Consider the following 126,772-nt stretch of genomic DNA (forward strand, 5'->3'; position numbering starts at 1 on the left):
TAAACCCATATTTTACCAAAGCTTGTGCTTAGAGAAGTCAAGCAACTTGCCCACTTGCTGTTAAGTGGAAATCTTAGATATGTATCTGGACAGTTGGGCATTTTCTCAAGTAGAATCACAAATCCCCAGTAGTAGTTACCAAACTTGCCCCCTGGTTCCCCTAATGCCCCAGAGGGTGCTGATGGGGCATCGCACAGTTGGAGGATGATTCAGTCACTCAGTTCATATCTTCTCAGGAAGCTGCTCCTGTTCCTGAAAAAGACTTCCGCATGCAGTGTTGCAATGAAGATAAGTGTAATTCTGCATTCTACTAAAATGAATTAAGGTAACTAATAATAGAAAAGAGCCACCGGGCTGTGGCAGCTTTGAAGTCTACAAACTCCATCTAAGGTGCAGTCCACAGGCTGCATTCTCAAGAATTTGTCCAGGTGGAGGGTCTACTGACTCTATGGCCTAAAAGAGTGGAGCCTGCCTGCGAGAAAGAAGGAATGAGGGGTTGCTGCCACCTCTTCGCTTCACCCCTCTCCCTCCCCCGTCCACAAGCAGTCCCAATCTGATTCTTTCCAAGGAAATCCCTGTTCATGTTATCTTTCTGAGAGTAGGATAGGAAATGAGGTTCAACTTGGGTCAGATGGGGACATGGAGAGGAGGGGTCATGCCTAATACGTGTACTGAAGAAGTACAGATAAATAGGAAGCCAACGAAGAGTCTTTGGAGCTAAAGCCGCCTCTTTCTTTTTCCTTTTCTCCATCATCTGTCTGCCTCTCTCTGGCCTAATCAAAATCTGTCCCAGGAAAGGATCTGAGATCGGCTGCCTCACTGGAAACAAAGTCAAGAAGCACCCCTGTGGGCTGCGTGCCCTTTTAAGGGTAAAATATCAGTGAGCAAGTCATGGAGGTAGGCTTTGTCTTGTTCAGGATTAATTCTCCAGCGCCTAGCTCCTTAAATTTTGTTGAATGAATAAATTTTGGAAGCCAGGGAGTCCTTCTTGGGGCCCTAAAATTGTACACGTCTTGGCCCTAGGCTGTGGACCTGTGTGCCACAGGTGCTGGACAGAGCTTCCAGCCTCGGGCATTCGACTTCCTGGGATGCAGCGCCTCCTAGTGGAAGTCTAAGGCTGCTGCCTCCCCCTTATAAGTCTTCAAACATGGGCCTTTCCGTGACTCCTCCCAGATCTCCATCTTCTCATCTTCAAAACCTCAGTGTCACCCTCATTGATGAGACCCTGCAGACTCAAGCAGGTCCCTTCTAGTAACCCCAGGTACTTACAAAGTGAACAATAAAGGGCTTCATTACAGCCAGGTTGTTGTTACCCTAGATGAGAGCAGCACTTCTCAAACTAAGGTGCGGAGGAATAGTGTGGGGAAGCTTATAAATTGCAGTTTTCATCTTAAATGCTTGCCCCTTGAAGATTTGACTTCCCTTTTCCTAGTGCTGAGACTTAAAGAAGAGCTTAGACTTCACGTTGAAAGGAGTAGGGGAAAGGACCACATTCCCAGTATCAGAAACTACAAAATGTGGGTTTAAAGCAAGAAGTCAAGGGCAGAAGTGTTCTCTGACCACTCAGACAGGGCATCCCAGAGCAGCAGCTGAGGTCATCCAAGGTCAGGGTCTCGAGCTCTCAGCTTTCCCTGCCCACAAACTCCTTTCGTCAGTTCACCCAGAGGTAAGGAGAATCAAGGGAAATAAATCATACCAACCAAATCTTAAGAATCTAAATCAAAAACCAATAATAAGAACTGAGCCTGTTCAGAACAATGCTCTTCCCTGCAGGAACATCTACATGGGTAGTCATATCATAATCAAAAGTCTGGTTTGTAGGCCTGAAATCAGAGCAAGGGAATCAAATGAGTGACTTCAGGAAAGAATATTATGAAATTCTGATAACTGGATGTGCCCCTCACCAAGAAAACTGTATACCTGCCAAGGTCAGCAGTTGGAAATGCAGGAGAGCATGTTCCCCTTCTGTTACTCTTCCAACAGCCAGGAACTTGCTGTTTAGCTTTTTCTTTCTTTTCTTTTTTTTTTTTTTTTAGAGCATTCTTGCCCTTAGAATATACTTCACCAGTTGCTTTGGATAAATGTAAATAGCTAGAATGGGTTACCTTAGTGTATGTTTGTGGTTTCTCTTTTTTTAGTGAGAGTGAGAGAGATGAGAAACATCAATTCTTCCTTGTGGCAACTTAGTTGTTAATTGATTGCTTTCTCATCTGTGACTTGATGTGGGGGGGGGGGGGGGGGGCTCTAGCAAAGCAAGTGACCCCTTGCTTAAGCCAGAGACCTTGGACTCAAGCCAGTGACCTTTGGGCTCAAGCCTACAACCTTGGGGTTTTGAACCGGGGTCCTCAGCATCCCAGGCCAACGCTGGTCGCTGGTCAGGCTGTTTGTGATTTTCTTGGTTGACTGTTTAAACTCATAACACTGTTAGAGACTAACAGATTCTGGGAGCATCTCATTGGCCGATATTGAAGCAGCTGTGGGAAATGAGTGAGAGGATGGTGGCAGGGCCATCAGGGTAAATATCAGAGCTGTTCCTTGCTTCTCACCCTGATACCTTATTCCAGCCTGCGATTTAAAAACCTTCAGTGTAGTTATTTGGTGAGTGGTAAGAGGAATGAAAGCTATTCATATTTCTGTTGGCCAGTTCTGTTTCTGCATGTGATGTTGATTTCATATTCATATATTACCCTTAAGTCTGGTAGTTTCTCAGGCTCACCTTCCCCATTCTGTTTTCTCACGGTCTAAGCTATCCTATTATGTGGCTATAAACTCTCTCTCTCTCTCTCTCTCTCTCTATTTAAAAAACAAACAAACAACATCAACAAAAACACTACCTGACCTGTGGCCCTGCAGTATATGGAGCCTCCACCTGGAATGCTGAGGTTGCCCCTTCAAAACCCAGGCTTGCCTGATCAAGGCACACAGAAGAAGCAACTATCAATACATACCAGTTGATGCTTCACGCTCCACCCTCCAGTCTCTTTCTCTCTCTCCTCTCTAGGAAACAATAAATAAACTCTTAAAACAAACAAACAAACAAAAAAACACTGATGTAGATTAGGAAAAAAAAAAAAAGGAGAAAACGCCCTGTGATCTAGGAGGCTGTGGAGCTGGAGGCCGCAAACTGCTCATTGGTACTACTCATTGCCCCTCCCGTGTTGTCATATTTTCTACTTACCACAGTGTACTGCACTCTTCTAACCCTTAATAAATGTTTGCACATTAGTCCTATAACTACTACACTCCAAAGTATTGAAATTTTAGCCAGCCCGAGGCATTTTAAAGGATGCAATAGATGACAGACCTTTGATAGGGGCCAAAGTGAGGAAAAGGTAATTATATAAAGGGAAATATGAAAGTCTGCTGATGCACTGGCAGATGAACAACTAGACAAAGGAATAAAGACGCAGACTTTATTTTTTACCACTTTATAATTTCAGTTCTGGCCTAAAGTCAAGTAGCAGACGGGAAACAATCACAGAGCTCTCCTAATCCAAAAGGGCGCCCTTGCCGTGCCATTGTTCCCACAATGCCGTGACTCGGATTCGAACCGAGGTTGCTGCGGCCACAACGCAGAGTACTAACCACTATACGATCACGGCGAGCTACCGGAACGCCACGGGAAAGTTGCTGTGGAGTGCTGCCCTCCTGCATAGGGCTGCCGTTCTTGTCTTCCTACGTTGACCATTATCAACCAGGTCCCTCTGGACCCTTGAGCTGACCCTGAAGCCGCCTACCGGCGCGGGGGGGCTCCGGGCATTAGAAAGGACGTGAAAGTGCTTTGCAAAGTAAAGGGCTCCAGTGAGGCCTACGTAGCCTGTATGAATGTGAGGTCCCGGCATCACACCCACCGTGCGCTGGCGCTCCAGCTGCCTGAACTGGTTAGAAATGGGGGTGTCTCAAATTCTACAAGAAGGAAAATCAATACCCCCGTCCCCCAGCCGCACAACTTCCTTTGAGAGCTGGGAAAGCAAGCCGAAGCGCAGCCTCCCTGAAAGTGATGCGGAGGGATTCAGCCCGCTGAAATAGAGAAAGTAAAACTAATGCTCTTGAATATACTCGGGTAACAGCGAGATTAGAGGTGGGCGGCAACAGCAGTGACAAATCAATGACGCGAAAAGGGGCGGGACTTTTAACACAGAAGATCTCAGGAGAGGAGACAGACTTTCAGGTCCTCGGTAGCTCGCCGTGATCGTATAGTGGTTAGTACTCTGCGTTGTGGCCGCAGCAACCTCGGTTCGAATCCGAGTCACGGCATTGCGAGAGCAATAACACGGCAAGGGGTCCTCTCCATTTTCTTACAACTTTTTGTTTTAGTTCGAGCTTTTATGACTTTCTGGAAAATAGATTCCAATCCCCTTGTGCCCCTGGGAAACGACGTCTCCGCCAGCTCTAGCTAAATTGGACTTCCGACAAATACAGGATTCCTGTTACTCCGGGTCTAAAGAGCATTATCGTTCTTGAGAACAAAGCACCACTCACAAGGCTATGTTGTAACGCAGGTACGAATTTTCATGGCAGCACTGGAAATGGATTCCCAATAAAAGCAAGAGAAGGCTTCGCAAAGCAGATACCTTTTAAGCAGCTCTTGAAGGCAGAAAGGAAATTTGTCAACCAGAATAATCTCTTGTGCAAAGGCTGAAAGAACTATCGCAATTCCTTTTGGAAATTTTTCTCTCTACCCCATCCCCACGACGCACAAAGGCCCTGGCCTGACTGGCGCTTCTCAAGGACCTGTTGAGTGAATGAATGTAAGTAATTAGGGAAACGGGAAAGGACACTGAGGAAGGGCCAAGAGAGAAAGTGGAAAAGGTAGACGAATTTGTTGTAGTCCTGGAGGGTGGGAGTGAGAAGTGAAGCGGTCAAATGATTCAATTCATGTTAGTAAGATGATCTTACTAAGATCCCTCTGGAGATTCTGGAGAGGTGATTAGAGCAGATGACACAGAAAAGACGAGTGGTCTCTAAATTCACTTTCTAGAACCATGGCACGTTCTCAGTTTAGCAAAAAGCCACCGCCTACTGTGGGCTCGGCCTGGTTCGAGGCGCCGTGAGGGCGGGGGCACAATTGACAAGAAAACCCCGGCCCAGGCCCTGCTGCTGCCCAGGGCACAACCGAGGTGGCCCCCGGGTCCGACAGGAGTTCTGCGGAGACAGGAATGAGAGCCGTCGGGGAAGTGGGAAGTAGAAGCTGCAAGCAAGTGGGTGTTGCGGGAAGGGGAACGGCAGGTGAGATGCGTTGAGCCCCTTCTGCATGACCAGCCGGGTTGTGGGGAGGACCACATTTTCCGCAGAGGTGGTGTGGGGTCACTCCTGGGGAATCTGCAGGGAAGAGGACCTCTGGGGAGCGCTCCTACAGGCGCTAGAGGGTCTTCCGGGCACAGAAGATGGGCGTCCTCCAAGAAATGGGAGTTACACAGCTTGTAAACACTCTGATTTCCAGCCAGTCCCGTCCCTGGATACCCAAATGGTCCCCTCTAAACTCCCACCTCACTCACACGAAACCCACCCTTCCCACCAAATCTGTATCTCCCGCGTTCAAAGAACCAAAACAAAAGAGAAGCAAAGCAACTGGTGGTAGCGCAATGCGCCTGCGCATTCCCAGACTCGGCCTTACACTGGAACCCCGCCCAATAGGCGGGCGTTTTAGTGACGCGCAGACCGGGAAGGCCTATGACTACTGAAAGGGATAATCAAAAGAGTTTGGCCCTAGGGCTCCGGTAGCTCGCCGTGATCGTATAGTGGTTAGTACTCTGCGTTGTGGCCGCAGCAACCTCGGTTCGAATCCGAGTCACGGCATTGTGGGAACAATGGCACGGCAAGGAGCTAGCACTTTTAGCTTTCCTGTTTATTTTTTTTCTCAGTCGATATTTTGTGTATATCATAAATCACTTTTCTTGAAATAAAGTACTACATCTCTCTCCCTTGGATATTAAGACACCTCTTAGGTCTCCATCTCTAATAATTCTCATTTAACGCTTCGGATTCAGATTAAACAGTTCGAAAATCGGTGTCTGACTCGTTCTCCTACACCAGCAAAACAGCGCTCCCGTGACCTTGAGATTTTTTTTTCCTTTTCATGTATTTTTTAAAAATTGGATTGTTCATAAAATACAGAATGCATGTGCACAAATCCAGTGAAAAGTAGGTCTCCTTCTCAACCTTCACCCCGTTTACCAATTATTGTCAGTTTCCAGTATATCTTTCCATGACAGTCTTTGTATAAACACTTACCGTATTTCCCCATGTATAAGACTCCCATGTATAAGACGCACCTTAATTTGGGGGCCCGAAATTTGGGGAGGGAAAAAAGTATTACATAAAGTTATTGAACTCTTATTCATCATAAAATTCATGCAACTCCCCATCACTGTCAAAACTCCCATCCATTAGCTTATCCTCATCTGTGTCTGATGACGAATCACTGTCTTCATATATAGCCTCATCCTCAGTTCAATCTATGGCATTTGAAATGCCACAACCACTGTATAAGACGCATTCAGTTTTCAGACCCCAAATTTTTCAGAAAAGGGTGTGTCTTATACATGGGAAAATATGGTATATATGTATAAATATATGCAAATATATTTCCCCTTAATCCAAAATACAAATGACCTCTTTCTTTCCTCCCCTCACTCCCAGATGTCAGAACTTGAGGTGATAGATTTTTACTTGTAGGCAATCTCCTTTTACAGGGAAAAACAGTACACATACTAGCAGGGAATCTCCACCCACTCCCATACTGTCCTTTTTCTCCCAGGTCTGGGATCCTGGCTAGGGAGGGTAGGTGACGTTTGGGTTTATAATAGAGGAGAAAGTGATTAATCACTGGGCCCATAAAAACCTTTGGATTGGAGCCTGGGCTCTGTTGGGAGGCAGCCCAGTTTTGATTTCAGGTTGGAAGGGCAGGGAAGCATCCTGAGTTTAGAACTGGGAAGAGGGACTTGACTTGTTTATCCATTTGGAGACCCTCTACTTCCATTTCTTCCCAGTCTTATTGTCAGAATCCAACTTATGTCACGAACTACTGAAGTTAGAAAATTCAAGTTCATTGAAGGCAGAATGGAATCTTACTATGTTTGTGTTCCAAGCAGGCATCTTTTCCATAAAAATTAGAACAGAGGTTTCTTATGAAGTCCATAAATAAGTGAAGTGGCCCAGTTTGCTTTTTGGCTGCATCTTAAGTTGTTTTCTTTCAACACAGAATCATGTTTTCATAGACAAATAGAAAGCATAGCCAAATGAAGCTTCATCTATATCCAGAATCTCAAAGAACAGTGCATATGTAAGTGTACTAGGATATATCAGTCCTGTCAAGGTTGTGTACAGAGATGGGCCCAAGGCAAGGCAAAGACCAGACTTGGAAGAAGGCAAAACCCAGAGGGAATCAGAGTTCAGGACAGGACTGAGCATCCAAAGTCAGGTGCAAACAGCAGTGAGAACACCCCAGTTGGTCAGTATCCCGTAAGAAAAGTGAGGGCTAAAGACTAGGCCTTAGGACACACTCACATTTTGTAAGTTAAAAGAGGATGAGGATGTAGCCTGAGAGAAAGGAGGAGAACCATAACAGTGTCATTTAAAGGAAAGTTTGGGAGAAGATTTCAAGCACAGAGAAAGTCAGCAAACTAGCTGCTGAAAGGATAAAGAAGAATGAGACAAAATCATTGGGTTTGACATTTAGAAGTCATTGTTGACTTCTAAAACCTTCCGTGAGAGCAACTGGACAATGTATACTAAGAGTCAGGAAAAAATGTATACTCTCTGCCCTAATAATTTCACTTTTTGGAATCTTGTTAAAGAAAATAATCCTAAACTTTGAAGAGCGATCTACATTAAAATGTTATAGTTATTTAGATGGGAGGAGCCTAAGTGTTCAACAAACACAATGCTGAACTAAATAAACTAAGTTATGTTCATTTGGTGATATATTAAATGGTCATTTTCAAAGTATAATTATAAAGTCAACTTTTAAATATCATTTCCAACTAAAAAGACTAAGAGTTCCTTAAAGAAATGTCTGAGGCCTGACCTGTGGTGGCGCAGTGGGATAAAGTGTCGACCTGGAACACTGAGGTCGCCCGTTCAAAACCTTGGGCTTGCCTGGTCAAGGCACATATGGAAGTTGATGCTTCCTGCTCCTCCTCTGTCTCTCTCTCTCACTCCTCTCTCTCTAAAAAATCAATAAATAAAATATTTTAAAAAAGAGTCTGATTAAGGTCTTCAGCAAGGGAAGTACAAGTTGAGTCTGGAATATCTTGTGTAAGAAAGCAAGTAAGTGCTTAGAAATTGATGGGACTAAGTCAAAAGGACACAGAAGCCTTTTGCAAGGGCTCCTATTGGACAAATTTGGTGCAATTTGAGCATCAAAGAGAATATTGATAGCAATGGAGTATACCACATTGAATTAAAAAGAGAATTTTTGAGACCACAGGGAGAGAGAGAAGGAAAGGAGGAGGGAGGAAGAGGAGGGAGAGGAACTCTTTACAGAAGAATTCTAGATAATAAATGCAGAAGAAATAACCGAATTACTCACCATTTTGCAATTCCCAGTGTAATAACAAATGCAAGCTTAGGTCATCATGCAAGCTAAAACCACTGGATAAAACATTGTTGGGAGCAAATATATAGTTAAAAGGTCTTAAGAGCCTGACCTGTGGTGGCGCAGTGGATAAAGTGTCAACCTGGAAACACTGAGGTCGCTGGTTCAAAACTCTGGGCTTGCCTGGTCAGGGCACATATGGGAGTTGATGCTTCCTGCTCCTCCTTTCTGTCTGTCTGTCTCTGTCTCTCTTTCTCCTCTCTAAAATGAATAAATAAAAAATATTTTAAAAAAAAGGTCTTAAGAATTCACACCAGAACTTACTTTAAGTTGTAAAGTAGAGAAATCTGATGAACTCCAACTTAAACAAGTGATCAAGCCTAGTATCACCAATAAAGAGACAAATGTGCGCTATGGGCCTCCCAGTGTGACAGAGTAAGAAGTCCACGGACCTAGCCAGTTTGCTCAGTGTTCCAGCTTTGATTCCCAGTCAAGGCACACAGGAAAAGCTATCATCTGCTTCTCTGCCCCTTTCTTTCTCTCTCTCTCTCTCTCTCTCTCTCTCTGTTCCCCTCCAGCAGCCATGGCTCAATTTGTTCAAGCCCGTTGGCCCTGGGCACTGAAGATACTCTGCCTCAGGTGCTAAAAATAGCTCAGTTGCCAGCATGACCCCAGATGGACAAAGCATGGGGCCCAGACAGGGATTGTCAGATGGATCCTGGTCAGGGGGCATGCGGGAGTCTGACTTTCTATCTCCCCTCCTCTTACTTAGGAAAAAAAGAAGTCTACAATATCCCCTATGTAGTGATCTTTTCAAAACTAAAAAGCCTTTTCCAAAATGTTTAAACTGAATCTGATCATGAGGACACTATGGGAAAATCCAGAATGTGGGACATTCTACATAACAACAGCTCTGGGCCTGCATTCCCCTCTCTGTGGTAGGTGGGTTCCATGTTTGGCCAACTTTCCGAACTTCCCTGGGTGGTACCCCTGCGTCATGGTACGACCTGGCCATGGATTTGGGAGAAAGAGGTTGTATTTGAAAGCGACTTACATGGCAGGCATGCCCCTCGGCGGAGCCCCTTGTCTTTTGGGGCGGTCAAGTAGTGCATGCATGACCAGTTCTTCCTGCCTCCCCTGGCAGAGCACCTTCTGCTCGCTCTGGGGTTTTCCGCAGTAGAGCATTAGAAGAATTACCTCAGTTTCTGTCTCTGATGTTTTCCTGTAAAATTTTTCATTGAATATTTTTTGTCAATGTATCATCTTGTAACAACATACTGAAAATATCTGAACAAGAAATATCCTTCATGTTGAATTTTATGGCAAGTGCTGCAGCTAGAGTATCAACATTCAATCTCGATTTCTCACTTATCCAAAAATCATTAGCAATTTAAAAAACTCAACTGCTGCATTAGTTCCAGGGCAGCACAATGTAAACTGAACAAGAATAAGTAAATTTTCATTTGGAATATGTTCATTTTTGAAATGGCTCAATATTTCCACCCATCTTTTATCAATTTTGATGTGTTCATATCCCCATTGTATTAATTTTTCAGAATTTAAATATACGTTTAGTCTTCTAATTTCTTCAGAGACAGTTGTTATCTATTTTGATGTCTGGCATTTCTTTAGATAAAAACTCAAGACAAGATGCAACATACTTGCGATGAAGTAAAAAAACACCGTTTAAAACTGTTATTTGCTGCCTGACCAGGTGGTGGCGCAGTGGATAGAGTATCTGACTGGGATGCGGAGGACCCAGGTTTGAGACCCCGAGGTCGCCAGCTTGAGTGCAGGCTCATCTGGCTTGAGCAAAAGCTCACCAGCTTGGACCCCAAAGTTGCTGGCTCGAGCAAGGGGTCACTTGGTCTGCTGAAGCTTCACGGTCAAGGCACATATGAGAACAATCTATGAACAACTAAGGTGTCGCAACAAAAAACTAATGATTGATGCTTTTCATCGCTCTGTCTGTCTGTCCCTGTCTATCCCTCTCTCTCTCTCTGTCTATGTAAACCCCCCCCCAAAAAAAACACAAAAAACAACAGCTCTGGATGCTTCAAAACAATGTCATAAAAAACAAACAACAATAAAATGAAAAATTATTCAAGCTTAAAAGAGACTAAAGAAACTTAAACAAATGTAATGGGGGAAACTTGCTTAAATCCTGAAGCAGGACAAACTATATATATATAATAGTACGTATATGAAATTTTGGAAGGAAATTAGAAAAAAATCAGTATAGACTATAGTAGACAGTATTATTGTGGTAATGATCTTATGGCCCTATAGAAGATTCCTTGTTCTCAAGAAATAGCTGCTGAAGTATTTAGAACTGAAGTGTCATGATATTTGCAACTTACAATCAAATGTCTAAGAATAAAAAGAGAAAGAAATGGAGCAATTATGCCAAAATGTTAAAAAGTAGTGAATCTAGGTGAAAGGTATATAGATTTCCACTGTACTTTCCTTGAGCTTTTCTGTAGGTTTGAAATTTAAAAAAAAAAGGGGGGGGGGGGAGTTGGAAGAAAATAAAACATAAAAAAAATTGGGAAATGATGCAATGTTAAGTAAAAAAATAAAAACATAAAATTGTGTATACCACAAGTATAGCTCTATAAAATAAGAACAAGAGAAATTATCTTTATTTATTTAAACAATTGATAAGCCACATGACAGGCTCTGTACTTAGTGATGGGAACTTCCTGTTCCCCATCAGAAGCTTGATTTGTGTTAAGCTTAACATGCTTAACATGAAATACTTTGGATCTGGCCAATTCCATCCAAGTCTCAGAGGGCCCTTGCTGTGTCAGCCTCACTCCTGTAACCTGGTTCCTAGCAAGCTGCCTGGCCCCATGAGGTTCTCAACAATGCCTGCTTCGAAGAATTCACACTGGTAGGGGGAAAAACTGCATTAACAGATCATTTAAAACAAAATTAAGTACGTGGCAGATACAAGGTACCACAGCATTTTAATTATTTAAACTCTACCTTAATGATATCCTCCTCCTCCTCACCTAACTTTATTTTCTGCTCTTCCTTACTATGAATCCTCCCTTTCTTTATGGCATCTTGGTTCCCATTTCAATGCTTTGCTCAGCTATGCTGACCTCCTAGTGGAATGTCCTTTCATTCCTTTGCTTCACCTGTCCCAATCCTACCAAGCTCAAGTCTATTTTTACATCAATGTTATTTTCCCTATTATAGTTCATGAAGCCAGGAAGAATATCAGATATGTCAGTATTTCCTACAGCCCTGCTAACCAAAGTGTGGTAGTGGAACCAGGAGCATCTATCTCTGCAGCATCTCTATCAGCCTGGAGTCTATTAGAACTACTGTCTGGTACCTACCCAGCTAGATCTACACAGTCAGAAACTGCAATTGAATAGTTCCCTGAGAGAATTCATGTTCACATTAAAGTTTGAGAAGCACTGTCCTATAACACCAACTAGAATATGCATGAAGTAGAAACTCAATATTTTGAGACCGGGGGCCCTGGGAATCCTAGGGGAATCTCAGTTTTCTCATCCCATCGTTTTCTACTCTCCCAGCTTTGAGTCTCCTTTGGGGCCTTACTGGGTTCTTCGCTTCCTCAGAAGGCAGATATGAATCTGAAAGTGAGGAAGACACTGAGGCAGTGCCCAGGGGATGATGGTGAGGTAAAGCTGCTACCTCTCCAGCAGAGCCACAGGCTAATGTTGGCGTCTGCTTCAGGGCTACAGCATTTCTGGGGAGAAATTGGCTTTACTTTTAAGATAAAAATGCCTATGGCTTCAGCATGCGAGCCTTAGGATAAGAAGCTTGTGATAGACAACATTGGAATTGTTTTTAGACTTGATTTATTGACTTGTCTGTTTCTATTCTGTCACTAATCTGATTGACAATGAAACCCGGGATGTGACTTAAAGTGATTTCTGCGTGTGCGTGCGCTACAGTCAGAGCCGGGTGGGCCTGCTCCAAGCGGTGCTCCCGTGGACGATAGGCGTTTATGCAGGGGTTGTTTGCGTGTGAGAAGGAAGTGTGTGAAAACGACAGAAGAAGCGGGTGACTCTGGTAAGTTGATTGTCTGTGATGGGAGATGTGTCTGTCTGGCTTGGAAGCAATGTGGGTTCGAGTTTGTATGGTGCGAACAGTTGGATGGGAGGAGGTAAGTGGGGCTCCCACGAGGGAAGGGTATTACAGACACATCTTAGGGAACAGCCCGCTTCCTCGCTTTCTCTAGCTTTTCCTCCTAGGATATTATTTCCCAGTGAGGGGGCCTTGGGGAAGAATGTGGGAGTGGCAGAAGTGCCTGATCGGGTGGGGGGGGGCGGTTCCTCTTTTGGCGTCGCAAGCGAGTTGAAAGCTGGGGAGGGAGAACTGATAGGGACAGGTGCGCCCCCATAGGCGCACGCTTGGCGACACGTGGAGGATTCATCTTCAGTAGGGGAATTACGATTCTGTCCTGGGGTCGTCCGCTTCACTTCTCGTGAATCCACACCGCTGTAAATCCGCGCCCCTCTTCTCGGCTGGGTCCACCAGTTAAGGAGCGGAACCCCGCCCCTCCCTTGTTACTGACTAGCCACGCCCCCTCCCGCCGCCCAGCGGAGCTCCGCCCCCTCCCCGCCCCCAGCAAGACCACAGCGCTCCGCCAGCTTAGTCTGGCTGGACCCATGTTACTGAGTGGAGCTCCTCCTGCGGGCTCCGGGCCCGGGCCGCGGGCTCAGGGGAGCGCGGGGAGCGGCCCGGGAGGCTCGCGCCGGGGCGCCGGGGGTGCCGGAGCCGGCCCAGGAGGGGGTGGCAGTGGCGGAGTGGCCAAGTGGCTCCGGGAGCACTTAAGCTTCCGTGGGGGAGGCGGTGGCGGAGGTGGGGGCAAGCCGGCGCCCCCGGAGCCGGACTACCGGCCCCCTGTACCCTCCCCGGCCGCACCCCCTGCGCCTCCCCCGGACATCCTGGCAGCCTACCGGCTGCAGAGGGAGCGTGACTTTGAAGACCCCTACTCCGGGGGACCGTCCGGCTCTGCTGCCCTAGCTACCCCTGCGGTCCCCGGCCCCACGCCGCCCCCGCGCCACGGCTCGCCCCCACACCGCCTTATTCGGGTCGAGACCCCTGGTCCCCCAGCGCCCCCGCCCGAGGAGCGGATCTCTGGACCCCCAGCCAGCAGCGACAGGGTAAGTGCCGCGACGGGCGAGGGTGTCCAGGAGGAGAGGTAGTTGGTGGTCTAGGGCTTTCGAGAGGGACAAAGGTGGCCTGCCCGGGGCCGGGCCCCTCGGTGTCACGGTTCCTGGCAGACACGATGTAAGCCCCTGACCCCGGGGCTCGGAGCCTTCATCCACCTTTGTTCAGATGCTCGACCTACTAATCTGGGACGTATGCCCCCAACTCTGCCTCTATACCCTATTATCGTTCCAGGACTTGGTGACCTTCCCCCTCCGGAGCTCTGCTTTCCTCATTGCAGCCCACTGGAGCCTAATCAGCCAGCCCTTTTCTAACGGGATTTTAGCGCCCCCCTCCCTTCTGTGGCTTTTCTGCCCACTGGGAGCAGCAGCTCACTGCCCTTTGATCTCTGACCCCTCCCCCCAGGGCAGCACAAAGCTCCTCTCCTTCTCCTCCTCTGGGAGTCCAAGCATCCTTGCAGGTGCTGAAGCCTCAGGAAGGAGGTGAAGGCTGAGGCTTTTCCCTGTGGACACAGCAAGAGCTGGCTTTTGCCTCACCCAGTAACTGGAGCTGGGTGGACTGTTGCTCTCAGAAAACCGAAACAGGCAGTATGCAGCTCTGTGCGAAGGATGCTGACCACTGAGGTTCAGGCAGGCCCACTACTGCACTCCTTCCCTTGTGTCCCCAGGTGTGGGGACAATCCGTTCCCAGAACCTGTTGCCCAGAAGGGGCTCAGCAACAGAGACCACTCATCTTCTCTTCTTGGCTTCCCACTCCCCTGGTTCATTCTGAGGGTGGCTAGAGCCTCTCGTGGATCAGCAGGCTTGGGGTAGAGAGGAGAATTGGGCATTCACTGCTCCTGAGAACACCCAGCTGTGTTTCAGAGGGCACTGGTGGAGAAGCCACCCCCTACCCAACCTCAGTTAGGCCTGTCTCTCCTTGACAGCTAAATGCCATCCCCTGGACACTCTAGCCCTAAATTCTATGATTCTGGGCCGCTCTGGCTCTGTTGTCCCTATTTACTTACTCCTGGGAGCTCAGCTCTGGGGCTTATTCCCCTCTCCTCCTCAGAGAACAGTTTTATTGAAGAGCAAAGTTGCTGTCTGAATCCACTGGTTCCAGGGTTGAGAGTGCCATTCTGCCTGATTTGTTGGATAAGAGATGTGTCAGGATCGGAGCAGAAGCCTCAGGAATGTGAATTATTTTTTTCCCCTAGTTCTTACTATGAGGCATGGCTGCCCGTCCTGTGTTAGGATCCTTAGCCTGCAGAAGGAAGCTGTGCTTTCTTCACATGTCCTTAGTCTGCTCTTTTTCCGAATTCTCCCCCGCTCTTGGGTGATGTGATGGTGGTGGTGGCAATAAGTCAGAGGGATCTTTAGGCCTTGTTCTTATTATTGATCAGTTAGTCTCCTCCATGTTCATAACCCATTGGCACATGGGCCTGAGCTGTTCCTGGCCCTCTTTCTCTTGGAATGGCTTAATAGCTTGCCCACCAAGCTATGGGCTCCTCCAGGACAATGACTATATTTTCCTCATGTCTGTGTCTTCCAAGTGATTGACACAATGCTTGGCATAAAGGAGTGTGCATAAATACATCCTGAATGGTGGCTGTCCATTGCCAAGGTGTCCCGAGGGTCAAAGATTCCCCTTGTACATTTCCCCACAAAGACCCTACAATGAAGGTGCTGTGCCCACACAGCCATGCAGAGACCTACAGCCTCCTCTCACTGAGGGCATCTATGCCTCACCCTGAGTCAGCTCTGTGATCTGTGGGCTGTTCAGACCTTGGGGTACAAGAGATATCTGATTTCTTTGCAACTGCAGGAACAGGAAAAAAATCCAGCAGGATCTCCTGGGAGCCACAGAATCTATGGTTTCTTTACTGGGTGTGATGAGAAGGACCCAAGATGCCATCTAAGATGGTCCAGGGGCAAGGATGCTATCTCCACTGAGCTCTGACCTGGAGTCTCTCACCATTCAGAGAGAGTAGCTCCACCCCTTTAAGGAGCGGGGTTTGCCAGATCCCAGAGTCTTCATTTAGGAGGATCCTTGATGAGGTACCTGAGTCCCTTACCCCAGTGGTCCCCAACCCCCGGGCTGTGGACTGGTACCAGTCCGTGGGCCATTTGGTACCGGTCTGCAGAGAAAGAATAAATAACTTACATTATTTCCATTTTATTTATATTTAAGTCTGAATGATGTTTTATTTTAAAAAAATTACCAGATTCCCTCTGTTACATCTGTCTAAGATTCACTCTTGACGCTTGTCTTGGTTACATTTATCTGTCCCACCCTAAAGGCCAGTCCGTGAAAATATTTTCTGACATTAAACCGGTCCGTGGCCCAAAAAGGTTGAGGACCACTGCCTTACCCTTAGTCCAGTGTCAGCACATGCCTGCAGAGCTCACGCAGAGTTGCTGCCCCTGGACAGTGACTGCCCTGGCTCTGGCCCTTGAGGTGGTGCTGAGCCAGTTTTTCTGTTCTATGTGGCTGCTTTCTCCCTATTCCTTGTTCTCCCTCCTCTCAGCCCTGCAAATTCTCCTAGCTTGTTGCTTTTGGGTCACTTCCTGAGGTGAGGTGGGGATTGGGGATCCGGATGTGCTTCAAGCTGGCCAATTTCTCTCCTTCTCCTGGAGCCCAGTGACTGGTTCTGGGTGCGTCAGAACCCTCTGAGGGGCTGGGTTGTGAGTTTGATGAAATGGGTGGAAATGTTTCTGTAATGAGCCAGAGAGATTGAGGGGAAATGAGCTCAGTGAGTATGGAGTAGGAGAGAATGGGGACTTAGACAAGACTCTGAGAGGCCCAGAGGGCTCTGGGCCATTATCTTTCCCCCCATGCAGGGCTCTGGCTGTTGGCCCACCCTGAGACCCAGTGCTGCAGTTGGCAGGGGTACAAGGGTAGCCATCTGGGCAGGCCTGGCAGGACAGGTGTGGGAGCAGCAGGAGCCGCGCCCTGCATGGGGTGGGAAGGCAAGGACTCGCCATCTGGCCCTAGGAAGAGCTCCCTCATGGCACTGGGCCCTTTCTAGCAGCCAGGCCATGTTCTGACAGAGGGGTCAGAGAGGTAGCCTTCCCCTCCTTTGCTCCCTTTTCTCAGACCTTCAACAGGAAAAATCTGGTCTATGAAAGGGGGATGGGCATGGGAAACAGACCCTGACGGGATGAAGCCTTGAGCTGTCTGTGTGTCCTTTGCCTCCATCATGCCAGGATATGCGTGTGTGCATGTGTGTGTATGATGTGTGTGTGTCAGAGAGAGGTGTGATAGGAACAATAAGCAGGCACCCTGTATGAAGTGAAACTGGGGCTCTTGTTCTTAGCTCATGGAAGTGTTTTGGGGATTCGTGAACCTTTAGAAATTATGCAGGTATTTGGGTACATGAGCCTCTTTCTGGGAAAAAGCTCACATCTCTCAGATTCTCACATGGGTTCACAGGGCTCAAAATATTAAGAACTTAAAAAAAGAGGTGTACCTCATAGATGGTATCCACATGGACTTGGGTCCTCCAGGCCCAAATTCAGAATGAGTGAACAGACAGGTAGGAAGAGTATAGTAAAGTGAAGGAGAGAGTCTGGTGTTGGAAATCAAACAAGACATACTTTCCCTGGGGTAAGGAGGGCAGGTAGAGGCCCTCCCTTACCCAGTGTTCACTGAGTGTTTATGTATCATTAAGTGACATCTAGGCACCGTAAGGGACTCACCACCCAGAAGACCTGGAACTTGACTTTTTTGAATTTGCTTTTATTTACCTTGTGACTTCCACAGAGTCTGGAGGTCTGATCTGTTTATCTCGCACATGAACCTCCAGTGGAAGTAGAGGGAGGGGAAGAGAAGGGTCCAGATAGGGACCTTTGCGGTGCAGTTAGACGTCTTAACCCTTTGCGACCTGACCTGGCCGTCTGTGCTACTGATGGTGCTTCCGAGAGGGCTGAGACCCGAGGCCTGTACACTCTACCCACTGCTGCCTCCTCACAGTGTGGCACTCACTCCCTCTACAAGATATCTTTGGCTTCTTGGCTTGTCCAGTGACTGGTGACACCTCAGCCATGGCACTCTGCCCATTGGGAGCCGGGCACAGCTGGGACCCTGTGGACCATGGATGGGAATGGGACCATGGCTGGGGCCTGGGCTTGGAGGGGGTACCTGCTGCACACTCCAGTTGCCCTCACGACAGACCCAGTGTGATACGTGACAGCGGAGGCAGGCCCAATCACTTTGTGCAGTGAGCCTGTGGTGCCTTCAGAGCCTGGGTCCCAGATATGGGGCTTCACAGCACCTCAAGAAGCTTCAGTCTTTTGGAGCTTGTTTTGTGTCTTGTCACTGTGAGCTCCTGGACAACCCAGGAATTTGGTCTTTTTATCTTTAATAATACAATGGTGTGAACGTTTACTAAGCACCTACCTTGTGCCTGGTACCGTTTTGAAGTGGTTGACTTATACCAGCCAGTTGACCTTACAACAACCCTATGAGGAAAATTTAGTTATTACCCCCAGGTTATATCATATATAGGGACACTGAAGCACAGGAATGTTGGGTCACACCTGAGTGGTTTCAGAGCTATAAGTGGGAGAGCCGCAGTTGCCAAGCCAGGCAGTCTGACCCCAGACTGGCTGCCAGCACCATGCAAGGGACCCTTGTCTTTGTGGAGAGGAGCCCTACATAGCAGTTGCTAATGAACAAGGGGAAGGAGACTCAGAAGGAAGGAAGAGTGCGTTCTGGACTGAGTTCACCAATTTCTGAATAATGAAGGCCAGCACTTGCTATCCAGTGTTGAGGTAGCCACAGACACACCTTAAAAGGGTGGCAGCATCAATTGCATATCTGTGATGTTTGAATGTTTTACAAGCATGGCGTTGCTTTGCAATTAGAAAGGATGATAACCAATTTGTTTCATGTGAAGGAGTTTCCCTGGGAGATAAAATTGGAACATTCCAATAAGTGGGAACAGCAGGTGCAAGAAGTTCAGTCTCAGGACAGGTAAATAGTATAACATTTCCCAAACTGACAAACCTTCAGTTGAAAAGGATTTCATAGTAAAATACTTTGGACAAATGCTGAATTAAACAAAATTAGACTGCCATCTTTGCTACAGGACTTCTCAGAGCCTTTAACATGCTAGCATGTATTTGTTGCTACACTTCCCAAATTTTATGAAAAATCTGTGGCAAGGCACTGAGAGTGAGGAGACCTGGATCCAAGTCTCACCTCTGCTGCTACAAGCTGTGCACCCTGGACAAATGCCTAAATCCTGGGTTCTTAATGCCTGAATATAAAAGATTATATCAGGAGATTATCAGACCCAACATTTATTAAGCCCTGGTTCCAGGCCAACCTCTGAGCTAAGGACTTTACATTCATCATCCTCTTCCCACTCCTATGAGGTAGGTACTAATACCATCCCCTTTTAACAGATAAAAAACCAGAGACTTTCGGACATTAAATGTAAACTAAAGAAATGGAGAAAAGGAGCACTTGTCGATTTGGGGGGGCTTGCAGAGCCAAAACCTGTGATGTCTGTTCCCTTGCTCCCTCTGGACTCACAGGCCCCATGGGGGGGGCAGGGGGCGGAGGTCAGGGACTCATAGCAGAGCCCAGCTGCATAGTGGAAGGTCAGACCAGATGCTGGGCCTGCCAGATTCCTCAGGAGAGGCTTGGGCAGGAAGCAGAGTCAAAGCCTGACAGCTGTTCGAGGGGTGCTGCTCAGTGGAGCAGGCACAAGAGCTGGCTCCTAGAGGCACCCTGCTGGATGATAGAAAGGAGGTAATCTGGTTGGCAGGAGGTTTGGGAACAAGGGGCCCCTCTGGGCAGCAGCTACTTACCTACTAGTTTGGAAATTCAGTAGTTCAGCATTTCAACAGCATTGTGATTCTAACACAGGACTTGCCTAAATATCATCCCTGGTCTTAGTGCCTCCCCTGCTAACTTCTCTCTTCTGCCCTTGAGGGTTTGATGCCCATTCCAATCTCGACAGCCTGCTCCTACAGCTGCTACTGGCTAGTCAGAGTTCAGGTGAATGGGGATCTGAGAGTCTGTGAGTCTGGGGAGAAGGAGGCCTGAAAGCCTCCAGGAAATGCGCACTGAGTATCCACTGTGTACCAGGCTTGTATGACCTGGGAAAGCAGTCCTGGCCTATCACAGGGGTCCTCTGTGCCCAGGACAGGTGCCCATCCTGCCCAGCTTCCCAGAAGGTGTCTCTGCTGCTACTCCTGACTCCCAGCCCCGTGGGTGGCTCCTCTGGGCACCCTGGGCTTCCTGGAGCAGGGTGTGGAGCCAGGAGTGGAACAGAGGAGCCATTGAGCTGCCTGCAGACCTGCCACCTGGGTGCCCACAGACACCAAGGGCTGGTGCTAGAGAGGCCCACGCCAGCCTGGGAGGGGTCGTGGCTCTAGGCATTGGCCCAAAACTCCAGTGGGAAGAATGCTGCATGCAGCTCTGACCAAGCTTGGTGAGGGAAGGGCTGGGGGGTGGGGAGGGCTCTGTGGCTTGTGGGGGGTGAGCGGTTGTTGCTTGGGCCAGGTGCTTCTGCTCATTGAGCAGCTTCCAGGGTCTCCTGGGTGGGGTTGGGGGAATCAGCATGGTTGACTCCCCTCCCCCACCCAGATTCATGCTTTCTCTCTTTTCTGAATGAACAAGAAAATCTTGTCCATTTTTCCTGTTTTATGTGAAGTGATTTCACCAATATTCACTGAGCACTTTCACGCCCTGGGAATTTAGCAGTAGATGTTGTGGTTCCTGCCCGCTAGAGGCTCACAGTCTGCAGGAGGACAGATAATAAAATGAGTATTTACTGCACACGTGATGACAGCCCAGCTCAGAGGCACCTAGCCAGACCTGGGGGGAGAATGGAAGGGCTTTCTGAAGAAAGGAAAGAATCTTATCCCAGCATAGGGAAAGCTCTTGAGGTGAGAAAGAGAGCTAGAGCTTTCAGGTACACAGTGATCTGAGACAGGTAGAGAGAAACCAAAGAGGAAAGTGGAATCTTTAAATCTCTTTAACTATGGAAGCTTTTTTTGCAGCCACTGGAGAGCCATTGCAAGGTTTAAAGATAGCATGTCTGTTGATTGAGTTACTTTTGAGTAGCTGCCATGTGTGAGTGTGAGGCTGGGTGCTGACTGGTCTGGGTACCCAACAGGCTGTCTCCAGAGCCGCCTTGGTTAAGCGGTGAGGCTAGCTGAAGGCGTGCCAGCTAGCCTGGGAGGAAGCAGCCTGTGGTGGGAGGGGATGAGTGGATTTCTTTTCCTTACTTCTTAGAGGAAGGAGGATGAAGTGTGGTGGCCTCCAAGGGAGATAGGTGGTGATGTAATACACACACACACACACACACACACACACACACACACTTTTGTTTGAGAGAGAGAGGAGGGAAGATAGTGACGCAGACTCTTGCCTGCACCCCGACCAGGATCCACCCAGCAACTCCATCTGGGGCCTGTGCTTGAATCAGCTGAGCTATCCTTAGCACCCTGGGCTATGCTCAAACCAATCGAGCCATTGGCTGTGTGAGGAGAAGAGAGAGGGGGAGAGAAGCAGATGGTCGCTTCTCCTGTGTGCCCTGACTGGGAATCGAACCTGGGATGTCCATATGCTGGCTGACTCTCTATTCATTGAGCCACTGGCTAAGGCTGAAATATTTTCTAATAGAAACATTTTCTAGCACCTACTGTGAGCCAGGTGCTTCTGGAGCTGGAGAGATAAAAATGACAAAGAGCTCCAGGCTAGTGGATGATCTGGTTGTGTGTTAGGAAGATGTGAGATAGTGGTCTTCTCAGAAGCAGGCAGAAATTTGAGGGAGGAAAAGAGCTGGGTGGTTTGACTAGAACAAAGTGGAATAAGGGGAGGGCTGAAGAACTGAAGGATGAGGTGGTAGGAGCCTTTGGGACATGCTTTCAAGACATTTAGCGGGGCTTGCAATGTCTAATCCAAGGAACATCAAGAAGGGCTTTCTTTTTTTTTTTTCTTGTGGCAGAGACAGTCAGAGAGAGGAACAGATAGGGACAGACAGACAGGAAGGGAGAGAGATGAGAAACATTAGTTCTTCATTGCAGTTCCTTAGTTATTCATTGATTGATTTCTCATATGTGCCTTGACTGTGGGGCTACAGCAAACCGAGTAACCCTTTGCTCGAGCCAGCGACCTTGGGTTCAAGCTGATGCGCTTTGCTCAAACCAGATGAGCCCTCGCTTCAGCTGGCGAGCTCGGGGTCTCGAACCTGGGTCCTCCGCATCCTAGTTCAACGCTCTATCCACTGCGCCACCACTTGGTCAAGCAAGAAGGACTTTCTGAGGTAGAAAGTTTCTTTTTTCCATCTCTGCCTTGCTGGGTGGGGGGGGGGGGTCTCAGATCCTCTAACCGAGGGCACAGGGGTCACTCCTACAGCCTCCATGCCCCACTGGCTCCCGCAGTCCTGATCTGTGGAATCTTGGCCCAGAACCAAAGCCTACACCGAGAATGGGGGAGAGGCAGGAGTGGCCCCTCCCATGCTGCTGGCCCTAGAGCCACCCCTTTGCAATGCCTGTCAACCCACTTGCAGGGCTCCCCTGAGGGGCGGACAGCTCTGGGTGGGCTGGGCTCTGGCTCTGCCTCAGCCAGTCCTCTCCTCCCTGCCCCCCAGGAACCTGTGCCCAGCTTGGAGAAAGGCTCTATTGTCCTCAGCTGTGCCCCACCCTGAGCACCTTGAACTCCTCTGCAGGGTGTGCAGCTTGTGGTTCCCTCCGCCTTGACTGAGAACAGGGACAGAGGGGTGGCCATGAGCCACTGGAGTGGGAGAAAGTGTGGGATGTGCAGGGCCAGGACCAGGCCTTTCCTGTTTCTGTCTTGTAGGAGCCCCGGGGGTTTCAGAACCTTGGCTTTCCTCATAACTGTCCTAAGGCGGTCTTTCTCCTGGGACAGTCAGGATGCCCACTGGTGGCTGGTTGGCAGCATGATTTTTTACAAAGGGCACAGGTTCCAATCCTGTTTCCCCACTTACGTGTAATAGTCTTGGCCATGTTGCCCCCTACCTGCTCTGAGCCTCCATTGCCTTATAATGGGGTTTATAACACCTACACAACAATATGATGGATGTTATACAGATGAACAGCAGAAGTGTGACATAAAGTGAGTCTTTCTATTCTTGATGGTCAGCAAATATATATTTATTCAGCATCTGGTAACGCACTGGTAGCATAGACCAAGCTAATCTCCAAGCTGCCTACTGTACCCTGCCCACTCTGTGAACTCTTTTAACAACTTTGTGACCAGTTCTCTGAATTAATCCCTTCTGTTAAACCCCTAGTACAAGTTCTTGCCCTGCCTGGATCTTAACTGAGGCAAGCCTTAAGGCCCAGAGCCTCATCCTGGCCATTTAAGTGGGACAAGACCCAGAGGCACAACAATTAACAGAAAAGGAAGTCCATACACTCTTTGGCAGCCTAGTGGGGGTCTCCCCTGTAAAGGAAGAGCCAGAGATTGTCCCCATCTAAGCTCAGAGCCTGCCCTTGGGAACCTGGGGCTCTGAGTCTAAGCAGCCTGCCCAGGACTCTTGCTCCCATGGATTGGCATCTGGGGAGAAGAACAGTTGTCTCTGGTGTCTGAAGCCTGCTCTTTTCCCACAGTTGGCAATCTTAGAAGACTATGCGGACCCGTTTGATGTCCAGGAGACTGGTGATGGCCCAGTAGGAGCTTCAGGAGCCCCAGAGAAGGTCCCAGAAAATGATGGCTACATGGAGCCCTATGAGGCCCAAAAAATGATGGCCGGTGAGTGATGGACTCAGAGAGAGTGCTGGGGAGGGGGCAGTGTTCCCTGAGGCTTCAATATCTGCAAGACAAGCTCTAGGACCCACAAGTCTAAGAACTGATTCCTTGGTCTTTAGAAAATATGGACAATGGCCTCTGCTGGGTCCTCAGGGAGGGTAACCACTGCTTTCAAGATAGTCACTTTTGGAGAAGGAGCCGTGATTTGTGGTACCTGAGACTTGAGATAGTCGAGAAGGCCACACAACCAAAGATCAGACAGATGGAAGCATTTGGGATAGTTAGGGAGGGCAAGATGTGATGTGAAAGTGAATCCTCTTCATGGCAATTGGAAACTCATGACTATAAATGCAGATGCCATGCCCATGATAGTGGGCAAGTAGTTCAAGGAGCGAGGGCAGGAAGGGCAGGAAGAAATGAATAAGACCTGGCCCTGGGGAACAGAGACAAGAAAGGGTCCAGGGAAAGCCCAAACGGGAGAGTCAGTAAGAAGGAAAGGGGTGAGTCGGGCTAAGCCGAGGCCCCAAGGCAGGATGAAAGGAAAATTTGTTCAGGGGCAAATAATCTCTGCTGGCTTCACAGGAGAGGCAAGATGAGAGAGGCCAAGAGGGCCATGAAAGGCCTGGAAGGCTGGAACAATGAGGTGTTTGGACTGGCTCCAAAAATGGGAGGGCAGATATTATGGATTCTTGAGCAAGAAAGGAATAGGAAAAATATGGTATTTTAAGAAGATTACAGAGGATTTGGTGTACAGAACAGACTAGAAGAATTGAGTGTTAGAAAGATGAGTTAGCAGGCTATTGTGGAAATTACCGAGGCTTTAAGGAACCAATAATCAACGCCTCTTTTTTCCCCTCTGGATCTTGGAAATAATTGAGAAATAAGATCAAGGAAACAGAAAGATAGAGATAACAATGTCAGCTTTATTACTGGTAAAGGTGATTGGAGAACATTACTTAGCAAGGTCACCACAATGGGCTTCTTAGTTCTTCCGCACAGAATCAGACTTGCCCACTCAGGCTTGGGCAACGTAGGACAGCTGTAGGCCCCTGCACGGGGACAGGAGGAGAAAGAACCAGAATGTTCTCTTCTCTGTAAGAAGGCAAATTAGATAAGCTGCTCTCCCTCCTTGAGAGAGGAGGCAGAGGGGACAGAGAGCAGTCAGCAGTGTTATTCCATGGACCCCATGAAACAGGAGCTGAGGATAGAGGTTCGCCCTAGCAGTAACCTAGATGTGGAGAGATGAGGGCGAGGCTCATCAGGCATTGGCAATGAACAGTTCAGACTCTGAGAACGAAGGAGGGCCAGGACCAAGGAATACAGTGCAGTGGACACAACTGGAGCAGCTGAGACGGTGGCCACCATATTTAGGTCAGAGGGGTGTGACCCCCTAGGAGGTCCGTGAGTGCACTGGAATTGATAAGAAAATTTGTACATTTTTCTGGCGGGCTTCATAGCTTTTATCAGAGTTTCACTGGGTCCAGAGATCCCAAAAAGAGAATCACAAAACAGACTAGAACTTCTGGGGAAGGTGGTGAGTTTGAAACATTGAAGTGAAACATCTTTATGGCAGTTGGAAACATAGATGCAAAGGGTCCCATGAGACTGGGCAGGTAGTTCAAGGAGTGAGGGTCGGGAGAAATGAGTAAAACTTGGCCTTGGGAAACAGAGACCAATAGAGGATCCAGGGAAAGAGACCAAATGTGGTGATCAGAGAGGACAGTCCATGAAAATGATTTGTCAAAGGGGACAGTTTCAGGGATGGGGTGGTCAGCAGGATCTGAGCAACAAAGAAGGATTTTCAGACCGTGAAATAGAATCACTCGGGATGTCAGGAAATAAATGGCTTTGGTAGCAAGGAGGAGACGGACTAGGAGAGGACCCTGCCTTGGTTTCCTAAATGTGTAAGCCCCAGCTCCGCAGCCCTGGCTGGCCATTGCCAGATCTTTTTTCTGTCTTTCACTCTGGTTCCTCTCTGCCCCTGCCTCTGCTGGGTCCCATGCTTTTGGAAACTCAGAGGTGTTCTGAGGGAGAGGGACCCTGGATGTGTGCACTGGAGCCAGCAGCATCTCCTCTGAAGGAGGCCTGACTCATAACCTGGGAGCACTGCTGGGGCACTGAGCCAGCAGCCAGGGCTGCGCTCACACCTCCCCTCCTGCCTTGCCTGGTAGAGATCCGGGGCTCCAAGGAGACTGCGGCTCAGCCCCTGCCTCTGTACGACACACCCTATGAGCCAGAGGAGGAGGGGGCCACCCCAGAGGGTGAGGGGGCCCCCTGGCCTCGGGAGTCCCGCCTGCCTGAGGATGATGAGAGGCCCCCGGAGGAGTATGACCAGCCCTGGGAGTGGAAGAAGGAGCGGATTTCCAAAGCCTTTGCTGGTGAGTCCTGGGTGGATTGGGCAGCTCTGCTGGGGCCTCTGAGCAGCTTTCTAGGCTCAGGGGAATGGAAAGAGTGGAGCCCTGGGACCAGGGGAGGCCGAGGAGGGAAGTGTAGTGGAGTCCGTGCCACAGAGCTGTGCGCTGGCAGTGTGGACGCAGCATGTGTGCAGGGTCAGGGAATGGGCACAGAGAAGGATGAAGGCCTCTCCCTGCATCACCACCTCTCGGAGGCCAAGAGGCTGGCCATTTCCATCTTTTGGGGGACTGGGTATATTTAAAAATAAAGAAGTTCCAAACAAAATTATAAAATTTGTGGCATATGTTAAATACTTACACTTAACAAAAGAAGGCATTTAATACTTCAGACAATGAAAACAGCTGCCTGTGTAACTTTTAGAGATACCAACCCTGAGTTAGAGGGCTGTGTCTCCCAGTGGTAGGCCTTGCCAGATCGGGGTGCCTACTCCCAGAGGGATTTCTGGGAAGCAGTGGGGAGGGATGCTGTGAGAAATCCCCTTTGCTGAGTGAGGACAGGTTTCTTCTGTACCGAATACCCGAATGGCCACCCCAGGCCTGGAGTCTGGCATGGAGAGGTGTATATTGGTTGTTTGCAGAGTTTGGGGCAGGGGGACACAAGAGCCTGGAGTACGAGCACAGCTTTAGCTCCTGGATCCTTGATTCGGTGAGAACACAAAGGACTTAAATGCTATTAGACTTCCTTCCCATTTCCATGTGCCCCTAACTCCTTGGGCAAAAGGCTCATCTTGGAGCTGGACCCAGCTCTTTGCCCAGTCCTCCCCACCCTGGCAGCCAGACTGAGAAACCACAGGTTTCTAATTTGTTTCCTGTAAAGCACGCACCATTGAGGATGGGCCGTTTATCTCCAGAAGTCTCCTTGGAGAATCAATACTGTTTGGATTGCTTAATGGGAAAATCTATGCTTGTCATTAGGAAACCCTGTTAGTCCTGGAGCCGCCAGTGGCTTCACTCTTCTAATGGTCAAGGCTCAGGATTTAGGGTGTGGGGGTAAATCTCACTAAGACATTTGCCCCCACATCTGAGTATTCCTGACGGCCTGAAACTGGCTGTCTCAGTTAGGCTGTGGGAAAAGGAGGAAGGGAGGCAAGGTTGGAGGTGCCAGGAGGCTGAGGGAAGCTGGGCTTGGTGCTGGGGGTGTGGGCAGCGCCTTGTCCCTCTCTTCCTCCTTTCCTGGTCCCTCTGGTTCCTTGAGGTGTGTGAGAGGTCAAATGAAGGGGACCCACAGGACTGACAGTGCAGGACCCTGCATTCTGCAGTTTGCAAGCTGAGCCTTCCACACTTTGACCCTGCCAGCCCAGTGTGGTCAGTGTGGCTCTGCCCAGCCCTCTGAGAGGCCTGCTTCCCATTCTGAAACTTCCCCTGCCTCAACTCTGACCCTCCTCCTTTCTAGGCTGTTCTGTGTCCTGGCTCTGGGTTTTGGTGTCTCAACCTCTGCCTTTCTCTGTCTCTGTCTCTGTCCTTGTCTGTCTCTCTTCTCCCTGCTGCTACTGGCTCCAGTTGACATTAAGGTCATCAAAGACCTACCGTGGCCTCCACCGGTGGGACAGCTGGACAGCAGCCCCTCCCTGCCTGACGGGGACAGGGACATCTCCGGTCCAGCCTCACCCCTCCCCGAGCCCAGCCTGGAAGACAGCAGCGGTGGGTCCTGTGGGGGCTTCTGGCCAGGGTGACATGTCCTCTCACTCCGTAGGTCTGCAGGCTTGTGTTGGAGGAGCTAAGAGGTAGGGCAGGGTTTGAAGAACCCAGGAAGAATCCCTCTCTTCCTGGAGGAAGAAGGAAGGGACAAAGCACACATCCCCCTCCTCCCCAAAGGTATGGGGAAGGTGTCTCCTAAGGGTGATCCCTTCCAAGTATTTTCCCTCACCAAGCCACATAAATCCACTATTCTAAGTTCACTTCTTTGGGTAGAGCTCTGCCCTACCAGGTCCTTCAGCAATGCAAATGACTCCTGGGGTGGGCGTGGGGGGATACTAGCTAGCACAGGAAGTATCTGATCCGTGACTGAAAGACAAGAAGGGATAGAAAATGCTGCCAAGAGAGAAAAATAGTCCAAGTGGGGAGAAAGAAGGCAGTAGACATTTCATCTCCGTCCAGTTTTACCGTGAATGGGCACCAAGGGTGTGTGTGCATCTATGTGTGTGCACAGAGGCCTGAGCACCTGCTTGTACAGTTGTGTCTGAGTGTGTGGGTGTTTTGTACATACAGGATGAAAGAGGATCTTTGTCACCTGTGCCTGTGTGCCTGTGTGTCCATGTGGACCACTGGCTTCAGCAGTCCCTTGTGCAGGCTCAGCAGTCAGGACTGCCCTGGTCTGGGGGGGCAGAGCCACCTCCCCTGGGCTTCTGGAGGGAGGGGGTGGCGGGGAGCCTGTGGGCTTCGACCTTGGGGGCGGGGGAGGGGTGGACCGGCTGGCGGCTTTGAGCACGATTAGCCTGTCAAGATGGCACCGAGGGGAATCGGATAATTGTTCTTAGATCGATAAGTCATTTCTACAGAATGGCTTGGCAGGGTGATTTGAAGAACGGTAATGAACTCGGAGGAGGAGAAAGAAACAATATTATCAGCTCTGAAGCCACCCTGAGAAGGATGGGATAGGGGAAGGCAGTCTGCTGCTCCGGAGGGAGAAGCTTAAGTGGTTTCTCTTGTTGCTCCTCTCCCCGCACTGTCACTGTGTGTGGCACAGGAGGGCTGAGCCCCCCCCCCCCCCCCCGCCTGGGTGGGGATGGCCCCAGAATTCCGTCCTAGAGTCAGTCAGGCCCATAGCATGTCCAGCCCTTCTAGAACATGCCTTTGACCCATTTTGGCAGGGGATGGGAGTGGGGCACTGGCTATTCTGTAGCACTCTACCTCTAGGGTCCTCAGTCTATGGTGTATTCCCCACAGCCCAGTTTGAAGGATCTGAGAAGAGCTGCCTGTCACCTGGCCGGGAGGAGAAGGGGCGTGTACCTCCCCGACTCTCTGCAGGGAACGTCAAGTCAGCCAAGCCCCTAAGCGTGGAGCCCAGCAGCCCCCTGGGGGAGTGGACAGACCCAGCACTGCCTCTGGAAAACCAGGTGTGAGTGTCTGTGTCCAGCTGGAGACTCTCCTCTCCCTTCCCTTCCTAGAACTGGCTTGCCTACAGCAAACCCCCAGAATGGGTGGGCCTGGTCAGCTAGGGACCCAGCAGAGATGCCCCCCTTCCTCTCTCTCATCCTCAGCTGGTACCATGGGGCCATCAGTCGAACAGATGCCGAGAACCTGCTCCGGCTGTGCAAAGAGGCCAGCTACCTGGTGCGCAACAGTGAGACCAGCAAGAATGACTTCTCCCTGTCCCTCAAGTGAGTGGGGCGAGCTGGCTGGCAGCTTTCAGGCAGGATTAGCCTGGCAGGATGGCACCAAGGATAACCAGTGGGAAGACAACCACAAGGATAGAAGGAGGCTCCAATATTCCACCCCCGTGGCAGGCCAAGCTGGGGAGAACCCATCCCCCATGAACATTTGCCAGCTCTGGGCCAGGCCTGAGGATCTGGAGAGATCTGAGTCAGCTCCAGCTCTCCAGGAGCTCAGTTTCTTGGGCAAAATAGTTGAGTTAGTGTCCAGCTCAGAAGGGTTCTGTCACTTACTAGTGGTGTGGCCTGGGGTCCCCTTAACCTCTCTGAGCCTCAGTTTTCTTACAAAGTGAGGAAATGATATCTACCTTATAGGGAAGGATTAAATTAAACAATATATGGGAAGCACTTAGCATAGTGCTAAGTGCTTAATTAGTTATCATCACCATCATCATTAATGGAAGTTGGAGATGTTCTAGAAGCACAGGCAAGGAGATAGGAACTTTGTCTGAAAGGATCTATAGGGTGAGATGGAGGCTGGGTCCTGGGAGGAGGGAGGGCAGTAGGCACAAAGCCACTCTTGTTTATTCTGAAGAAGTGGGCAGGAGGTCTGGTTGCTAGTGGCTGACAACTGAGTTTTAAAGGATCCTAGAAGAGGTGGGGGAGGCAGGGTCCTCCCTTCCCATCAGTGTTCCTCCCAGGGAGTAGATACACAGGCCAGCACTGGCCTCCCAGGCTCTCCTGATAGGATGGCGAGGCCTCTCCTTGCACTCAGGAGTTCCACCTGGTACACCCTGTACGCCACCTGGCAGCCTGTCAGGGTGGTGTGTCCATTCACATCCCCCCACCACTACTGGAGCGTCTGTACCACTTCCTATTACATTTTCTGGGGGGATTAGAGTATAGATATACCCCCACTTCAAACAAATCCAAAATATATGGAAATTTAGGACTACTAAACAGATACATTTGAACATAATTATTCAGCTTAATTTAAAGATAATAAAAAAATGCCAGACTGTAGTCATAACCTGGGCTTTATTCTTAGGTTTAATAAAACTAGCTATGTGACTCTAGGCAAACTTTTTTTTTTTTACAGAGACAGAGAGAGAGTCAGAGAGAGGGATAGATAGGGACAGACAGACAGGAATGGAGAGAGATGAGAAGCATCAATCATCAGTTTTTCATTGCGACACCTTAGTTGTTCATTTATTGCTCTCTCATATGTGCCTTGACCGTGGGCCTTCAGCAGATGGAGTAACCCCTTGCTCAAGCCAGCGACCTTGGGTTTAAGCTGGTGAACTTTACTCAAACCCGATGAGCCCATGCTCAAGCTGGAGACCTTGGGGTCTCGAACCTGGGTCCTCTGCATCCCAGTCCGACGCTCTATCCACTGTGCCACTGCCTGGTCAGGCTAGGCAAACTCTTTAACCTCTCCAGGCTTTGGTTTCGCCATTTGCAAGACACGTTAATGGTTACCTCTTAGGTTTCTTTCAGCTCTCATACTCTGGGAGTCTATGAATTATTGTAAAATCAAAGGAGCATTTGGGAAAATTTTGTCAAAATGGGATTTATATAACTCTGGAATGAGTATTGTTTTTTTGTTTGTTTGTTTTTTTTACAAGGACAGAGAGAGAGAGTCAGAGAGAGGGACAGACAGGAACGAAGAGAGATGAGAAGCATCAATCATCAGTTTTTCGTTGTGACACCTTAGTTGCTCATTGATTGCTTTCTCATATGTGCCTTGATCGTGGGGCTACAGCAGACTGAGTAACCCCTTGCTGGAGCCAGGGACCTTGGGTTCAAGCTGGTGAGCTTTGCTCCAGATGAGCCCACGCTGAAGCTGGCGACCTCGGGGTCTCGAAACTGGGTCCTCCGCATCCCAGTCTGACGCTCTATCCACTGCGCCACCGCCTGGTCAGGCATTTGAGTATTGTTTTTAAAATAGTAGTTAAGATTCATAGAGCTTCTACTATGTGCCAGGAACCATATATACCGCCTCTAAACCAACTACCATCCTGCAAGAGCAATCTCTTTTTATGAAAAAAAATAGATTCAAAGAGGTATGTGACTTGCTCAAGGCCACCAGCTAATGAAGTACCAAAAGCAGGATTTGAATCCAGTTCAGTCTGACTCTAATAACCACACTGTTCCACTGCATAGCTCCACCCCTCATCACGTCTAAACAGCCCAAGGCAAGGGGAGCCTGCAGGGGTCTGGTTCCCTCAGCAGAGCACAGCAGAACACGGCCCTGCCTTAGCCTGGGGAGCAAGGGGGAGGCAGGCCTGGACGCCAGGCTCCAGGCCTGGCTCATCTGGCTCCGCCAGCATCTGTCTGCCAGAGCCTCATTTGCGTATAAATGGCTTCTCTGAAATACAATTATGGTTTCTCTTCTCTCTGTAATAGAAGGGCTTTCACTGGTAATTAAACAGCTTCCTCCAAAAGTCAAGCCAGCCGTGGCCTTGTGGCCCAGCTAGTCCTACCCACTGCTCTCTCAGGGTCTGGCAAGGGTCCTGCTGTGTCCTAATGGACCCTTGGGACTTTGTCCCAGAAGGTCAGTTATCCAGATGGAGGCTGAGCTCTTAGCTTCCAACTCTGGTCTCTAGCTACTTGTCCTTTTTTGGCCGGATCTGTCCCTCAAAGAGAAGATACAATGCTCAGTTTTTAGGAGAAGTGGTTTTCCCAAGTGGGCTCTGGGGAGGGTGCCATCCCCAAACTGTGAGAGGGCTAGGGAAGGAAAGGCCCACAGCCTTGGGCCTGGGCCTGGGCCTTGGCATAGGACAGACCGGGGAGGAGACCAATTACTGCCTCCCCTCTCTACAGTCCCCAGGGGCTATACATTTTCCTGATGCTCTTGGCTTCTTTCCCCAGGGCCTGTGTGGTCACTGTCAGCCTCAGCAGTTATCTCGGATCTACAGACAAAGGCTGGCTCCATACCCTGACACAGACACCCAGGACTGAGGCCCCCAGCAGGCTTTAGGCCACTGTACCCTGGGGAGAGGAGGGAAGGCTGGAGTTAAGAGCCTGTGTTTTCTTCCTGTTTCTTTCATCTCTTCAGCCATCCCACTCTCCCTGACTTCTCACTGGTGGGCCTAGTGAAGTGGGTCCAGTCAGAGCCCTCTTTGTAGCCAGGCAGGGGAGGCAAAGAGGTTTGCCAGCCTCACTTCTCAAGAACAGGGACCTCACCAGTCACCAGTCCTACCTCCCACACCTGCTTCTGAGCCCTGTCCTTGTCCTCAGGTTGGCTCTGACCAGCAGGGCTCCCCCAAGCAGTGCTCACTACTTGCCTGGAGGTGAGTTTCAGACCTGGGGCCTGGCCAACCAGACCTATGGTAGTTTGGACAAATGTTCTTGCTGGGTCCCCAGCCCTGCACTGTCTCTCTAAGGCTGAGGGTGCCCAGAGAGACATCTGGGAGATGGCCAGAGCTCTGAGTAGAGAGGTCCTTGTTTTGTGGGCAGGTCCAGGCACTAATGCTGATTTCCTGGATTGTTGCCTAGAGATGGGAGAGGTAGGGGAGCATGTCTTCTCTGAGGGAGGGAATGGAGCTGCAGCCTCAGGGATGACATTAGTCCAGGCTGGAGGGATGAGCTAGGGGCTTGGCCCAAGTCCCAGTTAACAGGATGGTGAACAGAAGTCACCAGGACAAAGTGGCTGACTATTCCCAGATTTGGGGAACAGCTAGTATCTATAAGAGAGAACCCCAACCAGGATTCTCTTGGTTGTCACATCTGTCCACCACTGTCCTGTCAAAATGTCTGTGTCTCTACAGGAGTGATCAGGAGCCCCTAGTACCAGGGTTTCGGGTGGCAGTGGGGGGTGTTGGTCCTCTGGTTTCCACCTGCACACACCCTGTACATTCACTACACACATTCTTGGCACACTCAGCACCCTCATCAGAAAGCCAATACCTACTGCTACCTACTCAGAAAATCCCCTGTGTCCCCTCCCTGCTTTCTGGACCGACCTCCATCTTCCCTAGTCACCTCCACTCTCAGCTGGTTTGGCACAAGACGTTTGCTGCAGGGGTGGGGGGAGGGAGGGGACTGGAGAGGGCCCCCACTCATCAGGATCTGCTCTCCTCTTCCCAGGAGCAGTCAGGGCTTCATGCATATGAAGCTGTCTCGGACCAAGGAACACAAGTACGTGCTGGGCCAGAATAGCCCGCCATTCAGCAGCGTCCCTGAAATCGTGCACCACTACGCCAGCCGCAAGCTGCCCATTAAGGGGGCTGAGCACATGTCCCTGCTCTACCCCGTGGCCATCCGGACTCTGTAGATGTGAGGCCTGTGCACAGTGACAGATCTGGATCCAGCCCTGTGCCTGTCCCTTAGCTGAGGGCTGTAGTCCTTCCCTGGGAAAAGATCTCACGAGCCTTTATTTCCCTCTCCCTGGGATCAAGTGGAAGCTGGAGAGTCCTTAATTTATTTTAAAGGGAAAGGGCTACTGGGGCCTTTGGGTAAGAGATGGTCTGGAACTGAGGAGAAAGGAATCCCTGGGGAGATGGAATAGCCTCTGGAGGAAGGGGTCTTCAGAACCACAGGTCTCCTGAGGAGTTTAAAATGGGCAGCTCCAGACCCTTTCTACCTCTGGGCAGACGTGGCGACTCCCTACCCCACCATCCTCTACCCTTTGGGTCAGTGCAGGGTAAAGCACGACGCGGGCCCTCGGGGCGTCCTGACCATCTCTTGCCTTCACCCCCAACCACCAGCGGGGCTCAGTCCAAGGTCTGGTGTGGGACTTGGGGACGGCAGGTCCGTCAGATTGAGATGGCGTTGGGGCGGGAAGAGCTCGGGCCGTAGGGAACTTGTGCGGTCCCGGAGCTGCCCAGGCTCCCGGCCAGAGGCAATAAATAAACCAAGTGCTGCCAGGCACAGCCGCCTCCTGCGCCTTCAGCGCCGCACCCCGGGCAGACGGGGTGGGGAGCGGCGAAGCAAGCAAAGATCTGTTTACAAATCAGCTCTGGAGCAGACAGGCGGGCTGTGAAAAGCGCTTTCGAAGCATCAAGTTCCTTCCTTTGATGAGATGTCAAAATATCCCCCACCGCCCCCGCCCTGCCTGGGGGCACCTCCGGATAGGGCGGGCTTCCCGGCCCCCTGCCCAGGAGCGCGTCCAATTTCCTGCCTACAGCCATTTATCTGGGAGGAGGGGAGCTGCAGAGAGACAAAGAAGCAGCGCGCCAGGCGGGGGAGCTAAGTGGCCCTGCCACGCAGAAGCCGCGCGCCTGCTGAGCAGGGAAAGCTGGCACAACCTACTGCGTTTACTTCCCAGAGGAAATGGGGCTCCGCCCGGACTCCCTGATTCCCTGATGGATGGATTCAGCCCCGGGGACCTGCAGCCTACTGGCCTAGGCCTGGATCTGCCTCCCGGCTGTGGCTCACGGAGAGGCTGGCGGGGGGCCATCCGCGCGCGCCCTCTGCTGGCTGTTCTCCTAACCGCGGGCCCCAGGCACAGGGCCACACCCGCCCGCGCCCACTGCTGCAAGGCGCCGTGGGTCCAGTCCCCAGGAATACATACCTACGGGGCCGCCAGGCGGAGCTACTGTCAAGCCACTGCAGGCCCGCCCTCTTGCTCCCGTGCGCAAGCTGTACAAAAGCTCCCCGATGGGCTGAACACATACCCTCGGGACTGGGACCACTGCCTTGGGAGGATTGTCTGAGGACTTCCTCCAGAACCTATATCTGCAATTCCCAAACTGATGGCTCAGGCTTCAGAAGCCTCACGCTAGCTATCCTCTCAGAGAGGCCCACTGTCGAGAAAGGTGCCCCTGAGCCAGGAAAGAAGTCTCTAGTTGGGGCACTTGGCCTGGACAAGTTCATTTATTCAGTGGATACTAGCAAGCTCAGAGAATGTCTGTATTCGCCTAAGTTAGCTGGCTGGTTGAGTAGCTTCTTCTGCCAGTACATACCCCATCCTGGGGACAGAATAAAGAAACCCAGTGGGCAGAAAAGTGATTTGTTTGAAAGGAGACTGTGTAACAAGAAGAGGACAGAAGGGTTGAAGAGCACTACATAGATATTGGGCCAGGTTCTGACTACGGTACCTGTTTACACTTGGGAGAGAAGGTCAATTATGCTGTTAGACTGAGGTGCTGAGAGCGATCCTATAAATTGTTCCCTGTGGGTCCAGCCTCTGCCCTCTTCAAGGCATTTGCCAGCCCTTTGATGCAGGGAGCCCAGAGCTGGGGGAAAATTTGGGGGAGGGGTTCTAAGATGCCAGCATCTGTGCTCCCACTTCATTCTTAGGCTCACACACAATTCAGCTCCAGTTTTTAAAAATTTTTCTTAGTTTGGAAGAAGTGTCACTCTGCCCCCCAAACAGTAATAGTTCCCAACCTCTAGTCCCCAGACAGTGCCTCCCACTTCTCCAGGGTGAAATATTATGAGCCTGGGGGTCCTTGAAACCATATGGGGCCTGACCTGTGTTGGCGCAGTGGATAAAGCGTTGACCTAGAAATGCTGAGGTCGCCGGTTCGAAACCCTGGGCTTGCCAGGTCAAGGCACATATGGGAGTTGATGCTTCCTGCTCCTCCCCCCTTCTCTCTCTCTGTCTCTCTCTCTCTCCTCTCTCTCTCTCTCCTTTCTAAAATGAATAAATAAAATAAAATTAAAAAAAAAAAAAAACCACTTGGTGACTGACTATAGCCACCTGGACCAAGGTTGGGGTGTGGGAATGAGAAGGCTGAGGGAGCCAGAAACAGGAAGTGCAGAGGTGAGGGGAGGTCTGGCCCAGACTGCTGTTCAGCTGGGCAGTGGGTAGAACCCCTGGACAGGAGGTCTAGAAGTTTTCATAATGGTGGGAGAAATGAGTCCGGTCTTGTCTGTTGATGAGCTGACAGGCCTTTTCCACATTCTTGGTCATGCCAGGGGGGCCACAGCTAAACACCCCAATCTTCTGAACCTGTTAAGGGAAGAAGAAATGTTTTTTTAATCTAACTCAATTTTGGTAGACCTGCTATCTATGAGTCTAGCCTCCACCCCTTCTAAGACGTTTGCCAACTTCAAGTGTAAGCAAGATCAGTGCTTCTAATAGGGGCTGGGTTAGTCACTGTTCAAGTTGAGGGATAGCTTAATGTCTTATTAAGGGCCAACCCAGTGTTTATGAGAGTAAGTGGCTTTGCACAGGTTCATAGCGACGATTAACTCAGTGTCCAAGGTGAGGCCCGGCTTGGTATTAGTGGTAAGGGTTGTTCTGAGTCTATGGTGAGGAAGGAGTAGCTCAATCATTGAGTTCTTTCTTCTGAACAAGGCCTCATAGCTTCACAAGTGGCAAGTCCCTGTTGCCTGCCTTCCCCCTCAGCCCCTCAGGGTGATCCCCACTTTTCCTTTCCCATTTCATTACTCCACCAACCTCCTAGGGGACAATGGGTTCTCATCAGCAGTCAGTTTCTTCCCTGATGGAGCAGTTTTGGGAGCTTTACTTAAACCCCAAATGATAAACTGAAAAGAACCTGGATATGGGATGGAGACTGACCTGTGGGTGGACCTCCTGCAGGGAGTTGAAGAAGGGTTCGAAGGGGGGGCGACCAAAGTGGGTGACAGAGCGCAGGCCCGTGAACAGACTCCGGTTCAGCACCTTCTGGAAGTGCCGCTCACAGATGTACTGGTGGCACAGGGGAAGGACAGGCCAAGAACCATCGGGGTCAGTGCCTAGCCCAAGCCAGCCCAAAGCCTCGGCTGGAAAGAGAGCTGGAGGCTCAGTATTGGAGCCACCAGCTCTGTGCCTCCTACCAACAGCCTGGTTGTCCACCCACGTGCTCTGGCCATCCTGCCTTATCCTGCTAGCCGACACACGCACCGAGCTGCCCGGCCTGGCTAGCTCTGACATACCAGCATGGTGGTCCTGAGGTCGAACTTCTCAGCCAGCTGGGTGATGTAGATGTGCACGGACACCAGGTCCTGGCAGTCATTCTCCTCCACTTCCCGGATGATGTCCGCCAGCCACTCGAACTGCCGCTGGGTCCGTGTCACCCAGATGAAGTAGATCTGGGGACAGGTTTGGAGCTCAGGACCCAGCTCAGCTCAAGCTCTGTATATCCCAGGAACCTAAACCCCAAGAGAACTCTTCTTGCCAGCTTGTGCCTCTCCCGACATCCGGGGAGATGGAGTGTGTGGGGTCACAGGGCCAGCTCTGGGGCAGGGAGTGGAGGTGTCGCAGAGCATGGAGAAGTGCGAGTGAGTGACAGCCTGGGGCACCTTAAGGTTTGATGGGGTGGGAAGTGGCTTTTTCATGCTGAGCCTGTCCTACCACTGTCTCCAGTGGGCCCTCCCTCCTTAGGCTGCTAGGCTCCGGACCAACCTAGTCCAGGGGGAGAGGGTCCCCCTAAGGGTCTTGTCACAGAACACCTTCAAGGAAGACCCAGCTGGCTGCCTAGAGGGGATGGGAATGACGACCAGGGGGATGGAAGCTTCCCTGGGAAGACAATCTCCCGCTTCTGATGGGGAGAAGTGGGGGTGTGTGGGTTAAGCAGCAGAGGCGGAGCTGCTTCAGACAGAGGAGCGGGCAGCTGTCTGAATGCTGACAACATCTGGGTTGGGCCTCTGCTGGCTGCATTCCTGTGCTTCTAACTCACCTGCCAGGCCTAAAGGGACAAGCAGGGGCCTGCCACCAGGTGCAGGCTGGGGTGAAGGAGCCGGGGTGGGGGGGCCCGAGGGCCTCGGCTGTGTTTCTGGAGCTGCCCTGCCCATCACCTGCCTACCACCTTCTGTCCTTTTCCTCTTGAGAGCAAAGCCAGTTTCACTGTGCCCCACCCCAGTGTGCCTTTCTTCTCCCGTCCTGACAATGCATCAAGTGCTAGCCTCCTCATGAGAGGGAATGGGTATCTTCACCCCTCTCCAACTCTGCCTGGAGGGAGTACCCGAAGCAAGCCCTATGTGGTGTGCTTCATAACTAAGGGGAGGATCCTGGGGGCATCAGCAAGCTAATGTCATTCAGGGTCTGGGGATATCCTGACCACCTCACCATGGTCAGGCCAGCTTGGCCTTGCCTAGACCAGGGAGACCAAGAACAGAGGCAGGAGAGACTAGCACAGATGGACACAGTAATAGAAAGCAAAGGACATGGGCTGGCCGGAGGAGGAGGCACTTACCTTCTTACAGAACAATTGGTAGCTGACTGATGATTTGAAGACCAGGTCTTTGAGGATGGAGGCAAAGGGGGTGACCCCAATACCCCCTCCCACCAGCACTGACACCTCAAACTTATGCCACTCCTGGTGGCCCTCTCCAAATGGTCCATCCAGGTACAGCTGCAGGGAAGGGAGTGGGCTTGAGTTAAGCTCTCAGCTACTACCATAGTTCTGAAGCCAGAAATGGGACGCAAGAAAAGGCAGGTAGGTTTATGGAGTGGGGGGCAGGGGAGAATAGGGAGACTGGCTTTATCTGGAACAGCCAGTCTCTGGATGGGAAAGGGGAAGGACACAATGGGATATCTGGCGTTGCAGGGTCAAGGCCTGCTACGGGGATGTGAGAGCATGTGACACATCTGGCCTGGGTCTGGACACCTTCGGGTATCTGGCACAGCCGTCCTTCAGGGGTGAGTAGATCTCCCTGAGGCGAGTGGTCCAGGGCCCTGCTGCCCGGATGTGCAGGCTGAGTGTGTCCTCATGGGGTGCAGAAGTCAGTGTGAAGGGGTGGTACTCGGTGGTCCCCAGAGCCAGGCAGGCGATCCGCACCCACTGTCCTGACTTGTACTCAAAGCCTTGGGGCCGCTGGAACTGCAGATGGGTCACTCCTGGGAGGGGAGGAGAGGTGAGTGGGAGGCTGCTGTCCTGAACCCAGCAACTTCAGAGTTCCCCCACCTGCAGCCTCAGTTCTGCTTCTGGAATATGCCCAGGGGGACAGCCCTCCATCAGAAGTCATTACTCCCCTCAGGCCATGTCTGCCTTGAGGAGCGGCTGGGCAACACTGGGGCTGGTGGTCAGCAGGGCAAGGCCTCCCCTTCTCTGTTGTGAGAGAGGCTCAGATAGCCTGGCAAAGAGCTTTTTACCAGCTCCCTTGTCCCTTCTACCCCAAGGCCCCTGCCAACTCCAGTGGGCCAGGCTCTGCTCTGCTTCCTCAGTACCACCCATCTGGTCCCTTGATACCCTCTAGGCTGGTACCTGAAGGCAGCAGCTCCGCCTTCACCACGCTGATCTCCACCTTCTTCCGGCTCAGGCTCACCAGCTTGTCCCCCCCATAGATAAGAGCCGGGACCAGGAAGAAAAGGTGGAAACGGGGCAGCTGGATCAGGCCGAAGCTGCCGTGGATGATGAGCTGAAGAGAGTGAAATATACAGCTCAGACCCAGCCACACACAAACAGGACCTGAGGCCAGCTCGGGGCTCACACCCTTGTATCCTTCCCCCACTGGCACATCTAATCCCCATTTGACCATGTGCCATGCTCCTTCCAGGTTCCAAAACCTAACCGTTCCCAGCACCATCCTCCAAAACATCTATGATGAAAGAGACTATTTGCATCTCTCTGACGTTGTCCTAGATCAAGCCCCTTTGACTCTCAGTGGCACTCATGCAGTAACTGGTTTTCCACTGGGTTTCCCCACTGTGATCGATTCTCTTCAAGGCAGCCAGGGTGACTTTTCAAAGTTTATCATGTCATCCCCAGCTTAAAATCCTTAGTGGCATTCCCATTGCACTGAAAGGCCTTGTGATGCTCTGACCTCTGCCTGCTAGCATCTCCTACTCTCTGTTCTTCCAACATGGCACGTCCTTCCTACATCAGAACCACTCCACCTGCTGTTCCCTCTTCCAGGAATGCCCTTCCCATGCTTTCAAAGTCACCTCGCCAGCCTCCAGCTGCTCACAAATGGCCAAACCCCAAGGTCCCCTTTCAGACCACATTTGCTCCCACCCTTAGCAGCCTGTGGCACAGTGGCCATCCCTCCTGGACACTTCTACAATGCCCTATGGGATCTCCTTCCTCTCAGGCCACTCACTGTCCGGTCCTGCACGGACTCTGTTGCCCAAGCCTGACTGTCTCACCCTCTGCTCCTGTCTTTCCATGTTTTTCCATGTGGCGTGGCCTCTCAGCTGAGCCACAGCCCTCAGCTTCAGGGCAACTCACATAGGTCCACTATGTCCTGCCACCAACTAATGCCCTATGGCCATTCACAGTCAGGCCTGTCTCCTCTGTGCCTGAGTATTCTATCATCATTCATACCTCTGCACCCATGCACATGCCCATTTTACCTGGAATGCTCTTCAGCTTCCACTCTGCCCTGTCAAATCTTAGCTTATCTCTCCTTGGGGCTTGGACCAAGTCCCACCTGTTCCCTGAAATCTTCCCTAACCAGTTTGGCCCACATTTCAATGAACTCCTGTAACTTACTTTTTGAAACACAGCTCAGCAATTTATCCTGTATTGTCAGCTCATTTCAATCATTTCACATGAATGACATTTATCTCTGCAGCAAATCCTAGATTCCTGAGGGCGGAGCTTAGAGTCTTCCTCCGCAGGGCTTAGCACAGAGCTAGGACATAACAGACCCTCACACATATCTGTTTAACTGAACTCTGGTTCCTCATAGCCCTCCCCCAAACTGGGTGTTCTTGAATTCTTGAGCCTTCGAACCTCTCTGGGCTCTCCTCTGAACTGGCTCCCTGTCCCCAAGTTCCTCTTTCATTGTGGAGCCCATTCCCACCCCAGGGCTTTCTGAGGATCCAGCCAGGCTAAGAACAATGTCAGTGACCTCATGTTTATACACTCTGTTTGGTGTTGGCTCTACTTTTTCTTTCTTTCTTTTTCTTTCTTTCTTTCTTTCTTTCTTTCTTTCTTTCTTTCTTTCTTTCTCTTTCTTTCTTTCTTTCTTTCTTTCTTTCTTTCTTTCTTTCTTTCTTTTCCTCCCTCCCTCCCTCCCTCCCTTCCTTCCTTCCTTCCTTCCTTCCTTCCTTCCTTCCTTCCTTCCTTCCTTCCTTCCTCCCTCCCTCCCTCCCTCCCTTCCCTCCCTCCCTCCCTCCCTCCTTCCTTCCTTCTTTCCTTCCTTCCTTTCTCTCTTTCTCTCTTTCTTTTTTCTGTTTTTAAATTTTTGTGTTGGCGCTACTAATTATAAGCCACAAAGTTGCTGCAGACTCATGGTTGGCTGAGGCGCTGGGGAGCAGCCTGCCAGCTCAGCTGTGGCTGTTAGGCCTGCCCTCTCCAGCCTGGATAAGGAGCCTGGACAGCCTGCCCAGGTCTACTCCACACTTGTAACTTCTCTTTCTGCCTGAGCTCAAGTGGCCACACCTGTGATACATGGGAAGGCAGCAGGTGTTTTGGCCCTGACTTACCTCCCAGGGGAGACACTCCCAAGCTGCCAGGGCTAGGGCTGCCCAGCAGAGGGGCTTGCACCTTTCTCAGCTGCTGACTTCCCTGCTGGGAGGAGGGGTGGCTCTGAACTCCAGTGATTCCCCAAACCCGAGATAAATCAGAAAGGGTCTACATCTCAGGGAGCCAGTCTAGCTACTCATCTGGGTCTCCCGTTAGTTCAAAGAAGCTGCTTTTTCACCAGGAATAAGAACATTATCTCCAACCCTAACACAAACAGTAACCCAGGATGCTAGGACTCAACCCAATTACTGAGAAAGTGGAAAAGAAGGAATAAATTAGCCAGAGAGAGATTTCTTGGAAATCAACACCATCTAATCTAGGAAAAAACCTAAGCCGAGGCTGGGTAGTCATCTTCAGAACTGTGGGTGCAGAGCCTCAGGCAAGATGGAAACAGACCCCCCTACCTACCAGGACAGAACTGCACCTGGGAAGAGGCAGAGCCACCACTGGTGCCAACCTGAGCCAGGCAATGGGAGTGTCCTGAGTACAGTTCTGCCTAGAGTCAGGTGATAGAAAGTCGAGCTCTATGGACTCTGCACTTCTTGAGTGCTGGCAGCCAAGCTATCATCAGTGGGGACTAAATCTTGGAATTTAGTTTAGCTTCTCAACAAGGCTCTCAGGGTGCCTGCCTGTGTCCTTGAGGAAGGCAGGCCAAGACACTCAGGGGCACAGATCATTGTCAGCTCTGAAAGCAACTAGCTGAAGCAGCTGATAGCAAACCCAGGGAAGGGTGAGAGGAACAGGACAGGACCAAGGAGGGAATGTGAAGGAAAGGTGAGAGGAACAGGACAGGACCAAGGAGGGAATGTGAAGGAAAGGTGAGAGGAACAGGACAGGACAAAGGAGGGAATGTGAAGGAAGGGTGAGAGGAACAGGACAGGACAAAGGAGGGAATGTGAAGGAAGGCAGGAGCCCAGATTAAGAAGGAAAGGAAACTGGCAGTCTTAAAAATCCATTTTATCAACAGTCTAAGTGAAGAGACACTTTGAGCAAGGTCATTAACATTATAGGTGGCACTTAGCTGGGTGGGGTGGCTAACATCCCAGAAAGCCAGATCAGAACAAAGGTGGCAAAACCCAATCAAGATAAGTTTCTCTAAAAAAGGGCGATGCTCCTTTGAATGTAGGCAGTCCACCCAGGAGCCCAAACCGGCCACTCCACAGTGGAGAAAGACTGCCTGGGCAGAAATGATGTGGAGCTGTCTGTAAGAAATGCAGATCAGCCTGGCAGAGCTGCTGCTGCCACACCCACGTCAGCAAGTCCAGCTTCCAAGTGCTGCATATTGGGGTCAGTCTCCATGGCAGTCTCATTCTATCATCTCCATCTTTCAAGTGATCAGTGAAGATGGTTCTTAAAATAACTAAGGGGGCCCTGGCCGGTTGGCTCAGGGGTAGAGCGTCGGCCTGGCGTGCGGGGGACCCGGGTTCGATTCCCGGCCAGGGCACACAGGAGAAGCGCCCATCTGCTTCTCCACCCCTCCCCCTCTCCTTCCTCTCTGTCTCTCTCTTCCCCTCCCGCAGCCAAGGCTCCATTGGAGCAAAGATGGCCCGGGCGCTGGGGATGGCTCCTTGGCCTCTGCCCCAGGCGCTAGAGAGGCTCTGGTCCCGGCAGAGCGATGCCCCGGAGGGGCAGAGCATCGCCCCTGGTGGGCGTGCCGGGTGGATCCCGGTCGGGCGCATGCGGGAGTCTGTCTGACAGTCTCTCCCCGTTTCCAACTTCAGAAAAATACAAAAAATAAAAAAATAACTAAGGGGGTGGAGAACGGATGACTTTGCCCTCACTGCCTCCCTGGGAACATCTTGCCCAGACACCGCTAGCCTGGCTCAGAGCCAAAAGCCCTCACCAGGATGTAGAGCAGGATGTAGAGGTGGTGGGTCAGCCAGAAGCCCCGGAAGCTGTGGCGCCGGAAGTGGTGGGAGGCGAAGACGTACATGACGGCCAGGACCAGGAGCATTAAGACCCCTGTGAGGCCTGCAAAATGAACAGAGGGTGAAGGGCAAAGGAGTAGGGCTGTTCTGAGCCTGCCAGGTGTCTGGCTCCTTCACCACCCACTGTCCCAGGAGGGGGTGGGGAAAGCCCCACCAGCTTCTTCTGTTCCTCTCCTCTCACGCCTCGGGTCACAGGCACCTTTCACTTCAACAGACCCTCCTGATCCTTCATAGACCTGGTCGTAATATTTTTCAAGTACCTGTGTCATTATTTGTTTTATGTCCATCACTTTCCTGACTGGATCCTAGTGCCTGGCACGCTGTGGGCCTTGTATAAATGCTTGCTGGATGAATGAACACATGGGGTGTCTACCCTAGGCCCTCTGGGTCAAACTCTGGACATTGCAGGTCCTCCCCTCATGGAGGCAAGGCTTGATCCATGTCCCTGAACCACTCCATTTAGCTGCCATAGCACACAGCACGAGCACTGGTGAGTGAGTGCCACCACCAGAGCCCCCTGGGTTCAGCTCTGAGATGGTGGGAGGCCTCTCGAGGGCAATACTGGGCAATACTGAGTGCAGGGGCCAGAGAAAGGCCCCTCAAGTGATCAAGGAGCAGAGAGGCAGAGATTAGGAAGATTAGAGCCCTGAAGTGTGGAAAAGCAGAGGTTAAGAAGGGATCTAACCAAAGCCTGTGAAGTACAGAATGGAGAGAAGAGCATAAACACAGCCTTATCCTCTAAACCCTGGTGTGCAGGAATTAGCAAGCACTCTCTCTGCAGTTCAAAGCAGATCGTTTTAGGATTAAAAAAAAATTTTTTTTTTAAATTTAAAAACTGCTGTGTTTCACAGAGGAGTGAGTGTAGAGAACATGTTACCCCAAGGAGGGACTGGACTAAAAATATAAATAGGATCAAGAAGTATTTGAATAGATTCACAGCTAATAGCCCTAAAACAGGTAATTATGGGGAGTTAGGAAAATTCCCCTAAACAGCCTTTGTCAAGACAGACTGAAAGGGGTAAGGGTTGGTTGGGGTGGGGGCAGTCTGCTGGCGTGACAATGAGCCTGGCCCCTCCCCCATGCAGCTGGGGCACAGTATTTCTCAGAGCCACTGTCGGTAGGTGCGTGTGTCAGGAGAGGGGAGGAGGACCACTCCCTTCCACAGAGAGAAGAACTAGGTCAGAGTTGGGGTTGGAGTCAAGCTCCTGGGAGAAGCACTATCAAGCTGTCTCCTACTGCCCAGGAGAGTATTCAGGACCAGAAGGCAGAGCCTGACTCACCGTGAGAGCCCAGTGAGTGAAACGGGGCTGCTCTACCTGGAGCTCAGAGCCAGGCCCAGAAATCCATGGAGCAGAAGGGGCTCTCACCTGGCACAGTCCGGAAGAACCACCAGTAATACTTCTGGGGGAACTCAGACCTGTGGGGAAGGGAACGTAAGGAAGGATCCTGAAAGGAGATGTCTGGGACTTCCAGAAAGAACCCTCCAGCGGCACCCCACACAGCCGCCAGTTTCCCTTTCTGCTGACTTGGGGCTAGGGGCTCAGGCTGGTCATTGTCTGTACTATAACCATGAAGGTGACACTCTCCTCTGAGCCAAGATAATTAGCTTCTTCCCATCCACAAATAATATGCTCCCTCCCTCACTCACTACTCACCCGTCATCATGGAAGAGGCCAGGGAAGAGGCAAGAGAGGACGCTGAGCGGGCTGATGGAGAACAGGTACACATTCACCACGTGGCCTGCACTGTGTAAAACTAAGGGCGGCCAGATATGGTGGGTTAGCCTGGGGGCAGCCGGGTGGGGGCACTCAACGCATTTAGCCCAAGGTGGAGAACTCCTGCCAGCCAGAGTTAGGGCCTGAAGAAGGACACTAGGGGTTTGGATTTTTGATTGCTGATCAACTTTCCATTTCTTCCCATATCCCATACACACATCGTCCACAAACACAACCAAATTATATATTAAAAGTTCAAGCCTAAGGCCCTGGCCAGTTGGCTCAGTGGTAGAGCATCGGCCTGGCTGCAGGAGTCCCGGGTTCGATTCCCGGCCAGGGCACACAGGAGAAGCGCCCATCTGCTTCTCCACCCTTCCCCCTCTCCTTCCTCTCTGTCTCTCTCTTCCCCTCCCACAGCCAAGGCTCCATTGGAGCAAAGTTGGCCCGGGCGCTGAGGATGGCTCTGTGGCCTCTGCCTCAGGCGCTAGAATGGCCCTGGTTGCAACAGAGCAATGCCCCAGATGGGCAGAGCATCGCCCCCTGGTGGGCATGCTGGGTGGATCCCGGTCAGGTGCATGCGGGAGTCTCTCTGACTGCCTCCCTGTTTCCAACTTCAGAAAAATACAAAAAAAAAAAAGTTCAATCCTTTGGTTTCTCTCACAGAATTATGTTTTAAACATAAAAGTAGTGAAAGAGCACGTTACATGCACTCATTCTGGGGTGTCAGTAACTTATCAGCTGGAGGCTGGAGGTGGTCTTGGAAGCATGGAAAGAGGCCCTGGTGGGGCAGAGACGGGCTCCCAGCTTACTCCACACCAGGCTGGGGCCGCCTCCATCCTATGGGACACCCAAGACTTCCACCCAAGTTAAGTGCAGGTAGAGAGGAAGGGGCTCTCAGAAGACGGAAAGCCACGGGGGAAGGTCATGCAGAGGATCCCTGGGCCCCCCAGCCCTGCCTGTGAGGACGATGGCAGTGGAGGCAATGAGGCGATGGAAGTCCACAGCGGCGTCGAAGGGCACGTAGCGGTTGAGGAAGGTCTCTCGCAGGAAGGTGATGAGGTTGCGGCACATGGTGAGCAGGATGTAGGAGAACATGAAGGAGATGCTGGCAGCCGTGCCCCGCGACAGGATGATGCCCACAAAGGTGGTCTGTGCAATGCCGGAGGGTGGCGAGGCAAAGGTGTAGTCTGTGGAGGGGCCCAGGTGGGTAAGGGGGGAACAGTGCAGAAGAGAGAGCGCTACTGAGGGAGGTCAATGGCAGATCCTGGCCAGCAACCATTCACAATCGCCTCCCGGAAGTCTTCATTCAAGCTGCAGGAGACCCACGAGAGGCCCTGCCCCCAGGGCTGGCACTTACTGCAGGGCTTGCCCTGGGGCTGTCTGTCACTCACAGTATGCCCCTCTCTGTCCTCCCCGCAGCAGTCACTCAAATAGGCCCCACCCCAGGGGTATGAGTATTTGCAGGACCACTGGTGTGCAATCACTCACAGTAGGCTCTCTCCAGGAAGAGGGCTGTGGCGATGGTGTAGAACACCGCCACGCAGCCAATGTGGCGCCGATAGTTCTCGATGAAACGTTTGAACTGCTGCACGGTCTGGTGACTAAGGCTTCTCTGAAACTTCTCTCGGTGAGCCTCAGTGAACAGCCGGGGCTGAAACAATGTAACCCTGGGAGACAGGAAGTCTTGACTCTCAGGTAAGGACCCAACACTAGTGAAGCCCCGCTCTCCAGAAGGGAGAAAGGGGGCATCGAGTTACTTAAGCCAAGCATGGTTCAGAGCCCAAAGGCTGTATACCACATGAGAGCTGTCAATGGGGCACTTCGCCCTGACCAGCTGCTCAGTGGTAGAGCATCAGCCCAGCGTGTGGATGTCCTGGGTTCAATTCCTGGTTAGGGCACACAGGAGAAGCACCCATCTGCTTCGCCACCCCTCCCTCTCCCGCTTTTCTCTCTTTTCCTTCTGCAGCCATGGCTTGATTGGAGGGAGGTGGCCCCAGGCACTGAGGATGGCTCCATGGCATTTGCCTCAGGTATAAGAAAGGTTCTGATTGCTGAGCAATGGAGTAACGCCCCAGATGGGCATAGCATTGCCCCACAGCGGGCTTGCTGGTGGATCCAATCAGGGAACATGCAGAAGTCTGTCTGTCTGCCCCCCCTTCTCTCAATGAATTAAAAAAAAATGTAGGGATGCCTCAGAAGTGGCCACTGGGTCAGTTCATCCCAGGGGATGTACTTCATCCACTCTACCCAAGTTCTCATTCACACAGACAGCCCCTCCCCCACCCAATCTGTAGCTTCCAGGGCTCTGTTCTCATCCTTTACTGGAGGCTCAAAGAACACCTACTCCAGGAAGCCCTCCCTGACCTCCCAGGCAAAGATGAGCATTTCCTTGAGCTCTGAAGCCCCTGGCTCTTACCACTATTATACTGTTTATCAGTGGGACATTGTAATTATCAGTGTACCAGGCTACTCATCAGACTGTGATGTTCTGAGGCAGTGCTTAGCACAGTGCCTGGTACCAAGTAATCAACATGTGCATGCTGAAAGAATGGATGAACTGCCTGGGCTTAGGGAGAGGAGCAGGCGTACTTCTTGCCAAACCTCCGTCGAATCTCCTGGGAAGGATCTGTGTCCATGGGGCACTGCAGTCTCTGGGGTGTCAGCTCCACCTCGACATCACTGTGAGGACAGCGAGCACTCACTCTGGGAGAGGGACTAGGACAGCAATGCAGGAGACAGGATCTTGGTTACCTAAGCCACTTGGTGCTCTGTTGCCCCTGGTCTGCCTCCAGACCCATTCTGTTGAGCAAGGGCTCTCAGCCAGGGGACAGCAGGATCCCCACAGAGACCTAGATCGAGGATGAGTCTCATGCTGGGCGTCCTACCCAAGGCTGTCACATATAGCTGTGCCTTTTGCAAGGCTGTCTGATCCAGCCACAGGTGAGTGCAGGGCTGTCTGCAGAGAGTAAGACGTGCCTTTTTTTATTCTGCATGAGATTTTAGAATTAATATTAGCCTACAATTAGAAACGTGGGCTAGTGGGGAGTGGGGTCTGTAAGCCCAGTCACCCTCAGAAGAGAAAAGGCAACTCCCTGATCACAGCCCTCCCTCCAACATTTCCAGATGGGGGCTCGCTCACCAGAGTTGTTCCTGGCTGATGTAGGAGGCTCGCCGGCAGAGGTCCTTAATGACTTCAGGCACCTCCACCCCTGCAAAATGCAGAGCTGGGCTAGGGAGCAGCTCAGGGCCCAGAGCCTCAGGAGGACCTGGTTCAAATTTTCGGACACTCTAAAGGGTCCCTGGCCAGAACATTCCCTCTGGGTGCCCCAGCCTCAGCCTGTGCCCCAGTGGTAGCTAGAGCAAGTCACGGGCGGGCAGAGAGAAGGCCTGAAACAAAGGTGGCCAGGCAGGCTCCTCTGAGTGCGTGTCCATCTTCAGTCTCACTCCTGGGACTAGAATCAGGTTTACGGAGTCAAGCTCAATAACTGCATGCAACCTGCCTGCCAAGATCATTCTTCTACAAAACCCCGCCAATGACCCTCCAGCTTAAAATCTCCCAGGAGTTAAATGTGTTGGAGGGTAAAGGGAACCCTTCCAGGAGCTGCTCATTGTTCCCTGTCTGGGATGAGCAGCAAATCCAGGTTCTCACAAGAGGCCTGGGATTCTCACTTTCAACTAAGTCAATCCTGAAGGTTATGCTAGTCTCCAAACCAAAGGCCAAAAGTGATTAAGCTGAATCGAATGAAACCAGCATGTTTAAAGCAAAGCGTATATATGTCTGTCCTCTCAAATGCTTTAGCAAACATCAAATGTGGCAAAATGGTAACAAATGACAAATCTAAGTGAGGCAGAAAGGGATGCTCCTTGTATTATTCTTGTACCTTTTCTGTAGGTTTAAAATGTTTCAAAGTAAAATATGGAAAAAACAACAAAGCACACAACAATTAAAAGCCAGATACATAGGATTCACTGCTAAACTTCTACTTAATCCTCCTGTCCCAAGGGTAGGCTTTCCTCCACTCCAGGGGCCGGATATCCCTGGGACTCTGGCCTGGGCTCACGTCAGGCACCTGCCCTGCTCTGCCCTCACGCCTGGGTGCCTGCTGCCCTGGCTGCCTGGGAAAGGTGAAAAGCTGCAGATCAGGAGTGCGTGGTCTGTACTCTACCAGTTCTGCTCCCACCCTGGGCAGGGGAAGCCCCAACCAGAGGCTTCGCTGTTCCTTGTCTAACTCGCCCCTCTCCCCCATCTGGCCTGCTCAGCTCCTCCAGGTTCTCATAATCCTGGGAGGGGCTGGGTTTGGTTTCAACATGCCCCAGTGAGAATCCCAGGCTGTGAAGACACTGTAACAGCTCCGAGCAGGCCACGGGCACCTCTGCCTGCTCTCCCACTCCTCACTGTGATTCTAGCCCCCACCCACCTGAGTCAGACACAGGTGGGGCAGGAAGTAGGGAGAGACAATAGAAGTGGATCTCCATGGACTCAGTAAACATTTACTGAAGCACTCCTCCAGGGGATAAAGTGGCAAAGGAAACCAGTGTACCCGCCACCACCAGACACCCAGCTGAAGTGGGTGTGGCCAGGGTAGGGCTAGAATGAGGAGCCACTGTTTCCTCCCTGTACTGGGCTGACAAAAAAGAGGAATTCCAGTCCAGCTACCATCCCCCACCCCATCCTGACCCTGCCCACCTCCTCAGCAGGGCTACATTCTGACTTTTGTAAGGTTCTAGACTCTGTTGTCTGCTTGGGCTCCATCCTACATTACAATAATAAATTAAAAATTATATATTATAATTATGTTGGTGTAAAGAATATAATCCAAGCTGGATACATTATTACATATTGATTATTATTATACTCATTCTTTTCTTCTGAGTTTAAAAGAAACGAAAACATTTCTGTGGACTCCCAAAATATGCCAGCTCTATGCACTGTGCCTGCTGTGCCTAATGGGGAAGTCAGCCCTGCCTCCAGGCTGCCCCACCTTTGACACAGAGCTGTGTGAAGCGGAGCTCGCTGTCATGGTCCCGCAGCATGAAGTGGAAGTCCTCCCACGTCAGCTCCTCCTTGTCCTGGAAGCCCGACTCCCGGAACATGGACTCCACCACCTCCGCCAGCTGGGCCTTGGACAGGCAGTTGTTGGAAATCTCAATGAAGGACCTGGTATTAGGAGAGGGGAGCCATCAATCTCTGACAAGGTGCTTGAGGTCCTAGACACAAGGGCCCACTGGCCATCCTACTAGGCCTTCAACACCCATATGGAAGGACCCTGACTAACCAAATCCCAAATCCCCTCCAGCTACAACAGTCTCTGGCTGTATGCATGAGAAGGAGGAGGCCCCTGCTCTTTACCCTCCTGCTTCCTCCTTCCTGTCCCATCTCTTTCCCCCAGCAGTCCCTGCTCTGGCCTATTCTCCTGGCTGTCCCACTGAACCAACCTCAACATCCTGATGAACTCGTCTTTGGAAATGAGACCATTCCCATCAAAGTCGTACATGCGGAACATAAGGCGAGACTTCTCCTCAGGGGATCCTGGGAGAAGAAGGGCCCTATGAGAGGCCCAGACCACCAGCCTAACCCCCAGGCTGGCCAGAAGAAGCCTTACGCTAGTGTGACCTACTACTAGACACAGTGAGGGGTTGCTCTGCTTCCTGACGCCACCTCGGTGCTCCCAGATGTCTGCCATAGCTGGAGACCTGGCCCTACTGCTTCCCATCTCCACCAGGTTAGCTACACTCCAGGCTCAGTCTTCAGCCCCCTCCGTCTTCTCCTATCTGGACAACCACTCCCTTCTCTACTACCTTTCATAAAGACCACCAAGATGTCCAGGAACTCCCGGAAGGACAGGTAGCCATTGCCGTCTTTGTCCGCCAGAGAGAACATGGACTCCACAAACATGTCCTGGGGCTTGAGGCCCAGGGACTCAGCAAACTCGGCCCTGCTCAGCTCACATGTCAGGGCCTCTCGCACTTTCTCTGATGAGTCCAGTGGCAGGGTCCCTGCATCCGCCTGGTCAATGTCCAGCACCTGCACCCGGGCAGCAGCAGAGGGAGGGAGAGAAGGAGACAGGGATTCCTTGACATGAAGGCTAATTGAGGTTGAGGCTTGTAGGAGCCACCTTTTCAGGCATCTGCCCAGCATCCTTTCCCCAAAGCACTACCTCATAAGCCCTGCAGGTTGTCCCTGTGGCCATTTATTCGAGAGAACCCTGGCCCTGTGGGTCGGATGACTGGACCGAGGATGCACAATTGAACCAAACAGGGGACCCAGAATTGGGACTGAGAGGTCCTAGGTCTGTCTTGACCTGAGCACAAGAAAACTCAGAAGTTGTAGTCCACCCTGTTCCTCCAATTGCTCAGAGACAGAGACAGAGCGAAGTAGAGGCTCAGAGAAAAAGGAGGCAGCCCAAGAGTGCAGTGGTCCTGTTTTCTGACAGCTTCCCTTTCTTGGTCCCTTCCGGGCCAGGTCACCGTCCTGAATTCCTGAGACACTGCTATATCCTCAGCGTCAACTGACCCTTCGCCAGTGCTGGCATGAGCAAGTTGCTCTTACACCTAGAGTTTTGACTGAGAAAAAGCCTCAGCTGGCTGGGCTGAGAAAAAGTTGGGCTTGGGAAATGGAAATTCTCACTGTGGGCCATCTCCAGCCCCCCCCAGGGTTAGGAGAACAGCATAAGGAGAGCAGATGATGAGGGAAGCAGACAGGATGCAAACCATAACACCTGTCTTTCCTGCCTGTCAACTGGAAGCCCCTACTTCAAGCCCAGCTACGGTTTCAGGAGGTTGCTTAAAACAAGGTGCTCCAGCGGAAAGAGCCTGGGGCCGGAGACAGAAGACCCAGGTGTATGTCCCAACTGTGCCATTGTCTTGCTGTGTGACCTCAGGCAAGCCTCTTAGGTTGTCTGGCATTCATTTCCTCACTTGCCCAACTTATCTCACAGGTTATTGTGAGAATCAACAAGAGAGGCTGTATAAAAATATTTGAAAGTAGAAAGCGCTATGCAGATGGAAAGGGTTGGCAGCTACCCCAGGAAGCAGACAACACGGAGTTCTCTTTCACAGCCCTGGAAGATCCTGCACTAAACAGAGGTGTTCAGGTCCTGCCTGGGCCCTGACAATGAGTCACCACAGCTGGGGGACCCTCCATTCTAGTACATACTCAAACTCAACTTGTTTGCTTGTTTGGGGAGTAAATGATGTAGTCATGTGCATACAGTAAATGACCATTAAATGGTAGGGTCCCTCATGAATGCTCTCCCGGACTAGCCAACCCTGCTCTTTCTCAAGCACTGATTTTTGTTTGTTTGTTTGTTTGTTTTGCCTTTCTACCAGGCACGTCTGCTAAGTCCTTTCTGCTCTTTTCTTCTGAGCCAAAACTTTTCCAACTTTGAGACCCTGCCAAATGTCACCTCCACCATGACTTTACATGCCTACCTGAAGCCTCACTGCCTTTTCTGAACTCCCAACCCGCGTATTTCCTGGGCCAATTTTAGAGCTGTCATTCTTTGCCGGTTATCTTCCTTTCTGTGCACATCCCATCTTCCCAGTGGGGTGAGAGACTCCTTCACAGGGCGCTCATGTATATTATATCTCTCCCAAGCGTCTCCCCTCCACTGTTCTGCCCTATTTTTGTGTTAGACATGGGCCCCTGTCCTTGCGTTTCTCTTCCTGTCTTATTTCCCTGCATCCTCTCTATAGCTCTCAAAGTTTGCAAGGTGGGCACTAACACCCCCTGGTGGCCTCAGGCACCTGTACTCCCCCAAGGAGGGGTGACTAAGGGCTCTCACTGTTCCACCCTGCCTGTCTTGCCCTAGGTTTCTGCAGCCTTTATTGTTGTTGTTTTGTTTTTGGTATTTTTCTGAAGTTGGAAACAGGAAGGCAGTCAGACAGACTCCCGCATGCGCCTGACCAGGATGCACCTGGCACGCCCACCAGGGGGCGATGCTCTGCCCATCTGGGGCGTCGCTCTGTTGCAACCAGAGCCATTCTAGCGCTTGAGGCAGAGGCCATGGAGCCATCCTCAGTGCCCGGGCCAACTCTGCTCCAATGGAGCCATGGCTGCAGGAGGGGAAGAGGGAGACAGAGAGGAAGGAGAGGGGGAGGGGTGGAGAAGCAGATGGGTGCTTCTCCTTTGTGCCCTGGCCGGGAATCAAACCCGGGACTCCTGCACTCCAGGTTGACGCTCTACCACTGAGCCAACCGGCCAGGGGGTTTCTGCAGGCTTTAAGAGAGAGAAGAGAGCATGCACAGTCCTGAGGGGAGAGATAAGTGACATATGCAGATAAGCCCCTTCCTAGGGACACTTGTCTGGAGTCTCACAGGTGGGGGTGGGATAGGAATGGGGACAGGAGCATCTCCTTACAGTAAGGTCAGGTGACTTGACCAAAATCACAGTAGAGTTGATTCTTGGCTGTGACCTCCGGGTTTCTGACTTTCCTTGGAGTCACCCCACAGCCTGCACAGGTAAGGGCACCACCACAGGACAGCCGATCCCTCGTACACACCTGGGAGAAAAGGTGCCTGAAAAAGGTCTCCAGGAGGTGGCTGCGCCGTGCCCGTGTCACAGCTGCCCTCATCAGGTCCTGCTCCCGCAGTTCCCACTCCTGGAAGCTCAGCCCGCCCTCCTTCAGAGCCGCCCGGAGGTTTTCCAACAGTGCCTGCCGCTCTTCCTCCAGGTTAAACAGCAGCACCTACAGAGGCAGCAGGAGGGACAGCGGCCACGTGTCAAGGCCTCTTGGGTCCAGGAACTTTCCATGAATTTTGTTGGGGTCACTGGAAAGAGAGCTCTTGCAAAAGAGATACTGTTATTACCTGGGCTTGGTGGGATTAAGTGGTTTCCTTAAATATGCAGAGCTATCATTCCAAGTCACACACATGTATAAAGCCACTCTTCCCTCTCTATTCCACACTGGAGAAGGGGACAGCAGGAAGGTCGAAGGATTGAGGAGGCCCAGAAGCCAGACAATCAGAGCTGAAGATTAGCATCTGATTGAGCTCCCCTCCAAAGTCTTGAACAAATCACTATAGCCTGAAATCAGGGGACAGGGAACAGCGCCTAGCCTCTTTCAAGGAATCCCACTTAGGACTTGCCACAGTGCCCTTAGAAAGGGAGGGGGCAGACTGTGTCTGCAAGAATAGGGGAATGTGGCAAGCATGTCATCCAGCAGGTCCAGAGCAGTACAGATGTGCTCAAGTTTCTCTATCAGGTTCAGAAGCCTGAAACCCTGTGTGGGCCTGTGCTCCTCTCCCTACACTGTGGCTGTGGCTAGAGCTGAGGAGCCAGGGGCCAGCTGGGCCGTACCAGGTCATACTCCTTGGGGATCTTGAGCAGCAGGGTGCGGCGTCCACGGTTGCTGGACAGGATGAGGTTGACCTGCTGCGGGGGCCGCAGCTGGACGGTGCGCAGCACAGAGAGCCTGCCGTCCATGACGCGGATCTGCCCGGGCTGCAGGTGCACCAGCACGGGCCGGCAGGGCTCCTTGTGGCCCTGCCATTCCAACACTGGAGAGAGACAGGGTTGGGTCAGCTGAGACCCTCTGGGCCTGACCTTCCCGACCAGGCAGAGCCAAAGGAAGAAGGCCAGCTTAGAGCCGGGCTTAGATCAAGGCCTCCACAGCTCCCTGCCTTTTCTTGGGTACTAGGGTCATCCCCTCCCTGACAGTCCTGCTGGGCCTCTTGCTCATGAGAAGAATAGCTACCATTTCCTGAGTGTTTATGATGTGCCCAACACTGTATCAAGTACTTTGCATGAACGAGTTCATTGAATCTTCATAAATCTATGAGGGGAGTTCCTATTTTACAGACAAGGAAAAATAAGTTTGGAGAAATTTTAAAATATGCCTAAGGCCCACCCTGGCCAGATAGCTCAGTTGGTTAGAACATCATCTCGATAATGCAAAGGTTGTGGGTTCGATCCGGGTCAGGGCACACACAGGAACAGCTCAATGTTTCTCTCTCTCTCTCTCTCCTTTCTTCTATCTCCAAAATCAATCAATAATTTTTTTTTTAATCTTCCTAAAGCCCAACTGGTGGAACCAAGATTCCAATCCTCAGTCAGTCGAACTCTAGACCTTCATTAATTACTTCTCTGTTGCCTGAAATTCCAGTGTGAGATGCACAAAGCAGCGCTTCTTGGGGATTTGAGAGTCACAGTAATCCTGTGTAATACAGTCTGGGTCCTGTGAACTCCTCCCCATGAGTCTTTCACATTCCCTGTATTTGGCACGATTGGGAGGAGCTTCGGAGGTGGGAGGACTCTAGGTCCAACTTCCACCTGGTGCTGCTCTGGCTCTTCCCACCTGTGCTGGCTGCCTAGAGGTCTGAATGGAGGACTTTTCCTAAGGCTGTTGATGTGGACATAGGGGCTGTTGCCCTGAGTCACGTCCTTCCTGCCACCACCCGGGCCAGCCCCAGGCCTACCTTCCACGCCCTCCACGAAATTCTCAGACTTGATACTTTGGCAGTCCTGACCCTGGAGCCTCTTAAAATTTCTCCTCCTGAGTCGGGCAACAATCCAGGCGACAAGCAGGCTCACTGGGAGGGCAGAGGCAGTAGGATGCTCAGAAGAACTTGGGGGTCTGGGGAGATCAGTGGCTTCTCTGCCAGACTCCTTTCTTTGGCAAGGCCCCCTTCTTCCCCCAAGTCCTAGTTCTGTCCATTCTCAAATTGTGAAGTTCCCTTTTGGGAGGGGAGAGCTGCTTTACATCCAACGGAGAGCGTTGAGTAGCATCTAAGATGCCTGTGCAGCCTCCTTCTCTCAGGCTGCTGGTCAGCACACAAACTCACACACACAGCCATGCCAAAGGCTACACACACACACACACACACACACACAGCCATGCCAAAGGCTACACACACACACACACACACACACACCCAGCCATGCCAAAGACTAAGTCTGAAGCCTTTTATCCAGCAACTACTTCCCAGTCCTGGTTCTGCAAGCAAGGATTTGCCTCTGACAGTTTCCCAGGCCAGTCTCTTACAAATAGACGTGGATCATGGATTCCCTGTGCTGCCTGACCAGTCAGGACCCAGGAGAACAGGGGGGCAACGCCCCCTGGTACTATCTTATCTACACGTCGGACACTTCTCGTATCCCTTCCTGTTATGACATTTTTGCCTTCTGCCCAGAGGAACAGTACTCCGCATGGTTGGTTGCCACAGATGGAACCAACCCCGCCCCCAGCTTGCATTTCTTACCCAACCCCATCCTACCCATCACTTTTACCCAAGGGGAAGCAGAAGAGGGTCCCAATGGTGACCCCGAAGCCGAATCCACTGCCTTTGAAATAGTCGCGCATGATGGGAGGAACACAGGCTGGCAGGCCCTCGGTGCTGAGTTGTCTTGGCTGTGGGCAGGGGTCTCCTGGAGAGGCAGAGAAAGCTAATGCTCTACCTATCCCCAACGCCATCCCAGCTGAATGTGAATCTTCTTACCAGGTCTTTCTGAATCTCAGCCCTGCTCTCACTTGGCACCTCCTGAAGTTGTGCAGAGAGGAACATACACAGCCATGTGTGGCAACCTTGGTGCCCAGACCCAAAGTTCCCAAGGGCAGAATCATAGCTTACTCTTCCCTTGGAGTCTACTGTCCACACTGAACCGAACCCATGGCTGAGGAGGAGAGACACCAGACCCCAAACCCCTCCAAGCACCCCCTGGCCACTCACCTTCATGCCAGAAAAAGACATTGGGCTGCAGGGCACTGGCTTCCACATTGGTGACAGCCACCAGCACATCCCGTAGGGAAGTGTTTCTGATCTGTGCAATCTCTTCCTCAGAGAACAGCCTGAGGGTGGGAGAGGTGGGGAGTCCTCAGAGTGGGAGATAGATGCAGGACCCAGGCCCAGGGACCCAGATAAGAAAGGAGACCCAGAGGGGCTGGGGAGGGGACGCGGCCAGCTGGGAATCAAGGGACCATGGGGGCTGTTCACAGGCAGAGCGTCTGGGCCCAGGCAGAGGTGGAGACTGAGGTGGGGGTCCAGACAAGCCTTACCCATTCCTGGTATTCTCAAACCAGTAACGGTCACCATCCCGCAGCCGCACAAACTGGTCAAGGACGATGGTGCTGAAGAGGGGCCCGGGGTCTCCATGGCTTTCCAGCAGCCCCCCAGGGAGCAGCTCCAGCCGGGACAGGTCCTGGTGGTACAGGGCAGCGGTGGCCTGCAGCACCTGGAGCCAAGAAGGGACAGGAGTGAGTGTCAGGACCTGGCACCTACCCTCAGGCAAAGAGGTGGTTCCTAGGGGCTCAGCATCAGGGATAATAATAATAATAAATGACAGTGGCAATAACTCACTTATAGTGCCCCAGGCACTGCTCTGAGCGCTTTGCATAAGTTAACCCATAATGGGAATTCTCCACAGATTCGGCTGCCTATTTTATAAAGTTGGAATTAAACAGGCAGCCAGCCTCCTATGTAACTTATTCTTGAAAAGGTATAAGGGTTAAAGGATCAAAATCAGTGCAAATGTTGAATGGTAGAATGATGTCTTAGAAAAGGTTTCTATTCTTTAGATCTAAAAAAAATTATGTTAAAAAAATCAAATTCCTACATATACACTGCCTTTTTTTTTTTAACTTTATTCAGTTTTTTTTTTAGATTGAGAGAGAGAGAGAGAGAGAGAGAGAAGGGAGAGGAGCAGAAAGCATCAACTCCCATATGTGCCTTGACTAGGCAAGCCCAGGGTTTTGAACCGGCAACCTCAGCATTCCAGGTCGACACTTTATCCACTGCGCCACCACAGGTCATGCTACACTGCCTTTTTTTTTTTTTTTTTTTTTTTTGTATTTTTCTGAAGCTGGAAACGGGGAGAGACAGTCAGACAGACTCCCGCATGCGCCCGACCGGGATCCACCCGGCACGCCCACCAGGGGGCGACGCTTTGCCCACCAGGGGGCGATGCTCTGCCCATCCTGGGCGTCGCCATATTGCGACCAGAGCCACTCTAGCGCCTGGGGCAGAGGCCGAGGAGCCATCCCCAGCGCCCGGGCCATCTTTGCTCCAATGGAGCCTTGGCTGCGGGAGGGGAAGAGAGAGACAGAGAGGAAAGCGCGGCGGAGGGGTGAAGAAGCAAATGGGCGCTTCTCCTGTGTGCCCTGGCCGGGAATCGAACCCGGGTCCTCCGCACGCTAGGCCGACGCACTACCGCTGAGCCAACCGGCCAGGGCTACACTGCCTTTTAAAGACAGTCTTCAACAACATATGGCAGCATATTCTACCTGACATTTACTTGAGTTCTTTTCTTCATAAGGTAAATAAGCACTTGACCGGCTTAATCCCAATGAAGGGCAATTGTAGCTAACGATTGGCTACTTTGGGTATGCCTGGTGATTCCTAAGTTGATACTAATCTTATGAAGTTTACGAGCCCCACACATATGTATATCACTTCTTTCTTGGTCTTTCAATTCTCCACTTTCCAACAGTTTTATAAAACAGTAAGGGCAAAGGCAGTACAATGGTCATACAATTGTAGAAACATTACTGTGCCAAGATGATAAGTCAGCTAAAACTGGCCTATTGACTGGCAGGCAATGCCATTCACCCAGGTGAGAGCTCAAGGTGTGAGAGCTGTCTCCCCAAAGGCAGTTTGAATATCAGTGCACAAAAGTAAGACTCATTCCCGAATCAAGGACCTTCTATACCCCCCTCACAGAATCATCTGGAAGAGTAAATGAGATAACGCCTATTAAGGGTCTGGCATGAAATAGATACCCAATAAACTTTTGCTGGATCTGCACAGTCACAGAATCTAAAGCCAAGTTCTGCTGGTCTGATATATCCTGGTATGTGATACTGGAAAAAGCAACCTGGGTAAGCTCTGCCCCTCTCACCAGGTGCTTGTCTCTGGGGCCCATCTTCTGTATCTCATGCCAGTGTGCCCTGGCCCTCCCACTCAGCCCTCTGGATCCCGAACCCTCCTCACAGTGCCATCGCTCTGGGAGAGTGCAGAGTTGATGTCCTGCCATCTGGTAATGGGAGGCAGGCCCAGTGCTGCCCTGGCCTTAGTGTAAGAGGGCAGGCCCATGTCCCGACCCCGCTGCAGGCAGCTGGCCAAGTGGTCTGTGCGGGAAAACTTCAGTGGCCCGGGCCAGAAATCTGTGAACGTGATAGCAAAGAGTCTGAGGGAGCTCAGCAACACCATAGCTCCTGCAGCCCGTGCCCCAGGCTCCAACCGGCCCCAAGGGGACCTAAGCCATACAGCGGGAGCTGTGGCCATCAGGTCAGCTCTGTCAGTAGTGAGACAGTGCAGGTTCCCAGCCCTGGGTATCCCTCCCTGCCTGGCTCTGGAGCTCCCGCTGAACCTCCTCCCTGGGGTGAGGGGTACATAGCCTGCAGGGCCAGTCATGGCCTCACCTCGCACATCCTCAACCACCACATGGTCCTCTCGCTCAGCAATCTGGGAGGCCATGCCCAGTAGCAGTGCATCCACATCTTCCGCTCTTTGTAGGTTTGGGTGCTATGGGGGTGCGGAGAGGAGAGAGGTATGGTTAATGGGGCCAGAGGTTGGGCTGCCAGGTTCCCTCAACCCCATAGTCTGTGTCCTCTACCTAGTCCTGCTGTTCACTCCCAAATTGTTGAGTCATTCGTCTTCTACAAATTGATTCCCTACTCAGGGGGAATGATGTCCCCATTCAAAGTCCATGCTGCTGGGAGAAAGGTCTCCATATGCTCAAGGGACCAAAAACTTTATCCTATTTTAGGAGACTTGAGAGTATGATTGACAAAGATACTGGAAGACTTATGTCTTGGTCCTTGTTCTGTTTACTAACCAGCTGGGTGATTGTGGGCAAGTCATAGGACCTCTCATAACTCAGTGCCCTCCCCTTACTAAAAAATGACATTAGATTAATAAAATAATAAAATTAAATTAATATAATAATAAAAAGGGATTAAGAAGACACTGACGTTTCTTTCAACTCAACTCTGTGACTGATCCTATGCCTTCCTTCTTTCTTTTCCTCCCTTCTCCTTTCCCCTCTTACACAAACTATCTGAGTTTACTTCAAATTAATGATCAACACTCTTGACCCACACTGACACAGTCTGGATGGACAGACTATCCCCAGTAGTCTCTTAGAATCTCCCCCTCCTCCTTGCCCCCAACCCACGAAAACACATTCACATGCTGCCCTGGGTGTGTTTAATTGGGAAGTTCCCTTGAGGGCTGGGATCACAGGGGTACTCCAAGACCTACCAAGACCTACAGGGGACCCAGAGTTGTTAAGGGAGAATAAAAACCTAGGTGGAAGCAATGGTTGTAGAGCCATATTTGCACTGGCCCCACTGTCTCTCATACAGCCCTAAAGTGACAGTAGAGGGTTGACTTTTGACCCTGTACAGCTACCTGGTCTTCTCAGACACTGGAATGGGAGATGGCTTCAGTCTCAGTCTGCCTCAGCCCTACTGCCCACCCTACCACACATTTAATATGCATGCACACAAGCACACACAACACACATATAACCACCCACATATATGTCCCCAGCCCTGACCTCTCGGCTCCAGTAGCTGTTGCAGACCCGGAGAGCTCTGGAGACATTTAAGTTCTGATTGATGACCCTCTGGAAATGGCAGCTGGCATTTCTGAAATGCAAGAAGCAGGGAAGTGGTGACTAAGATCCCGGAGTCCTAATGTCAGGCATCATCTCTGACCTCCAAGACTATAGATATGGGCCAGACCACTGTTTCTCTGAGGTGATATGTGGTCATTATAGGACCTGAACAATCTGATTTTTGAAAGGTCCCTCTCCCCACATCAGACCAAACATCTAAAAGTGCACCCATAGAGCTTGCACATGCTCTCTTGTGTGTTCTCTCTCTCTCTCTCTCTCCATTTATATATATACATTTTGAAACAATGTTTAATTGTTCTTTTCAAATATTTATCTATGGATAACTGAATTGTCATGATTCCTTGGCTATCATCAAGCATATCCAGAAGTTGTTCCAGAGTGAGAAAATCTAATTTATGAGTTGTTTTAAATTACAATGCAATTATAAAAAATAAACAAACATGCTTTGTTCCATATATATTTAATTAAATGTATATTTTAAATTTGGGTTTTTTTTCTTTTAGATTTTTATTTATTCACTTTTAGAGAGTAGAGAGAGAAGGGGGAGAGGACAGGAAGCATCAGCTCCCATATGTGCCTTGACCAGGCAAGCCTGGGTTTGGAACTGGCAACCTCAGCATTTCAGGTTGACGCTTTATCCACTGTGCTACCACAGGTCAGGCTATATTTAAAAATTTTTAAATTAATTTTAGAGAGAAGAAGGGAGAGAGAGAGAGAGAGAAATATTGATTTGTTGTTCCATTATTTGTGCATTCCATGGTGGACTCCTGTATGTGCCCTGACTGGGGATGGAACAGGCAACCTTGGCATATTGGAACGAAGCTCTAACCAACTGAGCTACCTTGCCAGGGCTAAATGTCTATTTTTAGTTTACAGCTCCCTTTTCATTATTTTGGAGCCAGTATTTTCTTTAGCTCTCACACATTTTTATTATAATTTTTCCCCAAAGATTTATAAGCCCTAGGTCCTGTGTTTACAGCTAAAAATGCTCCGGGGATAGTGTCAGGACCTGAAGTTTAGACCAACAGGCTTTGTGACTCACTTTCTGAGCTTCAAATAGCCTGTCTTAAACTGTATTAATATCTATACCAGCCACAAGAAAATGGACATAAAAGTACTTAAAACCACAATGGTGTATCTTTTTAAACAATTTTTCTTCTTCCTCCCATATTCACTGTTCCCCTGGGGAATAAGCATGAATTCAAACTGATAATTCTGCCCTGAAGACTCCTGAGGGCAATTTTTCTCACCCCCACTCTACCATGACACTTCTCAACACACATTTGAGTCCTTCCTCACCTCATGTAGACGCCAGGGGGCACCATGGTGGAGAAGAACTGTTCAGAGGCCACCAGGAACTCAGGGGAAATGCTGGGGTCCAGGAAAGGTCGGTACCCTGTCCCTCGGGAGTAATAAGAGAAATAAGCTCCTTACCCATCCCCCCATCCTCTCATAACATGCATCCACCTGTCTTCTTTCCCACTATGAAGTCTATTCCTGACCTCCCCTCAACACAGGTAGGTGCCTGCCGCTCCAATGTCCTCACCTGTATATTCTGGGGGTGTTTTCTGCAGGAAGCTGGGTAGCCACTCATACAGAGCGATATTCTGAGGGTCAAGAAAGAGAAAAGGGGAGGTGAATGTTCCAGCTGCAAGGCCAGGAGGGATCTAAAGCCAAGGAAAGCTTAAGTGGGAGATGACGACCAGGCTAGGGCAGTCATTAGGAGAGCCATTGGGACCTGTCCCCCCAGCTCCTAAGGAATGGGATTTAGGGGGGACAGCTAAATCTCTTGAGTAAGTGGCACTTTGCTCCCCTTTACCATTTCAGGTTCTATTCCTAGACACTAGCTCTCTAGGGAGGGGTGTCCTCCCGGTAAAGGGTGTTTCTGGGGGGAGGAATGGGGGGAGGGCCGTGCCACTGACCTGGTAGGTGGCGATGACCCTCTTGCGCGCGTGCTGGAACAGCTCCTCATCCCCCCAGCGCGGGTGCTCGCGGGCCAGCCTCTGTGCGCACAGATTGTGGTAGCGGAACCAGAGCAGCCCCAGCGCCTGCAGGAAGGGCTCGCGGTTCCCTCTCTCCGCCCCGAAGGCTGCATCCGACGTGGGGACACAGGGGAGGACATGAGCGCCGGTGTGGCCCAGGGCAGCGCCACCTCGCAGACCCCAATCCGTTCTCCGCCCCTCCCGCGCCCCTGCGGCCCCGAGACCTCACCGTACAGCCCCCGGGGCCCGCGCAGCCCTGTGGCCGGGTCGGGCGCGCTCCACATGAGCAGTGGGTCCTGCGCGGCCCGGGGGAAGGCGGGGTCCGGCCCGGACGCCAGCTGTCCCCCGGAGAAGCTCCGCAGCGCGTCGCTCCAGGACGGCGAGGAGCCATAGATGGCGCTGCCGTCCAGCCAGCCCGTCACCTCGTTGGTCTGCGGGGACACCGGGCAAGTGACCCGGGGTCCGGTAGTCGAGGCGAGTAAGGGAGCGCCCGGTGGGTCTCCGTGGGTCGCGGGCGGGAACCTCTCCGCACCCGACCCTGCCCGACCCGGAGCCGAGAGCTCGGCCGCCTGCCTAGTCTCACCAGGTCCCGGGGGTTGCTGGGGCTCTGTCCGGTCTTAGGGTCCCAGCGGCTCCTCTGGAAGGGCAGCACCACGTCCCCGAGGTGGTCGCGATCGAACACCGGGTCTCCTCGCGGGATGCGGATGTTGAGGAACTCGGCGGGGCAGCCGGGTCTCTCCACACTCACCAGGTCCGAGAGCACGTGGTAGCCTGCCCGCAATCGAGGAGGGCTTACAAGGGCCAGTTAACGCCACTCCCCTTTCTTCGCCAGGTATCTAGTTCCCCCAACCTCTAGCCCCAAGCGTCAAAAGGCTCAACAGCCATATGGGCAAGTCCCAACCTTGACCTTCCCAATGCTTTGTTATACCGGTCCAAACTGTTTTTCATAGCTAATTTGGCCTTTTCCTTGGTAATGAGGAGGTGCCCAGTGAGTGTGCCTAAGCACTCAGGCTGGCAGTATGGGCTCCAACATCCTTTTGGGAGCAGCCTAGGTGGACACCCTCAGTGGCATGGTGGACACTGGGAAGCAGTTGTGGGCACCCTGAGTGGGCCAGTAGGAGCCTGGTATCCCCACTGGGAGCCAAGAAACCAGTCACTTGGATAAGGCAGCCCCAGCACCATTTTGACACCTGCCCAGCCCTCCCACCAGGACAAGAACCCTGCCCTGAGCCTGTCTGAAGAGCCAGAGGCAAAGAGTGAGAACAGCATCCCGCTAGAGTCCCTATCGTAGTAGTAGTGGTGGTAGTGGTATTGAGAGAGAAAGAGAGACAGAGAGACAGAGAGAGAGAAAGGGAGAGAGATAAGAAGCATCAACTCATAATCACAGTACTTTTAGTTGTTCATTGATTGCTTCTCATACATGCCTTGAAGGGAAGGGGCTCTAGCTGAGCCAGTGACCCTTTCCTCAAGGCAGAGACCTTTGAGCCCAAACCAGCGACCATGGAATCATGTCGATGATCTTATGCTAAAGCTGGAGACCCTGCACTCAAGCCTACCAGATTATTTTCATGCTTATACTTCTACTCCACACCCCCATCAACAGCTCATCCTGGGGCACATTTGTACCTCCTCCAACCAGACTTTCTCCCTGTGCTCCAACGCCTACTCTATCCCATCACCTGCCCTTCCATCTCTCTCCCCTGTCTCTCCGACCCTCCAACAGTTCTCTCCCTTACACCCTGTGTCTGCCCTTAGACACAGAGGTGTCTAGCTGACCTCCTTGCCCTCCCTCCCCTACAGGATGAGGCCCTTACCAAAAAAGACTCCCAGCACTGTGCGGTTTTTCAGGGAGGCCTGCCCTGCTGGGCCCCTCATAGCAGTGTTGCTGAGGTCTCGGGCGTTGGGCAGGAAGGGTTCTCCCAAGGGCTGGTACACACCATCTGCATAGGTAGCTGGGACCAGGCGCTGCAGCCGGTAGCCTGAGATGGGAGGGGTAGGGACAAGGACCAAACCTCAGAGGGGTTCCCTGACCTCCTCTCTCCCAGGCTTCCTCCATATCACAGATCTTAACATCTTAGGAAAGGACAAGGTTTTGCTGGTGCCTGCCAGCCCTTGCCCTTTAGCAGTGGGTATCATGCTGATCCTAGGGCTCTGAATCCATTTGGCTCTCACCTACCTTTGCTGCCCCATCTGTGCTCCACGAGGTTGTTGTACCACCCATCAAATCGCTGCACCTCCCATGAAATGGGGTTCGGAGCTCCTATGTGAGGATGGAAGGAAGGGGCTGCTGGGCGAGTCAGTACAGGAGAGGATGGGTAGGCCTGCGGGTATGCATCCTGTGAGCCTGGCACTGGTTCAGTGGAAAGTGGACACCCAGTGCAGGTGTGGGAGGTAGGGTACAGAAGGAGATAATTAGAGGAAAGTGATGTCCAAATTCAAGCCCAGTCTTTAAGCTGTTGGAGTGCAGGTGGGGGGAAGAGATATGGCAAGGAGCACTAAAGGGTTGTAGCCAAGTGGCCAGGAGCAGTGTGCTGACAAACAGCCTCAGAGAGGAAGAGGAAGCAGAAGAACAGTGGCAATGGGGGAGGGGATGCAGGAAACTTCACTGCCTCACACCTGTGCTCTTTAGGGGGAGGGGGTGACTACAGGACAGAAGCCATTCCAAGCCATAAGACATCATTTAGAGCTAGAGCCAGCCACTCATCCACCCAGGAAGAATATGTCATTCTGTGATCCATCCCTAGGCAGAAGCAGTGAGGAGCGGGGATTGGCCCTCTCCTATGTCATTCTGTGATCCATCCCTAGGCAGAAGCAGTGAGGAGAGGGCACAGGCCCTCTCCTATGTCATTCTGTGATCCATTCCTAGGCAGAAGCAGTGAGGAGAGAGGATTGGCCCTCTCCTATGTCATTCTGTGATCCATCCCTAGGCAGAAGCAGTGAGGAGAGGGCATTGGCCCTCTCCTATGTCATTCTGTGATCCATCCCTAGGCAGAAGCAGTGAGGAGCGGGGATTGGCCCTCTCCTATGTCATTCTGTGATCCATCCCTAGGCAGAAGCAGTGAGGAGCGGGGATTGGCCCTCTCCTATGTCATTCTGTGATCCATCCCTAGGCAGAAGCAGTGAGGAGCGGGGATTGGCCCTCTCCTATGTCATTCTGTGATCCATCCCTAGGCAGAAACAGTGAGGAGAGGGGATTGGCCCTCTCCTGCTGAGCAGAGCCCAGAACAAGGATGTGGGCCACAAGGCCCCAGTTTTCTGGGTAGGGTCCAGGACTGACAGTCATGTGGATAACTCGACCCCTCCTCTTTGGGAACATCACGTCCTCCATATAATTCCTCTTCTTGACTCTATTGTACTCCCCCCAAAACTAGGGCCTGGGAGGGAGCACTCAGCTGTTGAGGGAGAACGCAGGCAATAGGGGCAGAGGGAAGGATCCAGAAGCAGAAACATAGCAGGGATCCTTTTGGTCAGTAGCCAGATTCCTTTTGCCAAACTAGGAGGCTACAGGGTTAAGTGTCCCTCTCTCCTCACCTCAGAGGACAGAGCAAAGAAATGGACTCTCGTCAACCAGAGAAAGACCCATTCCTCTGACTGCCTCCCACTCAGACCAAGGGCAGGATCTCAGAACTGCCCTCCTGCCCTATACCTGACACACACACAGACACACACGCCAGGTCAGAGAGGGAAAATGACTCAGAACCTGATATTTGAGCAAAAATCTGACAGGGAGCAGAAAAAGTGACCCCAAAATATGTCACTTTGGCGAATGGATTATTTTGAGTTGATGGCAATCAAGACACAATAGACTCAAGAATAAAACTACCTTTCCTAAAAAAAAAAAAAAATTGATAGGGGACCTGGACCAGAAAGAGTGCTTATACTAGAGGTAACTTTTTACCTGTATGGCAGGGCAAGCATCTAACCAAGCACCCACTCCCCCTACTGTCCCGGGAGTTTCCCTCCTCCCCTTTGAAGCCCCAGGCCCTATGCCATTCCTCAGCTGAGGACAGCAAGGAAGCCTCAACTACCCAATCTGCCCTCGCGCCTCCTGTTTGTATGATGCTCTCATTTGCATGAAATTCAATTTGTTTTTCTCTTGTTAATCTGTCTTATGTCAATTTAATTATTAGATCAGCCAAAGAACCTAGACAGGAAGAAGGGACAATTTTTCTACCCCTACACAACCTAACTAAGGGTCAGGACTTGGGGCAGAAATAGGGAAGCCACATATATGTGATCTTTAAAATAAGATGAATTGGCCTGACCTGTGGTGGCGCAGTGGATAAAGCGTCGACCTAAAATGCTGAGGTCGCCAGTTCAAAATCCTGGGCTTGCCCGGTCAAGGCACATATGGGAATTGATGCTTCCTGCTCCTCCCCCCTTCTCTCTCTCTCTCTCTCCCCTCTAAAAAAAGGAATAAAGGCCTGACCTGTGGTGGCACAGTGGATAAAGCGTCGATCTGGAAATGCTGAGGTCGCCGGTTCAAAACCCTGGGCTTGCCTGGTCAAGGCACATATGGGAGTTGATGCTTCCAGCTCCTCCCCCCTTCTCTCTCTCTCTCTCCTCTCTCTCTCTCTCTCTCTCTCTCCCTCTCCTCTCTAAAATGAATAAATAAAAATAAAACACAAAAAAAAAACAAAACAAAAAAAAGAATTAAAAAAAAAAAAGGAATAAATAAATAAATAAAATAAGATGAACTGGTGACAGAACAAGGGGTGGGGAGAATGCCTCTTGGGAATAAGAGGCAAGAACAAAGGGAAATCTAAGGCCAAGGCACAGAGAAGGCTGGAAGGAACGCGAATGTGAGCCGCCCTGACAGGGAGAGCTGCAGGTGCCGCCTCATCATCCTGGGGCTCCAGCCAGGGCGCATCATTTCTCAGATTTCCTTTGTGCCCTGTTCTTGCATTCCCTACCCCTGATGATCAGGGACTTGCTCTTTTTAACCTAACTTGTAGCACCTTAAGCCCCACTTTTTTCCTCCGAGACCCAGGTTACAGGGAAAGGCCTCAGATTCTAGTAAGAGACAGTTCAAAGCCAGAGGTAACAAGATGAAACTCTTGTGGAGTGTATTTTTAAAAAATCATATTGTTTAAAACATTGGTAATTTCCTTTGGGGAAGTCAGCTTTCAGTTCGATCTTATCCCAAGATCCTTTGCTTTCTTCTGTGTCTAATCAATCTTTTCCTATTTGAGGTCAAGGGTCTTAATGAAGAAAGAGAAAAGATAGGGGAGAGAACAAGGATCCTCAGACTATAAGTAATGAAATAGGAAGTGCTGATACAGCAGTTGAAAGCTTCCTAATTCTGTTTTGGGGGAAGTAGTTCATTCCATTACCCATCCATCTAGTCAACAAGCTGGAAATGAGCACCTACCATGTGCAGCCTCCTGTGTTAGCTAGGGAAGAGTCGAGATAGAGATGAATAGGATACAGCTCTGTCCTTGGGGAAGCCCAGAAGATGCTGGGTTCCTCTGCTCCTAGCCATGGTTCTCCTCCAATCTGTACTCACCCCTGGGCATCCATGGCCCAATCAGAAGTGTCCATGCCAGAGCCAGCTGGAAGCCCATGATGAAAATGGAGAGGACCTTAAAATGGAGACCCTAGAAAAAGACAGAGCATAGCAAGAATGAGTCCCAGCCGTTGAGCAGTCAAGCCAGTGCCTCTCCGGTTCCCTGTGAATCAAGGCATGGAGTTTGGCCAAGCCCACAGAGGGTAAACAAAGAGCGAGAGACTCACTTTTTCCCAAGAAGGAGATTAAGTGATGAACAAAGCAAGCAGAAATCCCTACCTTCTTGCACTACGATTAATTGGAGAAGCTTGCTTTGACCCAGCTTACTACAGTGCGTATACCTTAGGCAAAGCCTTGCTTAGAGGCCAGGATCTTAGATCACTTACCTGGCTTGAACCTTAGTTTACTCTTCCAGCTATGGGAGTAAACGTGTCTGAACTGTCTACCTTCTAGTGTGGTTGCCAGAATCAAATGTGAGATTGAAAAGTGGCAGGTGTTATGTAATGTGATATTGAGAAGGCAGGCTGGAGCTTGGCTCCTCTGAGTTGACTCAAAGGATGTTGACTTCTTGCTCTCTCTCTCTGTAGGCCCATAAACCACCCAAGGATAACAGGAAAACAGAGGCAGCAGGGAACTCAGGTGGGGACTTCTGAATGGCGCAAGACATGCCCAAGGCCAGTGAAGACCTTCTTCTTTTTCTTCTTCATTTTTTAAAAAAAGATTTTATTTATTGACTTTAGAGAGAGAAGAGAGAGAAGGGGGGGAGGAGCAGGAAGCATCTACTTGTAGTAGTTACTTCTCGTATGTGGCTTGATCAGGCAAGCCCAGGATTTTGAACTGGGGACCTCAGCATTCCAGGTTGACGTTTTATCCCCTGCGCCACCACAGGTCAGGCGTGAAGACCTACTAAAGGCAATGTGAAGGTTGGGATTGGAGTGGAGCTGGGGAACTATTTAGTCAGAAGCTAGGAGCTCATGGAAAGACTCTTCTCTAGCCAAACCCTAAGGGCTCCTGGACAGGTTGTCTAGTCAAGAGGAGTGACCTCACCCCCACTTGCCATCTCCCATTACACAAATGAAACAATGTAGGCCCTGTCATAACCCAGGAGCTTAGTGTTCTATTAACTCTAACCCAGAGACTGTCCAAATGTGGGACTTTGACAGTTTGTGAAGGGCAGGGCTCTGGATGATAGAAGTTGTAAGGCTGGCCACACTGAAGTGGCCACAGTGGTCCTTCCCTAATCTAGGATGTCCTGCCCCTTCCCCCTACCACTGACTTCTGGATCTCTGGTCCCAGATGCCAGTGTACACTCAACAGGTAAAAAGCATGCAGTGAGTCTTCAGGCCAGGCTGTGGGGACAATCTGAAGGAGAAGATGGCCATGCTTAATAACCATGCCTTGTGGATGGGGAGCCATAGTGATTTACACAGCAACGTTGGTTCCATAACTTCTCAACAACCTTGAAAGGAAGACACAACCTCAGGAAAGGGCAGTAAAGCCCCAGGCAGTGGGGAAACTAGGGAGAGAATACAGGCCTGCTTAGTCCTCAATCTACATGCCAACTTTTCCAGCCAGGAAGTCCTAGAGTGAGTGCTAACTCTGGGGTGGAGAAAGATGAGTCAAGGCCCTAGGAATTCCAGCTTGGTTTCAAGGGAGGACTGGAGAGGAAAGCCTGCTCCCTAAAAGCCCCAAATTCCCTCCCTGTCATGATGTACTGGTGCCAGGAGGAGACCGAGAAAGATTCCCCTAGGGCCTAGGCCCAAGCAAACCAGGCCACCCAACATTCCAGATCCAGCATCCAGGCTCTCAAAACCTTGACAGAGTGGAGGATAGGCCCTAACAGGGCCAACTGTAACCTCCGGCTAAGAACGGTGGTGCAGGAGGGTCAGGCTGAATTCTGCCTCTCTGAAAAACGTGGTGGAGCTGGAGTGCACTCTGCTATGTCCAGGCCTCTGGAACTCCTTACCCCCTCCCACCCCTTCCCCGAGCGCCCAGATCCGTGGACCGGGAGACCTCCAGGATCTGACCTCCGGGATCTGACCTGCGGCGTCCTCCGAACAGGGACTACGGCTTGGCTCCTGTTTGACTCAAAGCTGGGCCCCAGTCGCCCGCGACGAGCGCTCTCGTCCCGCTCCCTCTCCAGCTCTGCGCCCAGGCGGGCGGAGCGGGGGGAGGGTGAAAAAGGGACGGCGCGCCCCAGTTCAACCGCGGGGCGGGGCGGGGCGGGGCGGCGTGGGGCGGGATAGAAACAGTGCTCCCTAAACCCGCGAGGTGCTCCGAGGGGACCGGGGCTCGCAAGGTGAGACGCCACGTGCTCGCAGGGCTCAGTGGAGGGATTGTCCGGTCCGTGGCTAGAGCTAGGCTAGTGCGGCCACGTGGACGGCGGAAAGGGCAAGTTTGCCTCTTCGGGTCTTCTGGGGCTGGGAGAGGGAAGAAGATGGAGAGAGTGCAGGGTGGCCGAGATGCGCTCTCCAAATCCTCTCCATACCATTGTTTCTGGGTTCTAAGACCAGGAGGATCCGTCAACACCTGAAGACCTGGCCAGGCGTCCAAGCAAGGAGCCCATTATCCTCAAACCCTGTTGGAGTTCTGTGCTAAACACGCCCGCCGGTCCCCAGGAGGTTCACCGTGAAATCTCGGAAGTCTCACGGCACCGGCGTCCCGGCCGATCCCGGACTGCAGCGTTAGGTTTGTGCTGGAGCTACCTAGGGTGCTGGTTACGGGGGAAGGAGAAGGAGGAATCTGAAGGATGGCTGCGGAGGGGATCGGCACCCGTCCCTTCTTAGTGCCAGGCTGGTGTAGGGCCGCGCGGCGGAGCCTGGGGTGCGGCCTGAGAAGGTCAAGGGTGACTTAAAATAGGAGATAGAGAAGTATCCGGGAACCGGTTTTTACGGTCATTGCCTGGTGTTTAAGTAAATGAGAAGAGTGAGGGATGGAAGTGAGCCCCGCCGAGTGAAAGGGCGCGCGCTTTGGTGACAGAACGTTTGGATTCGCGTCCCCTCTCTGATTCCACCCCCGAAAGCGCCGCGTGTGAGGTTCCACAAGGAGGTGCCAGTGGCGCGAGCTGCCACTCACGAACTGTTTGGAAGTGGAGAAGGTTAGGAACCCAGGTCCCCTGTGAGTGGCGGGGGTGTGGTTGCTGGGGTCGGTGCGGTCCGGGTGGGTTTTGGAGTGCCTCCCTCGCCCCAGCCACTAGGGGCGCACTTCTTGTGTCCACTCCGTTTAAAATCATATCTTCAAAGGGGGAAAGTTTGATAAGAAACTAAGAGGAGACAAGAAAAACCTCCTGAGGCCATAAACGCCACCAGGCTTACAAACATTGAGTCTTTATCCTGGGTTAACTGGAGTCTGGATCGTATGATTCAGCAGCTGGGATCCTTACCTACCTCAGTGCTTACTGGGTATTCTTGCCTCTACCTACTTTTCAATTCTTGTTCTGATTCTTCATTTAATTTTTCCTTTAAGACAGCACAACTACACATGCCCACACACGTTCTTGAAGAGGAGAGGTGAGGTAGAAGTTTTTTACAGGGTCTCCTGAGATAGCCAGAGTTGTAAACTTTTAGTGGGATCAACCCTAACCGGAAAGATAAACCATCAATCACATTCTAATAGCTGTCTATCAGCAATCTATACTTTTGGCCACTCCAGGCATGTGACCCACTCCCCCTTTGTAGAGAGAATTAATAGTCCTTACATTATGGGTTTCAGAGGTGGGGGATGTGGGCATGAGACTTCAGGAAGAAACTCCTGCCTCTCTTTCTATAAGAGAGGCCACAGATCAATAAGAAAGCACATAAGAACTTTGGATGCTGAAGGCTGTAGCTTGTACTTAGATGAATTTTCTTAAAGGTTAGAACTATTTCTTCTCGCCCCTCATGCATACATGGTGACCCCACTTCATCCTATGGTAGGTAGGATTGGATAACTGTCTGAAATACAATTGAGTATGAGAAATGCGCCAGTGTTTTAAGGGACTTCAGAAAGGGAAAAGGTGTTCCTCACCTCTCCAAGTCAGGGAAGACCCAAAAGTGTGAGGATTGGCCTGCCCCAGTGAGAAAGCACCCCAGTTTTGTCACAAGGGCCTCTGATGTAGGGTTTTTGTCTCTAGATGTCTATGTCACTGAGGACTCCTTCCTTCTTGTGCCTCTATTTCCGTTTATATAAACTTGTAGATGTATGTCTGTTTGTACCTTGTGCTTATTAATATCAATATACATTGTGTATATATACCAATTATGGTGGCAAGCTCACAGAGAAAGGAGTAAAGTGAAAACTGATATGAGACTTTCATTAGATTGGAAGAAATTCTACTGTCAGACCCTCCTTGGCAAACCAGGGAGGAAGGTGTTCCTGAGAGAAATTAAGCTTCATTAAAAAAAAAGCAGGATTGCTGGATGTGGGCACTTTTCATTTTAGTCCCACATCTTCATGAAGGAGGCCTGTTACCTTAATTATTAAAATCAAATTAAGATCAGGGTCATGAAAAATTAACTTTAAACTAGGCAATGTTGATTAAGAAAGAGCTAATTAATTAAATTGAACAAGAAGAAATTAATCAAAGCAAATTCTATTCACCAACTGTCTTTTTGCTTTAGTCCTCTTTAATAAATATTTTGGAGACTTGGAAATAAGTTAACATTGTTATTCTGTACTTAAGAAATGGAAACCCTTTTGTTAACGTTTCTTTAAAGCATTGTGCTCATAAAGGTGAACCATTCTTGTAAATATTTTATATCTTTCCTTTCAAATAAATGCAGGAATAATGCTAATATGTGACCCTGACCAAAATACATTGCACTATTATTATTTGCTTATATTGCAAATATTTGTTTTTGAAGTTCCAGAATGTAATATGTATTCTTACTATTGGCAAACTTGCTTTATCTTCTTATCTTACTAACCAAGATATTCTACATTTTACAGCCTTTTCTAAAAAATATAGCCTCCCATCAAAATTGTAATGACTTTAATATAGGTGTTATAAATTAAAAATTCTTAGGCCAATAAGCATCTGCTTTAAAATAAATATCACTATCACATATTTTATTTTATTTTATTTTTTGTGGCAGAGACAGAGAGAGGGACAGATAGGGACAGACAGACAGGAAGGGAGAGAAATGAGAAACATCAGCCCCTCGTTGCGGCTCTCTAGTTGTTCACTAATTGCTTTCTCATATGTGCCTTGACTGGAGGTCTACAGCAGACCAAGTGACCACTTGCTCGAGCCAGCAACCGGGCTCAAGCTGATGAGCCTTGCTTAAACCAGATGAGCCCGCGCTCAAGGTGGCGACCTCGGGGTCTCAAACCTGGGTCCTCCACATCTCAGTCCGATGCTCTATCCACTGCGCCACCGCCTGGTCAGGCACTATCACATGTTTTAAAAAATAATTAAATCCACAAATTCTTCCTTACTCATCTTCAGCTAGAGTATGTTTCCGATTCAATTAAACATGAAGATTCATGCTTTGAAGAATCCAACTATTGGAAGAGGCTTTCTGAAAATTTTGTGAAAGCATTAGAAATTGGCAGGGTTGGTCAAATCGCTTCCTACCCAGTCCTTAACCCTATATTGATGATAACTCAAATTAATGTTGAATGAGTCTAACATAAGGCAGTGAGGGAGCATAGCTCCTTCTTAAGTTCCAAATAGAAGGTGCTACCTGCATGGAGAGGAACCCATTGATATATTAATTCATTTGCTCCACAGACTGATTAGTATATACTATGTGCAGGAGATGCAAAGATGGAAACAACAGTTTCCTGCCCTTAAGAGATTAGAAGCTAAAGGGGAAAGAAATGTTCAAACCAATTAGACTATAAGGTAATTATGGGGAACATGGAGGTATGTTCAAAATGCAGTCAGGACATGAGAGGTAGAAACAGTCACATAGGCCTGATGGCATCAAAGGAAACTTCACAGAGGAGTTAACACAAGCCAAGACTTGAATGTGAAAAGGAGTTTGCCAAGAAGGTAAGAGCATTTCAGGCAGAGGAAATAGCATATATAAAGGCATTAAGCCTTAAGAGCACATAAGATTTAGTGAGAGACCAGTAGTTCAGTGTGGCTATAACCTACAGGCTAATCTAAACTGGGTAAAAGATGGAGATGGAAGGGTAGGTAGGACCAGACCATAAAGGGCTTTCTATGTAATGGTGAAAAGATTAGGTTTTACCCAGAGCAAAAAGAAAAAAATAATAATTTTATTTGCTTACTAGAAAAATTGTTCTGATACCAGGCAAGACAGGATGAGGTTGAAATATTAGGGCAGAGGCAGTAAGGAAGAAAATGCATGAATGGGTTCAATAACTATTTAAGAAGTAAAATGTGCCTGACCAGGTGGTGGTGGAGTGGATAGAGCATCAGACTGGGATGCAGAGGACTCAGGTTCAAAACCCCAAGGTTGCAGACTTGAGTGCAGGCTCTCCAGCTTGAGCACAGGGTCTCTGGCTTGAGCATGAGATCAAAGACATGAACCCCATGGTTGCTGGCTTGAACCCAATGGTCGCTGGCTTGAGCCCTAGGTCACTGGCTTGAACCCAAAGCCCCTGACTTGAGCAAGGGGTCACTAACTCTGCTGGAGCCCCCTTCCCAGTCAAGGCACTGATGAGAAAGCAATCAATGAACAACTAAGGAGCTTCAATGAAGGATTGATGCTTCTCATCTTTTTCCCTTCCTGTCTGTCTGTCTGTCTGTCTGTCTCTCTCTCTCTCTCTCTCTCTCTCTCTGTCTTTGTCATAAAGTAAGATGTTCCAGGTCTCTGGGGGGTAGTGATGAGAGACAAAAGAAAGGAAAAGAAAATAAAAAATAGAGACAATGAATTCAGTTTTGGACCTGTTAAATGTGAGGCATCCATGGAGCATCCAATTGAAAATGCCCATGGGGTAATCAATCCTTTGTGTTTGGAGCCCAGATAGGAAGTCTAGAGACATAGATTTGAGAAGCATAAGCTATGTGAATGGATGAGCTTGCCCAGGGAATCAGGAAGAGTGCTAAAATAAGAGAATGAAGACAGAATCCTGGAGAGCATAAGCATTTGAAGAAGAGAAAGAACTAGCAAGGGAGGCACAAAAGAGAAAGCCAAGGAGACCCAGAAGAACTCGGTTCCATGGAGGTCCTAGGAGGAAATCTTTGAAGAAAGAGGGACTGGTTCACAGTGTCGAATACTACAGAGAGGTCAGGAAGGATGAAAAGTGAAAACTTCACTTTGGATTTACACTTGGTGACCTAATGGAGAAGTTGGGGATGGGGAGAGGCTAGACTGCAATGTTTTGAGAAGATAAGGCAGTGGAAACACCAACATGGGCTATTCTTCCAAAAAAAAAAAAAAAAAAAAAACAAAACAAAAAAAAAACCTGGCTGTAAAAGGGAGAGAATGTGATAAGATGCTAGCTGGCGGGGACCCAGAAGGTTCAGGGAGAGAGTCCTTTTTTCCTGTGTTCTTAAGATGAGAGACATGTAAGCATATCCTTGATAGAAGCAGCCAGCAGAGATGGCTCCAGCAGAGCTAGGATGGGAGAACTTAACAAACAAACAAACAAACAAACAAAGCAAAATTTTATGTTAAAACTGGAACACAGAGGTTATATGACTTGCCCAAAAGACAGGATTAAAAGTTAAAACTGTCTGTCTCTCTGCCTGATATCGTGCTACCCCAAAGAGAGCACAAGGAGACAGCCAGACTAGGAGAGGGGAAGGTTGGGAGCTACCACGTTTTGCAGGAGAATCACAGTATTTAGAACTAGAAGGGACATGCAGATAGATCATCATATCTAATTGCATGTAAGGAAACCAAGGACCAGGAAACTGTTATTTGCCTTCCTAATGTTAAATTAGTTGCTGAAGAACTGGAACCAGCCTGACCAGGTGGTGGCACAGTGGATAGTGTCAGCCTGGGATGCGGAGGACCCAGGCTCAAAACCCCAAGGTCGCCAGCTTGAACCCAAAGGTCGCTGGCTTGAAGCCTAAGGTCACTGGCTTGAGCAAGGGGTCACTGGCTCAGCTAGAGCCCCCCAGCCAAGGCACATATGAGAAAGCAATCAATGAACAACTAAGGTACTGCAACAAATAATTGATGCTTATTATCTCTCTCCCTTCCTGTCTGTCTGTCCCTCTCTCTGTCTCTCTCACTAAGACCTAGGACTGATTCCAGCCCCTCTTTTTCCAAGAAGGATTGGAGATAAAATGCTCCCTCCTTTCCAATCTTGTAGCTTCCATTTATTAATATTATTCTGTTCCAGGATTCTTAGCACTTTACATACACAGTCTCAGTTTATACTCACAGTGACCCTGTGAGATAAACATTATCATCCTCATTAAAAAAAAAAAACAACTCTCTGTAGAAGTCCAGTAACTTGCAAGAGCTACTTAACACAGAAGCTGTCACTTAACAAGACACTATCTTGTCAGACTACAAAGCATGAAGCCTCCTGGGCAAACCAAGGTCCCAGTATAGATCACATTCAGGGAAATGAGCAGAGTTGGGACCATTAATTGTAAGATTCACTTTTTTAAAATTATTTTTTTTTATTTATTCATTTTTAGAGAGGAGAGAGAGAGGGAGAGAGAGAGACAAAGAGGGAGAGAGAGGAGAGAGAGACAGAGAGAGAGAAGGGGGGAGGAGCTGGAAGCATCAACTCCCATATGTACCTTGACCAGGCATGCCCAGGATTTCAAACCAGCGACCTCAGCATTTCCAGGTCGATGCTTTATCCACTGCGCCACCACAGGTCAGGCAAAATTATTTTTTTTAATTCATTTTAGAGATGTTGGGGGAGCAGGAAGCATCAACTCCCATATGTGCCTTGACCAGGCAAGCCCAGGATTTCAAACCAACAACCTCAACATTCCAGATCAACACTTTATCCACTGTGCCACCACAGCTCAGGTAGTAAGATGCACTTTTCCCTCACATTTTGACATCACTGAAATTGAGATATATATATATATAACCAACAATGGATGTCATAATTTATTTTATAGTTCCTTCCTTCCTCTCTCTTTCCCTTCCTGTTCCCTCCCTCTCTCCTTTCCTCTCCCTTCCTTCCTTCCTTCCTTCCTTCCTTCTCTTTCTTTCTTTCTTTCTTTATTTCTTTCTTTCTTTCTTTCCTCCTTCCTTCCTTCCTTCCTTCCTTCCTTCCTTCCTTCCTTCCTTCCTTCCTTCCTTCCTTCCTTCCTTCCTTCCTTCTTTCTCTTTCTTTCTTTCTTTCTTTCTTTCTTTCTTTCTTTCTTTCTTTCTTTCTTTCTTTCTTTCTTTCTTTCTTTCTTTCTTTCTTTCTTTCTTTCTGGTACACACAATAACATGCCTTATAACCCATTCTGTCTGGATCTAACAAAACACAGTAAGTTCTGATGCCATTTCCCAATATCCCGTCTGCAAAGGGACAAGCTAGAGTCATTCTAGCTCTGAGATCAGAAGACAAGCAGAGAAGAGCTAAGCCAGTGTTTGAGCTGAAATGAGGCCTGGGAATTAAAGTCAAGGAGGAAGGCTATGGTTGATGATGTGTGCAGTAGGACATCTGGCCCCTCCTTCAGTGCTTATTGAAGTGAGCTAAATTCAGCTCAGTTGTTCTGGAGTCTCCAGAGCAGAAGCCAAGCATTTGAGAAAGCTGGACAGACCAGTGTGGGCAGTGCCAGTTGTGGAATCATCTCTCTGATGATGTATTTGGATTACATACTTAGTAGAGCTGTCTAGCCTCTGTTCCTTTGGGGACTGAGGAGGAGAGCCAATCTTGTTGTAATCTGTGACATCTTTATCTCTTATACTTTCACTTGATTGTAAATATAGCTCTTTTTATGTTCTGCTTATGCTGGTGTGGGCTGATTCTGTTTCCATAGAGATCCTAAAAGACTCTCTAGTCTGATAAGAGGGCTTTAGAGACCCCCAAATCCTGGGACACTGAGGGTGGGCACTCTGGAAAGGAGTGAGTTCCTGGGGGTCACTGACCTGGGTCTGCCATAGAGAAGGCAAAGAATTCTAGGGGTGGGAGGGGTCGGGGCGGCCAGTGTGGGTTGAGGGCACCTGGGCCAGCCTCAGTTCAGCAGGGCAGAGGGACCATGGTCTGAGGGGTCTCTCCTTGGCTCTGCTGCTCTCTGGTGGTCTCGAGGGTTACTGGACCCTCAGAGGCCTAATGTTTCTTTGGTAAAGTGGAAGTCTTTCCCCACATTGCTGAAAGGATTTCCTATAGGAATATGTGTGGTGAGAAAAATGACTGACACTAATTGTGCTTTTTCTGATGGGTTCTTTCTTGTTTTAGAGGAAGTTCATATCCTAGGGTCGAAAGTAGAATTTGAGACCACTTCCCCATTTGAGTCTTGTGTCCTCAAACTGAGTAATTGAGGTTGACAATCGTGTCCTGGAGATAGAGAAGGAGGTGGCTGTGGGTGGAGCTTCAAGGTGCTCCTGCAGAGGTGGAGCAGCTCTGGGGCCCCCAGCCACCCAGGTCCCTGCACCCAAACCTGCTCAATGCTGGGGGTGAAGGAACCATGCCAGCGAGGACACAGCTGGCACAACCCATATGGTGATGACCAGGTTAACAGTGCCTCTGATTTCAGGATGCCTCATGCTGGACAAGGATCTGGACCCTCACCTTGGCTTAGGAGGAACAGGTCCAATCATGGTGGGGACCAAATGCCCCTCCATCTTTGAGGCAATGGGGGGTGGGGGTCTCAGAGTCAGAATTACCTATACCTTCATTGCAGAAATTGGAGAGAACGGTTCTTCTCAGATATTTAGTCTGTGGGTGACCCATATGGTGTATGTGGGATGTTGGTGACATAACAAAGCTCTTTTCCAAGCCACAGGACAGCATTCAGAGCATTTCCCACATTAACTTAGCTGTCATAATGTACAGCCAGGGAAGGGGACGTGCAGAGATGCTGAGTAACTGGACACGGTGGCACAGTGGTGGCAGTGGGGCTGGGCTCCACAGCCTGGGCTCTTGACCACTTGCGTTCCTGAGCAGATGCCCTTGGGCTGTCTGTCACCGGAGGGTCAGCACTGTGTCATCTCTGCAGCTGCTTCAGGGAAGTTCAGTTACGTGCTGTGGGTGCTGTCCAGGTGCTGAAGGGCTGGGGCAACCCAGAGACCAAGTAGTGAGTGGGGAGGGATCACTGCTCTGGGTGTGGATGGAACTGTAACCTCCCACCCTCCGTGACATTTGTGCCCACCAGGGCACTTCACCCTTTACTGTGGGGGGGGGGGGAGTGCACACCGGGGTGGCTGGCTTTTCTGAAGCTCTGATAGAAACTTGTATATCTCAAGCCTGGGTAAGGATGTGGAAGTGTGGGGGTCCTTGGGGAACCTGGAGCAAGAGTGGGGCCCCGGGGGAGGAGGCATCTGGCAGTGAATTGAATCTCACAGCCTTGAACCAATTATAACAACAGCACCATGTCTGAGCCCCAAATTCTGCCCCTGTGTTTTGTCCTCTGCAAAGAATTATTAAATGTGGAAGGACACCAGCATCCTTGCTGGGAGGCGGGGCATAAGTTTTGGATCAAGTACAGCCTTGTTCTGAGATATTATGAGTGGGTTTGTGACATCACCTAGTTTTCCTGCGTGAAATTCCCAATGACAATGGAATTAGCTGATAACAAGAAGGCTGCCACACCTTGGAGAGTTTGTAGGACATCAAGCTTTGGGAGTCTCTGTACAGAGAGCAGAGTGCTCGTGGTGGGCACTGGCCCGTTGGCAGAGTGGATGTTGAGGCCATCACCCCACTCACCCGCACGATGGCCTAATGAGTGTAGTTCTCAAAGCTGGGCATCTTCTCAATCACATACTCTCTGCACCGAGGCTTCCTTCAGAAAGTCAGTGAGCTGCTGGAACACACCCTTCAAACCAGGGTCTAGCTCTGCTCATGGTCCCCACAGGAGCAGAGAGACCACCCTCTGAGCCGGGCACCTCTCTGCGGAGGCAGTCCCCCTGGGTTTTGAGTTTGTGGAGATGGGATGGGGCCTTGCCTCTTTCCAGAGACTGGCTTGGGGTGAGGGCTGGTGCTGGGTACTTTCCTCCCACCTGGTGGCAGCTGGTTCTGCTGTCTTTGGAAGGAACTGGGATGGTGGCGTGAGGGTGGGGATGGTAGAGGGTGCTGAGCAGAGACCTCCCCCATGGCATGTGTTAGTGGCTTGTTGACACCTGAAGTTTTTGTTCATAACCTCCCGACCACATGCAGGGGGATGTGATGGCCAGTGTGCTGGTCCTTATCTCTCTCTCTGTTCAGACCCTCAACTATCAGATGTCTCCTATCTGAGGAGAGTGAAAGGACAGGCCTGAGGCAATGTCATGACAAGAAAGTAGATGTGGATATTTTAGGTTGAATATTTTTGTTGTGTTTTTCCAACTTCTGAGATAAGTAGCTGAGGAGGGAGCTTGGCCTCACGCAATGAAAACAAACCATAATTTAAAACTTGCAGCCCTAACTGGGTAGCTCAGCTGGTTAGAGTGTTGTTCCCATATGCTAGGGTTCCAGGTTGAATCCTCAGTCAGGGCACATACAAGAATCAACCAATGAAGGTATAAACAAGTGGAACAACAAATTAACATTTATCCCCTTCTCTCTTTCTCTAAAATCAATAAATAACAAAAACTTGTAGCCAAAGTTAGTAGGGCATGGTAGGCATCTCCCTTGGCACCTGGCCCACATCACAGGCTTCCTTGTGTCCTTAAACACAAGGCCTGGGGCCCAAGCAGCATTCTCTGCATGTTCCTGAGATGAGCCCCACCCCCTTCCTGGGACCCCTGGCTGCCTAGACAGTGACCATCCTGCTCCTGGGAACAGTGTCCTGGCCAGCATAGCCCCAGGGTGTCCTGGGGTCCCGGAAGTGGGGCTCAGGTGAGCTCTGGCTCTGGCCCTGGGGTGGCCTCCTTGGAACCCAAGCTGCCCCCCCTCCTTTCTGACTCAGGCGTAGGGCTGAGGTCTAGCCTTACCTGAGGTCAGAAGGATATAGCCATGTGAGGACAGAAGTATGCAGCCACGTGAGGTCACAGGGTGTGTGGCAGGTAGGAAGGTGAGAAATCAAGTTTGTCCTTGCCTAGTGGAGCCTGCAAGCTCAGTTTCCTGGTCAGCCGAGGGCTCTAGCTTGGAGGACAGTCATCCCCAGTCCTAGCATCCTCTGCAGTTAAAGGCGAGTGGCAAGCTTTGCCCAGGCCCCAGTGTTCCAGGGCACGTAACAGTGTGAGCTCATGCAGAGTGAGGGGGGATTTGGACTATACTAGGAAGGATGCAGATAAGTGAGGTTAGGTCCAGGCTGAGCAAGAAGAGGGACCAGTGCCGGAGTTGTGTGAAGCTCAGAGGGGTTAAGTAAGAGAGTGAAGAAAGAGCTCAGGGGAGCCAAGAAGTGACACCTTGGGCCATGTGCCTCCCACCTCACCAGACCAAGTCTGATTCAAGTGCTCTCAGCCCAGTGATGGCGGCCCCTCCCCCACCCATCCCCCAGACCCCTTTGCCTCATCTGGGACAAACCCAGGTTAGTGACCCCAGGAACTCATTCCCTCCCTCAGTGTCTAGGGGTTTGTAGGAAAGAACTTGTTTGTCGGCTGAGTGTTTCAAAGCTCCTCTGCACTGCTTTGTGTAGTTGGTAAGAGCAAAGAGCTTTTTAGGGAAGCTGGGTCTCTTTTTGTCATCTGTACCATCTTTCAGCCTTGTGCTTTCACTTGATAGTAAATATAGCTCTTTTTATGCTCTGCAATCTGTCTGCTTGTGCTGGAGGCCTAAGGGAGATTTTAAAAAAGAAAGAAAAAAAAAAGAAAAGAATTTTATTTTTTAAGATAATCCCAGAGGAAGCAGAGAAGCTTAGAAGGTAGTGGTGGCACTGATTTGGGGGACCTGGGGGTTAGGAAGGGAGCATGGGCCACAGAGACTGGTCACCAGGACCCTCATTCTCTCACAGCAACAGCATGGGGAGGTGGGTGGTTGGGGGCACAGGAATGGCAGTAACAGTGGAGTTTGGGAGACCCAGAGAAGAGGGGTCTGATCTGGTCTCTTCCCGGCTGTATCCCCAGCACAAGGGACCGAGGCTGGCACAGAGGTCATTCAATAAACGTCCATTGTTGTTGTACAGTCTCTGCCTCCCCTGCACAACCCCACCACAATGGCTGCTTCTGGACACACATTCCCCTTCTATGCTGGCCCCAAGCCAACCTTCCCAATGGACACCACCTTGGCCATCATCATCACCATCTTTTTGACTGCACTTGTCACTTTCATCATCATCCTGCCCGGCATTCGGGGCAAAATGGTAAGAAATGAACCCAGCCCCAGAGATTCCCATCCCAGAGAGATCTTGGCCTTGAGGTTGGGGGTGGGGGGGGGCATACTTTCTTACTACAGCCAGACTCAGGAAAGAGGCTCCAGTCTTGAGAAAGCAACACCCCACCCACCAGCAGAAAGCTCCCCCACTTACTGATTCCACATATTTATTGAGTACCCGTTGTACGCCGGGCACTCTGATCTCAATTGACCGAGTGACCCCAAGTCTGGAAAGAGGAAGGATGGACTTGGAGGGAGGGTGTTTGTTCCTAAACCCATGACCCTGTTGTGGCTCAGAGGCTGTTCTGGCTGCTGCGGGTGGTGACCAGCTTATTCATCGGGGCTGTGACCCTAGGTGAGTGTGAAGCACAGCTGCCCTGGGCAGTGCCTCTGTCCCGTCTGGTTCCCTCAGCAGCCCGTCTGGATTCTCCTTCTTTCCCCAGAGAAGCTTCTTCCTCAGGTGGGCTTCCAGACCCTGCCTGCATGCCTCCCTCCTTGTGGCCTTCCTCCTCACTTTTCTCCTCACCCGAGGGGTGCAGGCCCTGGGAAACCATCCTGATGCATCTCTCCAACCTTCCTAACATCTTTTTTCAGAGGGCAGCCGGTCAAAATGAATGTCTTTGGGGGAAGGGCCTTTGGAGACTAGAGGGAGGAAATTGGGGAGGGCTACTTGTTTTGCTTTGAGAATTAGGCAAATAGGAGAGATGGATAATCTCTAAATTGAAGCTCTGTTTGCCCAGCATGTTTTATTACATTAATGCCCACCCACACGCCTGCTTGAGTAGCTCTCCTTAAATGGGGAGAGGAAAGGAGGGAAGGGATAAGAGGATTATGAGATGAGCAAGGGAAATCTTGGATTCTGACTTATTTATTCAACCCACACATTGTTGGCAAACCAACCATGAGCCAGACCCTAGGCCAGTTAATGGATATACAATTACGAGCAAAACAGACACGGTCCCCTTGTAGCTCTCTCTCTCTCTCTCTCTCTCTCTCTCTCTCTCTGATTCTAACTCAGCAATGCCCCAAACTCCCTGAGTTTCTGTATGTTCAACTCCCCAACCCCAGCTGTGAATTTCAGTTCGGAGTGGTCTGTGGGCCAGGTCAACACCAATACATCATACAAGGCCTTCAGTTCCCAGTGGATCAGCGCTAACATTGGGCTCCAGGTTGGGCTGGGAGGAGTCAACATCACACTCACAGGTGAGCAAGGGTTCTAACCAGTGAGGGAGGGGAAAGCTCTGCTCTTTGTTTTTGGATCTAGTTTGGATCTAGTAGCTCTAAAGAGCTACAGGAAAGGGGGGTGGTAGGAGTGGAAATTCCTAGGCTTTAGAAGCTGCCTTCTCTTCATTGAGACCAGCTCCTGTCCTTCTGCCTATTGTGTGAGCCCTTTACCCAGGCAAATGCCCCACTTTGACCCTTGGACCCCTGCTAAGCACAGCTGCCCCATTTCCCAGGGACCCCAGTGCAGCAGCTGGATGAGACCATCAATTATAACGAGAAGTTCACCTGGCGCTTAGGGGAGAACTATGCTGAGGAGTATGAAAGTGCGCTGAAGAAGGGGCTGCCAGACCCCGTGCTCTACCTGGCTGAGAAGTTCACCCCAACCAGCCCTTGCGGCCTGCATGGCCAGTACCGCCTGGCGGGACACTATACTTCGGCCATTCTGTGGTGAGGTTGGGATGGAGGCCCTGTTAGCCTAGACCCAGGACCAGGGTTTCTAGCCATCTCTCCTCCACTCGTGTGGAGATCCCTGTGGGACAGGCTGCTGCCAGTCACCACTGTACTCAGTTGGGAAGCCCAAGGCAGAAAACCCTACATCAAATCTTTGGGGTATCCTTGGGTACCCCAAATCTCCACCTGGGCCCCTCCAGATAGAGGTGCCTAAGCCAGCCTTCACTGGGTCCTGGCTCTCCAGGGTGGCATTCCTCTGCTGGCTGCTGGCCAACGTGATGCTGTTCATGCCTGTGCTGCTCTACGGTGGCCACATGCTGCTGGCCACGGGCATCTTCCAGCTGTTGGGACTACTCTTCTTCTCCATGGCTACGTCACTCGCCCCACTTTGTCCTCTGCGCCTGGGCACTGCTACGCTGTACATTCACCACGGGCCTGCCTTCTGGATCACGCTGACCACAGGTGAGGCTCACGAAGACGGGCACTGAAGAGCTCGGGGCCAGGGACCATCATGTTGGTGAGGTTGAGGGTCTGGGGGCCAGGATACCTTTCCTTTCTTTAAAGCTCCATTCCTCTTCTATCCCTCGGCTCTGGGTGTTCTCTCCCCAGTTCTACTCCTGTCTCTCCATGTATGTGCTTACTCCCCGTGTCTTCTTTCTCTGCCATGGCCCTCAGCCCCTGACTCTCTCTTCACCCAACTCTTCCCCCCATCTTCCAATCTCATGTCCCCTCTCACTTCCCCCAAACACTCTTCTCTGTGTCCCCCATTCCTAGAACACTTCTCTGTCCCTCCTCACATACCCTTAAAGTGTCCTGCAGTTTCAATGTCTCCTGTCCCATTGCATGTGTCCTCATGCCCTTTCCCATGCCTCCTCTTTTGTGTCTTGCCCTTCCCTCAGGATTTTCCTGTTTTCAGGTTCTCTCTCTCTCTCTCTCTCTCTCTCTCTCTCTCTCCTGGGATGTAATTAAAACAGCCTTGGGCGTAAAAGCCCAAAACTCAGAACCACCTCCCTGAGCCCAAGTTGCCTGGAAGCAGGAATGCCAGGTCTCCCTTAGAGTTGCTCTGATGCTCTTAGGAGAAAATGTCCTTGGCAGTGTGTCACATCACTAAGCGAGACACCTATTGCCTCATTCCCAGGACTGCTTTGTGTGCTGCTGGGCCTGGCCATGGTGGTGGCCCACAGGATGCAACCCCACAGACTGAAGGCTTTCTTCAATCAGGGTGTGGGGGAGAACCGTGGGCTGGAGTGGACTCCTGAGGAAGGGGGCCTCCTGAGCCCCCACTACCAGCCCACAGATAAAAGTCCTGAGCCCCAGGACATTCCTCTGTCGGAGGCATGCAGTAAGCAGGAGCACCCCAGAGTGCCTGACAGTGCCCTGTGAAGTTCCTCTCCCTGCTGGCTACCCAGACTCCCAATCTGACTCCGGACCTCCTTTGAACCCCACAAAACCACCAGAACTGCCCACAGGATGGGTTGTATCAGCCCTCCAGCCCCAGACAGTAGGTGGAATAGAAAAAGGACTTTCTACCTATCAATATTAAAACAAAACAAAGCAAATCAAAAGACCTAAGGTGTTGAACAGATTGGGACTGCCAATAAAACTTGTCACATGTTAAGGCCAGATGTTTCCACACAGCAACCCTGCCTTTTTTTTTTAATGTTTTGAATCTTCAAGGTTCCGTTTATTGCAACCCAGCTTCACCCACATAATGATGCGAGCTGAGTGTGCTTACAGTGTGATTCTGTGGTCCTCCTTATCCCTGTACACCTCTTGTTTTCCTTCTTCCTGGGTCCCCTTTATTCTTTTTTCACTTCCCCCAGCTTATGTGACTACTTGATACAATGAAAAAGAACACTGAGAGAAAAAAGGACACCAAACTTCTCACCCCAGGTCTAATATTAACCAACTGTGCCACATTCTCTTTGAGCTTCAGTTTTCAAATTTGCCAAATAAAATTGTAGGACTTGCCAAGGACCTAAAAAAAAATTCCAGGATTTACATTTTTATGCCTTGCTGACATCTACCTTGGACCTCAGACACTATTCCAGAGTGAATAAACTGGACTTAGTGAATAAACTCCAAAACGCCATTCCCTCATAGCTCACTTTGCTGGGCCAGGTTGGGAATCCCATGGGTGGATCAGTGGGAGGGTGAGCTTCCTGGTCACTGCGCCCTACCATCCACCAGGGGTCGCTTGGATGCTGGCTCCTGTCAGTTCCCCTCTGGGCTCACTAGAGGGCGCTCCCCTCCCAGAGCTTTTCTGGGTTACTTCGAATTTCCAGGCGGAGAAAAGACGGGTTCTTGGCAAGATAGAGAAAGAGAACGTTCTACGGCTGCTTCCAGCCTCCCGAAGTTCCCCCAGGGCATGTGTCGCCCAAGAGGCTAGAGAAACCGTGGAAATTAATGGAGAAAACGTTTTTAAAAAATCAAAAGAAAAAAATTTATTTACAGCACACCCTGGGAGACTCCAAGGGTGCACAGTGCACGTCTGAGGCAGTCCACCTTTCGCTGGGCGCCCGCAGCGCAGCGCCCCTCTGTGAGCTCTCCCGGCCCAGGTGTGCGGGGGGGCGCGGTGGAGTAGGAGTCCGAGGTTGAGTCCCGTTCACAGGTTAGTACTGACTGTTAAATCCGAGGCCTCGAACTGCTTGGGTAATGGGTTGTTGAAGTGGATAGGCGAGCCCCCTCTCGCCTGGTTACCGTAGTTCTTGACGCTTCGGTCCAAGAAGGCGCGAAGAGCGCTGGGACGAGCGTAGTGGAGACTCACCACCGCCCCTCCGAGGAAGAGGCACAGGACGCCTGCGGCGGCGCGGACATAAGAAAAGGTGGTGGTCAGGGCTCCGAGACAGAAGCCAGCTTACCCCCTCCATCTATTGGAGGCCACCATTCACATTTCCTGCGCGCGCGCACACACACACACAGGACCTCTAATATGGATTACGCGGTACAAGTGTTCACGTGCTAAGTGGGCAAGCTATCAAACCCTCTGTAAGAGAGCAAAACAGTACGTGGCTCTACGAACTATCGAGAGGCAAAGTAGTAATATAGGCGAGCTCATTTTGTACACTGGAAAGCACGCACCGGCATAAATCCCGTCCCTACCCCCAGCCGCCCCGGACCCATCGCTCGGTCCTTACCGGTGGCCAGCGTGACCCAAAAGGCGGCCCCGTAGTGACTGGTGAGCGCAGAGGGGCCGAGACGGAGCGGGCAGAGCGGCACACTGGAGATGGAGGCGAAGGCGAAGACCGAGAAGAGCGCGAAGGCGCCGGTGGCCAGGAGCGCCAGGCCCCCGTAGAGCGGGACCGGCATGACGAGCAGCGCGTTCGACAGGAGCCAGAGGCAGAACGCCACCCTGCGGGGGACCCATCTGCGCTGTGAACCGGCTTCCACAGCCTAGCTTTCTCTATGTCCCTACCCCAGGACGAAAACTCAGTGCGGGGTGGCGGCAGGGCAAGCGGAATCCCCAAGGACACAGCCAGCTCCCAGCTGTTGCTGAATCTCTCGAGATTCCAACGTCTGTGCGGATCTCGTGGACTTCCGACCCGCCCCGAGGCTCGGTCATATTACTCACCTGTGTATACTGGGCAGTAACTACCGTTTACATCCTCCTATGTACACACACACACACACACACACACACACACACACACACACACACACCGCGCCTTCCCTCCAGCGCTCACCACAGGGTGGCTGAAGCGTAGTGTCCCGCCAGGCGGTACTGGCGGTAGAGCCCGCAAGGGCTGCTCGGGGTGAACTTCTCCGCCAAGTAGAGAACCGGATCCGGCAGCCCCTTCGCCAGCGCCTCCGTGTACTCCTCGGCGTAGTCCTCGCCCAGACGCCAGCTGAACTGTTCGTTGTAGTCGATGGTCTCGTTCAGCTGCTGCACTGGGATCCCTGCGGAGGGCGGCAGGGTTAAGGGGCTGAGCAAGCCCAGCGCCCGGCAACTAAGCGCACTCGGGTAGTGAAGTGGAGGCGCGAGAGGCACGGATTTGATAATGATTGGGGAAACATAAATTCACGAGGACCAAAAGCTGTTTGAATCTGTGGGATCTGAGAAGTCCTGCAGCTGCCCCGGCCACACTACCCCACCAAAGGGTCTGCCCATCCCGGAAATTCACTTTGCCCCAGCCCCCTCACCTGTGAGTGTAATGTTAATTCCCTCCAGGCCCACATGCAGACCGACGTGGGCTCGGACGCGGGCTGCGCTGAACGCCTTGTAGGATGTGTTGGTGCTCACTCTACCCACTGACCATTCTGCGCTGAAGTGCACGGCTGTGGGGAGAGGCACACAGTGGGGGGTGGTTAGGGAAACCATAGCGGCCAGATGAAATTGGTGATGGAAGGTAAGACACTCTGAAGAGGGATGGGAATAGAAGTCTAGGGGTCCAATGCGGCGGTATACATGGTAAGGACAGAAGAGTGGGCATTACAGAGAGTTAGAGAATTGAGAGGGAAAGGGAAACCACCCCGGTTCTCCAGAAGGAGGCCCTCTGCCAGCCTCCTTCCTCCCCCCACGTCCTCTCCCCCTCTGATGCACCGCACACTCACCCACGATTTCTGCGCCTATGAACAGACTGAGGAGAACTCTCACCAGCCAGAACCAGCGCTGCAGGAAGGAATAGGCACTGGGTCAGGCCTGGGTACTACTCAACCAGAGTCCCCAAGACCTTCCTTGACCCCATGCCACCTGGATAGTTAGTGGTCCCACAACTGCCACATCTTTTGCCTCACACCCTTTCCCCAGTTATATTCTTGGCATTTTGAACCCCTCTGAGCCACTGACATTTCTGGTGTTTTCTGGCAATGCGCTTGTACCTCCCTAATCCCATTTCCCAGTCCACCCTGCAATCGCCCCCTCCCCACCCCTGCCTGGGTGCCTGGTGCTCTCTCACAATCTTCACTCCCCTCAGCTCTCTGGCTCCTGGTCCTGGTTCTGCCTCATGCTCAGGTCACTGCTATGATAAGGCCCAGTGAGTCCAGAAGTGCTAGGCAGGCAGGGGTCACTTTCCTCAAGAGAGAGAGGCCCTGGGTTTGGTGGCCAAGTAGAGGTGGGAACACAGCCTCTCAAATATTCGTAGGTGTGTCTGTTTCCCAGGAGACCAAGTCAAGATCAAGACTCAGGCTAGAAAAACAGATAATTTCGGTTCTGGGAGAGCAGGACTCTAACAGAAAGTATAGTCTGCTGCCACTTTGAATCCTGTGTGGGAGTGTCTGAATCTTTAGGATGGGGGCAGTCAAATACATGCACCTCAACCCAGGGCACAGGAGAAACAGTCTGAGGTGCTGGTTTCTGTCCTCTTGGCCTGGAGGAGACTGGATGGGAGTGGGGACTGGAGTGGAGCTGCAGTCTGGGGAGAGGTGGGAGTCCCAGCAGGACTTGTAGACTAGAATCAGCCCCAGGATTACTGGAGTGGTTACTTACTATCTGCAGCAGCCTTCTGAATAATCCATCTTGGTCACTGTCTACAGTGTCTCGCACCAGACCACTCCCTGTCCTTGGGAAGGGGTGCTTGCTGCCCCAGACTTTTGGATCTGCTCCATCTATGCTCGTCTGACTATTCAGTGGAAGTCCTTGCCTCAGTCTTAACCCGCCCTGGATCTTTCAGAGACAAGCTATCCATGATGCCCTCCATTCCCAGACCCGAGCTTCTGGCGCCTCCTTACCGAGTGGCCACGAATCCCGGGCAAGATGAGCAAGAAGCTAGTAGCCAAGGCCAAGAACACCACAATGACGATGAGCAGCGGGACGCTGAAGCCTGCGGCGTGCCGGGGCTGGGGGTAGAAAGGCAGCTCGCCATCGAAGAGAGTCATGCTGCCACAGTGCCAAGGGCTGCGCGTTGGCGGGCGGGAAAGCAGTAGCCGAGCCTGCTGGAGCTGGAGAGCGCATCCGTGGCGTCGGGTCCGGGTCCCACTTCTCCTGAACCGCCCCGCCCCTCGCGCATCCTAGTGCGCGACCCAATGGGCTGGTCAAGTCTGAGCTGCTTCGCGGCTCCCCGAAGAAGCGCACTCGCTGGCTGCCCTCAAGCGCTCTGGGTTGGCCCGGGAGGAGTAGGGTGGGCCGGAAAGTAGAATTGTATGTTTCGGTCTATGAGCAGTTACCTTCGCGTCTCTGCGGGTTCGCTCTGCGTTTGAAAGGCGCGCGGGGCCGGGTCCCCTTTTATAGCAGTATGGGCAGAGTGCCAAGTGTCTGCTGGGGCCTGGCCGCTGTGTAAGTGCGGGAAGAGACCTTGCAAATGAGAGGCGGCGGTCGCTATGCAAATGAGAGGAGCCCTGCCTCCTCAGCAGGAGGGCGAGCCCAGAGTGCCGACGACCACACCTGGCGGCGTCTGGCCAGAGTGGACATCGCGCAACGGGCTTCAGAGGACCCAGAGAGGCGGGTGAAAGTGTAGCCGGGGAGGCTGAGAATCTTAGGAGCTGGTGGGTCGGAGTGAGAGTGGGGTGGTGGAGACAGGAAGCAGAGAGAGGAAAAAAAAAAGATTGCAAGAGGAAAGAAGACTTCTGATCCCGACGGGGGCCCTAACCAGAGGTTGGACCGGGGCCTGGGGCCTTGTCACCCCATCCTTCCTGTCCATACACAGACATGCATCGCGGAGTACGAACGGCTGCGTGTCCTGGCCCCCGGCCAACCAGCCGCTTTCCTTTCCCAGCCTCTTCTAGGAGAAGCAGTCGGGAGGGTGGAAAGGGAGTGGGGACTCGAGGTTTGGGGCGGCCGCTGGGAGGCTCGAAGTAGAGTCCCGGCCGGGACGGACATGCCCCAGAAGACTTGGGGTCCGTGGGATTCTGTGGTCGGAGTTAGTTCTTCGATGGGATGGAGAGTGGGGACAAGTGTCAGTGCCCACAGGACAAGCTGCCACCGCCCCGGGAAGAGTGGCATGCGGGCACGGGTTTTAGCAATGCTTCTGAAGGCTTCGCTCCAGAAGTGGAAACCGCTGGCGCCTCCTCCCTCCGCGCTGTCTGCGGGCGTCGGGGAGCCGGCGTCTGTCCTCACACACCGCCTTTCGTCCCCCATGCTGCAGGCTCATCATGGTCCGCGCAGGACCAGAGGCACTGGTGCTCCTGGGAGCTCTGCTGACTGGACCCACGGTTCCGGCGGGTAAGCATTGGGCGCCCCTCGCTTCGGGTGTCGCTCAGTGCCTCCTGGGGACGAGGAAGGGGAGAACTGCGGTCAAGGGCCTCCCTGAGGCTGGACGGTCCGGTCAGATCGCAGCCTCCAAGCTGCGCAGGTGCAGCCTCTGGGTGGGTTTGAGGCCCCTCGGCGAGCCGGAGAAGCGCACGCTGAGGCCGGCGGGCGCCCGGGGTGTCGCAGGGAGGCTAGCACCGAGAGGACCACTCTCTGACCCACAGGCGGCCAGGACACACTGTCCCTGTCGTGGGAAGTGCAGCGCTACGACGGCTGGTTCAACAACCTGAGGCACCACGAGCGCGGCGCTGCCGGTGAGTCCGGGCGCGAACGGGAGGAGCCCCGCCAGCCCCGAGCTGGCTGCGGAGAGGGCGCCCGCGCGTTCCTGGAACCAGGAGACCGGGGGGCGGGGGGTCTCCTCGGCGCGGGGCGGGGGGTGTCTCCTCGGCGGGGGGCGGCGGGTCTCCTCGGCGGGGGGGGTCTCCTCGGCTGGGGGCGGGGGGTCTCCTCGGCGGGGGACAGGGGGGTCTCCTCGGCGGGGGGGCGGGGGACTCCTCGGCGGGGGACGGGGGGGGTCTCCTCGGCGGGGGGCGGGGGGTCTCCTCGGCGGGGGGTGGGGGGGTCTCCTCGGTGGGGGGCTGGGGGTCTCCTCGGCGGGGGGACAGGGGGGTCTCCTCGGCGGGGGGACAGGGGGGTCTCCTCGGCGGGGGGGGGGTCTCCTCGGCGGGGGGCGGGGGGGTCTCCTCGGCGGGGGGCGGGGGGTCTCCTCGGCGGGGGGTGGGGGGGTCTCCTCGGTGGGGGGCTGGGGGTCTCCTCGGCGGGGGGACAGGGGGGTCTCCTCGGTGGGGGCGGGGGGTCTCCTCGGCGGGGGGCGGGGGGTCTCCTCGGCGGGGGGACAGGGGGTTCTCCTCGGCGGGGGGCGGGGGGGTCTCCTCGGCGGGGGGTGGGGGGGTCTCCTCGGTGGGGGGCTGGGGGTCTCCTCGGCGGGGGGACAGGGGGGTCTCCTCGGTGGGGGCGGGGGGTCTCCTCGGCGGGGGGCGGGGGGTCTCCTCGGCGGGGGGACAGGGGGGTCTCCTCGGCGGGGGGCGGGGGGTCTCCTCGGCGAGGGTGGGGAGGCGAGGGGAGAGTGGAGCAAGGCTCCTGGACTTGTTGGGGACCGAGGGCTCCGACCCAGCCTGTCTCCCTCCTGCTTCCTGCAGGCGCCCGGCTGCAACGCCTCGTGCCGGCCAATTACGCCGACGGCGTGTATCAAGCTCTGGGGGAGCCGCTGCTGCCCAACCCGCGCCGACTCAGCGACGCCGCCGCGCGGGGCAGAGCCGGGCTGGCGTCCCCCCGCAACCGCACCGTGCTGGGGGTCTTCTTCGGTGAGGGCAGAGCGGGAAGACGCTGGGGTTTACCCACTGAAGCTCCTCGGCAAGTCCGCAGGAGACGGATCCGAGACTCCTGGCCACCTCCTCCCCACACACACACACCGAGCAGCACGTCCAGCCTCTTTTCATCGTAGGGGGATCGGGGTGTTGGTTCAGGGATATCTGCTCCCGTGTATTTTCTTTTCCTCCTCACTCCAAACCCAGGAGTGCCGCCGGCCCCCCATTCTAGGTAGATCTTAGGGACGGGGGGGGGGGGGCGAGGAGCTGATTGCGGAGCTTGCATTCGAACATCTGACTTTCGGCTCTTGAGAAACTTGTCCAAGGAAAGGGGCGAATCTCACCAGCTTGCACCCCTCGCCCGCAGGCTACCACGTGCTCTCGGACCTGGTGAGTGTGGAGAGACCCGGCTGCCCCGCCGAGTTCCTCAACATCCGCATCCCGCGAGGAGACCCGGTGTTCGATCGCGGCCACCTCGGGGACGTGGTGCTGCCCTTCCAGAGGAGCCGCTGGGACCCTAAGACCGGACAGAGCCCCAGCAACCCCCGGGACCTGGTGAGACTAGGCAGGCGGCCGGGCTCTCGGCTCCGGGTCGGGCAGGGTCGGGTGCGGAGAGGTTCCCGCCCGCGACCCACGAAGACCCACCGGGCTCTCCCTTCCTCGCCTCGACTACCGGACCCCGGGTCACTTGTCCGGTGTCCCCGCAGACGAACGAGGTGACGGGCTGGCTGGACGGCAGCGCCATCTATGGCTCCTCGCCGTCCTGGAGCGACGCGCTGCGGAGCTTCTCCGGGGGACAGCTGGCGTCCGGGCCGGACCCCGCCTTCCCCCGGGCCGCGCAGGACCCACTGCTCATGTGGAGCGCGCCCGACCCGGCCACAGGGCTGCGCGGGCCCCGGGGGCTGTACGGTGAGGACTCGGGGCCGCAGGGGCGCGGGAGGGGCGGAGCGGCCAGCGCGCTGGAGAACGGATTGGGGTCTGCGAGGTGGCGCTGCCCTGGGCCACACCGGCGCTCATGTCCTCCCCTGTGTCCCCACGTCGGATGCAGCCTTCGGGGCGGAGAGAGGGAACCGCGAGCCCTTCCTGCAGGCGCTGGGGCTGCTCTGGTTCCGCTACCACAATCTGTGCGCACAGAGGCTGGCCCGCGAGCACCCGCCCTGGGGGGATGAGGAGCTGTTCCAGCACGCGCGCAAGAGGGTCATCGCCACCTACCAGGTCAGTGGCGCGGCCCTCCCTATGGCCCCCCCTACACACAGAAACACCCGTTACAGGGAGGACACCCCTCCCTAGAGAGCTAATGTCTAGGAATAGACCCTGAAATGGTAAGGGGGAGCAAAGTGCCACTTACTCAAGAGATTTAGCTGTCCCCCCTAAATCCCATTCCTTAGGAGCTGGGGGGACAGGTCCCAGTGGCTCTCCTAATGACTGCCCTAGCCTGGTCGTCATCTCCCACTTAAGCTTTCCTTGGCTTTAGATCCCTCCTGGCCTTGCAGCTGGAACATTCACCTCCCCTTTTCTCTTTCTTGACCCTCAGAATATTGCTCTGTATGAGTGGCTACCCAGCTTCCTGCAGAAAACACCCCCAGAATATACAGGTGAGGGCATTGGAGCGGCAGGCACCTACCTGTGTTGAGGGGAGGTCACGGATAGACTTCATAGTGGGAAAGAAGACAGGTGGATGCATGTTATGGGAGGATGGGGGGATGGGTAAGGAGCTTATTTCTCTTATTACTCCCGAGGGACAGGGTACCGGCCTTTCCTGGATCCCAGCATTTCCCCTGAGTTCCTGGTGGCCTCTGAACAGTTCTTCTCCACCATGGTGCCCCCTGGTGTCTACATGAGGTGAGGAAGGGGCTGGCAGGTGGAAAGGGGACCCAGCACTGGCAGAGGTGGTGCATCTGGGGGCCTGGAGCCTTTTATACACCTCCACAGTGTCATGCGGGAAGGGAAGCAGAATTTGAGCTTCTGAAACAGGATCCTGGGAGAGGAAGTTTCGTCTTAACAAGGAAATCTACCCAGATCCTCTTAACAGCTGAACTTTAGCTCCTGAGAGCAGGATTTGTCCAGTAGCTTCATCCTCTTCCTTTCTTTCCTTCCTACCCTATGTGGACAAAAAGCATTTTCTACCTTCAATCCATACACATTGCCAGATCTCTGCTCTGTTCAAGGAAGTTCAAAGGCCATCCCTCAAGCCTGGCTAATACCCTCTGAGTCCCTCACCTCACTGTTCCATCTCGGCTTCTTCCCTGAAGACCCTTACCACATCCTTGATGCCCCATTTCAGAAACGCCAGCTGTCATTTCCAGAAGATCCTGAACAAGAATCATAACAGCTCCTCAGCTCTTAGAGTCTGCAACAGCTACTGGACCCGGGAGGTTAGCCTGGGGTCAGGGTCAGGGAAAGGTGGGCCAAGGTCAGTCTCATCACGCAGGCTGGGAAGAGCAACAATTCCAGTTCTTGAGTGTTGCTGCTCCAGGGCGGTGGGAGATGAAGGGTAGAGTGGTCAGAAAATTATCTGGGAAAATTTCAAGAGAGTTTGGGACTGGCCAAGGGACCTTTGACCTAAAGTACTGCAGTGGTCCCAGGTGAGAGTAACTGGGTTGTAGGAAGGGACCAGAAAGCCTATCTTGACTGTGTTGTTTACTTCCAGAATCCCAACCTGAACAGTGCTCAGGCAGTGAACCAACTGCTGCTGGGAATGGCCTCCCAGATTTCAGAGCGGGAGGACAGGATAGTGGTTGAAGATCTGAGGGGTGAGCTTTGGAGCCAGAGGAATGGGGACCCAGAGTCTGGGCAGCCTGAGGATTCTTCTGAGTTAATTAACAGGCAACTTAGGGTACCTACAATGCAGGAACATAGACACACATACTGCAAATAGCAATTAGAAGAAAATAGGCTTTGAAAATTTCCCCTCAACTTACAGTTTAGGGTTGTTTTCATTCTAAATTATTTATGTCTGAATATGTGGGGGAGGGGTGACATCACGATCTCTTTGGTGCTTAAGTCTCTAAAGGTTTTCCTCCAGCCCTGTCTTGAGGTTAAGGAGGTAAAGGCCAGGGAATCTTCTGCTTGGTAACTAAAACAGTCTTTTTTATTTTTTAGCAAGAGAGAGAGGCAACCAGATAGACAGGGACAGACAGGAAGGGAGAGATATGAAAGGCAACAACTCATAGTTGCAGCACCTTAGTTGTTCATTGATTGCTTTCTCATGTGTGCCTTGACTGGGTGGGGGTGAGGGGACTCTAGCCAAGCCAGGGTTAGGCTCAAGCCAGCGATCTTGGGCTTCAAGCCAGCAATCATGGGGTCATGTTTATGATCCCACGCTCAAGCTGGTGAGTCTGTGCTCAAGTCGGAGACCTCAAGGTTTTGAACCTGGGTCTTCAGCATCCCAGGCCAACACTCTATCCATTGTGCCACTGCCTGGTCAGGCCTAAATCAGTCTTGAGTCCTAGGGGAAGAGTCTTACCAGAAAAATTGCTTGTGATCACACATGATAACATTGACCCCATACCAAGGAAAGTTTGTTATGGATACAGGTCACATGCAGATAAGTACTGGGGTAGGGGGAGCAGTTAGTGCCAACAGCCCAATTCAAGGCTATTGGGCAAAGAAGGTTGAGGCAACTGAGCCTATAGTCTAGTCCTTTCTCTTTTTTAGATTACTGGCCTGGCCCTGGCAAGTTCTCTCGCACGGACTATGTGGCCAGCAGCATCCAACGTGGCCGGGATATGGGGCTGCCCAGCTACAATCAAGCTCTGCTGGCCTTGGGGTTAGAGACCCCGAAGAACTGGAGTTACCTCAACCCCAATGTGGACCCCGAGGTCAGGAATAGTGATAATAATCATAGCAGCTAAAGCTTTCCTGTGGCCATACTGTTCCAAGGCCTTTACACATGTAACTCATTTCATCTACGTTAAGAATTTTATGAAGCATGTACTGGTACTATTGTCCCCATTTTATAAATGACATAGTTGTGAAGTCAGTCATAGAGGCAAGATTTAAGACTTTTTTTATTGATTGATTTTCAGAGAGAGGAGAAAGAGAGAGAAAGGGGGAAGTGGGAAGCATCAACTTATAGTAGTTACTTCTCATATGGACCTTGGCTGGGCATTCTAGGTTGACGCTTTATCCATTGTGCCACCACAGGCCAGGTGGAGACAAGATTTAAATTCAGCCACCTGACTGCAGAGTATATTTCTCACCACGACATTGTAGCATTCCTGCAGGGTGGCCCCCCGGGGTGGGCCTTATTCCTGTAGGGCTCCTCCCTATGAGTTGAGTGACTCTGAAGTTGTTAATCCTTGGGGACAGGTAGTTTGGGTAATGATGTTCACAGGATATGGTCCTTAGGCAGCTGACAGTGGTTTCACCATGGGAAGGGACACACTGGTCCTCCCACCAGATTTGCCACCAACTGAGGGGGGTGTCAAGAAAGAGGAGACTCCCTCAGTTCTGAGCAGCAAGCCAAGTAGCTGATAGGGTCTTGTGTTTGAAGGGTGGGGCAACAAGAACTGCCCTCCCCGGGCACACACTCCTTACCTTCTGTGGCGCCCCAGGTGCTGCAGGCCACCGCCGCCCTGTACCACCAGGACCTGTCCCGGCTGGAGCTGCTCCCTGGGGGGCTGCTGGAAAGCCATGGAGACCCCGGGCCCCTCTTCAGAGCCATCGTCCTTGACCAGTTTGTGCGGCTGCGGGATGGGGACCGTTACTGGTTTGAGAATACCGGGAATGGGTAAGGCTTGTCTGGACCCCCACCTCAGTCTCCACCTCTGCCTGGGCCCAGACGCTCTGCCTGTGAACAGCCCCCATGGTCCCTTGATTCCCAGCTGGCAGCGTCCCCTCCCCAGCCCCTCTGGGTCTCTTTTCTCATCTGGGTCCTGGGGTCTGAGGTTGCTGGAAGCCTGCATCCTCTCCTCATCCCCACAATTCTTGGCTTTCTCCAACTTAGGCTGTTCTCCAAGGAAGAAATTGCAGAAATCAGAAACACCACTCTGCGGGATGTGCTGGTGGCTGTCACCAACGTGGACCCCAGTGCCCTGCAGCCCAATGTCTTTACCTGGCATGAAGGTGGGAGGCCAGGGAGAACACAGAGGTGGCTGCCAGAGAAAGCACCAAGGCTGAGAGTATCACCTGGTGCTGTCCAGGGAGCTAGGCAGCCCTTTTTTTGTCAGACTGGGAGGCCTGCATTAAGCTGTCTCCTCTAGTAGGGACTGGACTGATTTGCAGGCCACACCCTGTGGTCAATCTGGAGTGGTTATAAAAATATTATTATATTATTATATAGATGGGATATAGAAGGGGACTCTTTGAGGGGAACGTATTCCAGGGAAGTGAGACTGGGAGAGAGGAAGGTACCTGCTTCTTTACAGGAGAGAGGGAAGGATGCCTGGCTGAGAAGTGGGATCTTTAGGTTTTGAGATTTCTTTTGTGTGCCTTCTCCCTCAGGTGCACCCTGCCCTCAGCCGCAGCAGCTCACAACTGACAACTTGCCACCCTGTGAGCCCCTGACCGTGTCTGACTACTTCGAGGGCAGTGGTCCTGGTTTTGGTGTCACCATTGTGGCTCTCTGCTGTCTTCCGCTAGGTAGGCCCTTCACCACCTCACTCATCTCTCTTCTCCTGTCTCCCCCATTCCCACAGACTGTCCCTGCTCCTCATTACCTGCTGACTTGCAGGGCTAGTTCCTTGGTACATTGGAAGCCAGGCACAGTGGGCCTTGAGAAGGGCGGGTAGCAACCAAGGCTCAGTGAAGCTGCAGGCAAGGTATACCTACTCACTGGCTCCTTCCGATCCCCTTCAGTGAGTCTGCTTCTCTCTGGGGTGGTGGCCCATTTCCGAAGCCGAGAACGGAAGAAGTTACAAAAGAAAGGCAACGAGAGTGTGAAGAAGGAGGCAGCCAAGGATGGAGTACCAGGTGAGATGGAGCTGAGGAGAAGGGGGCAGACGGGAGCCCTGGAAGAAAGAGCCAGGTCACAGATGTGGGGAGATTGCAGGTTTTGGGATGGCTGCTCAGGCTGTTACAGTGCAGCTGGCCTCAGGGCAGGGGTGGGGGACTTCTGCTGAACTGCTTTGCCCAATTATCTCCTCCCCAGCCATGGAGTGGCCAGGCCCTAAGGAGAACAGCTACCCCATCACCATTCAGCTGCTCCCAGACAGGCGCCTGCAGGTTCTGGATAGGCGTCTCTCTGTGCTGCGCACCGTCCAGCTGCGGCCCCCGCAGCAGGTCAACCTCATCCTGTCCAGCAACCGCGGACGCCGCACCCTGCTGCTCAAGATCCCCAAGGAGTATGACCTGGTACGGCCCAGCCTGCCTCCCCTCTCACAGCAAGTCCTCTCAGGTCACCTGTCCTCAGCCACAGAGCTCACCTCTGAGGGCTGGCACTGGGAAAGGACCTTTTTTCAGAGGTCCTTTGACTCAACCTAAACCTCCTTCTGACCTTCTTGGACCACTCACCTGTTCCCAACCTGGACAGATAGGGGCACCTTTTTTCTCCTACCACCAACCTCAGTTCCTTTGAGGAGAGGCTGAACTGCCAGCTCGAGCTCTGAGCATTGTCTCAGCCTCCCTCCCATCCAGGTGCTGCTCTTTAACTCCGAGGAGGAGCGAGGCTTCTTTGTGCAGCATCTACAAACCTTCTGTGGGCGCTGGGCGCTGGGCCTCCACAAGACTGAGATGGGCGAGAACGAGCTGTTCAGGAAGGCTGTGACCAAGCAGCAGCGGGGCCGCATCCTGGAGGTCTTCTTCAGACACCTTTTTGCTCAGGTGATGTGGCTGTGCCTTTTGGAGATAGGACCAACCCCGGGGTTGGAGCGAACGTTGGCCTGACAGGACTCTATGTGGGGTGAACTAAGCTTCTGCTCTGTGAGCTGGAGACAGACAGTCTTGGTTGAATCCCAGCTTTGCTGCTCACTAGCTGTGTGACCTGAAGCAAATCACATCACCTCTGCTCTATATTTCAGTTTCCTCATCTAGAAAACAGTGTGTTAAAATAGGATCCATTCCTTGGTTTGTTGTGAGGATTCAGTGAGACAGTCCATACCAGTGGTTCTCCAAGTGTGGCCCCTGGACCAACAGCAATAGCCTTACCTGGAAATTTGTTAAAAATGCCACTCCTGCCTGACCTGTGGTGGCGCAGTGGATAAAGCGTCGACGTGGAAATGCTGAGGTTGCCGGTTCAAAACCCTGGACTTGCCTGGTCAAGGCACATATGGGAGTTGATGCTTCCAGCACCTCCCCCTTTCTCTCTCTCTGTCTCTCTCTGTCTCTCTCTCTCTCTCTCTCTCTGTATCTCCCTCTTCTCTCTAAAATGAATAAATAAATAAAAATGCCACTCCTCAGCAGCCCTCTCCCACCCCATCCCTTACTCCAGACCTAGTGAATCAGGAATTCTAGGGTTGGGGCCCACAAGCCTGCCAGGGGATTCTGATATATTCCAAAATTTAAAAAATAAAATAAAAAATTGTTCTATGTAGTGTTTAGTCCAAATGCTTGGTACAATAGGTCCTCTAATAACGTCATTTTGTTATAACATGGATGAGATGACATATGAACTTAACTGAAGCTTATATCAATGACTGTATGGTAAAATTTGCTTTGTTATACTTTGTTTTGCTTAAAGTCACAGAACCTATTGATGATGTTAAGTGAGGACTTAACTGTATATTGTAAGCATTTAACAAATGGTTGTTACATGTATATGACTTAAAAATTTGTTGCACAATGTGCAGATAGATACCAAATCAGGTACATGGCAGCCTGTCTGAACCGGCAAGAGAACATATGGCTGGCCTCCTGCTGCCTGCCCACCCCTGTCTACTACATCTCTCACTTTGCATCTCCAAACTCTGCCCTTCCCTGCCCCCACCCTCTGCCCCCTACAGACCCAGTATCATTCCTCCACTTGCTGGATCTTGGATCCAGGGAGAAAATGGGTCAAATGCTAGAGATTCAAGTCACCCCCTCTACAGGAGAACAGAGGTCCAAGTCAGTGTATCTGAAGATCAGGAATAGCCATCCTTTCAGAGTTGGATTTTGGAGAATTCTGAGGGGTTCCCTGAACTGTGTCCAGCCAGGCTTCACTTCCTTCTCTCCCCCCTCTGCTGCTGCCCGGGTGCAGGTGCTGGACATTGACCAGGCGGATGCAGGGACCCTGCCACTGGACTCATCAGAGAAAGTGCGAGAGGCCCTGACATGTGAGCTGAGCAGGGCCGAGTTTGCTGAGTCCCTGGGCCTCAAGCCCCAGGACAAGTTTGTGGAGTCCATGTTCTCTCTGGCGGACAAAGACGGCAATGGCTACCTGTCCTTCCGGGAGTTCCTGGACATCTTAGTGGTCTTTATGAAAGGTAAGGGGATAGTGGGCCATCGGAGGAGCCAGGGGTCTTTCAGCAGAGAGGCAACCTGCATCCCCCTGTTCTCTTCCCAGGTTCCCCAGAGGACAAGTCCCGCCTGATGTTCACCATGTATGACCTTGATGCAAATGGCTTTCTCTCCAAGGAGGAGTTCTTCACCATGATGCGGTATGGGCTGGGGCTGGGGCTGGGGCTGGGGCTGGGGCTGGGTCTGCATCTGGGGCTGGAGCTGGGGCTGGGGCCCGGGCTGGGGCTGGGCTGGGTCTGGGTCTGGGGCTGGGGCTGGAGCTGGGGCCCGGGCTGGGGCTGGGCTGGGTCTGGGTCTGCATCTGGGGCTGGAGCTGGGGCTGGAGCTGGGGCTGGGGCTGGGCTGGGTCTGCATCTGGGGCTGGAGCTGGGGCTGGAGCTGGGGCTGGGGCTGAGGCTGGGACTGGGCTGGGTCTGGGTCTGCATCTGGGGCTGGAGCTGGGGCTGGAGCTGGGGCTGGGGCTGGGGCTGGGGCTGGGCTGGGTCTGGGTCTGCATCTGGGGCTGGAGCTGGGGCTGGAGCTGGGGCTGGGGCTGAGGCTGGGACTGGGGCTGGGGCTGGAGCTGAGGCTGGGACTGGGGCTGGGGCTGGGGCTGGAGCTGGGGCTGGGGCTGGGGCTGGGGCTGGGGCTGGAGCTGGGGCTGGGGCTGGGGCTGGGGCTGGGACTGGGGCTGGGGCTGGGCTGGGTCTGCATCTGGGGCTGGGGCTGGGGCTGGAGCTGGGGCTGGGGCTGGGGCTGGGGCTGGGGCTGGAGCTGGGGCTGGGGCTGGGGCTGGGGCTGGGGCTGGGGCTGGAGCTGGGGCTGGGGCTGGGGCTGGGGCTGGGGCTGGGGCTGGAGCTGGGGCTGGGGCTGGGGCTGGGGCTGGGGCTGGAGCTGGGGCTGGGGCTGGGGCTGGGGCTGGGGCTGGGGCTGGGCTGGGTCTGCATCTGGGGCTGGGGCTGGGGCTGGAGCTGGGGCTGGGGCTGGGGCTGGGGCTGGGGCTGGGGCTGGGGCTGGGGCTGGAGCTGGGGCTGGGGCTGGGGCTGGAGCTGGGGCTGGGGCTGGGGCTGGGGCTGGGGCTGGAGCTGGGGCTGGGGCTGGGGCTGGGGCTGGGGCTGGAGCTGGGGCTGGGGCTGGGGCTGGGGCTGGGGCTGGAGCTGGGGCTGGGGCTGGGGCTGGGGCTGGGGCTGGGGCTGGGGTCCGGGCTGGGGCTGGGGCTGGGGCTGGAGCTGGGGCTGGGGCTGGGGCTGGGGCTGGAGCTGGGGCTGGGGCTGGGGTCCGGGCTGGGGCTGGGGCTGGGGCTGGAGCTGAGGCTGGGGCTGGGGCTGGAGCTGGGGCTGGGGCTGGGGCTGGGGCTGGGGCTGGGGCTGGGCTGGGTCTGGGGCTGGGTCTGGGTCTGCATCTGGGGCTGGGCTGGGGCTGGAGCTGGGGCTGGGGCTGGGGCTGGAGCTGAGGCTGGGGCTGGGGTCCGGGCTGGGGCTGGGGCTGGGGCTGGAGCTGGGGCTGGGGCTGGGGTCCGGGCTGGGGCTGGGGCTGGGGCTGGAGCTGAGGCTGGGGCTGGGGCTGGAGCTGGGGCTGGGGCTGGGGCTGGGGCTGAGGCTGGGGCTGGGGCTGGGGCTGGGGCTGGGCTGGGTCTGGGTCTGGGTCTGGGTCTGCATCTGGGGCTGGGCTGGGGCTGGAGCTGGGGCTGGGGCTGGGGCTGGAGCTGAGGCTGGGGCTGGGACTGGGTCTGGGTCTGCATCTGGGGCTGGAGCTGGGGCCCAGGCTGGGTCTGGGCTGGGTCTGGGTCTGCATCTGGGGCTGGAGCTGGGGCCGGGGCTGGGGCTGGGACTGGGGCTGGGGCTGGGGCTGGGGCTGGGGCTGGGGCTGGGGCTGGGGCTGGGGCTGGGCCCTCCCAGTACCGAGACTTCCTGATATTTTGAACAGGAAAACAGGTCAGGTCAGAGGAAGGTAGATGAGGAGGCAACCTGCACTGCTAGCCGAGCCGGCCCTCAGGGCATCCCAGACTCTCAGAGTAGCCAGCTTCAAAAGTTTCCCAGCCAGGTCCCTGTCTCCAAGAAGGTCTATATCTGTGCTGCCAATACCAGCCAGAAAATTCTTCCTCCCTAGTTCAAACAACAATAACAATAAGAACAACAGCAAATCCACAACCAACCCCGATACGACCACTAATAAAGTCCTCTAACTCCTTCTGGATGCATTTGGATCTTTGTGAATTCTACAGCATGCCTAACACTGCTTTACACAGTGAAATAATTGATAGATGGATGATGGATGACCTTGATCACTCTTTCAATATCAATCACTGTGACAGGCAGCAGGAGAAGCACGGAAAGTTCCTCTATTTTCTAACCCTTCTCTCTTACTGCTTCTTAAGCCCTTTCAGATTGTAACGTCCTGATAAAGATCAGTTTTGAGACTTCTTATTCCTGAAGACAATGCTCCAGTACCATAGTTCCCTTCAACTCCATAAGTACAGGGTTCATATCTCTTTGTTCCCTGCTGAATGCACCTCCTCCACATTGTGATGGGCAAAAACAGGCACTTGATGTATAGTTAACTGAGTAAGATGACATAAATGAACAAGTGAATGACTAGAATGCATATAAGAGCCCAGATTCTTTTAACTTTTCTACTCCTTTAAACCTTTCCATTGACTTCTGCATTTCATTTAACTGCCTCATCCCTCTTACAGTCCAGGTGATACAACTGGACAGGGGCTTCTAGAAGGGCTAGGGTGAGGTGAGCTGATTGCAGTCTGTGCCTTGCTGGCTGTGCCGTTGCAGGCCTAGGCTGGAGCAGGGCCTAGGGAATTTAGAGACGGTCCCTGCCCCCAAGGGATGAGCTCCCATCTTCTCATCCTATACTCAGTGTGTGGGGGAAAAAAATCGAAAGCCATACCACCATGAAAATGCCTGATCTGGTCTGATCTGGGAAGCTAAGCAGGGTCTCCCTTGGCTAGTACTATACTCAGTGTGTGGATCCTGTTCAGTCTCGGTGGGATGATGTGTTTTTTTAAAGTGATGGCAGTGCTATTGTACTGTGTGGGAGAACTTCTTCTTCCAGACTCATACAAACTTGCATAGGTTTGTTTTGTTTTGTCTGGAAGGACAGACTGAGAAAAGAGTATGGCCACTACTTCCGCCACTATGGGTGCTTGACAGCCATTGCCGCTGCATTCTCTCCCCTCCTGCTGTCAGTGCCCCACTAGACTGTGAAAGGGGAGGCCTAGCGATGGTGTAGGAGGCATCAACACAAGACAGTGGGCAGAGAGCCTGCCGTGCGAGAAGGCCATGGCATACCTGGGCACATCCCTACACTAAGTGGACATTCATCCCAGCTGTAGATGCCTCCCTGTTTGAGGGCTGCTACCTTTAATTGGTCAAGGTCACTTTTAGTTTTGTTTTGCCTTTGGAGCCTGTGGCCACCCCACCCAGCTTAGTGTCAGGTGCAGACTGGATGAATACCTTCGGTGCTATTTCCCGGGTCACTGGTAAGCCCATTAGATCATCCAGAGTCTGCCCCACCCTGCACCTGCCTGAGCCTGACCTCACCGGGTGACAGGCTGCTCTGTCTCTGGTCTTCCTCCAGGTCCTTCATCGAGATTTCCAACAACTGCCTGTCCAAGGCCCAGCTGGCGGAGGTGGTGGAGTCCATGTTCCGAGAGTCGGGCTTCCAGGACAAGGAGGAGCTGACGTGGGAGGACTTCCACTTCATGCTGCGGGACCATGACAGTGAGCTTTGCCGCATGCAGCTCTGCGTCAAAGGTGGAGGTGTGTGAGTATGTAAGGAATTGTCAGAATCAAGGAAGGTTGTGTTCTCAAAATGAGAGTTCTTGATGCGTAGGAGCCAGATCTCATTTCTCTCTCAGTCCTTGCTACACAGCACAGAGCCAAGCACGTATAATTGAGGGCGTCACATACAGCTGTGCAGTTTGTGCCCTCCACAAAGTGCCCACGGAGGGTTCAAGAGCGAGCTGAAATCCAGCCTACATGCTGCTCACCAAGCCAAGTGCATTGGTCTGGGGTGTGTCTGACCAGAGTAAAAGGCACTACTTTCTTTAGACAAAGGATCTGCAGGCCCAGGCATCTGCCTGGGGGTGGGGGGTCCTTTTTTTAATTGCACAGACTTGCCACATTGTCTAGCAGTGGCTGGGCTGTGTGCAGTGGGTACTCAGAGTGGCGAGTGAGGGGAACAAAGCTGGAGCAGACCTGAGGACCTGACCAGGTTACTGGCAAGCGCCGTGGCAGCCTTCCCAGAGGGGCAGTGGTGGAGGGACAGTCTGCCATCTCGTCCCACCCTAGTGCCCCCCATGGGAAAGCCGGTCCAGCCTCTTGTTCTTTTCTGCAGGTATTAAAGACATCCTTCGACCAAACATTAGTAGTCGAGTCTCATTCATCAATAGGATTCCTGAGGAACGGTGAGAAGGAATGGGGCATTGGGAAGTCCCTTTGGCCGGGTCCCCTGCAGAGGAGTGGAGGAAGTAGTGCTGGCTGAATCTGACCCTGAGGTCAGTCATTGACCTCTGAAAGTAGCTTTTAGTGCATAGCCAGCCCGAGCCCAAATTCCAGCTACCTCCCACGCCCTCTGCAGCTAGCTCAGAAGCCTGGTACTCTCCCTGCCACTCCAGGACAGAACCATCCTATAAACCAGATCATATTTCTTCATTCTGCCTTGCTTCCTGTCTGCTCCTTTCTGACTAGTTTTCTGGGAAGGTTGCAAGGGCAGGATAGGTCCTAGGATTCACCCGTACTCCACCCCACCCCATTCCCAAGCTCTGACCTGAGAGGTCTTCTCCTGGCTGCAAAAACAAGGGGAGAATTAGCCCAGTTTTTCTCCCCTCAGCTTCTGTTCCCAGGGATTGGGGCTCCCTGCCTCTGAAGCCCCAGAGCTGGGAGGCTCTGGACTGAAGAAGAGGTTTGGCAAAAAGTGAGTGTGTCCTAGACTGCTGGGCCCAGGAAACATGGGGAGAGATCTCAGGGTCTCTGGGCCCTGCCCACACCACCTTGACACACAACGGACCATCTTGAGTCTCATTCCATTTGTACCTAACCTGAGAGAGTCAAATGATCAATATCCTAATCTTCAGCCTAGAGTGTGGCACTCAGATACAACACCCACATGGCTGGAAGGGGTCTCCTGGCTCCTGCCTGCTTTGGGCATAGCAGTGAGGCCTGTACAGGAGCCAGAAGAGGGAAGGACAGAACAGACAGGAGGAAGGGGAGGTAGAGTAGTGGAGGGGACAGAAGAGGAACGGGTGGAACAAATAAAGATGAGAAGTGAAGGTTTGGGGATTGGGAGTCTGCCGCCCAAAGGCTTTTCCCTTCCTGTGTTGTGGCCTATCCTGACCCCCATAAAGTCTCCAGGTCTCTTTCAAGGGGCGGCACTTAGGGAAGGTGAGGGTGCCCCGGCCTTATGGCCACCCTGCCTCCCACTGCTGCAGGGCCGTGGCGCCCCCTCCCCGGCTGTACACAGAGGCTCTGAAGGAGAAGATGCAGCGGGGCCGCGGGGCCCAGAAGCTGCGGCAGTACGAGCGCTTTGTGGAGAACTACCTGCGGCACATCGTGTGTGTGGCCATCTTCTCCGCCATCTGTGCCGGGCTGTTCGCAGAGCGCGCCTACTGTACGAGCTCCGGGTTTCGGGTAGCGGGAGGGGCAAGGGAAGCCCTCTGGTTGCTGTTCCTGCTCCTCAGTGTCCCTCCCTGTCCCCAGACTACGCCTTTGCCTCGCCACCCTCGGGCATTGCACAGACCACCTTTGTGGGCCTCATCCTGTCGCGCGGCACGGCTGCCAGCGTCTCCTTCATGTTCTCCTACATCCTGCTCACCATGTGCCGCAACCTCATCACCTTCCTGCGAGAGACCTTCCTCAACCGCTACGTGCCCTTCGACGCCGCTGTGGACTTCCACCGCTGGATCGCCATGGCTGCTGTTGTCCTGGCCAGTATGTGGCTCCCAGGCAGTCTCCTCACTGCTGCTACCCTCTGGGTCTGGCTGTGGGGGCGAGTGGAGCTACTTATTCTTCCATCTCTCCCCCCTGTTCCTCCCCCTCCCCCCTGGGGTTGGACGTGGAGTTGACCCTGGGTGGTATCACGAATAGTCTGTTTCTTTCAGTTCTGCACAGTGCTGGCCATGTGGTCAACGTCTACATCTTTTCAGTCAGCCCCCTCAGCCTGCTGGCCTGCATCTTCCCCAACGTCTTTGTGAATGATGGGTCAGTTCTGGGGAGGGTCCCCTAGGGACACCTGGGCAGGCCTAAGAGTATAATAGAAAAGAAATAGATGGCCCTAGACACTCCACTCCCTCAGTGGGTGAGGGTGAGATGCCAGCCTCCTTGGGAAGGCTCAGAGGTGGTTCCCTTGCCCTCAGGAAGGAAGCTGGCTGTGCTTGGCCGAGAAAGGAAATTAGGACATGAAGTTGGGGACTCTTTCCCACGTGTACCTGACATACATCTCAGCCTGCCATCCATTTACTGGCAAACATTTATTGAGCACCTTTTATGTGTCAATACAGGAGCCAGAGAATAGGGATGCCAAGATACATGCCCTCACTCAGTAAATAATACTTACTGGTCATTTACTATGTGCCTGGCATTGTTTGAGCATAAGGATAGGGCAACAAGCAAAACACACACCCCTACCCTCATGGAGTTTGTAGTACATGAACCAAGCACTAAAGGAAGCAAAGATCAGCCACAGTCGGAGAGTTCAGGACAACACAGGAGGAGGAATTACAGAGAGAGCGGAGGATGGACCTGCAGGAGACTGAGTACCATGTCTCTGGGAACGATGGCCAGCCATCTGGGTGGAGACCCGGTACCAGCTGTCTGGGCTGGCAGGAGCAAAATCATGTTGTGTCAGTGGTGGAGCCCCTCCTGTGCCAGCCAGAGCCTCCATGTGCCTTTGTCCCACAGGTCCCAGCTTCCCCAGAAATTCTACTGGTGGTTCTTCCAGACAGTCCCAGGTAGGGAGTGGGGCTGTGTGAGGGGCCTAAACTTCTACTTTTGTCTTTATTTTTCCATGAATACACACCTGTGTATAATGGTCCTAGGTTCCCTTTCTAGCCTCTAGGACAAACTACAGATGCAGCCCCTTCAGTCAAGTTGTCCTTGGGGCCAGGGAAGGATGAAGGGGGTCAAGGAAGGAGGGCAGAATGGAAGGAATGCTCTGTTGTATTCTCAACCCAGGCTGAGGTCCTGAGACTCTTCTCTGTCCCTGCATCCCATATCCCCAGGTCTGACAGGGGTGCTTTTGCTCCTGGTCCTGGCCATCATGTACGTCTTCGCCTCCCACCACTTCCGGCGCCGCAGCTTCCGGGGCTTCTGGCTGACCCACCACCTCTACATCCTGCTCTACATCCTGGTGAGGGAGTCCTCTGGGCAGGGACTAGCCCTGGGGCAGGGGTGAGCACTCCTGATGGCTGGGGGAGCTGGCTGAATTGGACCCAAGATCTCACACTGAGTCCTTGAGATCTGAAACCCCAATCTCTGAAGCCAGTGCCATTTGCATCCACCCAGCTCAGGCCCAGAGCCCAAGCAGGAAGTGTCTGGGCTAGGGGCAGCAGGAAGGGGGCCTGGCTAGGCCTGCACTATACTAACTGGCATGTCTTTAGCTCATCATCCACGGCAGCTTCGGCCTGATCCAGCTGCCCCGTTTCCACATCTTCTTCCTGGTCCCGGCGCTTATCTATGGAGGGGACAAGCTGGTGAGCCTGAGCCGGAAGAAGGTGGAGATCAGCGTGGTGAAGGCGGAGCTGCTGCCTTCAGGTACCAGGCCTGACCTGATCCTGGTGGGGAGCATTGGAAGGCTGCTCAGGGCATGTGGGGAGACAGCTTCTCAGGCCTCCTGACTCCCATCTTGGCTCCTGATAACCTCTATGGGATACCTGCAGCTTTCCTTATGCAAACGCAGCCCCTGGAGGACTTGTAGACAGTGAGAAGTGACTATGAGAAGAGGCAGCTGAAAGTGCAGACTAAGGGATTTAAGGACTAGAAAGGCCCTCGTGTGTGTGTGTGTGTGTGTGTGTGTGTGTGTGTGTGTGTGCGCGCGCGCGGCCTCGACTGCCCCTTTTGGCAGAACAACCCCCTTTCAGAGTCAGGCAAATGGCCTGATTGCAAGTCTGTTGTTGAGAGTGAGTGTTAGCTAAAGTGGGAATTTGCATTTGCATCACTGTAGAGCAGGGGTCTCAAACTTGAGGCCCGTGGGCCGCCAAACAATTTTGTGTGGCCCGCAGACTAATCCACGAAGTTCAAAATATTTTGGATAAAATTAAGTAAGCCTAGGGGCCTACTTGTATTTTTCATTTCTCTAGCATCCTAGCTAGATATTAGCTTAGTTAACAGCAGTTGTGATGCGAACTACAGTTTCTGGTTGTTTTGTGACACTGAGTAAACTGCATGTACAATTGTGCTTGTTGTACTGATTTTTTTGTTTTGTTTTCAACTGCAGTGAGGAAAGTGTTGCGTAACAGTTGCCTTTTGTAGACCTAGTGTGGCCCGCCGAATGGCTGTGATCTTGCTCTGCGGCCCACATGCTGAGTTGAATTTGAGACCCCTGCTGTAGAGGGTGACAGACACAATTTTAGGTGTTTGGGAGCCATCCAACCTTTAGGACTTACCTAGTAAGAAAATTAACTTCATTTCAACTTTATTTCAATCAAGATCACTTAAAGACACAGTCTCAGCATGGTGTGTGTTGCCTTTTGCACTCTCCAGTACTTGTGATCTCCTTTTTCAATAAGGAGAGAACAGGCTTGACGCTCAGCTGTGTTCAGGCCATAAAGAGTATCCAGCAAAAATTTAATAAAACACGGTGCTTTCTATTTAGAGCACATGATACTGGTTTTCCACCTGCCTTAGTGACCTAAAGCTTCTTGTCAAGAAGCTTGTCAAGGTAACTCAAATGAAAAAGTAAGTCAATTTAAAGAAAAACATAAATGATGGTGCAGGGGATGTGCTGATATGACCATAACAGTGGAGGTTTGGTAAATCCTGAGATAGTCTGTGGGAAACCCAAGGTCCCCTGACCCAGTAGTCTTGTATTTAGGACAGTGGTATCAGACTTGAGCCTTTGGGGGGGGGCACTGGAACAGGGAAGCAGAGAATCCCAGCTCTCAGGTTACCCAGGAAACAGAGGAGGGGTCCCCCAACTCCCAGTCCCAGGAACCCCATTTGCTCAGACCATGTGACTGTTCTCTGTGCCTCAGGCATGTGGAGAGGACAGGGTACCTGCCAGTCCTCAGGTACCAGAAGCAAGCCTTCTAATCCCTGCCCTTCTCTGCTCATGACCCCCCAGGAGTGACCCATCTGCAGTTCCAGCGGCCCCAAGGCTTTGAGTACAAGTCAGGACAGTGGGTGCGGATCGCCTGCCTGGCTCTGGGGACCACCGAGTACCACCCCTTCACACTGACTTCTGCACCCCATGAGGACACACTCAGCCTGCACATCCGGGCAGCAGGGCCCTGGACCACTCGCCTCAGGGAGATCTACTCACCCCTGACGGACGGCTGTGCCAGATACCCGAAGGTGCCTATCCATGGGAACCACTTTTGGGGCTCTGGCATTGGCAGAATTTTCCTTGCCCTCTCCCACCCTGAGACTAGAAGCACTAGACACCCCAAGGCCAGGCTTGGAGGGGACTGGGTGCCTCAGAAGAGGCTAGGATGTACCTGAATTCTTCTTCTCCTTGCCCCTCCCCCCATTTCTAGTCTCAGAGCTGGGGGCAGGGCCAGGCTCATATCATTCCCCCTTCTGTTGGCAGCTGTACCTGGATGGACCATTTGGAGAGGGCCACCAGGAGTGGCATAAGTTTGAAGTGTCAGTGCTGGTGGGAGGAGGCATTGGGGTCACCCCCTTTGCCTCCATCCTCAAAGACCTGGTCTTCAGGTCATCCTTGGGCAGCCAAATGCTCTGTAAAAAGGTGAGTGTCTCTCTCATTTTTCAAATGAAGGGCAATAGATGGACTGATTGTGTTCCTGCATCACAACAGAGTAGCATTAGAAAAAGTCCCTGGCTCATAAGCACTTGGTCTGCCTGGGCCATTTATATACAGTTTTCCAGATGCTAAGTGTTTTGAGAGAGGGTAGGAAGTGTAGTCAGAAGGGACTCTGCTGGGATCTGTCCATTAGAAGCCTTGGATCGAGCTTGTAGGTCCTGACATATGTTCAGTGTCTGTGGGTCTGGGGCTTCCCAGCCTCAAGGGAAGGCATCTGGAGTGGAGGAACCTTGAACTGAGTCCTAAGCTCCAGCCATGTGTCCCCAGATCTATTTCATCTGGGTGACACGGACCCAGCGGCAGTTCGAGTGGCTGGCGGACATCATCCGGGAAGTGGAGGAGAATGACCGCCAGGACCTGGTGTCCGTGCACATCTACATCACCCAGCTGGCTGAGAAGTTCGACCTCAGGACCACCATGCTGGTATGTCAGAGCCAGCCAGGCAGGATGGGTTGGTCACCATCTGGGTGAGAAGCCGACCCTGGCTCTGCCTGGCTCTGACCTTCCTTCTCCATTTGTCCCTCCACCAGTACATCTGTGAGCGGCACTTCCAGAAGGTGCTGAACCGGAGTCTGTTCACGGGCCTGCGCTCTGTCACCCACTTTGGTCGCCCCCCTTTCGAACTCTTCTTCAACTCCTTGCAAGAGGTCCACCCAAAGGTTAGTCCCACCCCCACCCATCCGAAGACTCTGGTCTTCCCCTGCCAGGACAACCTGACCTTCAAACACCCTGTGGCTCTATCCTGAGTGGAGAGCTCCCCAACCTGGATCCAGGATAAGGTCAACAGTTGGAAGAAGGCTTCAAGCCCCACCCACCTTCCCACTCCCAGTTCACGTCTCCTCCTCGAGGTCTGGGGATTGATACCCCGTCATTCCAGCCAGGCCTGAGATGAGGCTTCCTCCCAGGAAGTGAGCCTCTCAAGCCTGCAGGCCTCTTCTCTCTGCAACCACTCTCCCCCCAAATGCTTGACAGGTACGAAAGGTCGGGGTATTCAGCTGCGGCCCTCCAGGAATGACCAAGAATGTAGAGAAGGCCTGTCAGCTCATCAATAGACAGGACCAAGCTCACTTTGTGCACCACTATGAGAACTTCTGAGCCCGCGCCTGCTTTCCCTCGCTGGACCAGCCCGCCACTGGTTTCTGTGTCAGAATCCACCTCTGGCTTCAGCTGGAGAGCTGGAGCCTCTCCCTCATTATCCACCATACCCCATGCTCTGAGAAGGTAGAGAAGACCCTGCTACTCAAGTCACTGCAGGTTGTGGCGGACTAAGTGGGGAGGAGACAGGCCCTGCCTTGTGACAGCTGTGGGGGTAAAGCGATACAATAGCATTTGCCTCTAATAGGTCCCCATGTCTGGTTTTCTTCCACAAAATTGATGTGTTACTTTGGTATTTTCTTGCCCTAGGCATTTGAGAGAGGACAGGTGGGGATAAAATAAGACCAAGTGAGAATCTCCTGAGAGTCCAGTTCAGCTGTGATGTCTTGAGCCTGGACAGCCTAAGTGCTTTAATTCAGTCTCTGAGGCCTTTTCCCTCCACCCCAACTTCCACCTCCACTCCTCTCTGCTCCGAGCAGGTCAGGAATTCTGAGGAACAACCTGGAAACAAGGATGTCTCCCAATCCCTGATGTTCCTGGTGTCAGCCAGCAATGCCCACTGTCTTGACCTCTGGGCAGGCCCTCTCTGAGCCCACTGGATCAGACCTAGCACACGGGCACCCAGGGAGTCCAGCCTGTGGGCCAAACACCCAGAACCCCTTCTCAGTTCCCCACGTCCACAGCAGTTGGATAACCAGCTGTCTTGATTTACCAAGACTCTCCCCATCTTCGCACTGAAAGTCTCTTGTCCTAGGAAACCCCTCACTCTCAGGCAAATCTGGACAGTTGGTCACTTTACACAAGAGTCACCTCCAATTTTGGCTCTTTAAGACCCTTCCTTTTTCTCCTTCAACTGGCTCTTTCCTAAAAAGATGAGCTTTATAGGTTTTTTAATTTAGGTATAATTTGCATCAGCAAAGTGTATAAATCTTAAAGTTACCATGTATCTGTGTTACCACTACCTTTACATCATCCCCAATACTGATACTTTTATAGCCCTTCCAGTTGGTCTTCCCTAACTCCCAGAAGCAACCATTGCTCTGATTTCTCCAGATCAGTGTTGTTTATACTGGATGTACTCTTTCAAGACTGGCTTCTTTTACACAGCACAATTTCTTTGTGATTCATCCATGTTGTATGTATCAATAGTTTGTTCATCTCTACTGCTTAATTGTATTCCATTCTAGAGATGCACCACAGTTTGTTTATTCATTCTTCTGTTGATGGACATTTGGGTTGCTTTTAGTTTTTAAAATTTAGGAACAAAGCTGCCCTGACTGGATAGCTCAGCTGGTTAGAGCGTTGTCCTGATACACAGAGGTTGTGGATTCAGTCCCAGTCAGGACACATGCAGGAACAGATCGATGTTTCTCTCTCTCTCCCTCCCCCTTCCTCTCTCTCTAAAATCAATAAATAAAATAAAAATAAATAAAATGATGAATAATGCCTCTATGTTTATTCTTGTACCTGTCACTTGGTGGAAATGATGCACTCATTCCTTGGGGTTATATCTAGGAGTGAAATTGCTCAGTTATAGAGTTCTCCAGCCAACAGGACCTATGGCAGGGAGCTTTAAGCCATCTCCAAATCCCTACCCCAGGCTGTTCTCGTTGGTCCTACCCTACCTCTTCTGACAGGCCAAAGGCCTTTGGCTCTCAGCTCTTTATATTGAAGGAAGCTCTGATGGAACTGGAAGGGCACTGGATCAAGAGCTGAGAGACCGGAAATCTAGTGTCAGTTTTACCCCTACGTGGCTACAGAGAAAAACCCCTTCCCTTCTCTGAGTCTTTTTCCACATCTATTAAATTGTCTGTGTGAGTATTAGGATGTCAGATAATGATAATGGCCCAGGAAATTATACAGATGAGAAAATGCATGTATTATGTGCTGATCTTGGCTTACTGATAACAAATATTGTGGCTGGACCAGCCCTCGTGGTTCTTCCTGTGATTGTAAGATGCTCTCAGCAATAACCATCAGGAAACTTTGAAGAGACAAGGTTCTTGGAAATTACATGGCATACCTGGGGCTGCACAGTGAGGTCATGAGTAGAGAGAAGAGAGCCTGGGGTTGTTTTTATTAGAGTCAAGGGTGAGGGCCCAGGGTGTCACATTCAGTGAATTTAAAACATTAAAAGTGGGAATTTGAGCCCTGGCTGGTTGGCTCAGTAGTAGAGCGTTGGCCTGGTGTGCAGGAGTCCCGGGTTCGATTCCCGGCCAGGGCACACAGGAGAAACGCCCATCTGCTTCTCCACGCCCCCCCCTCCTACCTCTCTGTCTCTCTCTTCCCCTCCCACAGCCAAGGATCCATTGGAGCAAAGATGGCCCGGGCACTGAAGATGGCTCCATGGCCTCTGCCTCAGGCGCTAGAATGGCTCTGGTTACAACAGAGCGACGCCCCAGATGGGCAGAGCATCGCCCCCGGGTGGATCCCGGTCGGGCGCATGCGGGACTCTGTCTGACTGCCTCCCCGTTTCCAGCTTCAGAAAAAAAAAAAGTGGGAATTTGGCCCTGGCTGGTTTGCTCACTGGTAGAGAGTTGACCCAGTGTGTGGAAATCCCAGATTCAATTTCTGATCAGAACACACAGGAGAAGTGACCATCTGCTCTCCACCCCTCCCGCTCCCCTTTCTCTCTCTCTCTCTCAACATGTCCTGCAGCCATGGTTTGAGTGACTCAAATGTGTTGGCCCGGGTGCTGAGGATGGCTCCATGGAGCCTCTGATCAGGTGCTAAAAGTAGCTTGCTTATGAGCATAGGCCCCAGATGAGCAGAACATCATCCCTTAATGGGGGTTGCTGGGTGGATCTCGATCAGGGTGCATGCAGGAGTCTATCTCTCTATCTCCCTTCCTCTCACTTAAAAAATAAAAAAGTAGGGATTTAAAGTGCTGGGAAAGCAAAATGAAGCAGCCCAAATCTATCCATCAGTGCCTTCCTTAGTGTCAAGCCAGTAGCCATGGCCACCATCACAGCCACCTGGCCTGTGCAGGTTCGCATTTGATTTGGACAGACGGTAAAAAAACAACAGGGCCAAGAACTGGTGGGCCATTAGCTTTAATCCTAGCTTGCACCTGGTGGGCAAGAAATACACACAGTAGGAAAACACTTCCCTTTCCATTCAGGGCTCCCAAAGCCACTGACTTATCCAAGTATTCCTAAAATCAAAGGCCGCACCAGCCTTATTCACCTTTGTTCACCATCTCTTCTCTTTGCACAAACTCTGTACAAATTGGCTTCTACTTCAGCACTCTGCCATCTTGGCTGCCTCTCCTCTGCAATGCTGATGGCAGGATCTGAGAAAGAGAGCCCCAGGTCTCCCGTATTTTATAGTGTAGAAATTAAAGCCTTTAAGCCAATATACAAATAAAGAAGTCTTTGATACAAAGCCACTTATCTGAGGCATAAATGGGATTCCTCATAAGAGTGTACCACCTCGCCTGACCAGGCTGTGGCGCAGTGGATAGAGCGTCGGACTGGGATGTGGAGGACCCAGGTTCGAGACCCCGAGGTTGCCAGCTTGAGCGCAGGCTCATCTGGTTTGGGCAGGGCTCACCAGCTTGAGCCCAGGGTTGCTGGCTTGAGCAAGGGGTTACTCAGTCTGCTGAAAGGCCCACGGTCAAGGCACATGTGGGAGGGCAGTCAATGAACAACTAAGGTGTCGCAAGGAAAAACTAATGATTGATGCTTCTCATCTCTCTCTGTTCCTGTCTGTCTGTCCCTATCTGTCCCTCTCTCTGTAAAAAAAAAAAAAAAAAAAAAAAGAGTGTACCACCTCACATCATGCAACAGTCAAGGGTGTGGGGAAAAGCTTAGTTTTGAGAAGATCTTAGTACTGTATTAAAAGGATGTTGAAAAGATCTTAGTATTAAAAGGGTGGGAAAGGCTTAGTCTTAAAACAGCCTTAGGCTATAAGGACCTTGTCAGTTTACAGCCTGTCCCCCACACCCAATGCAAACTATAAGTGAGCAAACATATATATTATATTTACAAACTTATTTGACTAACACTTAGTCCTTCTAAAGACTACTCAAAATATTTATCTGTCCCATCTTAATTCATCTCTCCATGCTAGGCTACAGTATGCTGTTTACATGGCTGTCAGGATTATCTGTAACACTCTCTACTCAACCCTATCCTCCTTGCCCTTCTAGGGCCTGAGTGATTGTCTCTTTTTTTTTTCAGGTTTTTTTTTATACATAAAGTTTTATTAATTTTAATGGGGTGACATCAATAAATCAGGGTACATATATTCAAAGAAAACATGTCCAGGTTATCTTGTCATTCAATTATGTTGCATACCCATCACCCAAAGTCAGATTGTCCTCTGTCACCTTCTATCTAGTTTTCTTTGTGCCCCTCCCCCTCCCCCTCCCCCTCTCCCTCCCCCTCCTCCTCTCCCTCCTTCCCTCCCCTCCCATAACCACCTCACTCTTGTCCATGTCTCTTAGTATCGTTTTTGTTTTTTTTTTTTTGTTTTTTTTTGTATTTTTCTGAAGCTAGAAACGGGGAGAGACAGTCAGACAGACTCCCGCATGCGCCTGACCGGGATCCACCCGGCACGCCCACCAGGGGGCGATGCTCTGCCCCTCCGGGGCGTCCCTCTGTTGCGACCAGAGCCACTCCAGCGCCTGGGGCAGAGGCCAAGGAGCGATCCCCAGCACCTGGGCCATCTTTGCTCCAATGGAGCCTCGGCTGCGGGAGGGGAAGAGAGAGACAGAGAGAAAGGAGAGGGGGAGGGGTGGAGAAGCAGATGGACGCTTCTCCTGTGTGCCCTGGCCGGGAATCGAACCAGGGACTTCTGCATGCCAGGCTGATGCTCTACCACTGAGCCAACCGGCCAGGGCCGCTTAGTCTCGTTTTTATGTCCCACCAATGTATGGAATCATGCAGTTCTTGTTTTTATCTGATTTACTTATTTCACTCCGTATAATGTTATCAAGATCCCACCATTTTGTTGTAGATGATCCGATGTCATCATTTCTTATAGCTCAGTAGTATACCATAGTGTATATGTGCCACATCTTCTTTATCCAGTCATATATATATATATATATACACACACACACACATATATATTTATTTATTTTTTTACTGTGATTAAAGCCTTTTTTTAATTTTTATTTTATTTTTTTATTTATTCATTTTAGAGAGGAGAGGGAGAGACAGAGAGAGGGAGAGAGAGAGAGAGAGAGAGAGAGAGAGAGAGAGAGGAGAGACAGAGAGAGAGAAGGGGGGAGGAGCTGGAAGCATCAACTCCCATATGTGCTTTGACCAGGCAAGCCCAGGGTTTCGAACCGGCGACCTCAGCATTTCCAGGTCGATGCTTTATCCACTGCGCCACCACAGGTCAGGCTGATTAAAGCCTTTAAGCAAACTCTTGGCCAATACAACAAGAATTCATAACTGAGTGATTGTCTCTTGAAGACTCTATGATCACTTTTTCCCAGATGCCAGACAATGCCAAGTGCATGTCCAGTTGGACAGAGGGACATGCCATCATGATCTTGAATAGTCTCAGGTGGCACTTCGCCTGCCTGGCCTCAGTCTTGACTCCTCAACCCAGTCAGGTTCTAGATGGAGGCATTTATTCGTGCAATCTGGCTGCTCTGTCTAAGCTTGCTCAGATTCCCGCTTGTTGCTGGAATAAAAGTCAAGGAGTTACAGAGAGGGCAAAAGTGTCTTCAGTCTGGGTATTCATCAGGACTCTGAACTCATCCAGCTCTTCCTGGGAAATGGACTGGAAGGCAGGATTAAGCAGCCATCACGCCATGTGCTTTTGGGTTGAGAAAATGAGGTCACTGGCTCTCCCTCTCCGGAGCATGCCTTTCCCATCGCCCTCTTATTCCCCCACAGGCTTGTTACCTTTTTCATTCCCTCTCCTTAGCTCCAAGGGCCCTCCTTTTGCTTCTCTAACTTGTTTTCTGAGCCGGCACAGCCCAGCTGCTTCACTTCTGTGACTTTTTAAATAAACTTTCTCTTATAATTAAATAAGAAAGAAATAAAGGAAAGAAAGAAAGAAAGAAAGAAAGAAAGAAAGAAAGAAAGAAAGAAAGAAAGAAAGAAAGAAAGAAAAAAGAAAGAAAGAAAGAAGAAAGAAAGAAAGAAAGAAAGAAAGAAAGAAAGAAAGAAAGAAAGAAAGAAAGAAAGAAAGAAAGAAAGAAAGGAAGGAAGGAAAATGAGGTCATTGATTGCACAAGTGGGTGTAGGGGAGAAGCTAGTTAGACTCTGGCAAATATGCAAACAAGAGAGGACACAAAATATCTCAGAAAAGGAGGACCGGGAAAGAATGACTCAGAGGAAATGCATAGAAATTGTTATATTGACAATGTAAAAGAAAGCAAACTTTTTCTACCTCAGGTCACAGTTGCTGATCTCAAGCCCTGGGACAAAGCTTCACCCAAGGTTAGCCCCACAGGGATAGAGATGAGGATGAGTGGAACAGGGATGGAGAGGAATCAAATGGGGTTGGATGGTGATAAGATTGGGGAGGCAGAACATGAGGATGAGATTGAATGAAAGGGCTTTGGTGGTGGATGGGAAGGGTGTGGATGAGGACAGGGAGGTGCCGCGGTTGAACTCTGTAGGAGAGGAATGAAGACTAGCTTTCTGCCACTTTTTTCTAACTTTCCAGACCCAGCTTCTGCCCCAAAAGAGAAGGGAGAAAGTTGACAAGATGTGGCAATCTTCCCACCCATCTGCTAAGAGTTTTTGAGTAGAAGAAGCCAATCTAGCATAGTAGTTAAAAGTAAAGGCTATTGACTCAAATTGAGTTCAAGTCCTGGCTGAGTGACCTTGAGAAGAGAAAGGTCACTCTCAGTTTCTGTTTGCTCCTCCATAAAATAGAGATAACCTGAGTATCTACTTCACAGAATTTGGGAAAATTCCAATAATATAATTTAATTCAAAGCAAGAAATATATGCTGAATGTCTATTATGTTGTAGGCACAGGTCCAGCTCCTATGAAACTTACATGTTAGTGGGAACAGACAGGTAAAGAACAAGTAAAAAAGAAGGTAATTCCAGATCATGATAAAAAGCTTTGTAGATAATAAAACAGAATATGTAAATATGACAGTGAGTGATGAAGAGGAACTCTTTCAATAAAATGATTAAGAGAAGGCCCTGTGGCCTGACCTATGGTGGCACAGTGGATAAAGCATTGACATGGAATGCTGAGGTCACCGGTTCCAAGCCCTGGGCTTGCCTGGTCAAGGCACATATGGGAGTTGATGCTTCTTGCTCCTCCCCTCTTCTCTCTCTCTCTCTCTCTCTCTCTCTCTCTCTCTCTCGCCTCTCTAAAATGAAAAATGTTTTTTAAAAAAGAGAAGGCCCTGTGAAGGTAACTATACTGCTCACAAAAATTAGGGGATATTTTATCACTTCATATTCATTTTGAAATATCCCCTAATTTTTGTGAGCAGTATATAAGATTATAACAACCAATGCACACAAGGCTTGCTCTGTGCCCAGTGCTATTCTAAGTGCATTAGATGTATTAACTCAGTTTTTAGAACAACCTTTGAAGTAGGTACTATCCTTTCTTCTTATTTTACAGATAAGAAAGCTAAAAAGCGTTCCCAAACCCAATATATGTATGTGGAGGCTTCCCCATATCAAGCATGCAACTCAATTCTGACACTATCTACCCAAAGATAGGAATCAGATTTCACAGGTTAAGGGCCCAGCCCCACAAGACTGCCCTACACTTCAGATGCTCGGTGCAAGTCCAGGTTGTTACCTATATTTCCATCTGACTGGCTAGAAATCAGAGGTTCCACCACCCGCTCCGTGGATATGATTAATTTGCTAATTTGATTAATTTGAGCGGCTCACAGAACTCAGGGAAACCCATTTACTCACTAGCTTTCTAATTTATTACAGAGGATATTAAAGGATATGAACCAACAGACAGATGAAGAGTATATATGGAATGAGTTGCCAAACAAAAGAGTTTCTCTCTTTGTGGAGCTTGAGTTGGCAACGTGGCACATGGAAGCATTCTGATCCACCAACGTGGAAGCTCTCCAATAAAAAAGGCCAATAAGGCCCTGGCCGGTTGGCTCAGCGGTAGAGCGTCGGCCTAGCGTGCGGAGGACCCGGGTTCGATTCCCGGCCAGGGCACACAGGAGAAGCGCCCATCTGCTTCTCCACTCCTCCCCCTCTCCTTTCTCTCTGTCTCTCTCTTCCCCTCCCGCAGCCAAGGCTCCATTGGAGCAAAGATGGCCCGGGCGCTGGGGATGGCTCTGTGGCCTCTGCCTCAGGCGCTAGAGTGGCTCTGGTCGTAATATGGCGACGCCCAGGATGGGCAGAGCATCGCCCCCTGGTGGGCAGAGCGTCGCCCCATGGTGGGCGTGCCGGGTGGATCCCGGTCGGGCACATGCGGGACTCTGTCTGACTGTCTCTCCCCGTTTCCAGCTTCAGAAAAATGAAAAAAAAAAAAAAAAAAGGCCAATAAGCTGTCCTCTGGGTTTTTATGGAAGCTTCATTACATAGTCGTGCTTGATTAAATCATTGGCCATTGGCCATTGAACTCAATCTTCAGCCCCTCTCCCAACCCCAGAGGTCAGAGTTTGGAAGTGGGGAGTGAACTGAGAGTTCTAAACTTCTAATCACAACTTGATTCTCCTTGCAACCAGCCCAACAGTTGGGTGGGGTCCAAAAGTCACCTCATTAACTTAACGAGACACCATTGTTGCTGTCATCACAGGAAATTCCAAAGGTTTTGGGATCTCCATGCCAGAACCCAAGACTGGGGATAAAGACCAAATATCTCTCTCTCTCTCTCTCTTTTTTAAGATTTTATTTATATATTTTACAGAGAGAAGGTTGGGGGGAACAAGAAGTATCAACTCATAGTTTCTTCACCTTAGTTGTTCATTGATTACTTGTCATATGTGCCTTCACTGAGCAAGCCCAGTTTCAAACAGGCATCCTCAGAGTTCCAGGCCAACCCTCTACCCACTGCATCACCACAGGTCAGGCAATATATTTTTCTCTTTTAAAAAAAACGCTTTATTGATTTGAGAGAGAGCAAGAAACACTGATTTGGCCTCACCAGGCAGTGGCGCAGTGGATAGAGCATCGGCCTGGGACGTGGAGGACCAAGGTTGGAAACCCCAGCATTGGTCAAATAATTTTTAAAATATGACATATATGTTTGCTTGCTTATAGTTTGCATTGGGTGTGGGGGACAGGCTGTAAGCAGGCAGGGTCATTATAGCTTAAGGCTTAGTTTTAAGACTAAGCCTTTCCCACCATTTTAGTTCTAAGATTTTTCAAAACTAAGCTTTTCCCCACACCCTTGACTGTTGCATGATGTGGAGTGGTGCACTCTCATGAGGAATCCCATTATGCCTCAGATAAGTGGCTTTGTATCAGAGACTTCCTTGTTTGTATATTGGATTAAAAGTTTTGATTTCTACACTATAAAATGGGGCAGAGGAGCCCATGCTAGAGGAGAGCAGAAAAAGGCCATGTGGAGGAGAGGAGAAGCAGCCAAGATGGTGGAGTGCTGAAGGAAAAGCCAGTTTGTGTAGTTTATGCAGAGAGAAGGAGATGGGGAACAGTGGTGAATAAGGCTGGTGAGGTAGAAACCTTTGATTCTTGGAAAATCGGATAAGTCAGTGGCTTTGGGAGCCCTGAATAGAGAGGGAAGTGTTTTCCCATTGTGTGTAGTTCTCACCCACTGGGTGCGAGCTAGGATTAAAGCTACTGGCCCACCAGTTCTTGACTCTATTGTTTTATTACCGTCTGTCTGAATCAAATTTGAACCTGCATGGGCCAGGCAGCTGTGATGATGGCTGTGGTTACTGGTTTTACATTTGGCGTAGTCTGTGGCAGGATTTGATACAGATCAGTATGGAGCCACCACCACCTTTGAGCGGTGGAGTAGAGGACTGGCTGCTGTTACGGTTCCCCATGGCTGTCCTTTTGGGGGCTGTAGGCTGGCTGACCTTTACAATCATCTGTGAGGAAACCAAGAGCTCTGTGGAAGAGGCTGCCTGGGACCTGCAAACTGAGCAATGGAAGGAGCTGGAGCAAGTGTGGGAGAAAGAGATGCTGACTCTAGAGCTGGAGCAAGCACCAGACAAAGAGGCCGACTAGGTTTGAAAGATTTGCTTGGAAATGGAGCAGCAGCTGGAGAAGGAATCACAGGTTTGTGAGTTGCAGATTGCCCTGGACATTGTGGAGAGCCAGCAGCAGCAGGAGGCTGGGGCAGAGGCCAGGACCAGGGCTGCAGGCCCATGGAGCAGAAGGCAGTGGTGGCCCGGGGCTCAAGCCCGGCGGCGGGAGCTGGTGTTATCAGTTCTTCTTTGGAGGATGAGGAGAATCGGTCTGGAGTTGTGATCCGCAATCTCCAGAAGATGAGAGCCCAGCAGCAAGAAGTACCTACTAAGCCCCTGGTAGGTCTGTGATTTTGGGACATAGTGGTGAATGCCATCATGCTCTCCAGAGCAGAGATGAAAATGCTGACTACCATTGCCACTGCCATTGTTCCTCTTTGGGACAGTGTAAGACCTGCCAGGATGGCAGGGATGGATGAAGGGGGTGGCTGAGACCCCATGTGCTTGGACTGATTCCTGGACTAGGACTAGAGGGGGCACTGGCTCCTTTGTTGGATGGACTTACGGATTTTGGACAATGTGAAATACTCTGATGGGGGTGGGGGGCAACTTTGCTGGAAGGCCTCCCCATGCCCTGGGTAGCTTTTCCCATGGCTAGAAAGAAGGCCAAGGACATTTTGCACTTTTGGCAAAGTGCTCAGAGACTGGTGTAGTGTATCTTTGTAATTGTTGAAATTATATGATTTGTCACGTTGTAATTTGTGTAATGTGCCTAATTTCCTTGTGCAAGAATATCTGTGCTTTAGATTGTGAAGCGAGCAAAAGGGGTGGAATGTTGGTCAAATAAGTTTGTAAATATGATATACATGTTTGCTCGCTTATAGTTTGCATTGAGTGTGGGGGACAGGCTGTAAGCAGGCAGGGTCGTTATAGCCTAAGGCTTAGTTTTAAGATTAAGTTTTTCCTCACACCCTTGACTGTTGCATGATGTGGCTGTGGCTACTGGCTTTACACCCGGGGTCGCCGCTTGAGCATGGGCTCATCTGGTTTGAGCAAGGCTCACCAGCTTGAGCCCAAGGTTGCTGGCTTGAGCAAGGGGTCACTCAATCTGCTGTAGCCCCTCGGTCAAGGCACATATGAGAAAGCAATCAATGAACAACTAAGGAGCCATAACGAAGAATTGATGCTTCTCATCTCTCTCCCTTCCTGTCTGTCCCTATCTATCACTTTCTCTGACTCTTTCTCTGTCTCTGTCAAAAAATAAATAAATCAACCACACTGACTTGATTGATTTTTTGTTGCACTTATTTGTACATTCATTAGTTAATTCTCTTTTTTCCTTTTAAAAAAAATCATACCACTTTAAAAAATTTTTTTTAGATTTTATTTATTCATTTTTAGAGAGAGGAGAGAGAGAGAGAGAGAGAGAGAGAGAGAGAGAGAGAGAGAAAGGAGGGAGGAGCAGGAAGCATCAACTCCCATAAGTGCCTTGACCAGGCAAGCCCTAGGTTTCCAACTGGTGACCTCAATGTTCCAAGTTGACACTTTATCCACTGAGTCATCACAGGTCAAATCTTTAATTTATTTTACTTTTTTTAGAGACAGAGACAGGAAGGGAAGGAGAGAGGAGAAACATGAGAATAATCAACTCATAGTTGCTTCACTTTAGTTATTCAATGATTGCTTCTCATACGTGCCTTGACTGGGGAGCTCAAGCCAAACCAGTGACCTCTTGCTCAAGTCAGCGACCTTGAGCTTTAAACCAGCAACTTCTGGGCTCAAGCCAGTGACCTTGGGATCATGTCAATGGTCTAACAGTCAAGCCAGTGACCCCGTGCTCAAGCCGATGAGCCCATGAAGCTGGTGACCTCAGAGTTTTGAACTGGGGACCTCAGCATTCCAGGTCAAGGCTCTATCCACTGTGCCACCATCAGTCAGGCCATTGGTTAATTCTTATATGGGCCCTGACTTGAGATTGAACCCACAACCTTGGCATATCAGGATGATGTTCTAACCAACTGAATTACCTGGCCAGGGCTAAAGATATTTTTCTTATTATATACCACAATATTGCAGAAGCTGCAACACAAAGAGGTTTAAACAACTTGCCCAAAGTTGCCAGAATGTGATAAGACGCTATGTGAGCCCAGAAAGTTTTAACCAGAGACTATGCCCTTAACTACCACTCTATCTTGCCTCTCAGAAGCAGGTTGTAAGTGTTCAAGCAAAGATAATGAATGGAGAGCCCTCAATTGTGCCTGGCACCTAGTAATATTGTTAGTGTTATAACTATTGCTAAGAGAATTTGAGGCTCTAGAAAGCAGACTTCCATGTTCTAAAGAGTTTAGAGTATATGGCGCTTGATACTAAATGACCTATTCCTAGTCCAGATCTGTCCTCTGCTGATCACAAACCCCTCTTCTGATTTCCCAAGAAAAAGGAAGCCTCCAGATCATCTGAAAGTCACTTTATCTTGGCCTTGCCAGGACTGGGCTATAATAACCAAGCTATAGGTCCCCCACCCATTCCAGGAAGCTGTAAAAGGGCCTGGAAATCTCTCCAACTGACTTCTCAAGAATGCTTATCCTCTCTGGAGAGCAATATCAGATGAACTATAACACGAAATGACTTCCTTTACTCGGGAAGCTCGCCAGTGAGATTCTAGAAATGGCTGCCCAACACGAACTGGATGCTAGAATGGGAATCTGGGTTCTGTTTTCAGCCCTACTACTAAAATCACTGTGTGACTTTAGGGAAGTTACTTGAGTTCTCTGGGCTTCAATTTCCTCACCAAGAAAATAAAGGAATAAATAATTTTTTTTCTTTTTCTTTTTTTTTTAGAGAGGAGAGGGAAAGAGAGAGAGAGAGAGAGAGAGAGAGAGAGAGAAGGGGGGAGGAGCTGGAAGCATCAACTCCCATATGTGCCTTGACCAGGCAAGCCCAGGGTTTCGAACCGGCGACCTCAGCATTTCCAGGTCGATGCTTTATCCATTGCGCCACCACAGGTCAGGCAATAATTATTTTTTCAGACCTAAAATTTTACTGTTCTCTTCTGTAATCACTGTCACAAATTAATAGAAGGCCTATATTAGGAAAACAGCTAAAGGAAAGGTACTAACATATCGGGATACATATATGTTAGATCCTATACCACATTTATACAATTTAATCTTCATAATAAAGATTAAATTGTATAAATTTAATATTTGTTTGGAGGAGGTATATTTTCTTGCCCCCATTTTACAGAGGAAGCGCCTGAGGTTCAGAGAGCAAGCCTACAAGCATCCAGCTAGTGACAGGCGAAATTCAAATTTGAACCCTAGTCCCATGAAATCTCAAAATCTCTTGACTTGCTCTTTCCATTCTGGTTCCTCTAAGAGTATATAGAAAGAGAAGATAATCAAGAAGTTATGTTTTTATTATTTGCTTCCCATTATTAATCATTCAAATGATACTTATGGAGCAACTGCTGTGGATACAGATCATATTAGATCCAGATGACCCAAAAGGAATGCAAAGCTCTCTCCCAGCCCGCTGGGAGTGAAAACAGCCCAGCTCTAGGGAGAAAGTGCAGCAGCTCATCACACTTGCAAGCACAGTGCTGGTTCAATGTCGTTCTTTCCTGTTACTTGTGAGCCCCTAGAGCAGGGGTCTCAAACTCAACTCAGCATGTGGGCCGCAGAGCAAGATCACAGCCGTTCGGTGGGCCACACTAGGTCTACAAAAGGCAACTGTTACGCAACACTTTTCTCACTGCAGTTGAAAACAAAAAAAAATCAGTACAACAAGCACAATCGTACATGCAGTTTACTCAGTGTCACAAAACGACCAGAAACTGTAGTTCGCATCACAACTGCTGTTAACTAAGCTAATATCTAGCTAGGATGCTAGAGAAATGAAAAATACAAGTAGGCCCCTAGGCTTACTTAATTTTATCCAAAATATTTTGAACTTCGTGGATTAGTCTGCGAGCCACACAAAATTGTTCGGTGGGCCGCATGCGGCCCGTGGGCTGCGAGTTTGAGACCCCTGCCCTAGAGGGTATGGCTTATGCCTTTGCCTTCACTGTCATTAATCCACTGCCTAGCACAGTGCTGAGCAAAGAGTAGATTCTCACAGGGTATTTGGTGAATAAATTACATTACACAAAAAGTGACTGATTAAATACCAATATGACTGGGAGAGCTGTGAGGGCTGGAGGAGTTCAGAAAAGGTCTCTAGACAAGGCAGATTGTGACCTAAACCTCGAGGGACAAACATCAGTTGTACACACTCATTCTGGATGCCACATTCTACTGGTTCAGACTTTAGCTGTGCTCCTCTTCCAACAGCCAGATCTTCCTAAAGAAAGCATTCCTGTCCCCCAGAAGAGTCAGCCATAAAGTGCCTCAGAAGGAAAGAACATCTCAGAATTCCACCCTTGGATCTGCTGACACCCAGGGTGTCTGTGATTTTGATGGAGGGTTGTTACCTTAGCACATCACTTTAGGGTAAACAAGTGTCTCGCCTGGTCCAGCTTCAGGAGAGGTTGACACCTTTAAAAGACACAGGTTTTGGGGGATGAGTTGGAGTCGTCCCCCAGATGGGCAGGGGAGGCAGAATGTGATCCTACTTCTGTAAATTAAGTCTATGTGTCTATAATATATAGTGTGTGTATGTATCTGCAAGGATATACTCCAAATTATCAACAATAGAGGCTTCTGGGAAAATGGGGGTTGAGAT

General features: G+C 51.4%; 5 protein-coding genes and 3 non-coding genes across 17 annotated transcripts; 5 read left to right on the forward strand and 3 right to left on the reverse strand.

Annotated features, from left to right (window-relative positions):
• Positions 1 to 3,530: 3,530 nt before the first annotated feature.
• On the reverse strand, positions 3,531 to 3,602 carry TRNAH-GUG (transfer RNA histidin (anticodon GUG)). The gene has a single exon. It is a non-coding gene; the product is annotated as a tRNA-His (tRNA).
• A 583-nt stretch (positions 3,603 to 4,185) lies between these two features.
• TRNAH-GUG (transfer RNA histidin (anticodon GUG)) lies at positions 4,186 to 4,257 on the forward strand. The gene has a single exon. It is a non-coding gene; the product is annotated as a tRNA-His (tRNA).
• On the forward strand, positions 4,222 to 35,304 carry SHF (Src homology 2 domain containing F). 4 transcript variants are annotated; one of them, XM_066343565.1, is made up of 7 exons: positions 4,222 to 4,751; positions 23,263 to 23,404; positions 25,573 to 25,779; positions 27,316 to 27,456; positions 28,702 to 28,873; positions 29,016 to 29,135; positions 33,216 to 35,304. In XM_066343565.1, the coding sequence occupies exons 1-7, from the start codon at positions 4,746 to 4,748 to the stop codon at positions 33,400 to 33,402; spliced, it is 975 nt and encodes a 324-aa protein (XP_066199662.1). In that variant the 5' UTR covers positions 4,222 to 4,745; the 3' UTR covers positions 33,403 to 35,304. The 4 variants fall into 4 exon arrangements, with proteins under 4 accessions (XP_066199662.1, XP_066199660.1, XP_066199661.1 ...); XM_066343563.1 differs by lacking the exon at positions 4,222 to 4,751 and adding an exon at positions 13,162 to 13,686; XM_066343566.1 differs by lacking the exon at positions 4,222 to 4,751 and adding an exon at positions 19,982 to 20,114.
• TRNAH-GUG (transfer RNA histidin (anticodon GUG)) lies at positions 5,728 to 5,799 on the forward strand. Its single transcript has one exon. It is a non-coding gene; the product is annotated as a tRNA-His (tRNA).
• Positions 35,305 to 35,391: 87 nt separating the features above from the next.
• On the reverse strand, positions 35,392 to 70,280 carry DUOX1 (dual oxidase 1). Of its 3 annotated transcripts, none has more exons than XM_066343560.1 (34): positions 70,161 to 70,280; positions 68,134 to 68,224; positions 64,804 to 64,887; positions 64,442 to 64,606; positions 63,211 to 63,398; positions 62,857 to 63,058; positions 62,568 to 62,734; positions 62,192 to 62,252; positions 61,945 to 62,041; positions 60,565 to 60,655; positions 59,426 to 59,528; positions 58,995 to 59,167; positions 57,065 to 57,240; positions 56,739 to 56,857; positions 56,299 to 56,436; positions 55,488 to 55,601; positions 54,370 to 54,569; positions 53,573 to 53,758; positions 50,871 to 51,096; positions 50,508 to 50,601; positions 50,054 to 50,229; positions 48,211 to 48,280; positions 47,661 to 47,786; positions 46,560 to 46,738; positions 46,028 to 46,258; positions 45,012 to 45,111; positions 44,724 to 44,773; positions 43,272 to 43,399; positions 39,224 to 39,377; positions 38,627 to 38,856; positions 38,213 to 38,371; positions 36,954 to 37,109; positions 36,598 to 36,726; positions 35,392 to 36,024 (listed from the first exon to the last, which is right to left on the reverse strand). In XM_066343560.1, the coding sequence occupies exons 2-34, from the start codon at positions 68,189 to 68,191 to the stop codon at positions 35,902 to 35,904; spliced, it is 4,653 nt and encodes a 1,550-aa protein (XP_066199657.1). In that variant the 5' UTR covers positions 68,192 to 68,224; positions 70,161 to 70,280; the 3' UTR covers positions 35,392 to 35,901. The 3 variants fall into 3 exon arrangements, with proteins under 3 accessions (XP_066199657.1, XP_066199656.1, XP_066199658.1); XM_066343559.1 differs by having other exon boundaries at positions 70,175 to 70,275; XM_066343561.1 differs by lacking the exon at positions 36,598 to 36,726 and having other exon boundaries at positions 70,175 to 70,275.
• A 78-nt stretch (positions 70,281 to 70,358) lies between these two features.
• DUOXA1 (dual oxidase maturation factor 1) lies at positions 70,359 to 85,474 on the forward strand. 3 transcript variants are annotated; one of them, XM_066344052.1, is made up of 8 exons: positions 70,359 to 70,432; positions 70,642 to 70,821; positions 82,196 to 82,372; positions 82,681 to 82,843; positions 83,452 to 83,586; positions 83,841 to 84,054; positions 84,302 to 84,519; positions 85,196 to 85,474. In XM_066344052.1, exons 3-8 carry the CDS (start codon positions 82,226 to 82,228, stop codon positions 85,438 to 85,440), a joined length of 1,122 nt encoding a protein of 373 aa, XP_066200149.1. In that variant the 5' UTR covers positions 70,359 to 70,432; positions 70,642 to 70,821; positions 82,196 to 82,225; the 3' UTR covers positions 85,441 to 85,474. The 3 variants fall into 3 exon arrangements, with proteins under 3 accessions (XP_066200149.1, XP_066200147.1, XP_066200150.1); XM_066344050.1 differs by lacking the exon at positions 70,359 to 70,432 and having other exon boundaries at positions 70,439 to 70,821; XM_066344053.1 differs by lacking the exon at positions 70,359 to 70,432 and having other exon boundaries at positions 70,439 to 70,821; positions 82,681 to 82,738.
• Positions 85,475 to 86,485: 1,011 nt separating this feature from the next.
• DUOXA2 (dual oxidase maturation factor 2) lies at positions 86,486 to 89,877 on the reverse strand. The gene is made up of 6 exons (XM_066344054.1): positions 89,725 to 89,877; positions 88,609 to 88,666; positions 88,198 to 88,332; positions 87,741 to 87,954; positions 87,195 to 87,409; positions 86,486 to 86,856 (listed from the first exon to the last, which is right to left on the reverse strand). Exons 1-6 carry the CDS (start codon positions 89,869 to 89,871, stop codon positions 86,663 to 86,665), a joined length of 963 nt encoding a protein of 320 aa, XP_066200151.1. The 5' UTR covers positions 89,872 to 89,877; the 3' UTR covers positions 86,486 to 86,662.
• Positions 89,878 to 90,143: 266 nt separating this feature from the next.
• On the forward strand, positions 90,144 to 113,431 carry DUOX2 (dual oxidase 2). 3 transcript variants are annotated; one of them, XM_066344047.1, is made up of 34 exons: positions 90,144 to 90,268; positions 91,077 to 91,153; positions 91,405 to 91,494; positions 92,380 to 92,544; positions 92,915 to 93,102; positions 93,255 to 93,456; positions 93,596 to 93,762; positions 94,082 to 94,142; positions 94,293 to 94,389; positions 94,832 to 94,922; positions 95,198 to 95,300; positions 96,205 to 96,368; positions 97,104 to 97,279; positions 97,496 to 97,614; positions 97,993 to 98,130; positions 98,347 to 98,460; positions 98,639 to 98,841; positions 99,124 to 99,309; positions 100,664 to 100,889; positions 100,970 to 101,063; positions 104,494 to 104,675; positions 105,253 to 105,322; positions 105,748 to 105,831; positions 106,346 to 106,524; positions 106,614 to 106,844; positions 107,015 to 107,114; positions 107,814 to 107,863; positions 108,134 to 108,261; positions 108,512 to 108,665; positions 110,194 to 110,423; positions 110,659 to 110,817; positions 111,160 to 111,315; positions 111,423 to 111,551; positions 111,865 to 113,431. In XM_066344047.1, exons 1-34 carry the CDS (start codon positions 90,228 to 90,230, stop codon positions 111,985 to 111,987), a joined length of 4,677 nt encoding a protein of 1,558 aa, XP_066200144.1. In that variant the 5' UTR covers positions 90,144 to 90,227; the 3' UTR covers positions 111,988 to 113,431. The 3 variants fall into 3 exon arrangements, with proteins under 3 accessions (XP_066200144.1, XP_066200146.1, XP_066200145.1); XM_066344049.1 differs by lacking the exon at positions 90,144 to 90,268 and adding an exon at positions 90,320 to 90,477; XM_066344048.1 differs by lacking the exon at positions 90,144 to 90,268 and adding an exon at positions 90,321 to 90,586.
• The last annotated feature ends 13,341 nt before the right edge of the window (positions 113,432 to 126,772 follow it).

Source organism: Saccopteryx leptura, chromosome 6 (assembly GCF_036850995.1).
Source record: "Saccopteryx leptura isolate mSacLep1 chromosome 6, mSacLep1_pri_phased_curated, whole genome shotgun sequence".
Taxonomy (NCBI): Eukaryota; Metazoa; Chordata; class Mammalia; order Chiroptera; family Emballonuridae; genus Saccopteryx; species Saccopteryx leptura.

Bases quoted from the DNA above. Each gene is read 5' to 3' on its own strand.
- DUOXA2 (XM_066344054.1), bottom strand. From the start codon at position 89,871: ATGACTCTCTTCGATGGCGAGCTGCCTTTCTACCCCCAGCCCCGGCAC. The intron at 87,410-87,740 runs GTGAGCGCTGGA...GGTCCCCCGCAG, and splicing joins TACGCTTCAGCCACCCTGTG to GGTGGCGTTCTGCCTCTGGC. The intron at 86,857-87,194 runs GTAAGGACCGAG...GCGCCGCCGCAG, and splicing joins TTGGGTCACGCTGGCCACCG to GCGTCCTGTGCCTCTTCCTC.
- DUOX1 (XM_066343560.1), bottom strand. From the start codon at position 68,191: ATGGGCTTCCAGCTGGCTCTGGCATGGACACTTCTGATTGGGCCATGG. The intron at 54,570-55,487 runs GTAGGCCTGGGG...GTCTCTCTCCAG, and splicing joins TTTCGTGGAGGGCGTGGAAG to TGTTGGAATGGCAGGGCCAC. The intron at 50,602-50,870 runs GTAGTAGAGAAG...TTCTTCTCCCAG, and splicing joins CTTGGTGGTCTTTATGAAAG to GATCCCCTGAGGAGAAGTCT.
- DUOXA1 (XM_066344052.1), top strand. From the start codon at position 82,226: ATGGCTGCTTCTGGACACACATTCCCCTTCTATGCTGGCCCCAAGCCA. The intron at 84,055-84,301 runs GTGAGGTTGGGA...CTGGCTCTCCAG, and splicing joins TATACTTCGGCCATTCTGTG to GGTGGCATTCCTCTGCTGGC. The intron at 84,520-85,195 runs GTGAGGCTCACG...CCTCATTCCCAG, and splicing joins CTGGATCACGCTGACCACAG to GACTGCTTTGTGTGCTGCTG.
- SHF (XM_066343563.1), top strand. From the start codon at position 13,189: ATGTTACTGAGTGGAGCTCCTCCTGCGGGCTCCGGGCCCGGGCCGCGG. The intron at 13,687-23,262 runs GTAAGTGCCGCG...CTTTTCCCACAG, and splicing joins CCCCAGCCAGCAGCGACAGG to TTGGCAATCTTAGAAGACTA. The intron at 27,457-28,701 runs GTGGGTCCTGTG...TATTCCCCACAG, and splicing joins CAGCCTGGAAGACAGCAGCG to CCCAGTTTGAAGGATCTGAG.
- DUOX2 (XM_066344047.1), top strand. From the start codon at position 90,228: ATGGGCAGAGTGCCAAGTGTCTGCTGGGGCCTGGCCGCTGT. The intron at 98,842-99,123 runs GTACGGCCCAGC...CCTCCCATCCAG, and splicing joins TCCCCAAGGAGTATGACCTG to GTGCTGCTCTTTAACTCCGA. The intron at 105,323-105,747 runs GTGAGAAGGAAT...TTCTCCCCTCAG, and splicing joins AATAGGATTCCTGAGGAACG to CTTCTGTTCCCAGGGATTGG.